Source organism: Myotis nattereri (genome assembly GCF_964212035.1).
Source record: "Myotis nattereri genome assembly, chromosome: 7".
Lineage (NCBI taxonomy): Eukaryota > Metazoa > Chordata > Mammalia > Chiroptera > Vespertilionidae > Myotis > Myotis nattereri.
Window position 1 is genome coordinate 26,301,907 of NC_138082.1, and position 144,179 is coordinate 26,446,085.

Consider the following 144,179-nt stretch of genomic DNA (forward strand, 5'->3'; position numbering starts at 1 on the left):
GATTCAGCTATGGCTATCCCCTGGGGTGTCTGAAGCTGTAACTTCCAGACTTAAGTCTGATTAAGAGTAACTTCTAGACTCAATTAGGCTTAGCCAGTCTAGCTCCCTTCTCTTCCGCTAACTCCTAGCTGCCTACACTAACCATTCCTATCCCCAGCACAAATTCCTCACCCTCCCACCTCCACACCAGCACTGCGACCCACCAGCCCCCTCACTATAGAACTGACTCTACTGTTGACCACAGCATACCTACCTCTCTCCACTTTCACATCTCATGTAAACTTTTGTCCCTACACCCCACCTTGCTGCACCCCCACCAGCACCACGCCCTCCCATCTACCAAGTCCTTTCAGATTTACTCCAAACATCATTGTCAAGTTCACTGGGTTTTATGTGCAATCAGGATGCTATATAAAGTTAGTCAAGGCAAGCCTTTACAAGCCTTTGCCTAAGAGGATTTAGTTATAAAATCCTTAAAGGACTTTATAATGTAAATTCAGCCTTTGTAATGTAAATCCAATTGTAAGGCCCTTGTGTACAGAATGAGATCAATATTAATGTACTTACTACTTCATTATTCTCCCTTCTCCCCAACACCCCCTGGAATGTAAAGCTCGCAAGGGGCAGGGAGAATAGCTTCTATTTTTCTCTCACATTTCAAAGCAACTTTGCACCCTGGGAAGGCTAGATACTGACCTTGAGAATGACAAGAAAAATTGGGAAACACCCAATATCAAAATGGGTGCTGTGGCTCTGTGAAGTCCTGACTATGCGTTCCTTTCTGATCATTTTGTTTAATCGATCATAAATTTGGTTACAGAGTTTTACCAACTTTTTTATGCTACAATCTGTAAACTTTTCAAGTATTCTTTTTTTTTTTTAAATGTTTTTTATTGATTTCAGAGAAAGGAAGAGACAGAAACATCGGTGATGAGAGAGAATCATTGATTGGCTGCCTCCTGCACCCCCCCCCCCCCCCCCCCCCCCCCGGGGATGGAGCTTGCAGCCCGGGCATGTGCCCTGACCGGGAATCAAACCATAACCTCCTGGTTCATAGGCTGATGCTCAACGACTGGGCCACACTGGCCGAGCCATATGACTCATTATTTAAGCCATCAACATTTCCCACCTTTGGATTGAAAACACTACCCAATCCATTAAAGTAGTAATTCTTGAATTGGGTTTACCCATAATTGCCTTTTTTCACTCCTCAGTTCAACCTGATGCTTTGCTTTCTGCCCATATTTTTCTTTTTGTTGTGCCCAATATTCCCCAGCTTAAAGCTGTGACAATGACTCTGCATTGCTGCTTGTTGGAGGCCTGCTCTATTTGGCATTCGTAGATCCTTAATGGCTCTTTTGAACTCTGCTGATGAATGAAGCTATTTCTTACTCCTACTGTTTACTTCCTGCTCCTCAGAGTTAGTGAGGTTGTCTGGTGGCAGGACCCTCTAACTTGAGCCATTATTCTCTAAGGTATAAATCTGTCAAGCAAATGGCAAAGTCGCCATTTGAAATTTTATTTTCATCGGGTCAGCATTACAGAAGTAACTGTAGGAAGTGTGGCCTTCACACAGCAACACCTGACCAACCCAAGTCCCAGTCCTAAAGGGGGAGGAGGAACATCCCCCTGGACACTGCCCTTCCTGCCCAGTCTGTCCCAGCGCAGGTAGTTCTCCGCCCCACAGGCCTCTCATTCAGGATCTGGTGGTCCTCACCCAGCCACCCACCCACCCAGCCTCTAACTTATCCTCCAAGGACTGTGCTGGTGCCACCACTCACCTTTTAGAACAGAGGAAAGAAGGGGAAAACTTTTCAGTTCCGGGAGAAAACACTCATAACCGTTAGGGTGAAAATAAGGATGGGCCAAAGAGTCGATTTCCACAAACTCCCACCAAAGGAGATGGTGGAGCCTGGGTGATCATGGGGCCCAGTTTGAGAACCACTTAGGGAACCTGGTCGCTAAGCTAAGCCTGCTACTGGATCTTTGCATGATGGGCGTGGGGAAGAGGTCAGGGCGGGGTTAGGGCAGGACTGTGTGTGTGTGTGTGTGTGTGTGTGTGTGTGTGTGTATGTGTGTGTGTAAAGTGCCAAGTGACCCCTGTGAGGGCCGGGATAGCGAGATTTGAGCTCAGGGGAGATGGATCGCAGAGGAATTCAAAATGGGAAGCCAAAGAGAGTCAGGGCGTCAGGATTCAGGACCCAGAATAACTTGGACAACGAGACAAAGCCAGAGCCAGTGAGAGAGGGAAGAAAAAGAAACGGACTCCCCTCTACCCGCTCCAATCCCGCTCGCCGGGGTCCGAGACGCAGCCGGGCCAAACCCCCACCACTATCCCGGGCATCGGCATCCCCTCGCCCAGACCAGGCCCCGGAACGCAGCGGGTCAGGTGCCCCCCACCAGTCTGGCTACTGGCAGGACCCAGCCCTCGGCTTCCCGCCCCGCCCAGGCTCGGGTCTCCGCAGCGCCCTCCACGACCGCCCGGTGACCGCCCGGTGACCACGTGGAGCGCCGCCGATGAACAAAAGGACTGGCGGGAGGCGCTCCCGGGCGGTCCCACAGTCGCTCTGCACTCCCTCGGTCTCCCTGGAGCAGGTCTGGCCGGCCCGCTCCGGACTGGAACCCCCGCCACTCCGCCTCGCCCAGGTCCCTGCGCCCAGCGCCGTCACCTCCCGAGGCTGCCGGGCCCCGGGCCGGCGCTCTCGCCCCGAGCCACACCTACAATCGGGGCCACTCCCGGGGAGCTGCCGGGGAGGGGGCGCATCCCGGAAGCTGCCTGGGGACGCGGAGCAGGAAGGATGAAACCCGCTTTGCCTCTGGGTGGAGTTGAGTGTTCTCATTCGGCCGGCGTTTCTCCTTTTCAAAATGATTCTTTTCTGAATGAACACGTGTAGCACCTCTCCCCCATCTCACGCCACTTTGGCGGTGACGCTCCTCTCCTGTAGATGCGCGGGGCCTTTCAGTCTCTCTCTCTCTCTCTCTCTCTCTCTCTCTCTCTCTCTCTCTCTCTCTCTCTCTCTCTCTCTCTCTCTCTTCCCCTCTCTCTGTCTCTCTCTCTTGCGCGCGCACACACACACACACACCACCTCCACCGGCTTTGAGTGTGAGAAGTGCGTATAGACGCATCCATTTCCCCTCTCTTGGCAAACCTTGAACTATCCTGCAGTTCACAGCATCGACCTCCCCTCTGAAAAGCAAAACCCACTGCAACGTGCAGGGCTCCAGATTTCGCTGTTCTTGTTTCCATTCGGCCCTTGGTCCCAGACCATCCACAGCCGCAGGGCCTTGGGCTCGCCTGCGTTGGCGCGCACAGCCCCGTCTCTTCGCGACGCGCAGGACCCAGCCCCGGCTGCAAACCCGACCCGCCAGGCTGGCCTCTTCTGTCTTCCTGGCGTCTCCCCCTCCCCTCCGGGTCTGTCCCAGGGGATGGTGCCACACCCCGGCTCCTGCCGCCCTTCCCTCCCACCCATGCCCACTCCCACCAGGTACAGCGTGGCCACCAGCATTCTCGTTGTTTTCCCCCTAGCACTTGGGGCAGACTAGGGTTCTCCTAAACAAAAATCGCTTCAGAATGTGTTTAAACCGTGAAAGTTTATTTCAAAAGTCTATTTTTGAAGTTCAGGTTTTCAGCCCTTCCTCCCATTTGCTTTCGCGGGTTTGACCAGAGATATCCCCTTATCCTTAGACTATGCCCCACCCCCACCCGGGAAGTCTTTCCGCAGGAGAGGGGTGTCAATGAGAGCCTGAAAGCTGTCATCCTGAGATGACCTCAAGTCAAATGTGCACCACATCGGAGAGCGCTAATTTGTGGGTCACTTGCTTCCTGAGGATAAGTCTTGGGTATCTCACCATATAAAAGGAAGCGCCGGCGCTAGGGGGTTGTTAATTTTCTCAGTGACATCAAGTGGTGAAGGAAGGACCATTCAGTTTGTCTTTCAAAGCGCTGAGACCTTCAGCGGTTCTCAACCTGTGGGTCGCGACCCCTTTGGCGGTCGAACGACCCTTTCACGGGGTCGCCTAAGACCATCCTGCATATCAGATATTTACGATTCATAACAGTAGCAACATTACAGTTATGAAGTAGCAACGAAAATAATTTTATGGTTGGGTCACAACATGAGGAACTGTATTTAAAGGGCCAGAAGGTTGAGAACCACTATAAGACTGTCCGAGGGACAGAGATGGCAAAGGAGGACCGGAAGGTACTGGGCGAAGTTGTTTCCAGAAGCCCCTGTTAGGCATCCCCAGCAATCCCTCCAGACAGGAGGCTGGACCTGGGCGCTAGAGAGAAGTATCCCCTTGACTTTCAAAGCCACGGGCCCTGCACCTGAACAGAAAGGGACTCTGGACCACTTTCACCGCTGAGCCCCAAGAACCAAATCAGATGTTCCCTTAACACTTCCCACACTCAACATGTTCAAAAGGAAGACAGCTCTACCAAGGAGCTTGATTTCTAAGGTGCTGAGAACACCGGGTTCGTCCATGCTCCCTTACTAGACAGCTGCAAACAGCATGTCCAAAGTGCATCCCGTAGGAATCAGTAGAAGTTAGGTACTTAAAGGGTTCCATGGCCAAACAGATAGGGATTTGATAAATATGGACTTGAAAAAACTAGCCAGGGCTCTTCCTAGTCTTTAAAATCCCTTCCTTTTACTCTTTTTATATTCACTCTGTTCTCTTGCTAACTTGAGTCGCGAGCTTTATTCATCTGTTTTCAAAATTTCTTTTTCAAAACAACATTTATGCCTACAAGATGTGTTTCTAATAATTGCTTTTGCTTCATCCCACAAATTTTTATATGTAATAAGTTTAATATTCTGTCTTAAATGATGCAATTTCATTGTGATCTCTTTTTAAATTAATTCACAAATTATTAAGGGGAGCATTATGGTTTCCAAATGTGTGTGCATGTTATTTATTAATTAGTACTTTCATATTTATTTTGCTATTTTTTATAGCCAGAGAATGAATGTGGTTTGTGTTATGTATTTTTTAAATTTTATAGACCCTATTACCTGTTATGTTGTTCATTCTTCAAGATCTTTCTGAAAATAATCCATTACATCAAATTTGTTGATTTTATTTTTTATTTCTATATTCTTACATATTTTTAAAAATTATGTAACCAGTCAGTATCCCTATAGAGATGTGCTAAAATCCCCTTATATTATTGTTCATTTGTGCATTTTTCTTATGTAATATTTGCTTTGTAAATTTCATGGCTACTTTTAGGTACATCTATTCATGAATATATTTTTCTTTTATTGCTATTCTTTTCTTCTTTATCTATAAAATGTTTTTACCATAATTACATTTTTTATGAAATTGATATTGCTATTCTTAGAATAATTATTTGTATAATTTGTGTGGGACAAGTTTGACCATCCCTTTTGATTTAGTCTAACAGGTTTTATTTTATGTATATCTTCTGTAAGAAGACTCTGCCTAGATTTTAAAAGTTCAATTTAATCCTATAACCTCTTATTTTTATAGTGAATATTTAATTTTTGATTATTTATCAATTAAAAAAATGTTTACTCTTTTTGTTTTGATTTTCTGTTAACTTCCATTTTTCTTTGTTTCTCTGCTTCCTCCTTTCCAGCATTCTCTTGAACTAGGACAGCTTTCTATACTTTCCCCTTTTATGACTAAAAAACTATTGATTGTGTCATTTTTTGACTGCTTATCTTTAGTTTTTAACACACATATTAGACTATACATTTTTCTAAACATTCAAAAATGCTTAGTAATTTTTTGTTCTGAAAAACACTAGCAAAAAAATAAAAAGCCTTTAACACACTAACTGCCCATTGAATTTTCTCTTCAAGTTATTATCTATGGTTTTAGTTTTGCACTTCTTGAGACCAAACAAACATTGAGAATTGTCTTTACAGTTAATGGGTACAAATCATTTGCTCACACTTCATCAATTTCCCTGCTCCTTGCCCCGTTCCCCCCACCCCCCACCCCACCTCCCACACACACACATATACATTTTTTGTAGTCCATTCCTTTTCTCTAGGCTCCTTTTCATTCCTAGTGAAGGACATTCTTTAATGATCATTTTAGTGAGGGTCTTTGTGTGGTTTTAGCTCTGTTCATAGCATTGCATTTCTGCTCATTTCTAGTCCATGAAATAATTTATTTCATCTTTGATTCAGATCCCTTTTTAATGGTTTTCCCTTTTATGGCTTATCATTTTTTGCTATGGGTTTGCAGCCAGGGGGTTGAGTTAAAAGATTAGCTAATGGTGCCTTACCCGTTTTGGCTCAGTGGATAGAGCATCGGCCTGTGGACTGAAGGGTCCCAGATTTGATTCTGGTCAAGGGCACATGCCCAGGTTGCGGACTCAATCCCCAGTAGAGGGTGTGCAGGAGGCAGCCAATCAATGATTCTCTCCTATCATTGATGTTTCTCTCTCTCTCTCTCCCTCTTCCTTCCTCTCTGCAATCAATAAAAATATATTAAAAAAGAAAAAAAGATTAGCTAATGGAGTCATCTTGACTAGAAAGCAGAGTTAATAGTTATTGAGTTCTTGGTCCTTGGAGGAAAGGATCAAAGCTGTACAAAGCAAGCAAGTATGGCAACTTGCCTGAAAGGGGGAAAAATTAATCATGGGCATATACAAGTTGCAAAAGGCATTTTTCTTTTCTAAGCTTTCTCACTTTTTTTCTTGGCCCCACTTATATTGCTATCAGAGTGGTAATGCTTGGTGTGCTGACCCCTGGTGGATTCAGCAAGTGCCTATTTATTACAATTTTTGGAGTTGAAATAGATCTTATTCCATGAGTCACAGACTCAAATGCCTTCAGAGGCCAGACAGGTTACATAAATGTGTCTGAATGCTGTACATGACAATAGGTCATGGTGCCAACCAGGATAAAACTGGAGAATGCAGGCTCCAGCCAAGGCATATAAACCCAATGTTTTGTTTTGTTTTTAAAGTTGGTAAAACACACACAGGTACAACCTAGAGTGGGTGCTTGATTGTGCCAATCAGCTTGGCCTGACCTTTCAGACTACGTCACACAAAAAAAGGTTAAGCAAGCCTCTGTCCGTCCTGAGGTCACACCCAAAGCTTGTTTTGTAAATGAATAGTAAATGTTCTTTCCATGATTCACTCTTACTTTCTAAAAATGTGGTAATCATTCTATAATGGGCTACATTTGTAAATTAAAGTGACACATTTGTTGACAAAGCCCAATGCAGGGAAAATATTCTCAAGTGCATTCATATATTATTTCTGTGTTTTAAGGTAAAACAAAACAACATTGTTCTAGATATTATTTGAAACATTATTGAGTTAAAATATTAAATGTGATACAAATTTTTATTTTTTCTGTGCTTTTTAATGCAGTCATCTTAAAGTTTTAAAAATGTAAACTCAGAAACTAATCTCAAAATGCTATACTTTTGACAAAAAGCACAATTGAAGCGAGTAAGAGTGAATTGTGTAAGAGTAGAAGGGCAGTAGCATTCTAGACCAAATACTTTGTCCAAATTCTTTGGAAAACCCCAAGTTACATTTCTACTAAGAACATTTTAATTGTCAAAGGGCATTTTTATCTTTTTTTTCTGATTTAAAATTATTATCTAATTCATTTTCCAGCATTTGTCTGATGTCTCCCTTTGAAATATCAGTGGCTTCTATTATCTACCAAGTTCAATCACAAATTTCCAGTCCCCACCATCATTCCCTGTTTTCGCACCATGTTTCTGTATTGTGCCATTGGAGCAAATCTGCAGCTTCTCTTCTGTGAAGGACGCCTCTTCCCCACGGCCTGGCAGGCAGTGCCCATCTGGTCTGCAGATCCGAAATTTCTCCTGCCCTCTAGGGCCTTGAGGATTTATGCAAAACCAAACTATAAAAAAACACACACGCTTACTTTCATTTTCGTAGGATTTCAGGAGTAAGTGGAGGCTAAATAAGAGTGCCCAATCTGATATCTTTTTTAAAAATATGTATATATTTTATTGATTTTTTTACAGAGAGGAAGGGAGAGATAGAGAGTTAGAAACATCAATCAGATGCCTCCTGCACATCTCCCACTGGGGATGTGCCTGCAACCCAGGTACATGCCCTTGACCAGAATCGAACCTGGGACCCTTGAGTCTGCAGGCCGACGCTCTATCCACTGAGCCAAACCGGTTTCGGCAAATCTGATATCTTTAATGGTCTCTATTTATTCTTTCAGATGAACTTGAGAACCAGTTTGTTTTGCTAAAAATGTATCTGTGATTAATCACTCTTCCTACCCAAGGTCAAACTCTTGGTTTGATCCATGATTTCTATGTTCTTTTGCTTATCAATTAAATTTTTAAAAATGATCTTTTGATTTGTTTTGTGGTAATTTTTACTATGTGTTTGAATTCAATGCTTAGTCTTGTATTAATAAAATATTGAATCCTGAATTTCCCTTAGCATGACTGTGGCCAAATTCCATAATTATTGATATCTAATACTCCCATTGTCATTCAATTCTAAGGAGCTTGTAATTTCAGTTTTGATTTCCTTTGGGACAGGAGTTATTTACAAGAGCAGTCTTAAGTTTCCAAAAGGGATTAAAAAATCTTTTTACTTATTAATACTTTATCTTGTTTTATTGACCAATAGTGAGAGTAAACTAAAAATTTTACTAATTTTTTTCATATTATGCCACTCCTATATTAAAAATGATTTTCTACCACCTGTAAACTTCATAACTACCTTGTGAAAACGACATAACCATAAAGCTTCTGTTTTCTCTTTTGCCTTTCCAAAGTGTCCAAGGTGTTCATCTGCTATCAAGAGATGTTGGAAAATGAGAATTAAAATTCATTTATAGAAAAAGAAATGATGAACAAAGAGTTTTCAGCTTCTGACATTTAAATGGCATTTTGCAGGAAGACAATAGGCAAATATGTTTGAAAGTCAGTTGAAAACAAATGTCTAAATTCCTTCGCTTCTATTTAATATATCAAATGCTAGGCAAAAAAAAAAAAAAAAAAAAAAAAAAAAGCAGTAATGCTCCCAAAGTTCATAAAAAATAATGTCTGTCATAGGGTTTAGCCAAGAAGGTGGAATCAAGAAGATATTAACCCGTGGGAGTAGGAGGAGTTTGTCCATTCTGGTCCTGGGGGATGGTTGGAAGGACAAGATGAAGAGGCCAGGGGAAACTAAGAGGGTAGGACAGTGATGGCGAACCTATGACACTCGTCAGAGGGTTTTTCAAAATGCTGACATGCGAGCTCAAAAGTTTCACCATCACTGGGGTAGGAGGAAGTCACCGTGTGTCCATTTCTCTGGGAGCCTTGGCTTGGTGAGGGAAACTTGTGCTGCTGCTGAGGCCTCTATTCCCATTGGGACTGTGGGAGGAGCCTGAGGTGCAGGTGTAACGAGGGAAGGCAGTGTAGGTGTGCAGCGGGTGGATGTCAGTCTGAGGCCCAATCTATCTTGTTCAAATGCAGAGGGTGGAGGATGCTGAGCTGACAGGCAGGGATGGGCAAAGGCTCTGGGTGGATTGTGGAGCTAAAGCTGGGATGGAGCTTTAGCTCCACAATTCACCTCTATGTTGGTGAGGGTCTCAGCTTTAGTGAAAATCAAAGGGAGGAGGATGAGGCAAGAGGGAGGGGCAGCTAGGCTCAGACAAAGCCTGGAAAGAATCAACTATGAAGTCATCACCTCCAGAGGCCAGAGGCAGACACTGGCAAGATGCCCAGAATAGGTTGAGACCTACCACCTCTCAGCAGATTCAAGTGACATCCAAGGATCACCTTGAAATCAGGCGCTACCTATGCCCTGTTGGCCCCACCCTGAGTTCCAGATATCATGTTAGAAAGGAACAAGGGGATTAGGAACCACAAGACTGAGTTAGCCCCCCCATAAACTGAGCCTAGAGATTGTATAAGTAATTGTTTTAAACCTAATTGAAGTCTTAAATTGAACCAAAATTTAAGTTTTCCCACCACTCAGGAAGTGGGTTGTAAAAGAGTTGAGAATTGTTTTAAAAGCAGAGCCTCTCACCTGGGAATCTTATTTAAAGACTAGCGGCCCGGTGCACAAAATTCATGCAGGGCAGGGGGTCTCTCAGCCCAGCCTGCACCCTCTCCAAACCGGGACCCCTAGGGGGATATCTGACCTCCTGTTTAGGCCTGATCCCTGCATGATTGGGCCTAAACCGCAGTCAGACATCTCTCTCACAATCCGGGACTGCTGGCTCCTAACTGCTTGCCTGCCTGCCTGCCTGCCTGATCACCCCTAGCCACCTCTACCTGCTGGCCTGATTGCCCCTAACCACCTCTGCCTGCTGACCTGATCGCCCCTAACCGCCTCTGCCTTGGGCCCCTGCCACTGTGGCTTTGTCCCGAAGGATGTCCAGAAGATGCCTGGTCTAATTAGTATATTACTCTTTTATTAGTAGATTCCTACAATGTTGATGGGAATGGGAATTGGTGCAGCCATGGTGGAAAGCAAAAAATTAAAAAAGGAACTGCCTTATGACCCAGTGATTCCACTTCTGGGAATATATCTGAAGAAATCCAAAACACTAATTGGAAAGAATATATGCACCCCTATGTTCATTGCAGCATTATTTACAATAGCCAAGATTTGGAAGCTGCCCAAGTGCCCAACAGTAGATGAATGGATAAAAAAAGCTGTGGCACATTTACATAATGGAATACTACTCAGCAGTAAAAAAAAAAAAAAGAAAGCTTACCTTTTGTGACTGAGTATTATGCTAAATGAAATAAGCCAGTAAAGAAAAACAAATACTATATGATCTCACTTATATGTGGAATCTAATGAACAAAATAAACTAACAAAATAGAAACAGGCACATAGATACAGCGAACAGACTGACAGCTGTCAGAGGGGGAAGGGGGTTGGGAGGCTGGGTAAAAGGGATTAAGAAACAAAAACAAAAAACTCTGACATATACAACAGTATGGTGATTACCAGATGGAAATGGGGGTACGGGGGTTAGAAGAGGGTAAAGAGGGGATAAATTGTGATGGAAGGAGACGTCGGGTGGTGAACACACAATACAGTGTACAAATGATGTATTATAGAATTGTACAACAAACTTTCACAAAGCTAGGCCCTTCATTCCTCCCTTCCTTCTAGTGGTTGTGCCCTGCAGTTACTTTGTTTCCATCTCTAGCAGAGAAGAAAGGAGGCTGTTAGCGGCAAGCTCCCTGAGGGGAGGCATCGCTCTGCTGGACTGGGAGGCACAGAAGGAACTTGAACAACTGCCTTGCATCCAGCCAGTCTGAGACATATTGGGTGACATATCCACTACCCTCTTTTCTAAAAGGTACCAACATGTGTAAACACAACTGCAGAAAAATGACATCATAAATTATGAAAAATATGTCATAAAAATATTTGGCTGTTTAAAATAAATGTAACATTTTTGTATACCATATGTAGACATCGTTATGCTTATGCATTTCTAGTATTTTTTACCAAAGGAGTTACTTACATATCTGATAACACACATAACCATGGGAAATTAATTTGTAAATACAACTTTGTCTCAATCAACACATTTCCTAGAGCTCCATCAATGTAGGCTTGCATGTATGTGTACATTTTTGCCCATCAGAATCTTTTATTTTTTTTTTAAAGATTTTTTTTAATATATATTTTAATTTTTTACAGAGAGGGAGAGAGATAGTTAGAAACATCGATGAGAAACATCGACCAGCTGCCTCCTGCACACTCCCCACTGGGGATGTGCCCGCAACCCAGGTACATGCCCTTGACCAGAATCGAACCTGGGACCTTTCAGTCCGCAGGCCGACGCTCTATCCACTGAGCCAAACCGGTCTCAGCTGCCCATCAGAATCTTACTGATATCTAATAAAACACTATCTCTTAGTGAATGTAGTGAAATAAAACAGGTTTAAACTTATTACTGTGATGTACCACTTAAACTATATATTGCAGAAATTATCAATCTATCCACTTTTAAGAACTAATGTCACTCATCGTGCTTATGCAAATTTGCACACACACGCATACACATAATTATATGTGCAAAATGTACACACAAGTGATTTTAACATTGTGATTTATGGAACCTTTAATAACTCACTTTTTGGTCATAGTGGTTGCAAAAAATTAAGCAGGAAAAAATGGAACATTTAAGCAAGGACTGCAGGAAGTTCATAACAAATTAAGCATATTTCAAGAAGTTACATTACACTAATTCAAAGGAGAGGAAAGAACAGTATGAACCAGTTTAGTGTATAAATCAGTTTTTAGACAGTAAGTTCAGTTGATGAGCATGATGTGATAAGGCTAATCAACAGCTCAGGGCTATTAGCTATACAGAAGGATGGGCCCTACATTGTCTCATAAATGAATGCTGCAATAAGACGGAATGAAGTTCGATTGGAGAACTTGCTGACAGATATCATGCTAAGCGCTGGTACAATGAGAGCATGCTGTCTGCTGCTCCTTTGGTAAATCCAAGCACCAAATCTTCTGGAAGCTATAGAGGGAAACGTCTCCCTCAGAAGCAGTCATGGCCTTTGTCACTCAGACTTACCACTGGATTCATAGCTGGGCCTGTGGAGAAGCAAAAGTTATAAAGAAAAGTAAACATTAATGGGCTATGCATCCACACTTGGGTTGAAGCAGCAGTCACTGTGGCTAGGATTGCAAGAAGAGCAATAATTACCGAGAAATCTCCAAAGTGCACCTCTTTGAGCTAACCTTCACCCTGCTTCACCAACCTTGAGAATTAGTTCTGTTGAGGAGCTAAGGGTTTCCTGTACACTTAGATCTTAATCTATGCACCAATTTGGAGGGACTATTTTTATGACTCAATTTCATTTTCAAGAGAAAAAAATTAAAAACATGTATTTTGCTTAATTACTGGTATAAGAGAATACAGGTGTTTCTATGAAAGCCTATCACTGAATAATAAAAGTCAGGTTTGAGTATTAGGGAGTTGTATCATGGTCTTAAGTGAATCATTTGTCAGATTAAGTGATCATGACACCGAAGACTGAACTCCACAGGAAACACTTCACTTCTGTTGGGTTACACTAATAGTCCACACTACAATTACTGTTGTTTATTACCTGGCAGAGTTGGCAGCACAGACTAACTTTTGTCACCCAGATCTCACTAAATATAGCTTCACAACCAAAGGTTCTAAAGGGGGAAAAATAGTCCCACGCTGTTCACTCGTCTTTCTTAGAATCACTTTTAGTTGTTAGCTAAATTCATATAAACCAGACAGAGGTCCGTGAGCTGTGAACAGTTGGTTTCTAAATTCTATTTTTCCCAGTGGAAGTGCCTAATGAAAATGGTAAGACCACAGGCTGCCCTTTGACTCTGAGGGCACTATTACGGATTCTCCCCCAATTAGGATCACCAACAATTGGTTGGTTGTGATTATCACTGTGATCTGTGACCATGAGTAGCATGAAGTTAATGCCCCACTTTTAATTAAATCTCAATTTGACTAAATGTTGCCTTAACCAGCTGAGGCATAGTAAGTGCATGTAAGATGTTAAAGATCTCATCATTTCCATCACATAAGATGAATGTTCTCATCTAATTAGTAAAATTGGGAGTTTATATGCTTTATTGTAACTTACTAGAGGCCCAGTGCATAAAATTCATGCACTGGGGGTGGGGAGGTCCCTCATCCTGGCCTGCGCTGTCTCGCAGTCTGGGACCCCTGTAGGGATGTCCACCTGCCAGCTTAGGCCCGCTCCCCGGGTGACCGGGCCTAAGCTGGCAGTCAGACATCCCTCTGGCAGCCCGGGAGCCCTGAGCCATAGTCGGACATCCTTAGCACTGCTGCACAGGCTCCCGCCACTGCTGCTGCGCACTTGCAGCCGTCAGCCTGGCTTATGGCTGAACAGAGCTCCCCCTGTGGGAGTGCACTGACCATCAGGGGCAGCTCCTGCATGGAGTGTCTGCTCTCTGGTGGTCAGTGCATGTCATAGTGACCAGTCATTCCCAGTTCTTCCACTGTTAGGGTCAATTTGCATATTACCCTTTTATTATATAGGATAATCTAAAGCAACGGTTCCCAAATGCAACTGTACAAAGATGGCCTCAGACCTACAAAATCAAATCTACAAGAGGCATCAGGTTTGTTTTGAAGCCTCCCTAGGAAATTCTGGTTTTAAACCAAAGCACTTGCCACTTCTCTTTTGGAATAGTTTAGTCTGTAGCACATTCTTGTACGACCTTCATAACTACAACTCTTTGCTTCTTTGAGAATGGATTGCATTATTTGTAATCAGTTCAAGTCAGTTCAGTGAATATGAATGCCTTATTGGAAATTTGGGTAATACTAATTTTGGTCAAAAAATAGTTAAGAATGCTTTCCTTAGTATTGCAAAATTGCTTTGCAGGCAAACTTTAGATTGAAAGGGCACTCCCTTCTTTCCTCCTCTTCCATTCAGATGTAGACGTTGCATAGGTTTTGGGCAGAATCTCTCTACATTATACTTATACATACTGGTTGCCTATTGCTAAGGCTGCACTGGAACAGAACACAGATTTTGTCCTCACCCACCTGATGCCATGTCCCTTGTGGTATGTTTTCTGTCTCTTCCGACTTACAATTCTAATCCATTAAAAAAATCATTCTAGTGGATACCTTTTAATACAGAGAACAGCATCATATAGGAAATGTGTTAAAATTCATTCTACAGATATTGATATCTAACATCAGTTCTATAAACAAAATTCATTCCTATATACTGTATACACCAATATGCACAGACAATATCACAAAAAAATTTTCTTTTGGTTAGGATATATAAAAGTTCCACAATATCAAATCCCCCAGGGAATATTTTCTAATTGATCAAAACAAGCTTTCACAAAAATACTCACCAAGAAAATTTACTTTCAGATCCAAATTCAATTGATAGTTCTGATCAGTCTGCCAAAACTGGGGACACATTAACACTCATTAAAAGCACAATTTTCAAAATCAGACAGAATTGGGCCCAAATTCCTGGACCCCAGTAACTATGAGAGGCATCTTGAATGAGTTTTTCTATCACTAAGTCTGAATATTTTCTTTCATAGGATGTTGTGACTCAAACAGCTTTAAAATCAGCATTTAATATCATCTGGAAGAAGCCAGCGGTTGCTTTACATTTTCAACTTTTTAGCTAGTTGAAAACCAAACATGAAATAATTTCCATTTATAAAAATATAATCCTTATACAATCAAATATTAGTCATACTCCCAAAAATGCAGTACAGATTTTATCAAGTTTGATTCTTTTAGGACTTTCTTTCAAGACATTTAGTGATCATTAGGCACATTCATCTGAGATTTACTGAGCGCCTACACACACCACATGCCAGACATTGTGCTGAGGAATTTAAGTATTGCAACTGCATAAAGAATTTTGAGAGTTAGCAATTATAATTATCCCCACATTGCAAGAATTCTTACATACAATTTTAGGTATTACTTGGACTGTACTTTCTCATCTGAGTATTGAAATTTGATAGTTTCATTAAGTTACTGGGGGAACAGATCAACAGTGCTTTACCATGAGAAGAGTTCGTACTGAGAAGGCGTATCAGCATCTTAGGGGTTTGGGAATGGAACATGTCTGTTTACAATGCGGCACAGGTGATTCTAATGCATCCTTCCCCATCCCCTTTTAAAATTCATTGACATAAAAGAATCCTTGCAATGACAACCACATTTTATTTGTGAGGCTGTTCCCTAACTGCAATGAATTTTCAATCTTTAAATAATATAACTATATAACAATTCAAAGTAAACACTGTTCTGGATTTGAGGATATCAGAGAATTACAATTAAACAAGTGAACAAAGATTACATCATTTTGCAGTTGGAAAACTACATATCCACCCTCCTTAAAATTCTTCAAGTATAAGTCACCAAAATTTATTCACATCAACAGGATTAAATAAATGGTTAGGATGCATTAGTCTCTGAAATTAAGACATTAAAAAAAAACTGAGAAAAAGAACATGAATGACTTCTTGCTGAAAAGAAAGCAACATCAAAATGCATTATTATGAGCTTACATAATACTCAGGACCTAAAACACACAGGCATGTTAGGCGATCCAATTTTGTTTTTCAATGCAGCATCATTCTCCAATCATTCAACTAAACTGCAACTGACTGAAATGCAACTGAGTACAAATAGTTGCATTCTCCACCATTCAACTCAACTGCAATTCAGAAATGTGTTGCAATATAAAACATTTAGAATCGTAAATATCAAACCTGTGCCTCCCAATGGACATGTCTCTAAATTCTAGATTTCACTGGTATGTCCACACTTGAGATACTGACATAAATTTAACTTTACAACTTTTAATACTTTAAACTAGTGCTTAAATTTTTCTTTTAATGTCTCATTTCAATTTCAAATGAAGTTTTTACAAGCTTCATATTTATTAACCTGGCAATGAGTTATTCTAATAATCCCCAAGGTGTTACATATCACTTGATTGGCAATTGAGAGCAATATTCTGAAACCTTAAATACTAGTATCTTCCTATAGATTTCTGTTACAGAAATTCCAATTATGTAAAGAATCAGTAGCGAAATCCTTCAGCTTTCTATGTTACACCTGACCTACTATCGCTCAAGTATGGTGAAAGTATCCTGAGAATAATGTTCATGATAGTTTTCATTTGTATCTTAATTGCATCATGGTAAAGTGGGAAATGTAGAGACTAAGAGCATAAGGTTTATAATTCTAGAATACAAATGAAGGCAAAATTAAATGCAGTTAAGAGCTTATCTGCAAGTCTACAAGGAAAATTATAACCCAAGACGCATGGGGAAAAAGATTTATGTGGAGTTTTTAATCCATATTAGAATTCAGTTGTAACTTGACCATAAATTTAAACAGAAACCATCTTCTGAGACATACATTCTAATAAATGTACCAACAGTACTGGTAGTCAATGAAGGGTCGGTTATTTTAAATTATTAACATTTCATTTTTCTATCCAATAGAATCTATAGTGGTTTGCCCCAATTACATATCTGAAACAATGTCTTACTAAAACAAAATGAGACAAAATTAAATGGAAGATAAAAATACTCTGAAGTTATTAAAAATAAAGCAAACTATAATTCTTGGCAGATCCATCAGGTAAAAAACATTGGTGGAAGTTGGAAGCACAGGATAACCGACACGAATCTTCAGCACAAAGCACATCTTTAAAAACATGAAACGATGACTCTTTGGAGGACAATAGCTAAATATCCAAGAATCATCAGGTTTGAAAAATATTGCTTAATCACTTTCCAAAACACAGTTAGCTGCAAGAACTGAAGATCTTGTTAAAAATATCAAGGTAATCATATTTATTGCATCTTTAGAATGCATTTCGAAACAGAAAATTAACATGCACCTCAGCTTCACCAAAATATATATATTTAAGAGGGGAGAACCTACGATATTTTATAAACAAAGTGTAGACTATATGTGCTTTTCAGAGGGGCTGAATTAAATACAACCAGCTGCCAATGTTGTGCTCTAATATACTTGAATTAGTGGGTATGTGTATGCTAAATTCATTTATTTTTGTCAACAATAAAGGAAATAAAAACACTGCCCTATACAATCCACTATCAGCAGTGAGTACAACAGCAAAAAATTGTACAATAATTTATACATACTAAAATATTCTTTTTCTCTAGAGATAATGCAGAACAAAACCTAATCATTATAAGACTTAATTTGGGAAATCTCAAATTACAATAGGGAAAAACCAAATCAAGGTGTGGATTGAGCCCAAAACAAAGGTTCCTGGTCATAAGGCTATAAGATTATAAGTGCAAGTGGTAGTAGAATAAAGCATGCTCAAATTGTATGCTTGGGTCGTTGAATATTTATCAAACCTTTAAATTAAACAAGACTAGCTAAAGAAATGCCTTAAGCATAGCAAGATAATTGGGAATCGTGTCATTTCCTTTAACATTTTTGTTACCCAACTTATACAATGCCAAAGTGCTAAGCAACACTACAAAAACACATTTACATCAACACTGAAAGACCTGGGGAAATGAAATCCAACAATTTTATTTTAATGAGCTTGTATTTTCTAAATTTTGTTTTATTTTTTCCTGTTTTCATACAGTATTGAAAACAAAACGCGGCACATTCACATTTTCCCGAGGAACTGTAAAGATGATCTCTACAGGGATAAACGTTGTAAAGCCTGAAGCTCAATCAATTGATGTTGAAAACTCTCAAAGGAGTAAAGGCTTGATCTGAATGGTCTAGAACATGTACTGTAATTTAATAGAAGAGATGGTCGTCTTAATATTTAATGATTTAAAAGAACTTCCCAGTCCATGCGAAGAGTACAGTCCAAGAATAAATCAAATTTTTGAACGCATTTTATGCTACATATGTGTATACTTTGCGATCCTCAGGTGTTCGTGCCAAGTATTCTCTCTCAATAAGTCCTTCAATACGCTTCTTAATAACAACTGGACTTGGTAAGAATCGAGCCTTCAACTGCTGAGTTACCTAAAACGAAAGGTAAAACGATGATTTCTCATCAGAAAATTTAAAAAGCATAACATTTCCATATTAACACAAAAATTCTTAATTTTGAATAAAACTGATGTGTCACTTTAAGACTCAGATCAAACTTTAGTAATCTGATTACCTCCTCACATCAGAATGTGAATACTACAGTAGGTTAGAATTAATGGAATATATGATGTATATTAATACTTAATCATTTTTACTTCTGGGATATCCTCCCAATTCACAGAATTTGGGTAGCATGTGTGTAAGCGCACAAACTCTAGACCCAAACCGCCTGGATGCAAATCCCAGCTCTCTGACTTACTAGCTCTGGGACATAACCTCATGACGTTGCTGTGTATATTAAATGTTAACAGAGGTGATGCTTTAGAATAATGCCAAGAGCTACTGTTGCCATTATTTTCTCCAACTGATGTCAGGATTCTAAGTATTGTGACACCAGTTAAAATAAAACAGTAACTATAGCAGCAGCCAAAGTCTTGACTGTGCACTATGTATCAGGCATTTTGTATATATTCTAATGTAATGCTCTTAGCCCTATAAAGTAGGTTGTCTAATTTTTTCAAGTGAAGAAAATAGCCACAGAGGAAAACTGACATCAACAAGTAGTAAACTGAGCCAGTAGTTAAAGAGAACCCACACCGCTCTGCTCCAAGTCCATCTTTCCCCAGGAATCCACTGGCCTCTCTTGCAGAGCATTCAGCCATAAGCCAACTTTTTTTTTTTTTTACTCCTGCTGGATCAGCTCATTTCCCAAGGCCACAGCGAATTGATAATCCTTTGAAGTCTGAAACTTCAGCATCTCACTCTCCACCTAAAATCTACCATCTTTCTAGTATTTTTATTCCAGTATCAACAAACTTGTTCTCAACCCACCTGAGATCTCTAATCCTCTGACCCTTTCTTCTAAGCAATAAGACAATCTACTTTAATAACTTCTTTTGAACTTACCTCATTCCTGATAGGGGTTTAGATTGCACATAAGATCATTTCAACACTCAACAGTATTCTCAACTCTCCGATTCCTTTGGTTCTAGTCTATAAACACCATTTCAACATTTACTACATCATGCAAAATCTACTTCTTAGCTCCCTGCTGAGTACAATTGTAATTTATAATATCTTGTGTAGAGACCAGGAGGCAGCAAACTGCAGCCTGCAGGCCTAATACAGCCAACTGCCTATTTTGTTAATTCTTACTAGAACACACTCACTTGTTATCTGTGGCCATTTTCATGCTACAACTGATTATTAAACACACACACACACACACACACACACACACACACACACACACAGTCTGCCAATCTCTGAAACAGACTGATAACACTAATTTATAGTATTCAAGTTCAGCAAGTTTCTAAGGACAATAACCTCACATCTTGTTTTATGTAGGGAAAAAAGACCATTTTAGTTTAAAATTCCTCAAACTCCCACCTTACACATATATGTTTAGCCATACTTGAGTCCTTTCTTTATTAACACACCCCTGCACACTGTATGCTGAGGAAGAGGAATATTCAACATTCCTCTTAACACAACTCCCACCCACCTGTGCTCTGCACAATCCTCTCCCCTTTCCTTTGACCTTGGTACCCCAATTATCCCCTCGTTTCATTTTTTTCCTTTTGTTTTTAAGCATTCCTTTTGAAAATTTTTATCCTTATATAAACATGCTCAGTATCTTCCCATCTAGAAAAATGAAACCCAGAAACCCTCAACACTCAACCTTTAACACTGCTCTCTGCCCTTTCCCATGAGCCAACATCTCAAAGGCCACGCCACTCTCTTATGGTTGCACCTTCATTTTACTTCTCAAGGCACTGCCATCAAATACCCACTCTTAGCAGTCCAATGGAAATGCCTGGGAAAACGAACCAGTCACCTAAGTGCCAATATGCTGTATTTGATTTGATTTTTCCACTTATGAAATTTGTAACATGTGAACATTCAATAAACGTAACTGATTAATTTTAGAAATAAAGGTAGTTTGTTTTATACAAAAGTATTGAATAGTAGTGAAATTTTTTTGTTTTCATGTGACAACATTCTATGATTTTCATAACAAATATTAGTTCTTGAAGTGTGCACATATTTCAATGTATGGCTGTGATTAAATATCAAATGTGCCATGCTTTAAATAGTATTACCTGATTATAGTTTCCTAACTTAAAAATTCTATTTTAAACCAGTTGAATATAGTACTTTCCTAAATTTCAACTGTTCATGTTGTTTTGCTGTTCTACACTAATCCAGCATCAGTGTCCTCACCTCTGCTACTAACACATTGTGCTGCATCTTCTTTCTAGACTTCATTATCCGCACTATAGCAGCTTCTATCTCATGTTTCCTGTCGTCATCTACTTTCTGCCGTGTTTCTTTCCTTTCTGGGTCAGATTCACCTTGTTTGGCAGCAACTAAAAGAGAAATAAAGACATTTATGTAATTACTGTGTAATTTCAAATGTAATGAAAAAATGTGGTTTATAAACAAACAATATAAATTAGTAACATTCCCTGAGAAAAACTACAGCAAAACCTTGTTTCTAGAACTTAACTCGTTCCAAGAAGGCTGTGCAAGAAGTGATTTGTTAGAAAACCGAATCATTTTTTCCCATTAGAAATGTAAATTGAATTCATTCCAGACTCCCAGATGATTCCATTTAAACCTTTCATACAGTACATGTCTAACGTACTGTTTAATTTATATAAACACTTTTCTTAAATTTATTGAACCACTCCCCACTAGCCTTAAACCAATTTTTCATATATCACTGCCTCGAAATTTCTATCACCAGCTGCTTTTTGTCCAATCAACAGCAGTTTTTCTACCTATTCAATTGCCTGTGACTGTTGTTTTATGAGCACTTTCATACCCTTAGTACATTAACACTCTTGATGGCCTATTTACATTTCAAAATTGTGGTAATCATCGATGTGGATTTTGCCAGCAACAAAAGCATTTTTTCTTTTGTTTGTTGTCTGAGAGCCACTTTTAGTCATGCTGAGGTATCAGCATAAAAGGGATGTCAGGGTGAAAAGTGAAGTGTTGGTTGACAACCAAGACATTTTTTCTGAGAACTTGGTCCAGAACCGAATTGTTTGAGAAGGGAGAAATTGGAGAATCAAGGTTTGACTGAAATTTCAACCTGACACATATACTCATCATTTCTACTAAACATCCCAAAAGTGCCCAATTCAGTGATTAATAAATACTTAAATAACAAGTAGTGATATAAAAATCCTACAATCCTAAATTATTTGCTTTAAATATTAGGAATTTATTTTTATAGAGATAAGAAAACCAACTTTATTTTTATAGAATATGATTCCTTTCCTGAAGGAAAAATGATAGGTGGTTATCTTTAGCAGTTAACTTATCAGTCATTTTCATTGTTTGCAACTTCCACAGGTCAACTAGTACCACTTCAACTCCAAGCTAACCCTCACTAAAAGTATCTCAGATAAGAGAATACCTGATGGCTTAGCAACTCAACCTATGGCTGTAATCTCTAATGCTTAAAGAGGAGGAAAGAATGCCAACTAAAGAAACTCTTTAACAATTATTTACACTTCTCACCAATTATCTAACAATTTGTCATGTATCCTATTAAATTTTTTCTTTCACAATCTCACTGTCACTAAGCATACTATATTCCAATCTTCAGGAGAAATCTTACTCTGTTATTCTCTACAGCAGGGGTCCTCAAACTTTTTAAACAGGGGGCCAGTTCAGAGAAAGAAAAATAACTAAATTTTGAATTATTGGTGTTCAATAGGATATAGATGTGAAGTTTGTGGTGGTAGAAATTGGAAAATTACAAAGAACCATAAGGGATACTGCTGACTTAGGCAGGGGCACTAGCATGAGACAGCAGACACACAATTCAGATCATTCTGGTATGGCCATCACATATATTTCTAAGTTTCTACCTGTTTCTAACCAGAATCCCTTGGCTGAGAATTCTGCTTTCAGTGTCTTTCCAAGTTAAAGATCATCAGTCTTAATGAAAAAGAATTAAATTAGATTAATGCTTTTCCTCAAAAAAGTCCATGTCACTTAAAAAAACATAGGGACTGCTTTCAATACAATTAAATTCAATTGAGACATATAATTTTCTTGGGTGTGATATAGGATTACAATTATGGGGGAACTATCTTATTTTAAGGACGTATATGTATGCTGAAGTATTTGGAGGGAAGTGATATGTTTGCAAATTCATTTAAAAACTAGCAAAAACATACCTATATGGAGGGAGAAGGGAAGAGCGCCTGAGCAAATGTGGCAAATTTTTAATGATTTGGAAATATATGTGATGGCCATACCCATGTCCATGATTGTGCTTTTCATCTTCTCTGTAGATTTGGGAGTATATAAAATAACAAGTTGGCGGGAAAAAGAAATATTATTTTAAACAATCCATTTGGTTCATCTGGATTTGGTCACCTTAATAGGTGTACTCCAAAATACATGTGAAGGTTGTGATGAAACACACTGAATTATGATTTTTTTTTTAAAGACGATGTTGACGTGGCCATCTTCTTCTTCTTCTTTTTTTTAAAAATATATTTTATTGATTTTTTACAGAGAGGAAGGGAGAGGGATAGAGAGTCAGAAACATCGATGAGAGAGAAACATCAACCAGCTGCCTCCTGCACACCCTCCACTGGGGATGTGCCTGCAACCAAGGTATACGCCCTTGACCGGAATCAAACCTGGGACCTTTCAGTCCACAGGCCGACGCTCTATCCACTGAGCCCAACTGGTTATGGCTGAATTATGATTTTTAGAAAACATGAGGGCAGGCACTCACTCCTAGGGCCTAGCACAGTACTCTTTACTTAAGAGCACAACAGAGGTGTTTGCTTATGTAAGTGGGTACCTGTGTATGCAGATGTATGGAAGGGGAACAGAGGAAGAAGGTTGAGCAGTGGTTATGGAAAGACTCTTAACTACAGAAACTGCTGTAAATTACAAAGAACCTAGTTCTTTTCAAAGGTTGCATTAGGTAATACTTTTAACTCCTTTGCTTGAACTTCTATTACCTATCACAGTAAAGAGTAGCATAAATAGGTATGGTTACAGTGTCCAAGTATTTTATTTTATCCTAAGTACTTTCTCCAAAGGGCAAATGGGTATTTGACAACTTAAGAAAACCTATGGTCACAGTATTTATAACCAGAGATGCCGGGGTCCAACCCCAGCAGGTCCAGGGGTTCCCAAAGGCGTAGACGGAGTCGGCGAAGAAGGAATGACACGGAGACAGCGTTCAGTTGATCAGCAGCCTAGCCAGGATCTCCAGCCAAGTTCTGGTCTGGATCTCCAGAGAGGTTCTGCTTGGATCTCCATGAAGTACCCTGGTTAGGATCTCCAGCCAGGTTCTGTGTCCATGTTCTCTTGCTAGGTTCTCCAGCCAGGTTCTGTAGCCAAGTTCCCTCGCTAGGTTCTCCAGCCAGGTTCTGTCCAGGTTCTCCAGCCAGGTTCAGTCACCAGGTTCTCTTGCCAATTTCTGTAGTCAGGTTCAGTCCAGGATCTTTTGCCATGTTCTCTCACTAGCTTCTGTCTCTAGGTTCTGAGGCCAGTTTCTGTCCAGGATCTTTTGCCATGTTCTCTCCAGCGAAGTTCTTCTGTCTCTAGAGAACGTTCTGTGTAGGTTCTGTGCCTAGGTTCTGTCTCTCGTTTCTGTGTTCTAAGTTCTGTGTCTTGCTGTCTTGTTACATCTGTATTTATACCAGTTGATTCAATCCTATCAATCTCTATTACAAAGGTTAGGGCATTTCTTATCTCCATTCGAGGGAGTAAAGATTATGTAGCTTAAGCATGATTGTTCGTAGTTAAAGTGATTAATTACCCGCCTGACACTTAGTTGAGGGGTTTTATTCCCTCCCTAACTTCAGGGGAAAATCCCTACCTGGGGAAACAACCTTTCTCAGAGAGGAGACCTTGGTTAAAACACATAGTGCCAAGAAGGTGAGCAAACATATTAAGAACAGTATGCCATATATGCCAGGTCCTTTGAAACAGCAAGGATGGACCGGCTCCCGGCACAGAGAGAAAATTTTAACATACACAAAATACCAGTAAGAACTTTAAGAAATCACCTAGTCAAATTTTTCATCATGTATGTATATATGTCTGTGTGTGTGTGTGTGTGTGTGTGTAAAAAAGCCTAAGCAACCAATTACTATGACGATGCACTGACCATCAGGGGGCAGACACTCAATGTAGGAGCTGCCCCCTGGTGGTCAGTGCACTCCCACAGCCAACCTCCCACGGTCCCTCCTGCGGCTGGCTGGCCCTGACTGGCCCAACTACCAGTCAGGCAGAGAGACCCCACCAATGCACGAATTCGTGCACCAGGCCTCTAGTATATAAATAACTACATTCCCATTTTAATCAGATCTAAAACACTACACAAACAAACACCACCAAAAATTAAAAATCCATGAAGAGAAGACTTTTTAAAATAACAATGCTATCTGACAACGTAATTGCTGGGCATGATAAAACCTGTGATTGCAAAGACAGTTATTATTTAGGGTAAAGCAGTGTGAGGCTAAGTAATTCAGATCTACTATATATCACCATACATTTTCTTCCAAATCTAGGATACAAATAAGTCCTGAAACCTGAAATCCATATCTGTCCAAAATTATAAATTCACATGTTTTGCACTTTGAAGAAAAAAGACATTTTATTACAGGACTCACTGGCAGAGTTGTTTTATTTTTAATCTACAATTGTGTCCCAAAGATAGGGGATCAATTTTGGTGAAGAAGATACAATGATATGGTTTACAACTATGGGACAAAGTAGTCAAGACTCTGACAAAGACCCACCACCCTGCTTCACCAAGCATAGGGATCCTATCAGGGTCAAAAAGGAAAACAAAAGTGTGTATATAAAGTTCTTGAATCAACATATTCTGGAAATCAATGTATATTTAGCATTAAAGTAATTTTAAAAAGACTATATTTTATTAACATATAATGTAAACACAATTTTTTAAAGTAAAAGAACTATTTAAAAATTTTCTCTTATTTTAAAAATAGTTTTACCACAAGATATATTTGTTGTAATAAATTAATTAATACTGGAACACTTCCTGATACTAGTTTTAAGACAAAGTAGGAAACTACATTAGAGTTTAAATATCAACAAAGGTGGAGTGCCTTTTTTTCCTTTAAATGCATTGAAAACACACATTTTACATTATGTTAAATATACAAGAAATAGAATGTTCTTAAAAATAAAGCTGTACTAAAAAGTGCTCACAACAGCCACTTCTATGTTTTTAAGTTAGAATGAGAATATGAATTTTAAGGGTTTCAAACTTAAAAATATTCATCAAAATATAAACAGCTTCATCTAAAGATCAAATTTTAGATAGGTAACTCAATTTTGAGAAATCTGTCAGTTTTAAAAACAGACATCCACTGAATTATTTACCCACTTAAAAAGAATAACTTTATAAGTAGTAATATGTTCATAAAAATTGTAATTCCTCAGGGATATTGGCCTATAATTCTCTTTCTTTGTAGTGTCTTTATCTGGTTTTGGGATTAGGGTAAAGCTGGCTTCATAGAAAGAACTAGGAAGTGTGCCTTCCTTTTGAATTTTTTGGAATAGCCTGAGCACAGGTTTTAGTTCTCTGAATGTTTGGCTCAACTCCCCTGTGAAGCCATCTGGTCCCAGGCTTTTGTTTGCTGGAAGTTTTTTGATGACTGCTTCAATTTCCTCCTTAGTTATCGGCCTGTTGAAGATTTTTTGATTCTTCTTGATTGAGTTTTGGAAGGTCGTATTTTTCTAGGAACATGTCCATTTCCTCTAGGTTGTCAAGTTTGTTGGAACAGAGTTGTTCATAGTACTTTTTTGCAATCCTTTGTATTTCTGTAGGGTCTGTTGTCATTTTGCCTCTCTCATTTCTGATTTTGTTTATTTGGGTACTCTCTTTTTGCTTCTTGGTGAGCCTGGCTAGAGGTTCATCAATCTTGTTTATCATTTCAAAGAACCAGCTCTTGGTTTCGGTGATCTTTGGTATTGTTTTTTTGGTCTCTGTCATTTATTTCTGCTCTGATCTTTATTATCTCTTTCCTTCTGTTCACTCTGGGCTTTTCTTGTTGCTCTCTTTCTAATTCTTTAAGCTGCAGAGTTAGATCATTTATTACCACTTTTTTTTCTTGTTTTCTGAGGTAGGCCTGTAACTCTTAGGACTGCTTTCACTGTGTCCCATAGGTTTTGGACTGTTGTGTTGTCATTTGTTTCCAGGATGTTTTTAATTTCTTCTTTGAGCTCTTTGGTAACCCAATCATTGTTAAGCCTAGCAAATTGGATCCAGCATTACATTAGAAAGATCATACACCATGACCAAGTGGGATATATCCCAGGTATGCAAGGCTGGTACAATATCCGCAAATCAATAAATGTGATGTATCACATAAACAAATTGAAAGACAAAAGTCACATAATCATACCAATTGATGCAGAAAAGGCATTTGACAAAATCCAACACCCTTTCCTGATAAAAACGCTCAGCGAAGTGGGAAGAGAGGGATCAAACCTCCACATAATAAAAGCCTTATATGACAAACCTACAGCAAACATCATCCTCAATGGGCAAAAGCTAAAACCATTTTCCCTAAGAACAAGAATGAGACAGGGATGCCCACTTTCACCACTCGTGTTTTACATAGTACTGGAAGTGCTAGCCATAGTGATCAGACAAGAAGAAGAAATAAAAGGCATTCAAATTGGAAAAGAAGTAGTAAAATTGTCATTATTCGCAGATGACATGATATTGTACTTAGAAAACCCTAAAGACTCCATCATAAAACACTAGATTTAATAAATAAATGAATTCCAGCAATGTAGCAGAATACAAAATTAACACCCAGAAATCTATGGCTTTTTTATACACCAATAATGAACTCACAGAAAGAGAAATTAAAAAAACAATCCCATTTAGCACTGCAAAACAAAAATTAAGGTATGTAGGAATAAATTTAACCAAGGAGGTAAAGAACCTGTACTCATAAAATTACAGAATGCTGAAAAAGAGATAGAGAACGATAAACAAATGGAAGAATATTCCATGTTCATGGATTGGTAGAATCAATATCATTAAAATGTCCATCCTACCCAAAGCAATCTATAGATTCAATGCAATCCCTGTTAAAATACCAACGGAATACTTCAAAGATCTAGAACAAACTCTCCAAAAATTTATCTGGAACAAAAAAAGACCCCAAATAACTGCAGCAATCTTGAGAAAGAAGAACAAAGTTGGAGGGACCACTATACCAGGTACCAAGCTATATTACAAAACCACTATTCTCAAAACTGCCTGGTACTAGCACAAGAACAGACATATAGACCAATGGAACATAATAGAGAACCCAGAGATCGACCCAAGCCATTATGCTCAATTAATATTTGACAAAGGAGGCAACAGCATACAATGGAGATAAGACAGTCTCTTCAAAAAATGGTGTTGGGCAAATTGGACACATACATAAAAAAAAAAAAAAAAAATAAAGAAACTACGCCACCAACTTACACCATACACAAAATAAACTCAAAATGGATAAATGACTTAAACGTAAGATGGGAAACCATAAAAATTTTAGAAGAAACCATCGGCAGCAAAATAGCAGACATTTGTCGTAGCAATATCTTTACCAATATAGCTCCTGGGGCAATGGAAACTAAGGAGAAATAAACAAATGGGACTAAGTCAAAATAAAAAGCTTCTGCACAGCCAAAGAAACCATCAACAAAACAACAAGAAAGACCACTGCATGGGAGAACATATTTGCCAATGTTATCTCCAATAAGGGTTTAATCTCCATAATTTATAGGGAACTCCTACAACTTAACAAAAGGAAGATAAACAATCCAATCAAAAAATGGGCAAAGGACTTAAATAGACACCTTTCGAAAGAGGACATGTAGAAGACCAAGAGACATATGAAAACATGCTCAAAGTCACTAATCATCTGAGAGATGCAAATCAAAACAATGAGGTACCATTTCACACCTGTCAGAATGACTATCATCAACAAATCAACAAATGACAAGTGCTGGAGAAGATGTGGAGAAAAAGGGAACCCTCTTGCACTGCTGGTGGGAATGCAGACTGGTACAGCCACTATGGAAAACAGTATGGCGTTTCCCCCCAAAATTAAAAATGGAACTTCCATTTGACCCAGTAATCCCACTTCTAGGAATATATCCCAAGAAGATTGAAACACCAATCAGAAAGGATATATGCACCCCTATGTTCATAGCAGCACAATTTACAACAGCTAAGATTTGGAAACAGCCTAAGTGCTCATTAGCAGATGAGTGGATTAGAAAACTGTGGTACATCTACACAATGGAATACTATGCTGCTGTAAAATAGGAATTCTTACCATTTGCAAAAGCATGGATAGAACTGGAGAGCATTATGCTAAGCCAGCGGTTCTCAACCTGTGGGTCGCAACCCCCTTGGCAGTCGAAGGACCCTTTCACAGAGGTCGCCTAAGACCATCCTGCATATCAGATATTTACATTATGATTCACAACAGTAGCAACATTACAGTTATTAAGTAGCAACGAAAATAATTTTATGGTTGGGTCACAACATGAGGAACTGTATTTAAAGGGCCAGAAGGTTAAGAACCACTGTGCTGAGCAAAATAAGCCAGTCAGAGACAGATAAATATCACATGATATCACTTTTTGTGGAATATAATGAACAACATAAACGGATGAACAGGGAGAGAACCAGTGTCATAGAGACATTGAATAGACTGTCCAACCTATGAGGAAAGGCAGGGGGTTGGGGGTATGAGATCAACCAAAGGACTTGTATGCATGCATATGAGCATAACCAATGAACACAGACTGGGGGTGTGAGGGCATGTGCTGGGGGTTGGGGTTGGCTGGGGAGAGGTCAATGAGGGGAAAAGGAGACTTATGTAATACATTAAAGAACTTAAATTTAAAAATAAATAAATAAAAAAAACCCTGTAATTCCTGCATCAAAAACCTATGCAAGTATCAAATTCACCACTATGAATTACTTTTAAAAACGTTTACTGTACTTGGATTCAACTGCATTGTGACAGAAACACAGAGTGATAAAAGCGGCTTTAATTAAGACTATGTGTCATGCAGCACCAGAGAAGACTTGCTTTTTTAAAAGCTAAAAATCATACAGATTAAGAATTTTTAGAGAAAAAAAAAATACAATGTTTTAAGAGGAACAATATAATACCTGTTTGAATCTTGACTCTGTGTAGTTTGGATGTGAACTGATCATTAACTGTGAATATGTGACCATTTTCTATTTCCTTTGACTTGGGTTCTTTTGTGAGAACTCGTTGTGTTGGTTTACCACAGGCGAGAGACTGCAGGGCTCTAACAAGTTCCCTTTCAGGGATATCCGTTTCTTGTTGAATTTCCTGAAATTTTATCAGATTGATATAATTATAAACAGACTTTTTGACAGGTTAAGGCAGATTAACTAGTAAGTAAAATTGATCAAGCAGTGGTTAGAGAGGTAATATCACTAAAGTAATATTTTACAACCAAGAATTCCCCATTATGATACTTGGCCAAAATCTCACTAATTTGGAAAAAACAACAAAAAACAGAGAAAACCATGATTCAATTTACAAAATAAAAAAATACATGTACTTTTTTATTTTAGGAGATATAAGGCCCAATCTAAAAATATCATCCAGCAGAGAATATTAGGAACCTGCTTTAATACTTAGGTAAAAATAAAGTGTTAACCAACATATAATTGCTACTTTTAGAAATACTCTATAATCTTCCTTTGAAGTTTATTAACATGATTCCTTTGCTTAGTAACTTCTTTTGTAGAGAGAAGCGAAGTAAGCTTGAACTAAGGCCTTCTATCAGACAATCAAAATTTATATTCCAAGTTGACCATATCTACTGTCTGTATGACCAAATTAAAAACATTACGTACCTGGTAATTAATACTAAATATGAAAACAATAAACCGTTATGAAGTGCAGGTAATAAATGTTGCTACATGTTATGAGATAAATAAAATATAATAAAAGCAGTTCAGGAAAAAAATGTATAGTTGCCATGAATGCATGGGTTTTAACTGCCATGGGCACACTGTGTATGTTTGTCAATAAATACAGCCGACTCTTCCCATCCGCTGTTTTCACATCAACGGATTCAAACAACCTGGGATGGAAAACAGTAGTTTTGCATTTTCAACAACAGTTTTACATTTGTTGAATCTGGGAATGTGAAGGACCAACTACTATAGAGTCAAATTAGGGGCAGATTTTCAACTGGGGGTGGACAGGTGTCGGACTCCTAAGCTCTACGTCAGTGATGGCGAACCTATGACACGCGTGTCAGAGGTGACACACGAACTCATTTCTTTGGTTGATTTTTCTTTGTTAAATGGCATTTAAATATATAAAATAAATATCAAAAATATAAATCGTTGTTTTACTATGGTTGCAAATATCAAAAAATTTCTATATGTGATATGGCACCAGAGTTAAGTTAGGGTGTTTCAAAATGCTGACACGCCGAGCTCAAAAGGTTCGCCATCACTGCTCTACCTTGTTTAAGGGTCAACTGTATAATTTTTAAAAATATGTTTTACTTTTTTAGAGCGAAAAGAGAGAGGACAAGAGAGGAAGAAATATCGATGAGAGAAACAAGTATCAGCTGCCTCCTGCATACCCCCTACTAGGGATCGAGCCTGCATCCCGAGCAAGTGCTCTGAACTGGAATTGAACCTGTGTCCTCTCGGTGCTTGGCCAGGGCTCAACTGTATAATTTTTAAATTCATTATAATCTTATGTCAGTGGTAAAGTAAGAGAATTGTACATGGATATGATTTAGTCCCTACCCTACACAACTAGAGGGATGTATCATGCAACAAGTCTGCACACTAGGCTATACCGCTTTGATTCACTGCATATTGCATAGTCCACGGACACAGAAAATAATATAGTGAAGGCCTGGGGTGTGTGTGTGTGTGGGGGGACTCTGGATAGAGTGGGGCAAAGGGGGGGGTGAAGGGGGGGACATCTGTAATAGTGCAACAATATTAAAAAAAAAACACACACAAAAATAACCATACCACTAGGAAACTGAAAAGGCAAGTGAAAGACTCAGAAAATATTCATAGGACATAGATCTGACAAAGGATTGGTATACAGAATTTATAAAGAGCTTTAAAAATCTCAATAAATATATGAACACCTCACCAACAGGACACATAGTGACATATGAACACACAAAAGATGCTCAACATCAAGGAAAGGCAAGTTAAATCCACAATCAAATATACATCAGTTAAAATGGCGAATATTAAAAAGACTGATAATACTACATTTGGGAGAGTATGTAGGGCAACTGGAACTCTCCACTGATGGCAGGAATGTAAAACGGTACAATCAATTTGGGACATAGTTTGGCAGTTTCTTAAGAAGGAATAAACTACTAAAACTACACATGTAACAATATGGATTATTCTAAAAAACACTGTGCTATGTAAAAGAAGCGCCACAAAAGCAATTCGTATTGTATGATTCAATTTATGGGAAATGCTAGAGAGGCAAAACTAGTCTATGGTGATAGAAAGCAGATCACTGGCCGCCTGGGTATGGGGACAGTGGGAGGGAATTGACTGCAAAGGAATATAAACATTTTGGGGATAGTATTCTACAGATTGTGATGGCAGTTACATAGGTATGTACACCTGTTAAAACTCATCAAATTGTGCACATACATGAGGTTTGTTTATTACATAGAACTTATACTTCAATAAAGTTTATTTCAAAAAGCCAAATGAAATATGACCCAACAAGTGTATGATGTTCACAAAGGTTACTAAAATAGTAATATTCATCATCAAATAATAACTCTAAAGGTTATTCATATAAGAAAGATTCAAGTAACGTGAAAATTAGAACTAAAACAATTGGTTCAAATTTATATAACCAACCCATACCTCAAACGTATATTTTTCTCTATTATTAAAGAGCATTAATATAGTCATCTGGAAAGTGGAGACTTGCAGTATGTGCTTCCGTGTATTCGAGCCAGTGACTTGTGCCCCTCCAACACCAACTTCAGATCCATCTTCCTGTTTCATTTTTTAAAAAACATAACGAAGACATTATCACATCCTGGTAACTTTAACAGTATATTTGAGAAATAACCCCTGTAATGACAAGCCCCTTTTACAAAACTACATTAAAAAGAAAATGTTATTTAAAAACGTGTATGTGTGTATGTGCACATATACCAAATCTTCATTTAGGGTTTTCGTTTTGTGTGTATGTTAACAATTTAATTTTACAACTAAAATTATTTTAACAGTATACAATAGAATAATAATGGACTTATATGACATTACTCCTTTATACCACTACCAAAAGTAATAGGGTTAGGTTTCCTTTTGTGCGGTCTGGTCATAGCAAGATATCAAGTGATAGCTAGGATATGGGGGAATCCTTTGCCATCCTTACAGCTGATTTAAGTAAAAAATAGAAATTTAAGTCTTCAATAATTGACATATAAATTTTGTTTTAAAAACCTACTAGTTTGTTTTATAAAACTTCAAAAGATAAAATAACTGTTTAGGAAAAAATCCTCTCCTTTAAAATCAAAACAAACAATAATTAAAAGCTGAGTTCTTTAGTATCCTTGACCTTCTCACTTAAATTAGGTATACAATTGTGAGTAGGAGAAACAGAGTTTATTCTTGTATTATTATTTATTAATTATTGTATTATTTTTCCGTATGAACAGCTATAAACCTACTGTCCCCTCACCCTGTATACAAAAGCTTCCAACATTATTCAACTAAATGAATTACAAGGAATATTTCCCATTTCAATTAAATATACAAATTAGAATACACATAGCCATTTTAATAACATATAAAACTACTAAAATTCTAATTACAATATAGAATAAAACAGTCATTTGCTGCCTGGATGACAACTTAGGTATTATCTTTTATGTTTTGCTGGAAGCTTTTTACTATTCTATTTTTAAGGAAAATGACCCGGATTAAAGTTATAGCAAGCAATAAAAGTACTCTAAACCTCATAATCTTTAGATATAAAGAAGTGATTACTTTTTAAAAATGAAGGCAATTCACTAGCATGGTGCTCACTTTAAAATAATCACTTTAGTAACATTTTGTACATCTCACAAATCTCAAGTGTTAATGTTTCCAGTTTTGATTGCTGAAAATTAATAAGGATTATAGGAGACCAAGAATTTGGAAAGGGGAGTCATAGCTTTGTATGCCCTCAAATCAACTTACATCTTATTATTTTATGCAATATGGTCTCAAGTCTAATCTTATAAAAAATGTGTAATTATTATTATTCACTCCAGGAAGACTACTAGTATAATCTTCATATTGTCAAATGAAGTTATTTAGCAACTGAGGGAACAAAGGTAATAAAGCAAAGTTCCCACCTTTTTAATATTTGAAACAAGGAAATAGAAATAATTAACCCAAGTCAACAAAAATCACAAATCAGTTCTATAGACTAATTTTAAGTTACTTAATACTTACCTTTTTGACTGGTCCATAAAAGGTGGCATTGAGATCTGCAGAACCCATGTGATGCTGGAGTGTGAGCTGCCGACCACTGTGTTTCGCTAAGTAAAACCTTCAGCAAATCAAACCAGGTTTTAGAGAATCATACAATTTACATATCTGAAATTATAAACTACTAGTGGCCCAGTGCACAAATTCGTGCACATTTAAAGGACATTAATTAGAAGAAATATTTTAGTATCGTTATTCACCCTTTCTCTGTAATAGAAGTGTCAACCAAATTCATGATCGATAATGACAGATCAAAACACATGCATGCGATTAGCACCAGCAAGAGATTTACATATATCACGCATGCTCGAGTCCACTTAGCCTTTACAGATATAGAATAAACTTGCTTAATTAGACCTGCTTTCTGATGTAGCTAAACTTTTTCCAGCCCAGTAAAGCACCCCAACTTCTCTTTCAGGTAACTGTCAGCAACACAGCAGTAAATATCAACACAAAGCAGATTATTGTAGATCATGCTGGGAGAACAAAGGGTAAAATATTTAACTGCAGCAGTGTTTGACTATATTCTGCGCAGTGAGAAAACCTGAAGTCATTTTCAAGGTCCACCATTTCTTACTTCTTTCCGTCGGGTCAAAAGTTTCTAAACTTTCTAAATCTCCGTTTTCTGGCTAATGAAAAGAAAACAGGATTCCACTGAGTCTCCTACCTACCTACTCCAGGACTTCTGTGAGGATCAAATGAAATGAGGCATGGGAAAACACTTCACAGACATTTGGTTACAGTGTAAAATGTTTCCACCTGGCTATAAAGGAATTAGTGTTCCTGGGCTGAAGAAACTGCAAGGAGGCTAAATGCTAGGAAAGGAAGCCGGGCATTGCTATGTGACGTCATTACCCAGACGGGCACTTACCATATTAGCCTTTTATATATTTAGGTAGGAAAACCCTTATGTAAGGCAGAGTTAAAAAGATAGCATGCACTAATGCTGAAGGACATCAATAAAAGATTCCTTTGAAAAGAGTTTATGCAATGCATATTAAAAGCATAAAGGATAATTCTCCTTTTGAACATCAGGTAAAAAATGGAGTACAGCCCTCGGGTTATGTCAGACTCGACGTACGTCATTTCGTGGTTACAGCGCCATCTCCCATTTATAGTATTTATAAAAAATAAAAAAAAAGTTACATCATTTCGACATATGTACATATGTGCTTTATGATTTTTATTATTTATTTACCACAAGTAAAGGTCAGGAATTATCTTTCTTTTAAATTTTTTTTACTGTTTCACTTCATTAATGCTGTGTATGTGCTCCATGTGAGTGACGTAGGTGCTTATGTAGGTGAGTTCCGACTTACAGCAAAAACCATGTTACGTCACGCCATAGGAACGGATCTCCGATGTAACCCGAGGACCTACTGTATGTGTATTTATCCTCAATCAGGGACACTACAAATGCTCAAATTTATTTCAACTTTGGATAGTTATTTGTTCTTAGAAATACAAAGTTTGATCTACATTTACCTCCTGAATATCTCAAAAGCATGTCTTGGTGCTGGTGGGATGTTGCACTTTGGTGTGGCTGACTGAGTGGGCCAATATCCTGTTGTGAGCACCCGGACTGTGAGATCAACACCACCTAATGATACCTGTGTAAAGGAGAAAAAGATGTTCCCCAACAATTAACTAGGATTTGTTATCTGTTCCATATAGACACTGTGTCAGTTATCAAAGTAGTTAGTTCCATATCCGATATTGAGCAAATAAAACATTATCTTCTTAAAGGTTAGGCCCACCCGTGTTTTTCAAAATTTTAACTCTCCTGGCGAAGATTTATATATACTGCTTAAGATGTTGACTTTAAAACATTGGCCAAAGGACAGTTGTTAGCAGGTGAACAAAGGGTTAGTGGTGTCATTGAGACATGCAAACTTTGGCCCTGCAGCTTTTTTAGATAAAATGTTAAGTGTCATATCTGTGTCATTTTAAAGAAAAATTTAGGATACTAGCTCTCATCTCAGATTTTAGTATTTTTACCATATTAACTCACAAATAAAATACTTCTATTGCATTTACATTTGAAGTATATTGATCAACATGTTTTTTCATGTAGTTCACATTCTAACAAACTTTGCATATGATACTAAATCCTGTTCTACATAGTAGATGCTCTATGAATATTTGAATATGAATGACTACTATCTCTGTCACATTGGATATTTTCTTCTTGTTAAACAAATTTAACAAAAATAAAGCATATAAAGATTCTTAAATGTAAAACAGTATCTTTATTATTGACTAGAGACCCAGTGCACAAAATTTGTGTGGCGGGGGGCGGGGAAATCCCCTCAGCCCAGGCTGCACCCTCTCCAATCCAGGACCCCTTGGGGGATGTTGTGCCTAAACCGGCAGTCAGACATCCCTCTCACAATCCTGGACTGCTGGCTCCTAAGGACTCACCTGCCTGCCTGCCTGATCGCCCCTAATTGCCCCCCAGCCCTCTGCCAGCTTGATCACCCCTAACCGCCTCTGTCTGCTAGCCTGATCGCCCCCAACTGCCCCCCCCCACCCCCGCTGGCATGGTCACCCCACGCAGCCTGCTGATCAGTCGTTTGGTCGTCCCTCACTAACCCCCCTGCCAGCTTGGTCGTCTGTTTGGTTGTTTTGGTTGCGACGATCGCTTAGGCTTTTATATAGATAGATATTCACAGCTTATTCTAAATCATTGTATTTTTATCTAACCTGAGTGATTAATGACAGATTTCTAAAAGGAAGAGATAAGCTTATAAAAAATATCTTAAAATATTCCACTCAGATTTCTTCACAAATACCTACTAAATGATCACTCCATTTTAAAGAAACTAAAACTAGATAGAAATTCTAGATCAGTGATGGCGAACCTATGACACGCGTGTCAGAGGTGACACGCAAACTCATTTTTTTGGTTGATTTTTCTTTGTTAAATGGCATTTAAATATATAAAACAAATATCAAAAATATAAATCTTTGTTTTACTATGGTTGCAAATATCAAAAAATTTCTATATGTGACATGGTACCAGAGTTAAGTTAGGGTTTTTTAAAATGCTGACACGCCGAGCTCAAAAGGTTTGCCATCACTGTCCTAGATGATGCATAGGACAGGATAATAGCAGAGACTCTTAGATGATGAATGGAGGAGGGCTGAGAACTGCTGGTACTTTGCAGGTTGGGTGGATTGGGGTGTTGAGCTCACAACTTGGTTCAATACACCCAAAACAGTAAGTCTTTTTTTTTTTTTTGTAAACCTTTTCTCCCACATACCCAACAAAGACTTTACCCTCAAGTCTTTTCTTAAAATCTAATTTTTTAAAAGAGGCCTTGTCTGACCACCCTTCCCTATTACAGATTTCTTTTGTATATTCTATTGCCAGCTCAGGTGCTATGTGTTTACTCATCTTGTTTATCAACTGTCTCCCAGACTAGAATATAAGCTCCACACTGGCAGGGAATTTTGTCTGTTCCATTCTCTGCTGTACATCCAGTGCCTAGAACAATGCTTGGCATGGACAGTTAAGTGGGTCAGAATGCCTTGATATGTACTTGCCCTTTTCTACAGAATTAGCTATTATCACATATTTTGTTTGTTATGAGATTGTGGGACCATAGAAGTGGTAACCTAATACTTAAATACTAAAGGAAAGACCTACTATTTTAAAAAATGGTTGTGATATGTCTTAATTACAAAGTAATATGTACAGTCACTTGAGAGAGAAAACTTTTAAAGAAAAACTTCGGAGTTCTCTAAACTTAAGGTAAAGTTGTAAAACAGATAAAATAAATAAATAAATAAAATTCCGAACCCAATTAAATCCTCACAAAACCCACTGGACTCCAAAGCCATAGAAGTTGCAGCTCACTGCCTTCTGGAGTCACAATACAAAACTACACTTAGAACATACTAGCGTCTGTGTTTTTATACTCAGCCCAGCCCCACCAATCCTGAGGATGTCGGATCCATTTAACATCAATTAAATAGGAGGTAACAAAGACAGCACAATCCTGGGGTAAAGTGCAAGGAAGAGAATTATATACTTTAGAAAGCTTTCATAAGACCAATATTCTTTTCACAATCCAGAAGAATTTAACAGCAGAATCATTCTATTTATTAAATTTTCTGCACATTCCTTCACGTGAGGAGGATAAACTGTTTTAGAAGAATAAAAAACAAATAATTTAACATCAATAGTTAGAAAAAGAGGTTATATGGGGGAAAATAATTTTTTAAAGCACTCACAGACACTAATGGACATTTTAAAAAATGACAGCAGTCCAGTTATTTGATATATAGATGAAAATGTCCATTACGTAAGATTTTACATAAAACATACAGAAGTAGAAATAGAACAATTTACCCCAGTTGCCTGTAGATGTTGCCTGAATTCATCCATAGTTGTATTTGAGATGCTCATATCCCTAAACATTCCTTCCAGTTTTGATGTGAATTGACATCCACACTCAGTCTGTGTAAGAAAACAACAAATAAATGATGTTTTTTTCTATGAGAAAACATACATATAAATAAACAATTCCATGTTACTGTCATCATTTCTAAATTTTTCCTATAGTTGCTCTAAGAGTACAGGTACCAAATTTTAGTGTTTAAAATGCAGATTCTAAATCTCTTTAGGATATTCCAAAAACCTCACTGAAGGCAGGGGCCCAGAACTCGTGTTCACAAGCACCTCATGTGATATGTGTACAGGTGGTCTACGGACCACACCTTTGTACCTTTAGACAGAACTATATAGTAATATTGCCTTTATTGTTTCCCTTGTACTAATCCTTCTCAGATTGCCATGAATGTACCACCATGCTAAGAGAAATTCCAGCAAACTTCGAATATATGAGAACTTGAATAAATGTAAGTACAGCTATATAGGTTTATAAAAATAGTATTTTAAATCAGTTAAATATTTCCAATCAAATGTTGCTGTTCAATCATGTGACAAACATTAGGTAGGTACACTCCATTCCATCTTATATACATCTTACCTTTAACTTAGATATCATATTTTTTTCAGAGTCATCAGAAACACTTTTATTTGTGAGAAGTCTCCTTGCCAAGTGTTGTTTATAATAACGTTCAAATACATCTTTTTCTTGCATAAACCTAAATAGGACCATTGCCTTATCCAATATTGTTTCTACTTCTTGCTCTGTTAGCTGCAAAATCAATTAAAAGAGTACTTAATAATTTCAAAATTTTAGTTGTACAAAAATAGCACCACAGTTCAACAGTTTAAAAACAATACTGTGACAACAAACATAAATTTTGGTTACACTATGTCAGAAGGAGGGATCTCCTTAAGACAGTGGTTCTCAACCTTCTGGTCCTTTAAATACAGTTCCTCATGTTGTGACCCAACCATAAAATTATTTTTGTTGCTACTTCATAACTGTAATGTTGCTACTGTTATGAATCGTAATGTAAATATCTGATATGCAGGATGGTCTTAGGCGACCGCTGTGAAAGGGTCGTTCGACTGCCAAAGGGGTCGCGACCCACAGGTTGAGAACCGCTACCTTAAGAGACGGTGCCTCCTACTTCATAAGGGAGCACACCACAACTCTGACATCCTATTCTAGTATAGCATCAATCAGGCATTGACATGGAGTTCCATTCCCTAGAGAAGCGGTCGCCAACCACTGGTCTGTGAGGTCCGAAAGGTTAGCCCTAGAGGGCTACTACTGAAATGATACATGGCTGGATTAAAGGATGATGAAGAACAGATGAAATAAAATTATAAATGCAAAATGAGTATCTTACAATGCCTTTGCATAATATGTAGGCAGGAACTTACATAGCCAAAAGACAGATATTTTCACATAAGATCAGTCAAAATCTAAATTGTGCAAACAGAAGGATAATTTGCTATAATTTAAAGCAGTGGTCGCTAACCTTTCGCACCTCTTGAACCCCCAGTGGTCCGTGGACCACCAGTTGGTGACCGCTGATTTCAAGAGTAATCAAGCCCCATCACCCTTATCTTTTAAATAGGGAAAGGTGATACTGTGGCAGGTTGTATTAAGCTTTTATTAAAAATTATGAAAGAATAAACAAATGTCTTTTATTCTGTGTCTTAATCTTTTGTTTGTTTCTGCTAGAGGAGCCTGTAAAACCTGTGAGGTCATTCGTTGCTTTTCCCTTTTGTCTCACAAATTCCAAGGTAGAGTAAAAGAGCAATTTATGTGTAATTAAAATACTCTTAATTTAATTTTCTATGCTAATAGTGAGCTTCCAAGATCCCAGGTATACAATAAAAACTTGAAACTGAGCTTCAATATATGCTTTCAAACTATTCTCCGTTATTCTAGTCTATGCCTTCAAATTCCTGGCACCCAAGTATTATCTGATACATAACCCCAAGAACCAGATGAGAGCAACAATATCCTATGCTATGGCTGTGTAGTTGTTTGTTTTTATAGATTAAGTGAAATGTCAAAGTACCTCTGGCCATTTCGATACCGTAAACAATCCTTTTACATTTAAGCACAGCACATGCTTATTTTTATATTTAAAAATTCTCTAATTTTGTATTTGATTTCCCAAGCTTATATACAATTTTATATCTCTAAGTAAAATTTAAATGTATTTTCAAATACACTATACTTACCCCTTTAACTCCCTTTTTCAACTTATCATCAATAAATAATGAGAGGTATTCAGGGGACCTGGAGTTGAGGTTGAGAAAATACTCAAAGTCACCCGCAATAGTTTGTTTAAAGAGTCGGTCATTATTAAATGATTCCTGCAGGAAGCGATCAAACCTACTCTTCAGATCCAATAAGCCCTTCCAAATAAAAAAGGAAGAAACATTATAATAATATCTCTAGAAACAATATGCATGCAAACATGTACGTTTCTTTTAACTTTGCTGGTAATATAAATGTGTGCACTCAGTGTTAAACTTAGAGATTCTATATTATTTTCAAGCCTGTATCTAAGCCTGTATTAAAATGTCAGTGATGAAGGAAGTATTCTTTCATTCATTTATGTATTATTGCACTTAAGATGAACCAAAGAACCTCCTTACTTGTTTCTCCCCATCCTGTCTTTATTAAGTGGGCAAGCCCGAAAAAAACAGCTTTAAAAATGTACCATGAAACCCTTTTATTTATATTAAAACAGGAAAATTTGGAACAAATTTTTTTGCTCTTACTATTGCTTGAAAGCAAAACATTTTGAAACAAACGTATTTAACACATTTTTTTAATACACTAAAATATGAGCACTTAGGCATATAAAAAAGTAGAAAGGAATAACTTTCATTCTTAAGACTATTTAAATAAGGTCTTTACCAGGCAGAATAAATGAAAAGAAGTAGCTGAGTCTGGCTTCCTAATATATACATACTTTGCAAAACTCTAAAATATTTAGGATAATTATATATACTAATTTACCACAGGGACAATTAAGTAAAAAATACATACTACATGTCATAATAAGTGACCTTTTTAGTACTTGTCAACAGTAGTTTATCATAAACTTAGAATCTTCTGTATTTACCTACCTGGATATAGTCAACGGGATTCTTTCCTTCGCCTTCCTCAGAAACAAGGGCTTTACCCTGCTCTCTCAAATAGGAACTCATACACTCACACATTGTTTTCAAACCATTTGGCACACGACTAAATAACTTGTACATGCAAGCAAGGTCTGTAATCAGAAAGCAAACACAAATCGGCTACATTTAAGATTAAGAAAAAGTGTGAATCTCTGTTCATGCTGATTTGTAATACTTTAACTTATTTCTCGATTACAATCATTTGTTGACATGAAAAACTACTACCACTCCCCCAAGCAAAACAGAAAAAAGGAATAAACAGGCCAGTTAATGGTTATTATTGAAATTTATGATACCAATTCAGATGAGACGCTCTGAAAGCATCAATAAAATGTCTCAGCAATTTTAGTTTACATGGAAGAGAAGATGCCCAAACTGTATAACAAAGCCACAAAAATGAAAACTACAATTTTTAGTTTCTGTATAACTTATCCTAAGTAATTCTAATCTAGAACCTAGTGTTACTATAAACTGTATAAGGATAACTTTCATTATGGTGTAATTTGTAGTCAATAAAAAAATTTTAAACCCATTAAAGTCTTATGGATATTTTTAAGCATGTCTATTTTAAAGGTTCAAACAATAACCACGAAAACAAATATACTAGAATTTATTTCATTTCATATCATGATAAAGTTTACATGAAATTTACAGCATAAATTCCAATTCTTTAATATTTTCCTCAGAGCAATTTCTAATATTTCCCAGGTGATGTCTTAAAGCCAGTATCTATATTTTAAAAATTGGGTTATCTCAGAATTAAAACTTTAGACTCTGTCCATTTTTTATATCATTTTCACGGATTAAAATGTAGAGTTGAAATACTGCTTTTCCAAATGTCTAATGTTTTTTGAAATAAGAACTTATAGGGAGACTATCATATTAGAACTTTACAACAAAACCAAAAAAGTTTTATAATCAAGAAGTTTTGAAAATGGAGTTAAAACAAGCTGTTTCTAGATTAGACACTGAGATTATTTTTTCTGTCAAGTGCCAAATAGTAAATATTTTAGATTGTGAGCCACATATGGTTTCTGTTGCTATTCAATTTTGCCATTGTGCAAGAAAGATGCCATAAGCAATAAATGGGCATAACTACGTTTCAATAAAACCTTGGTTTTTAAATAAAATATATATAATGTTCTGTGTAATGAAACATATTCTTTGAAAAAAATTTTCCCCCACCAAACTGGTGGTGGGCTATACTTGGCAAACAGACCATAATAATTTACCTAGGCTAGTCTATATTTACAAGAGAAATTTAGATCCTAAAACTAAAGTTGTATGTATTTTTAAAATACTTACAAGCAAATTTTATAAAAAGGGCTTCTAAAATTTGTTTCAGTGACTTGCAAAAACAAATTTTATTTAAAAATAAGTTTTTATCAATAATATAAATCTAAAGTAACCTACACTGAACAAAGCTTACAGTTTTTCTCATTTAGCATACAACCAAATTTCTCATGTTGAAAATAGGTTATTACAAATTCAACAGTATGGATATATACTACAGTAAATTTGGCATATCAGATATTTCTAACACAACGGTTCCCAACTTATCTGTTTTGTTCCTATGCAGTCACAGTTTTACTTAATTATATGCTATATAGTTAACTGTATGTAAATTAGTACATTTCATTATCTTTCACTGTATATAAATATATGGTATAGTAGAGGATATAAATGAGAAAATAAAAACACTTGGCATTCAAAATTAAATATCAAAATGAGATGCCATTTGAACTTAACTTCACAGCACTATCTGCATCTGATAATCAGTCAATCCTTTTCATCCTCCACTTATGGTGGGAAAACTATTTTTCACTTTCTGATTTATGAGACATTTGGCTTCATAATGGTAAAGCCGTGACCCTGACCTATTCTCGACAAAATGATCACGAGCAGGGTCTAGCAAAAATTAAGATATTGCACAATTAGGTTTCTAGTGGGAAGTCAGGAAAACTGAAACCAGATTTTTACAATTTAATTTAGAATCACAGGTAGTTGCTTATATATGGTAAGTAGCTATTGTGGTATTTCTTCATTCCTGTACTTAAGCACTTGCCATGTATCAGGCATAATTGATGCTTTTAACTGAAGTCTCCAGGTTATAGAGATACTATAATTCAGGCATGACTAACAATCTCTCCATCAAACATTTCATAGCCTCTAATCTTCAACCCATTTAATCTCCCCCCTCCCAGGTTCTCAAGGTAGATAAGAAAGAATTAATTCAATGGCTAAACAGCACATTAGAAAATTTTTGGATTCTAATTTTGTTTAAATAGGGAAAATGCTTTTCATAAAGTCCAAATCTGCCAGGGACCATTTACATCAGGAGTTATCAAACTGAAGTCCATAGACCAAATACAAATACAGCCCATTGTCTTTTTGTAAAGCATATAAAAATAAATCAAATGAAGTTTTACAGAAACAGTCAAGCTTATTCTTTTGTAATACTGTCTACGCCTACTTTCTCAATATGCAGTAGAGATGAGTAGTTTACTGTATGGCCCACACATCTAAAATATTTACTGCCTGCTCCTATACAAGAAAGTTTGCTAACCCTGCTTAGACCTGAGACATGCAGGAGTAGCTTATTTTAGAAAACATGACAAACATACATAAAATAATTTTTGTTCTGTTGCTTTTAGAAAAATGTTTACCAGAGGGTTTTTTAAAATGCAACTTTTTTGGCTTTAATAAAATCTACAGAGTTATATAAAACTTTTCAGAAACTTATTACACGTTTACAAATACAACCATTTCAAAACACAAAGCCAAGATTTCATTGAAGGAGGCATGCAACAACCTCTCTTCTCATCATGTTTCTTTTCCATTTTCTTATATCCTCCTTTCTTTAAAATTTTTCACATAAAAATCCTTCTTTTCATTCCCTACCTAGGTCATTACCCCAAATAGCAATATGTATTTCACCTATAGCTCATTACCCCAAACAGGCAATATGTATTTCATCTATAAGGAGTATGTGGCTAAAACACTGCCAAAATTTCATCTAAGAAGCAGGAGAAAAGAAGAGTAAGTACCAGATTTATTTTTCAATATCATGTCAGTGATTTATTTATAAAGTCAGAGTTTTAAAGCAAATCTTCAAAAATTAAGAGTGAGGAGAACATAACTGATTCCTTATTTCTTCTTGGGTACTTGTCACAAAATACTGTTTTCAGGAAAATAAAGGTAAATAGCCCACACAAGGAAATGCTACAGTTGCCACAAAATACTGTTTTCAAAAAAATAAAGGTAAATAGCCAAAATGGGTAAATGCTGCAGTTATCTCAAAATTTCTATTTTTACTTTTATGCAATTCTCCCTTCTCCTTTTTTAGTCTATAACTTCAGAGTCCCCCAAAACCAATGAACTAATTTATTTAAATACACCAACAGGAAAGACACCTATTTTTGCATTTTTGGAAACTTTATCACAACTAACTCCCATAGAAAAGCCTACAAAAATTTTAAGATTGGAGCTTCAGATTTTAAAACAATCACAAAAACTACAGGACAATATTTGGGAATAGAGTCCAAGCCCTCTAGTATATAACACCAAAGTACAGGAATAGATGAGGAGCTTGTTGTCCTCACCAGTATTACATTTATCTTCTGGGTAAAGAAAAACACAAAGTGAGGAGACTTAAGATGAAAGAAAAAAGTCACTTCACTAGAAACATCTAAAATCCTCAGTAATAAATGCAAAGCTTTACCATTAAATCTTACCAAAGTAACAACTAAATTAGTGATATAATCCACTTTTTAAAAACTGACATTATCTTACAGAAAAATTTAAAAATACTGAGAACTTGGTAGAACTATAAGGATTTTTCCAACTGCTAAGACTTACCTTCTGTCTTTCCATTTTTCAACATATGTACTAGCCCAGAATTCTCCATTTCTACTATAGTTTTCATGTGCTTGGAAATAAGTTCCCTCTCCACCACCTTTACAATAGGCTCTTCAGTTGATTTATCAAGGCAGTGCATCACCCGTTCTATTTCTTCATTAATTCTAGCTTCTACTTTCTTTATATATACTGAAGCACTGTTTTCTGCTAAAAATTTCTGGCTTTCCATCTGCAAATAGGAAGCATGATTCTTTAAAAACACAGAAGCAAAATGTGTTTCTGCTTTTAACTATATTTCTACAGTGTGTATCAAAAATCAAACTAAATACAATAAGCACTATTAATACTTTATATAGTGTATTACACATGATCATACAGTCTGCGTTATATACTTTAAAGCATTATTTACATAAAATTGAATTAATACATTATCCTTGAGCAGTGTTTTTCAAATACTGCCAATGTACTCCAAATAGCGGCAAAAGTAAACACATGCCAGAATAAAGCATCTGACTCAAAGTGAGAGTGGCAAATTCTTCTTTGATCTGTTTTAATTTAAAGTTATGCCTAGAAGGAATCATCATGTTTATCATATAGTTTTGCTGGCATACTGTTAATTACTGAAGTCCTCCTGCCACCCTGACTCTCAGGCTCAAAGGAGTATATATACTGAAGTTGGAGAAATGGAGCTTTTAAATTACTATCAATCTTGCCTGCTAACACCAACCTTATAGAGGTTCCACTAAATTATAAATGTTAACCCAAATGATTTAAACTTATTTGAAAGTAGGATTAATGAATATATCTAAGAATTACATAATAAAAGACATGTTGATATGAACTATAGATAAATTTAATACCACTTCATACTATCTTAACAAAAAGTATTCTTAGTCCTTGAAAATAATCAAATTTCTAAGAACGTACATTAACACACCAAACAAAAATCTTGGTGAGATCATCTTAATAATCCCTGGCTATCATCATTACCTTATAAATACTGTCTTCTATCTGTCATAGTACTCAGTTATTATTATCATCATTCTATATAATAAAAGGGTAATATGCAAATTGACCCTAATGGCAGAACAACCAGAATGACCGTTGGACCAGTCACTATGAGGCACACTGATCACCTCTCGGTCCCTTTCCCTGGCCAGCAGGCTCCAATCACCCAATGGCAAATGGGGAGCTGGGGTTAGTGGTGGCAGGGGGTGGGGCCGGGGAGCAGGCAGAATGGCCGACCTCTTGGTCCCTCTCCCCCTGGCCATCAGGCTCTGATCGCCCGATGGCAAATGGGGAACCGGGGGTGGGTGGTGGCAGGGAGCAGGGCTGACTTTGGGCAGCTGGGGAAGATGGCTGATTGCAGGCCAAGACTAGGGACCATACCTGTGCACGAATTTCATGTGCTAGGCCTCTAGTTTCATTATAAATTAGTAATAATTTAGCTTTGCTTTCAGCAATTTAGTTGGTTTTGGGTTGTATATAATGCTGCAAATGTATATCAATTGTATTTACTGACCTATAGTTTTCCAATCAACAGTCTTGAAGACATATATGCACTATGGAATCATGCACTTTCCTACATTTATTTTACTAGTTACTTATATTATCAAAAGCCTGTATAGTGAAACTTCACTGGTGATACACTGCACAGTAACTTGTGGGTAAACAATTTGCAACATAAGAGCCTCAGTAAAAAAGGTCAAAAATGTTCAAATTAGTAACCACATTTAATAACTTTAAGAACATCTTAAAAGAGCACTTATTTATGTATCTTCACTGATACATAATTTTTTACCTGAAAAAATTCTGCAGACATTTCCAAAAAAGGAGCCTCAAAATCTTCTTCATAGACTGATCGTCCTTCAAGACCTAAAATCATTAACATCTGGCACGCATTTCTTATTGCGCCTCTGTCAAAAGAAGTTACAACCACTTGAAAATCAAATTACATCAAAGACTCGTACAAAAAATACAACAGAAATAGCTAAAAAGTTTCAGAATATTTTTTTTAAATCAGTGACCAATCTCCCAGAAGCAGCTTCTTTGCAACATGAGGTTTTAAAGTAATTTTCATTGGAAAGCAGTACCTTGACTGCACAGGTATTTATCTCAAGTTGTTCTCAAGCAATAACTTAAACATTTGAAAGAAAAATGTTTAAGATGTCATGTCTAAATAGTTCTATGTATTTAAAAACACAGAATAAAAAAAGCTATTATATCAGGAAGCAGTGAGGATGAAAGGAGGCTGCACAGCTTGACATGTAAATTTTTGTACCAAATGATTTTTGGGCAATCCTGACCAGGCACCTATGTGGAAATAAAAAACTTTATAGCCATAGTCGATTTGACTCAGTGGATACAGTGTTGGCCTGTGGACCAAAGGGTCCTGGGTTCGATTCTGGTCAAGGGCATTTACCTGGGTTACAGGCTGCTCCCTGGCCCTGGTTAGGGCTCGAGCAGGAGGCAACCAATTGATTTGTTTCTCTCACATTGATGTTTCTCTGTCTTTCCCTCTCCCTTCCACTCTCCCTAAATATCAATGGAAAAATATCCTCGGGTAAGGATTAAAAAACAAAAAACAAACAAAAAAAGAACTTTACAATTCTTCATCTATTAGCTGCTTTGAATAGAGAAGCAGAGAAAGCAGCCTTGTATGTTTCAAGCCACTTGAGCTGGTGTCACTGTAATCATTAGAAGGAATATGAGAATAGTATAGTAGTATTTCTTAGCTGGTTTAGACTATGTTCAACATTTTTCTTTAAATATGTTAACAAGAAAGGCTAGCCAAAAGCCCTTAAAGAAAAAGACAAAGGGGGAAAAATGTTATCACCCAGCCAGAAAAAGAACAAAATGCAAGAATAAAAAATACATGAAAAATCAAAGGAAAAAAATTGCCGTCCACTGCATACTTTGTGGGGACAAGGCAAAAGAACTCTTGTAGAAAGGTCTAAAGGTGAGAGAGTACGAATTACAAAATAACTCCTCAGATATTGAAAACTTTGGTTTGGGGATCCAGGAACACATCGATCTTTGGGATCATAAATGACCCAAGCACTGATATCTACAGCCTGGAATTCTGTGTGCTGGGTAGGTGAGGTTTCAGCATTGCAGACAAGAAATGTAGTTCAGGTTGCACTGGGGCTCAACACACCGTCAGCAAGGAGGAGGCCATGTACTGGTTACAGCAAAAGTATGACCGGGATCACACTTCCTCACAAATAAATTTCCATTTCTAGCCAAAACGCCAATAAAATATTTTCAGTGAAATGTAAACAAAATGACAACAAAAATCAAATGGGAAGACTTATGGCTGAACTGCTTTAAAAAAAAGTATACCAAATTGAAGGTTAAAATGGTCTCTTACAAAAATAGAAGTGTGTTTTTAAGTTAACATCTATGTAACTTTGTTAACTGTGATGTAAGCTTTTAAGAATTTTCATAATGTGCTAGAAAATCAAACTTTCATTTTAATAAAATTTTGACAATAAATTGGTTCTCAGGGTATAACTGCTAAAAACCAAAACCTAATGAGTTAAAAGATGATTAATACCGGTCTACAACTTCTCCTTTCCGCTCTCTTGCAATCATATCCAATAATGTTTGTCGTAGATGATCCCTAATACAGCCATATCGTACAACTTGATCTCGAAAAATAATTAATCCCAAATTGTAGACATTCTCCACATTATTTTGTTGTACATATACACGGTCCTGCAGTGAAAATAAAATCATAAAACATGAGTAGATCTCTTGCAGACATAATAATCACTCTAAGATACAATAGTAAAGGAAATAAAATTCCCAAAGTAGTCAATTTTGCAGGTGAAAAACACTTCAAGCTATCTTAAGCAACACGGAATATTCTACTACCTCCTAAGTTATATAAAAGATTTTTCAATTTACAATTGTTACTGAAACAAACGATGCCCATTTACCCTAAAAAAAAGGGAGAAAAAAGCTAGCACACACCGGGAGGGGCAAGTAAGCAGAAAGCAGAGGAGAAAGGTAATCAGATCTTTCTTTCTCCCCAAAGCCATACCATGCTCAAACATGGTTCTTACTTTATTAAATACTCTACTTGAAGATCATATTCTATGAATGAAAATTGTGAGCTGAATGAAATACAGATCCAAATGGTTTAAGTTGATTGCTTATTGGTAAATATTAAAAGGCTCTAAGGCTTATAACAGAGCAGCATTAAATATTACATAATTAAAACACCTCCAGTTACTATCATTTTAAACAGATTACTTAGTAGTAATCATCTTATGTTCAAGTTCTTACCAACACTGACTACAGGTATCTCACTATAGAGCAGTGGTCCCCAACCTTTTGGACCTCATGGACCATCAGTGGTCCACGGACCACCAGTTGGCGACTGCCTGCTATAGAGCACAAGTAACCCAGAACTATTGGCTACGAAAGTCTAATTTTGGGCATTCTTTGAAATTCAGTATTACATCAAAATACACAGAAACAACTACTGTTTTTAATTCACAAAGGAATTAGTAATAGAATTCTCTTCTATTCTTAAACACGATTTCTCTGGGCTTTAGTGGGTCTGTGAACTTCCTAAAATTATAAAATCAATGTGTTTGTTCATATATAAGTACTTTGGAAACAAAGCTCAGAGCTTTCACCAGATTCTTAAAGGCATCTGTAATCCAAAAACAGTTAAGAACCACTTCATATGGATCTTTTAACATGTGTGGTGTTTTTTTCTGTTTGTTTTTTACATTTTAGATATGTTTTATTTATCAAAGTACTACATTACTTAGATTTAATAAATGTTAGAAGCTGTACAACAGATAAGAATAATTTGTATCCTTTCTTTTAAAAGAAACATTGTCATTACAAGCAACATCAAAGCTACAAGCTGAACATGAACAAAAGTTCTAACATATTAGCAATACACCTACAATGATACTGATTAACCTTCCAACCAATTTTTACTAAATTCTCCATGAGTACCACTCTCTTCATATATCATTCCTCCAATCTTCTTTTACGTATCTTACATAATGGTACATACCTAATGGATAAAAGGAAAACTGCTCTTTTATTAGCATCTGTGGTGCTCACATTTTTTTTAAGTCCTGAAATCAACTTCAGTGAGTTTGAAATTTTCATTGATAACTTCTCCGACAAGTTCTCAGGTTTCACACTATTCTCAAGATCTTAAATTCCAAAATTCCCTCTGAACACATCCTTCCTGCTATTCTATTGCTCTCACTGTTTCTTATGTACTGAAACTACTCTTTACACTCATGTCCTTCAAGTCCAACTTCCCAACTGTCATCCAGGTTTGCCTCACGTTTCAGTATAAAATCAGTTGTCCTTAAAAAGTGGCACAAATCTAACCTAATGAAGCAAAAAGTCACACAAGTTCAGGAGACCCAGAGATTCCCAAACAAGAAGCCAAACAGGCAAACACCCAGCCACATCATAATTAAAATGCCAAAAAATTAAAGATAGAGAGATCATCTTCAAGGTAGCAAGAAAAGCAATTTGTTACAAAGGAGCTCCCATAAGACTGTCAGCTGATTTTTCATCAGTAACTGCCAGAAAGGGAATGGCATGAAGTATTCAAGGTAATAAAAAGCAAGAATCTGAAACCAAGTTTTCTATATCCAGCAAGGCTATCATTCAAAATAGATGGTGAAATAAAGAGCTTCCCAGACATAAAAAAGGCAAATGAGTTTATCACCACCAAACCAGTACTGTAAGAAATGCTAAAGAAACTGCTGAAATGAGAATAGAGAAATAGACATAAAGAATAAAAATGACGATAAATAAGTACCTGTCAATAATAACCTTAAATGCAAATGCTCCAATCAAAAGACACAAGGTGGTTGAATGGATACAAAAACATGAACAAATTACATGCTGCCTACAAGAGACCCAGCTCAGAACAAAAGACTCACAAAGCAAGAGAGTGAAGGGATGGAAAATTTTTTCCATGCAAATGGAAATGAAAAACAAGGTGGGTTAGCAATATTCATATCTGACAAAACAGACTTCTAAATGAAGGCCATCACAAGAGACAATAAAGATCACTACATAATACTAAAAGGGTCAATCCAACAAGAGGATATAACTCTTGGAAGCATATATGTACCCAACAATGGAGCACTTAAATATATATAACTTCTAGAGAACTTTAAGGGAGAGATTGACAGCAATTTAGTCATAGTACAGTCACTAACTTCACTGGATAGATCTTCCAGACAAAAATTAAGAAGGAAACAATGACTCTAAAGGACACACTGGATCAGATGGATTTAATTGACATTTATAGAACATTTCACCAAAAAGCTGCCGAATATACATTCTTCTCAAGTGCACATGGGTCATTCTCAAAGATAGAACAATGTATGGACATGCAAGAAGATTGAAATAATATCAAGCATCTTCTTGGATCACAATGGAATAAAATTAGAAATCAACTATAGTAAAAACATTCAAAAACATTCAAACGCATGGAAACATGTTATTAAAAACAATGAATGGTTTTCCAATGAGATCAAGAAAGAAATCAAAACCTTTCTGGAAACAAATGAAAATGAATACACAACAACCCAAAATACATGGGACACAGCAAAGGCAGTCCTAAGTGGGAAGTTCATAGCACTATAGTCCTACCTCAAAAGACAAGAAAAATTAATAATAAACTATTTAACCCTATAACCCAGAGTAAGTAGAAGAAAGGAAATAATAAAGAAGAAATAAATGATACAGAGGCTAAAAAACAATACCAAAAAAATCAATGAAACCAAGAGCTGGTTCTTTGAAAAGATAAACAAGATTGATGATCCATTAGCCAGACTCATTAAGAAACAAAGAGAGAGGACCCAAATAAATAAACTCAAGAAACGAAACCGGCAAAGTAACAACCAACACTACAGATATACAAAGGATTATAAGAAGATACTATGAACAACTACATGCCAACAAGCTGGACAATGTGGATGAAATGGACAAATTCCTAGGAAAATACAATCTTCCAAAACTCAAGCAGGAAAAATCAGAAAACCTGAATAGGCTGGTAAGTACTGATAAAACTGAATCAGTAATAATAATAATAGTAATAAAAAAAGTCTCCCAGCAAACAAATGCCCTGTTCTCGACAGCTTCACAGGAGAGTTTTTACCAAACATTTAAAGAAGAACTAACACCTATCCTCCTCAAACTATTCCAAAAAATCCAAAAGGAAGGAACACTTCCAGCTCTTTCTACGAAGCCAGCATTATCCTATTTTCAAAACCAGATAAAGACACTACAAAGAAAAGAAAACTACAGGCCAAGATCCCTGATGAACACAGATGCTAAAATCTTCAACAAAATATTAGCAAATTTAATCCAGAAATATATTAAAAAGATCATACGCCATTGACCAAGTGGGATTTATTCCAGGGATGAAAGGTTGGTACAATATTCACAAATCAATAAACGTGGGATTTTCTTAAGAATAGTAACTGTGCATGGAGGGACCTGGAGAATATTATGCTAAGCGAAATAAGCCAGTCAGAGAAAGACAAGTATCGCATGATCTCACTCATATGTGGAATCTAATGAACAAAATAAATCCAGATACAGAAGCATGGAACAGACTGTGAAATATCAGAGGGAAGGTGGAGGTGGGGATGGGTGGGAAGAGATCACCCAAAGAATTTGTATGTATATACACTGAGTGGCCAGATTATTATGACCACCTGATGTTTGTAGGCAAATTAGCCGTAGACTGCATCATATGGGATATGGAAGCCCAAGGCCTGTTCGAACACCTTAGCTATCTGCAGTTACCAAACTAAAACGTCTCCAATTCGCACAGGAACACAAGGATTGGACAGTTGAGCACTGGAAAAAAGTCCTGTGGTCCGATGAATCACGTTTCCAGTTGCATCATGCAGATGGCAGAGTGAGAATTTGGCACAAACAGCACGAAAGCATGCACCCCACATGCATGAGTACAACCCTTCAAGCTGGTGGGGGCAGTGTTATGGTTTGGGGCATGTTTTCCTGGCATGATTTGGGCCTTTTAATTTGTGTGGGACAATGTCTGAACAGCACAACATACCTAAATATCGTTGCTGATCAAGTTCATTCTATCATGTTGATGACGTATCCCAATGGAGATGGCTTCTTCCAACAAGACAATGCGCCATGCCATGGTGCTCGTATTGTGCAGGAGTGGTTTCAAGAACATGAGGGAGACTTTACCTTGCTTGGGTGACCCCCACAATCACCAGATCTCAATCCAATTGAGCATTTGTGGGACGAAGTTAAAAGAGCCATCAGGCAGCTGGTTCCACAACCATCAAATCTCACCGAACTGGACAGTGCTATTCATCAGGCATGGTGTCAGATTCCTCGCATCACCTTTCAACATCTCGTGGAGTCAATGCCAAGAAGAATCACCGCAGTATTAAAGGCAAAAGGTGGCCCAACGAAGTACTGATGGAGTGGTCATAATAATCTGGCCACTCGTGTGTGTGTGTGTGTGTGTGTGTGTGTGTGTGTGTGTGTGTGTGTATATATCCATCCCATGTTCAAAGGCTGTTAAATCATGTTGTTTACCCATATCTTCAGAAAAAAATCACTTCTACTGTCGTGATAAACAACCTGCTTCCCTATTTATAATGGTCTGGCCCTCTAGCAACTTCAGCGCGAAATTATAGCTAATTTGCCTACAAACGTCAGGTGGTCATAATAATCTGGCCACTCAGTATATGTATATATATATGATATTAGTAAGTTTAACATATTACTAAGTATTAATCTTAATTTAGGCTAAGAGAAATGTAAAAAAAATTAGGTCAGATTAAAAGGCACATATACTGCAATCTTCAGAGTAAATTAAGATAGCTAGAGTGATTTTTTAAAAAAATATCCCCCTTTTGGGTTTTATTGCAGTATATTTCATATGCTATAAAATTCACTCATTTTAAGACTACAGCTCAATAATTCAGTTAATTTTTATAGCTATGTAACCATTGCCACAATCTAGTCCTACACTATTTCTATCACCCCCTCCTCCCCAAAACCTTTCAAGCCACTTGCAGTCAATCCCCACTTCCAGTACCCCTGCTCTCTCTTTCTATAAATTTCCTTTCCTAGATTTTTCACATAATTAAAATCATATAATATGTGATCTTTGGTGTCTGATTTTTCACTAAGCATAAAGTTGCTAAGGTTGTAACATGTTTCAGTATTTCATTCCTTGTTAGTGCTGAATAGTATTCCATTGTATGAATATACCACATTTAGTTTATTCATTCACATTAGCTGAAGGGTATTTTCAGCTGTTTCCAGTTTTTGTCTACTATGAGTAATGTTGCTATGAACATTTAGGTACAACCTTTTGTGGACAAATACTTTCATTTTTCTTGGATAGATTTCTAGGAGTGGAAGTATTGAGTCATATGAAAAGTGCCTATTTTTCCTAAAGTGAAAATATCAATTATTATAAATTTTTGAATATGAAAATACTAGATGTGGAGTTAGGAATTCTTCATATGATCTCACGCTCTACCATTAACGACTATATGATGGTTAAAGTGTTTGAGCAAAGCTTAGAGCATTTAACTCCATGGAAGTTGATTGTAGATAAGGGAGATACAGATGACGTAGGAACGTAGGATAAAAGCTACACCTTTTAAACGGAGACTGTCAAGGTGTATATAATGATTATACATAAGTGACATATAATACTAACCCTGAAATTTAATGGGTACCAGAGAGATAATAAAATGGAGAAGGGAAACCCCACAAAATTGAGTGTGGCTATTTAAATTAGTAATACTAAATACACATTTATATTAAATGTCTGGTATGTATGATTAATTACCATCAAGCAAAATAAAAGCTATACATGATACACCCACCACTTATGTGTGCATGTTAAACATATATGCATGCACATATTCACAATAAACTTGATATATGTGAAAATATTTGCTAAATGAACATGTTAAATCTGTCGATTGATTATTAGCACTGAATTAGAAGGAATTCAGCCTGTGGATGGATACACAATAGCATTTTCATAACAGATTCTAATAGGAACCTCTCTTTGTTACAATACAATCTCAAAGTACAGATAAAATAAAATCATCCCAAGAGAAAAAATATTAAATAACCTAAAAATATTTTAATCTCAGGCTTTTTAGCCAAAATGTAGTCTGTATGAATCCAACATTTGTCATTTATCTATTGAAGAGAGCTCAGCAAAAAAAGTTGGTGGCTGCTTCTATTTGTCTTTTTAAGTCAAAATGCAGGCATTTTAAATATAAAGTGTTCTGAAAAACATGTTTGAAAGCCCAATGTCTGGGTCAAACACCAGACTGAATAAAGATATGCGAGTTTCATCACCACAGAGATAAGCTACATTTTAAATTTCTAAATTTATGGTTATCTCTCAGGAGTTGCTAAACTGAAATGGGCAAGCACCTTCAGAAGCTAGGTGGACCAGAGCAGGGGGGCAGTGCTGGGGGTGGTGGTGATGAGAAAGAGTAATCAATGACAGGACCACTTCATTGTTCCTGTTTTCACAGAGCTGGGAAAAGGTCAGACTGCTTTTGCATCTGATTTCATCTGTGCAGTTAGCTTGATAAACCAACTTAGAAGTACTTATCTGTAACGCAACATCAACCTCACAAAGTTATTTCACTTATTTACACTTTTATTCTTAATTGAATAGCTTTTTTTGATAGAATAGCTTTTATAAGATAAACTTCCCTGCCAAGAAGAACTATAAAAGCTAGATTTTTTAAAAAGTACCACTTTGAAAGCATAAACTAGGATAAGTAGGTCTCTAGGAGCTGAGGTGGAGAGCTGCAGTCTTTCTTCCTCTTCTACAAGAAAAGGGATCGCAACCAGCTGATGTCCAGGTAAAACTCCTTTGGCAAATAGCTACTCCTGAACTAGGGCTCTTTTCTCAGTCGACAGAGGACATCAGCCTACAAGATGCTGGGCCGTACAAGGCCACAGATATTTCTACTACTACCATCTTGGAAAATATTTGCCTTTTCCCCTTAACTAATGCTTCACCAAGACACCTAATCCATCAAGACACCTGAGAGATCAAAGTCAACATGCAACAGTATTCTTAGAAGCGTCAAGATGTGCTATGTAAAAATATAAACTTTACGAAAGATAAATCTGTGCAAAGTCAAGAAATGACTTTGTAAGTGGGCTAAACAGCTTCATTACTTAGGGGATGGTATTAAATACAAATAAAAATAAAACAAGAAAATTTGTTATGAAGTTCAAAAAGTAACAACTCTTACCAATTAATTTAATTTACCTGCAAGAATGGTTTAGCAAATATTTTTAATCAACAGTCATTATGTCACAGAAAAGCAAAGTTGGATAAATGGATAGTAGGTGCAGTGCACAATGGTACACACATGAAAAGAAACAAATTATAAGCTCTTTCACAGTATTGCTCATATCTCGTATTTCATTGAACAATGTTTTCTTGCTAAATTAAATAGGTATTTGGGAAGCAAATTCTAAAACTAACCTGTGGGTCACATTCAATTCTGAAAGTTTGTACTACAAATCTAAGTACAATAGTCCATTGTCTTAATTATAAAGTTTACGGGAGCTCTTCATAAAATTTTTGCTTCAAATACAAGTAGTTCAGTACTTTCAATAACACCACTAATGAACCAAGGGCAGTAACAAATTAGTATGCATTCATCTACATTTCCCTGCCTGGTCCCACTGTGGTCACTGGTGGCTATTTATTTAGACCAGTGGTTCTCAACCTTGGATGCACATAAGAATCACCTGGGAATCTTTTAAAAATCCTGATTTCCGGGCCTCATCCTCCAGAAATTCTGTTTCTTTTGTTATGAGGTGGGGCCACAACGTTAGTAACATAGAAACAGAATTTCCGGAGGATGAGGCCCAGAAATCAGTATTTTAAAAAGATTCCCAGGTGATTCTAATGTGCAGCCAAGGTTGAGAACCACTGATTTAGACAAAGAGCACTGTTAAAATTGTAGCAAATAGCTCTGAAAGGTGGTTCATCAAGCAAACTGTAGGGTAGGTTAATCAAACTCTTAAGTTTTCATTTATTTTTTAAAAAGAGGATAAGAAAAGAGAAATCTAAGCAGCGTGAAAAATCTTTATAAATATTTAACATTTATCCTGTTCATACACTAGAGATAAACCCTGAAAAATTAGATTTATTTAAAAGAACAAATAAGCAAATAATTTTCTGTAGCAAGTGGCTACTGTCTGTCTGTTAAGACATTTTTGAACCTGCTTTCCCAAGCATGCATAATCACTAGGCAATCTTCTATCAACAAGTAATACATTTAAGAGTTTTCAAACAGAGTTCCCTTTCTAAACATGACTTAAGAAGGCTTAACACAATGAATATGGAAAAAGGAAATTTTAAAAAACAACCACACAAAAACCTATAATTTTACAGTAGAAATAAGTCTAATTAGCTCAAAATTTAAAGAACTGTCCCAATATTTTCCCAATGCTAGTGGTTCACTACATTATTGAAAGGGCATCATTAAGATATGAAATAGTAAATTATACAGAAATAGCAACATTTCTAGGTTGAATTTTACTAAAGTGAATGAAAAAGCAGAGAATATGGTGTCAAAAACCTGGCTGGAAAACAGCTCTACAACTAAAGCTGCAAGTTTCCATCACTGTAAAAGGGCCCCAAATCTCTCAGGCCTGTGAAAGTTAAAAAAAAAACTTATATAATAAAGAGCTAATATGCAAATGGTCGTCATGCCCTCGTGCAGGGGCTGGGTCCCTGAGGCTGCGCCCCCTCCCCCCCCCCAGCGCGGGGGGGGGGGGGGGAGGACCCAAGGCTGTGCCCCCCCCCCCACCCTGCGGGGCTTGATGGGGGTGGGGCCGGACGGGTCTGGGTCTCTCGCGATTTCAAGGCGTGCAAGGGTGGGCGGGGACTTAACTCTGGGTCCTGCGGCATGCCCCAGACTCTGACAGGAGGGAGATTTTCATATACATTTTACTGATTTTCTTTCACCTCTGACACTTCTATTATAGAGAAAGGGCAAATAGCAATATTAAAATATTTCCTCTAATTCCCTTTTAATGTACATGAATTTTGTGCACCAGGCCACTAGTGTAGTTATAAGAAGTCCTATTTAAAAATAATTTTTATTCATTTTAAGAACTGTCCTAGAATGTTTGACAAATCGAAATTTGTCATATCTCTCTAAAGCTGTATAAATTGCACCAAATCATAAAAGCACTGTTCCATACTCCACAATTTAATAATCTGATGGTAGGAAAAAACACACAAAAACAACAGGAAACAGAACCATAAGAGTAGTCACTCTCAAGGTCTTGAATGGAGATAGATATAGATATAGATATAGATATATATATATCCCTAATATGCAAACAGACCAAACGGTGGAACTGAAAAACCGAACAAAACAACTGGTCGCTATGATGTGTGCTGACCACCAGGGGGCACACACACGGAACATGGCAGGCGTTGGCTACGGTGGGATGGTGGAGGTGAGCGGGGGCACCAGACCAAGGTGGGGCGCTGGTTGCTGTCATTGGGGTGAGCCTCTGGTAGCTATTGAAAATTCTTTGCTCACATGCGCCATGGTCCCTCGTACATGCTGCCGGCACTCGGCACCAGCCTCGATTGCCCCTCAGGGTTTCTCCATCTCCTCCTGCTAAGGGGCGACTGGGGCCAGCAGTTACCTCTTGCACCTGCAAAAGCACCATGTGCTGTGAGTGCATGGGAGCTGCAGTGGCAGGAGAGTAGCTGCCAGCAGGCGGGGATGGGGGGCCGCGGAGGGAGGGGTTAGGTGGGGGCAGGAGCATGGGCCGAGACCCGCCCCAGTGCCCACCGCAGCCTCATGCCCCACAGTTCCTTTGAAGGTGTACAAATTCATGGACTGGGCCCCTAGTGAGATTATAACAAGTATAGGAAAGAAGACCTGTATTACATAAGTGTTATAATTCAGTGGTTAAGAGCATAGATTTAAGCCCTAACCGGTTTGGCTCAGTGGATAGAGCATCAGCCGGCAGACTCAAGGGTCCCAGGTTCGATTCCGGACAAGGGCATGTACCTTGGTTGCGAGCACATACCCAGTAGGGAGTGTGCAGAAAGCAGCTGATCGATGTTTCTCTCTCATCAATGTTTCTAACTCTCTCTCTCCCTTCCTCTCTGCAAAAAAAATCAGTAAAATACATTTAAAAAAAAGCACAGATTTAAGAGCCAGTCAATCCTATCTCTGCCGTTTACTAGATTTGACCTTAAACATCTGTGTCAGCTTCCCATCTGTGAAGTAACATCTACTCTAGATGCCAGTCCACACATTCCACTTCTAAACTTAAAAGAACATCTTTAATAAGACCAAGTCCTCTGCCAAGAACAACTATAAAAGCTGGATGAAAATAAAAAGCTACCACCTCACACACATCAAGATGGCTATTGTCAAAAAACAAAATAAAACAAAACCAAAACTACAAAAAATAACAAGTACTGGAGAAGGATATGAATAAATTGAAGCTCCTGAGCAGTCTTAAAGAAATATTTGCATACCTGTATTCACAGTAGCATTATTCAAAATAAACAAAGGGTAAAAACTACCTAAGTGTCCAGTTATAAATGAATGGATAAACAAAGTGTATTATTATACATTCAACAGAATTATTATTCAGCCTTAAAAAGGAAGGGAATTCTGACACATGCTAGAACTTTGAGTTACAAAAGGTCAAGTACTCTAATTCCATTTATATGACATCTAGAGTGGTCAGATTTATAGAGACAGGAAGTACAATGGTGGTGACCAGGCATTGAAATGAAGAGTGAATGGGGAGTTGTTATTTAATGGGTACAGAGTATTAGTTTTGCATGATCAAAGTTCTGGAGGTGGGTAGAGGTGACAGTTGCATGACAGTATGAATACATTTAATATCTATGAACTGTACACTTAAAAATAGTTAAGATAACAATTTTGTTATGTTTATCCTATCTATTAATAGAGAAACATGGTAATTAACCATAACTTTGCTACCCTTCCCATTGGCTAATCAGGGAGATATGCAAATTAACTGTCAACCAAGATGGCGGCTGGCAGCCAGGCAGCTGAAGAGAACAGGAGGCTTGCTTGCTTCAGTGATGGAGGAAGCCAAGGTTCCCCGCCTGCCACTGCAGGCCTCTGAGCTTGCACTCTAAGAAACAATGTTACAATTATAGAACCCAAACAAACCCAGATACCTGCTTTCAGCAGCCGAGGTCTCAGAGCTGGAGCCGAGCCTCAGAGCTAAAGCCGGCTCTCAGCTCCAGTGACAGCCATGGAAGGTAAATAAATCCCAGAATAATAATAATAAAAAAACAAACAGAAAAAAAGGAGAGGTTGGGAGCTTCAGTTACCCACCAACCTGAAAACGGCCCTCAGCCCCTCACCCAGACTGGCCAGGCACCCCAGTGGGGACCCCCACCCTGAAGGGGGTGTGACCAGCTGCAAACAGCCATCATCCCCTCATCCAGGCTGGCCAGGCACCCAAGTGGGACCCCCACCCTGATCTGGAACACCCTTCAGGGCAAACCAGCCGGCCCCCACCCGTGCACCAGGCCTCTATCCTATATAGTAAAAGGGTAATATGAAAACTGACCCTAACAGCAGAAAGACTGGGAATGACTGGTCACTATGACACACACTGACCACCAGGGGGCAGACTCTCAATGCAGGAGCTGCCCTCTGGTGGTCAGGTCGCTCTCACATGGGAGGAGCTCCGCTCAGTCACAAGCCAGGCTGATGGCTGCCAGTACAGCGGTGCTGGGAGCCTCTCCTGCCTCCTCAGCAGCGCTAAGGATGTCGGACTGCAGTTTAGGCCTGCTCCCCGCTGGCAAGTGGACATCCCCCGAGGGCTGCTGGGCTGCCAGAGGGATGTCTGATTGCCATCTTAGGCCCAATCCTCTGGGGAGCGGGCCTAAGCCAGCAGGTGGTCATCCCCTGAGGGGTCCCAGACTGCGAGAGGGCACAGGCCGGGCTGAGGGACCCTCCCTCCCCTCCGAGTGCACAAATTTTTGTGCACCGGGCCTCTAGTTATACAATAATTTTTTAAAAAGCTAACAATTTAAAAGCACCGAAGAACAACAAAGACAACCTGGAATTGTGGGGTCTAGATTCTGAAGAGAAGGCAAGTATACTGAGAAGAGCCCCACATTCACCTTTACTCATTCCCTTGGGCCATTTGTTTTATCTGGAGGACTGGAAATAGGACAACAAGCAGAAAGTCACAGGTGGGCTGGCTATCAAGCAGCTAGAACTCATGAGGGTTCAAAGGCTGCAGAAGAGAGAAATCCAAGTAAGAACCAGAAATTCGGCAAATAATTTTCATTAAAGTGTTCACTGACATATTACCTACGCATGGATGAGACACCAAAACACCAAAGAGCAGCACTGGAAGGCAAAAGAGCTGAACAGAGACTGTTGGCCTACTTGCGGTGGTGAAGAGACAAAAGTTGGAATTCAAGGCACAGTTATGTAGAGAGCAAACTGATAAACACCTCTGGCTTTCACCTGAGACCCCAGAAAGGCTATTCCCAGTGAGCAGACATATGCCCTGGAAACAGAGGCAAACTAAAAACAAACCAATCTTAACATAGCCTAAAAGCCAGCTTCAACAAACTCATAGTGATCTGCCCATACTGTACCTGCTAGCCCAAAGAAAATTATATTTCCCTTTAAGAAAGATAGTCTCCACATTTTTCATATAGTGTTGGTAAAAGTACCAGGTTTGTTCTCCCACCAAAATAAAACACCCCAGGGTCAAATGTCTGAAAACACCCCAGGAAGTCAGAAGTATTCTAAGACTCATACAATGAGGAAGTAGTTGAAAACAAAACAAAACTAATATAAAGAAAACTATAAGTTAAGGATCTATGCTGTAATCACTAAGATAACCACTAAAATAATTTTAAAAGACTATATAATTAACAGCTAATGGGGAAGGAGAATGGGGCAATAAAACATATTTGATGCACCTATAGTGGGATGGCAAATTTAAATCCAAAGATATCAATAATTACATTAATGTAAATGAACTATATGCTTCAATTTAAAAACAAAGATTATCAGATGGGTTTAAAAGGCATAATATTACTGTGGTGCTTGCAAGTGAAATGTAAGGACACAGAAAGGTGGAAAGGAAAAGATGTTAAGAAATTCTCCATGCAAGCATTTATCAAAGAAAGCTCATAAAATAATACAATACAAAGTAGACTTTAAGGCAAGAATCATTAATAGAGATATAGAATATTTCATAAAAATTCAACAGAAAGATAAAATGATCCTAAATTTATGTTCATTTTGTAACAAAACCTCCAAATATATAAACTAAAAGAACTAGGCAAATCAAAATTTATAATAAATATTACAAATCTAAAGATATTAACATTTCTTAATAGGTGATAAGACAAGTAGACAATAAAAATTAGTGTGAAAGATTTGAACATAGTTAATAAATTTGACCAAACTGATAATGTATGCAACACTATCTAACAATTGCAGACAAAAACTTGAATTAACTGAAATTTAAAACTTTTCTTCAAAAATACCATTAAGAGAAATGCAAGCCCAGAATGAAAGACAATATTTCACATACATACATCTGACAAAGAACATCTATCTAGAACAGCGGTTCTCAACCTGTGGGTCGCGACCCCTTTGGGGGTCGAACCACCTTTCACAGGGGTCGCCTAAGACCACCGGAAAAACACATATATAATTACATATTGTTTTTGTGATGAATCACTATGCTTTAATTATGTTCAATTTCTAACAATGAAATTGGGGGTCACCACAACATGAGGAATTGTATTAAAGGGTCGCAGCATTAGGAAGGTTGAGAACCACTGATCTAGAATATATAATGAACTTCCAAAACCCTCCAGGAAACTCACATTAAAAATAAATCGGCAAAAATGATTTATGTACCTTTTATATTCTATAGCAACAAAAATGTTTTCAAAAATTAGAAGAACAGTTTCAAATTAGTGTAGGTCTAGTGTACCATCAAGTGGATAGATGAACTGCTAGGGTATCTGATTTTTTGGTGAGTTTCTACGTATTATAATAATGTTTTTAAATAACTTCTAATGACAATTAGGAATCTAAATCTTAAAAAGTCAATTTTTCAATGAGGATTTTAATATTAGATTCAAAATTAAAAAATAAGAAACATAGAATACAAAGGATTTCCAATGTTCTTTGATAGCTTACATAAGTGATTTTCAACCAGTGTCCCAAGCATTTTTAAAATATGCAATGCCTGACTATTTTAGGGGCAATGACTTCTTTTCCCTCAGACTGTCAAATAAGAAAATGACAACACTGCTTCTTGGCCTTTTAGCTAAAATCAAGTGTAAAAATATGACAACAGTCAACACAACAATAGCCATCTGGTGTGAATGAATTAAAATTGTATCTATTTTTTTGTCAGATTGGCAATATATATATTTTTTGCTGAGCTCTAGAATTTTAGTAACTAGTTAATGAGTGCCATGAGACTGAAAATTGTTGGCATAAATCAGAGAGGGAGTCACTATTATTAAATTAGGCTTGGGAAACTAGGATTATCTGCCCAGTTTTCCATATCATAAAAATTTCCCAATGACAGAAGAACCTGGAAAAAGGAAACACAGGTTTTTAGAACAGGGCTTGATACAGAATACACACTTGATGTATACTTGCTGAATGAATGAATTTATCCTCATAAATACAAAGGTGAATGAATGTTAGCTCAATTCAAATTATCAAATTCTTTTAAGCAGAATCCATAATAATAAAAGTGTAATATGCTAATTAGACCAGATGTCCTACCAGATGAAGCTGGGGCTGTGAGGGAAGCCTGGGTCCCGGGTGCCAGAGGGAAACTGGTGCCGGCAGCCGGGGAAAGGAAGGCCTACTCTTGCACGAATTTCATGCATGGGGCCTCTAGCTAATACATAATTATACATATACAGTAGAGGCCCAGTGCACAAAATTTGTGCACGGGGGGGGGGGGGGGAGGGAGAATCCCTCAGCCAGGCCTGTACCCTCTCACAATCCAGGACTTTCCCCTCCCAATCTGGGACTGCTGGCTTCTAATCGCTCACCTTCCTGTCAGCCTGATCACACCTAACAACTCTGCCTACCTGCCTGATCACCCCTAATCACTCTGCCTGCCTGCCTCCCTGATCGCCCCTAACCCCTCTGCCTGCCTGCCTGATCACCCCTAACCACTCGCCTGCCTGCCTGGTTGCCCCTAAACACTCTGCCTACCTGATTGCCCCTAACCGCCCCTGCCTCAGCGGCTTCATCCGGAAGGACGTCTGGAATGACGTCTGGAAGGTCATTCGGCTGTCTGGTCTAATTAGCATGTTACGCTTTTATTATTATAGATAATTCTTCTGCAATGAGGTGGAGACCATAAGCTTTGGAATAAAAAGACTTCACTACTTCAGTAATGTTAGTAACGGTGTGCTCTTGGCAGGTTAATCTAACTTCAGTTTATTCATTTGCAAAATGGAGAATATGATACTCACCTGGAAGTTCAGGTATTTAAAACATTTTGACAGATATAGTCATGTAGTAAATGATATTTGATTTGTATTTTTACTTTTTCAAATAAATAGAAATTTTATTGCTTTCCCAAACTACAATAAAAGTATTGTAGAAACATAAATTGATATAAATTAATATACTCAAGGTGCTTAAAATAGTGCCTGGCACAACTAAGAGCTGTGAAAATGCTATCTGCTATTACATGGAAGAGTACTGGGTAAACTCATAGTCAACCAAGGCTCTATCAACACACCTTAAGAGTTGTTGAAGACACTACCATTAATACTAATCTACCCACAACTTCGGTTTTTCCTTCATCACCATGCGCTAGACATCATGTGTAGCTATTCACTTTGTTTTAAAATGGTATAAAACTTCAGAGCAGAAAGAGCTCTAAAACTTAAAATGATCTAATCAACACATCTTCCAATCATATCCCATAGATAGGCTTCAGGGAAACAACCCATTAATCCCTTGAAAATGCATATATAAAAGGATATGTTGTGTGGTGTGTGCATGCACACACACATGTCTTCTAGGAAAGGGCCCATGAATTTTGAAGATTCTTCAAGGGGTGTCTAACCCTCCAAAAGATAAGAACCAGAGCTCTTACCCAGTAAATATAATTTATTTTCCTTATAGATGAGGAAACAGAGTCTTACCTCAAGAGGTTAAATGACTTAAGCAAATTAGTGACAAAGTAGGAACTAAAGCTGAATATCTCGTTAAGTATTTTTCTCACTACTCCAAATTTCATATATATATATATATATATATATATATATATATATATATATATAGTATTGGGGGCATCTGCTTTATGTATAAAAATTTCACTTCCTTTCTTACATTAACAAATATGTGCTCTATTTCTGACTGTACCATAGGACCTACTTCATGTTGAATATATATCTGCCTCCCTAAACTCAATGTCATGGACTGCTTGCTATACCATCATTGCACAAACAGAAAAACAGCTTACAGGTCATATTTAAGGTGTTCGTGGTTCCATTAGTTTGAAACAGAAACTACTGAGATGGAAGGCAATGAAAAATTCCCAATTTTCAAGTACAACACGCTTAACCTTTAAAGTATTTATGATGATGCCCTGGTTTTATTTTTCATTAAGGGTTAGTGCTTGGCTTTTGATCTAACCATAAAAAGATGCCAAGGTATTATATCATCAGTCACAAACTAGAGCACACATGGGGAAAGCCTGTCTTGAACAGACTCCTCTTACAAAAGCAGTCAGTGAAAATTCTGAACAGGTGTGAAGCTTAATAGCCCCAAAGCCATTGAATCCACTTCCTTCTAAGATATCATTTTGAAAGAGAGCGAGTGCTGAGAAGATTCTTAAGCAACCTATCTGTGTTCTCCTAGAATATAACTACTTTCAAACTCCTCTAAATGTGTAATCTATAAATGTTTTTTTGGACCCCAAAGCACCAAAATCTTTAGAAAAAAACAGACTCACAAATTCCACTATCTCTATGTTCTCATCCCATTTATGACCTCCAAGGACACAAAAATATTTGTTAATTTCAGCAAATAGTATTTGTTTCTCACATTATTTTTCACAATTCTATTCCTTGCCATCTATTACCTTTGGTAACTGTAACATTCATAATAATGTTTAATCTGGAACACTCCTTACAGATAGATGGCTTAATTTTCATCTCCCATCTTACCAGGATTTCCTGCCCATCCTTCGCTCCACCCACCTGCCCCATACTGATATAGGCAAATCCTAAACCTATCATGAAAAAGCATCAAACATTTCTGGCACTGAAGAGCTTTTTCCTCCCACCTTTCCCTACTTCGTTAAACTGCTCTTCGTTCTCACTGGATCTTTGGATCTACTGATCCCTAATACCTAATACTTCTATTTCTCGGAATCTTATGATTCACTTGCCTACTTATTAAAACAGTCCATGATCAACCATGTCATTAATGCTTCTAATGATCTTAGAAATCTCCCCTATACCCAATAAGGCAAATTCTATTAGTGACTTTCCTTATTTTGAACATTCTTCTCTGTGACTGCTAAGAACCCCTTGGAAAATGTACAAACTCTGCTGATTGCCTCCACTATACAAACTGTGTGCCAACTCACCTAATAATCCATTTATTTACAGATAGCTGACCCAGGAAAGGAGTTATTCCAAACTTTTCCCTTATATTAGTTTCTTACTGTTGCTGACCAAATTACTACAAATTAAGTAGCTTATATATTCTGTTACTAGAGGCCCGGTGCACAAATTTGTGCACATTGAAAGGAAATTAATTAGAAGAAATATTTTAATATCGCTATTTGCCCTTTCGCTATAATAGAAGTGTTAAGCAAATTCACAACCGATAACGACAGATCAAAACACATGAGTGCGATTAGCACCAGCAAGAGAGTTATATGTATCACACATGCGTTAGTCAACTTACCCTTTAATAGATATAGAATAAACCTGCTTAATTAGATCTACTTTCTAATGTAGCTAAACTTTTTCCAGTCCAGTGAAGCACCCCAACTTCTCTTTCACGTAACTGTCAGCAACACAGCAGTAAATATCAACACGAAGCAGATTGTTATTGTAGATCACGCAGGTTGAACAAAGGGTAAAGTATTTAACTGCAATCAGTGTCTGACTATATTCTGCGCAGTGAGAAAACCTGAAGTCATTTTCAAGGTCCACCATTTCTTCTTTTCAGTTGGGTCAAGTTTCAAAACTTTCTAAATCTCCATTTTCCAGCTAATGAAAAGAAAATAGGATTCCACCAAGTCTCCTATCTACCCCCTCCGGGACTTCTGTGAGGATCAAATGAGATGAGGCATGGGAAAATGCTTCACAGACATTTGGTTAAAGTGTAAATGTTTGCACCTGGCTATAAAGCAAGTCAAGTTCCTGGGCTGAAGAAACTGCAAGGAGGCTAGTCCAGGGGTGGGCAAACTTTCTGACTCGAGGGCCACAATGGGTTCTTAAACTGGACCGGAGGGCCGGAACAAAAGCATGGATGGAGTGTTTGTGTGAACTAATATAAATTCAAAGTAAACATCATTACATAAAAGGGTACGGTCTTTTTTTTTTTTTTAGTTTTATTCATTTCAAACGGGCCGGATTCGGCCCGCAGGCCGTAGTTTTCCCACAGCTGCTCTAGGTAGAGGAAGCCGGTGCCCACAGCCACTGTTTCCAGGCTGGGCTGGGGGCCACATTTTTCACTAGGGGATTTTGGCAGTGTTGGTTGGGATTTGGTGGGGTGTTGCTCTGGGGTGGTGGTGGGGCCTGTGTCCCACTTGGGGGAAGCCTAGTGTTGCTTTGTGGGCACCAGGTCTGCAGTGCCATTTCTCAGTGTTGAGCATCTGTTCCCTAGTGGTCAGCGTGCGTCATAGTGACTGGTGGGAGGGTTAGACACTTAGTATATTAGCCTTTTTATATATAGACTAGAGGCCCGATGCACGAAGATTCGTGCAAGAATGGGCCTTCCTTCCCCTGGCTGCCGGCATCGCCTTTGCTCTTGCTGGAGCCGCCATTCTGCATTTGCTCCAGCCCAGAGCCGCCTTTCTGCCTTCCCTTGCTGCCCAGAGGCCTGAAGTGGCTGGGGCGGTGTGGAAGGCCTGCATTGTCACCATGGCGACGACGCAAATGTCCTGCCCCACCCCAGATGCTCCGTGCCAGTACATGCAAATTAATCTGCCATCTTTGTTGGGTTAATGTGCATACTCATTCCTGATTGGCTGGTGGGCGTCATGAAGGTACTGTCAATTTGCATCTTCTCTTTTATTAGTGTAGACATTTCTAAACTAAAATCAGTTTCACTGGACTACAAGTGAAGGTGTCTACAGGGCCTGTTCCTTTTTTAGGCTCTGATGGGGGGAATCCACTTTCTTGCCTTTTTCAGCTTCTAGTGGCCACATGCATTCCTTGGCTGTGGCCCTCCTCCAACTCCAAAGCTTATCAATCCCATCTCTGCCTCTGTCAGCACACTGCCTTCTCCTTTGTCTCTGAACCTCCTGCCACCCACTCTGATAAGAACCCTGTGATCTGTTTGGGCCCAGCAGGACAACCTAGGATAATCTTCTCACCTCAAGATCCTTAACCTAATCACACCTTCCAAAGTGCCCTTTGCCTTTTAAGGTAACAATCTTTAGGTTCCAGGGATTAGTCATGGACATATTAGGGGGATGGGAGGGCAGGACCATTATTCAGTTTTCCATATTCCTCAACACCTTACATGCCTGTCACCCTAAACCAGCAATTTTCAACCCTTTTCATCTCATGGCATAGGTAAACTAATTACTAAGATTTTGCAGGACACCCAAATATCCATTATATATTTTGCCAATCTGACAAAAAAAAAGATATAATTTTGATTCATTCACACCTGATGGCTATTGTTGTATTGGCTGTTGTCATTTTGTTATTTGATAATCTAAGAGATCTCTGCCCCTGAGTAATAGTCAGGTATTGCGTGTTTTAAAACTTCTAGCAGCACACTGATTGGAAATCACTGTTCTAAACTAATGGTCCCCTTTCTATTTACTAGGAAAAGCATCAGTGGAGACTTTCTCAGGTCCTCTCCACAAACTTGTTGCTACTTTCTACCTCACCTCTTTACCCATCCTTAATGACTTTCCAAATACCTCAAAGAAGCACTGATCCTCCTTTCCCCGGTTAACTCCACCCCCCCCACCCCCCATGATTTTGAGTGTATAGCCTTTTGTCTTTAAGACTAATCAGCAATACTACCATATCTTTGCAGTTTGTAAAAATGACTGGAAATATAGACAAATTTGAGTAAAAACATAAAAAGACCTTTGGAAATTCACCATAGTTTTAGGCAGAAAACTCATTATTAATTTTCTGTCATCCTATATATGACAGAAAATATTTTCCTCTTTCCTTTTACATTAATTCTAATAACTCAAAGTTATCTACAGAATAACATTGATAATTTAATCTCACCCTAATATTGTTCAATGCTTTTTTAAAATATATTTTATTGATTTTTTACAGAGAAGAAGGGAGAGGGATAGAGAGTTAGAAACATTGATGAGAGAGAAACATCGATCAGCTGCCTCCTGCACACCTCCTACTGGGGATGTGCCCGCAACCTAGGTACATGCCCTTGACCGGAATCGAACCTGGGACCTTTCAGTCCATAGGCTGACACTCTATCCACTGAGCCAAACTGGTTAGAGCTTGTACAATGTTTTAATGGCAAAAAACACCACTAGTCATGGATTATAATAATTAAATAACCTATACTGCAACAAACTTTTTCCATAAAATATTTAAAAAATTTTCCCAATCATTAATCTTTTAAACAATTAAAACTGAAAATTGAGCAATGCTAAACCAATCTTAAAAGTTTAACATCTTAATTGTTCTTTAAGGAAAAAATGAATTAAAAATAACTCATTTAAGTAAAGCAGAGATTATAAACTCTATTGCCTTTAGAAGCTAAGTTCTAAAGGATAAGTAGGAGCAAATCACATACAGAGAGGAACATTCTAGAAACATTTCCAGACAAAAGACATGTGTGATGATTCCAAGATGAGAGAGAAGAATCTCAGCAGGGAAGCAACATGATCACGTGCTTGAAAATAGTAACCCTAGGAGCAATATTGAAAAGAGAATAGAGAAGAGCACAATGAATGTTGTAAGACTAGTTATAGAATGGAGAGAAATGAAGGTGCTCTGGTCTCGGGGAGATCTAAAAACAGAACTGCAGATTCTAGAAATATATGATGGAGAAAGAGAGGGAGAAGACACTGACAATAATAAGTCCCAGGTTTCTGGCATAAACGAATAAAATGACACTGATTAGGAGCTCACTTGGAAATGCCAAGTTTGAAATACCTCTCAGACAATGAAGGGAGCCATCAACTAGACAAATGACTATGAATATGAATCTGAGACTGAGGCTGGAGACCTAATTTGGGAATCATCTGCACAGAGGCACCAAATAAAGTTAGGTGTACCAGGAGAAGGAAAACTAGGAAGAAGCTTCAAGAATGCCTTTATCTAAGAGTCAGAGGAGATGGAGTAGTGGCTGAGAAGAAAAAGTCAGAAAGGTATGAGCATACAAAGGGAGTGAGTGCTTTGTCACAGTAATTAAGAACCCAACATGTTAGGAGAAAAGACTGGTCATATGTGCCAAATATTGCTGAAAGATATCCAGGAGCATGATAACCAGCAGCGATCTTTGCCTTCATAGGTACGCAGATATGGTGATCTTGATAAGGGCAAGACTGAACAGAATTGTTCAGATAAAAATGCAAAATAAAGAGAATGAAAATTTGAATCGTTGAGACAGAAGCTTAACTGGAACATATTCAAAGCAAATGAAAGATGAGAAAAGGGAAAGAACAAGTGTCAACAGTTCTTATAAGACATTTTAGTTGTGAATGGAAATGCAGAGGTCCAAAAGAAAACTCAGAAGATTTTGAGGAAGTGAATGGCCCAAACATATTTAAGCTGATAAATAAGATCGAGTAAAAAGGCAGAACCTGAAGATACTTCAGGTTTTTCACAAGGTAGAAAGAGATGTGATCTTTAACACAGGTGGAAGACTGGCCTTTGCCAGAGAGACACTACCCTCCATTAAAACAGGAAGGAAAAAGAAAAACACAAAAGGGGAGAAAATACAGGTGAAACTGTAGATTCAGTGGCATGACACAGTTTCTACCTTATGCTTTCTTTTTTCTCTGAGAGGTAGAAGGCAAGGCACTTGTTAACAGCGAAGTGACCAGTAGGAAAGCTGGAGGTTTGAAGAGAACTACTTCAAAGTGGTGGAATGAGCTGACTAGAGAGAGTCTGCCGGGTAGTGTGGAGGGCTGACAGGAGGTTTGTGACTATGTACAAAGTGGCACTCACCTACCCTTGTGGGATTTCCTCCAGGAGAGGCCCAAGAAAGATTTAAGTGGCTGGGTTTATCCATAGTTTTAGCACTACCAGATGCGTTTGTTGAAAGGTTGAAGGGATGAGAAATATTAATACTAGTTAATTTTTACTGAGCACATTATAGTCCGGGGCCTTGCTAGTGCTTTATATGAATGGCCCCTTTAAGCCTCATGGCTATCTCTACCAAGTTGGTACCATATTATTTTCATTTTATAAATGAGGAAGCTGAGGAATGAATTTGACAATCAATGTTCACATAACAGCTAGCATTCAAAGTTTGAGATTTCATGAGAAAAAAAAAATTGAAATAAAACAAATTTTAAAAATAACCTGATATAAGATTGAGACTGAGTGTTGTATAATTTTAAAAATACTTCTGAATCAGAACAAGGGACTATGAAATTACAAGTCGTTTTCTTAGTGCTAGTGTTAGACAGTGTTAGAATTTAAAGACTCACCAAATCCAGAACTTTAAGAGAACAGCAATAAACTTATTTCATATTTATATCCCAGACATGATATATTTTCTTATGCTAATCATTGCCTCAAATGTCAACACATGAATCTATATCCTGAAGAAAGTGAAAATAAGGCTCAGAAAGACTAAACAATGTGTTACACCTTTTATCAAACCCCTGAAAAATGAAGTATCCTATCACTGACCCCCTTCCCTTGTCACTAGGTCTACAAAACCACGAGTAATAGGCCTGACTGAATTAATTAGCAGAACAAAAAACTTTTTAGCTGTTTGCTCTCATTGAAAATTATTTCCAAACATTACTTTATTCTATCAAGTGAAAGAAACTAGGTAAGCTTTCACCATTGTATTACAACTAAAGGAAACAGAATAAAAATTTGAAAAGCAAAGAGTAAACGCTTAGAAGAAAATCATTCTTTCCAATTTCCAAACGTGAACACTGAAGCAACAAGATGTTATCAGACTTGGTAATTTTGCAGTGACAGAATAATTAAGCAGCTTAATCAATTTTGTTTCATTCTATCATCATACTAAAGTTAAAAAAAAACTGATAGTTTAATCTTGAAAGTAATTAAACACCTTCGCTCATCAGTGTTTTCCAAACTGTCCTGCTGAAAAGATATTTTTCTTGACTGACAGAAACAAAAAAACAGTAATAGGTGAAAAATAGAATATATATCTGAAGAATATAAATACTGAAAGCATTTACCATTAAGAAAGATAGATGGCAGTTATGAGAGTATAATTATCACTAAAGTATTTCTATTAATGACATCCCCTGTCATTAAAGATATGAAGACATTATCAATTTGTAACAGAATATTCACCTTTCATTTATCATGTTGTCATTCAACCACCTTTAGTCAAAAGAGATGCTAATAAAGCTTTTTGGTATTTCCCATTCTAAAGCAAAAATGCTAGATATTCAGAAAAAAATTACATCTTTCCCTTCCAGTCTTTCATTCTAATCATAAAGTACATAAACACTATATAAACTAACATGACCCTTGCTAGGGCAATATTGTTTATTTTTTTAAAAGCACCTTCCACACGGACATATATTATTCAACTACATGTAACAAAGTAAACATTGTTTTGAAATGCCTAACTTCTTAAAGGGAAAACAATAAAAAAACCTCAACTTACCATATACATTAGTATGTCTCTAATCATCACCATAGCTGTTTGATGATCATTCCAAGCTTGATTTAGCGTTTGAAGAAAGTTGTTATTCAATGAATTAAGTACATCCTCTCGCACCTATTAACAGAAGAGTTCATTACAGTTTGTTAATACACACACATATGTGCACGTACTCATATGTAACATGCACTTATTTCTGTTCAATAAAATAATAAAGTGGACTCTTCAATTTTAAATTAAAAAATGTTATAGACCAGTAGAAACATTTTAAGCTATAATATGTTATGTACAGATGACTAACAAATGTGTTTTGTATAGTCCAAGCCCTTTCCCTTGATCTTCAGAATCAAAAAGCAATCTCTTGGGCATTTTTTAACATCACAGTAAAAAAAAAAAATTAAAAATTAAAAATCCTAAATACTTATATGAACTAAAAGGCTCTATCTGTAGAACTGGCCCCGGGGCTATTGCTCCAATTTTACCTTCCCTCCCCCATTTTTGAAGAAATAGTGAGTCCACTGATTCCTGAGTCAAATTACCTAGGCTAGAATCCCAGCTCCCTGACTAGCTGTATGACTTTGGATACATTATTTAATCTCTATGCTTCAGTTTCCTTATATGTGAAATGGTGTCCATTTTGTAGGATTACTGAAAGGATTAAATTAACACTTGTAAATACTTAGAACAGTGTCTGGCACTCATTAAGCACTCTAGCTACAATGGAGCTGCATACAGAAAATGTGTTCTGCCATTTCTTTTGCCTTGATTCACAGCTCACTCCCTCACTTTTTTCTCTTCAAGTCCTACCTCCAGTTTTTCCCTGACCACCCTATTTCAAACAACCACCTCTACCTTTACTCCTTAACCCTACAGTTTATTTTTCCTCACAGAACTCATCAGTAGGTACTGTATTACTAGTTTCTTATTTCTCACACCAAAATGTAAGCTCCATAGCATCAGGGATTCTGTCTTTTCCATGTATATCTCCTACACCTACAATTGTGCCTGGCATGTGTAAGATATTTTATTTTATCCCCACCCACCAATACCATGATCCACTTCCAACATGGTAAGCTCTTTCAGTGTATCTATCTGCCTTTGCACGTAAGTTCCCTGAGTCTGAAATGTTTTCCTAATGCAATCCTGATAATACTACGCAGATTTCAAGACTTCCTTCACATAACCACAAGCATACTGCCACCTTCTCCAGTAAGAGGTTACTGACCACTACTACTTCCTGCTATGCTATCAGTCTAATGGAAAGAGTATTTAACTAGGAAACAGAATCTAGATTCTGGTTCTAGCTTTATCATGAAGAAGTGTGCTTGTCTTCTAGGTTCCTATAACTCTTGTTGTACTATACTACCAAACTCTCCAGTTATTCAAATCCAACTAATCCTCCATGGTCTCACTCAACTGTCAATACTCCAACCTAACAGATAGCTTTATCTCCAAACATCCTTTACTATAGACAATCTACAGTAGTAAACAATTTTTCAGGTTGGGAGAATCTGAAGTCATGGTGTTTTTTGAGAAACAAATATAATACATGTATTAAAATATATAGATATCTATGAACCTAAGTTCTAAACAAAAGAAATTAGAAAGGTCATTGAGTATTATAACTAGTATAAGCAAGTGATTGGAAGTACCAAACATTGAAAGAAAATACACATAACGCACTAATCCAAACACACAGGAGAATAAGTTCAAATAGGAAAAAACTATCTAATTTATTTTTTCTTATATAATAGAGGAAAAGAGGTACTCAAGAGATATTAGTGATGGGACAATATGTCTAGTCTATAGTCTACTAAACATGTAGTATAAAAACCATTAGCTTATACTACATAACTTAGAATTTTATTATATATTTAATCTTTTGTTCACAACTGTATTTTGTCTTGTACATAAGATGCATTTTGAAGCTTTTGGACTTCAAAATCACCCAGAAATTATTCCATAAATATGCTGACTATATCAAAAGTGATAAATATCCATGTCGGTTAGTTGAAAGCACTGTGTTTAACAAATACTATTATGCAAAGTAGATAAAATAAATCATTTATTTCAACTTACTAAGTCTACCAATTGTCAGATACAAATTTCCAAGGTAGCTAAGGCTAAAAAAAAAAAAACAACCATCAACACAGCAAGTTGAAAATGTAGCTATATACAAATTCTTCGCCACACTTCATATTCTTTCACTGAAACACTAAATTCTGAGTGTCAATTAAATTAAAATCATGAAAATACTAGAGAAATTGCACAATGTAACAAAAATAAAATGGTATATTCCAAACACCAAGAATATCTAACAATCAATTATTCTTAAGAACTTAAGTAAACTCTGTATACCCCTTTGTTACAAAAATCAAGTTATGTGTTACCTACATTAAAGTCACCCTGATTTGGGGACACAAAAATGTGCTTGGTATATTTCATTCATATAAAAATGTGTTTAGATGAATGCAAAAGTGACCAATTAAACAGTTCTAAAATAAACCATGTTTTTCAAAATCACTAATACTCTTTAAAATCAACAAGCATCTATAAAATATTTATACTTATACCTGACTTTCAACAAAATAATATGATCAACTAGCACAATGTGTCATAAATAAAACTTTATTTGCATTACACTTCAAAAATTATCCTCACAAATCAATAAGTGCATATTACTTAGCAAAAAAAGCTATTAAGAGCTAATTTTGTTAAATTTATTTTTGAATGACTATGCATATACACACATACCTAAGACAAAGTAAATGTCTTACATATACTTGTTGTAATCGTCTCTTAATTATTCGAATCACTCTATAAGCAAAAAATTATTTCTTTAATACTACCCCCAAAAATATCTTTCTACTCTGATACATCAAAAGTGAATGGATATTTTTTCAAATATGTATCATAAAGTGGTAGCAATCAGATGAAAATACAACCTTTATGAAAATTAAAACAGGCTTTTTAAATGAAAAAATGGCATATAAATGAAAAAATATACACTAAATGGAAAAAGCCTCATTTTACAAAGTATTAATGTAACAATACAGACATTTTGAAAAAGAGAAAGTGGGGGCTGTGTATGTGTGTGTAACATTGTTAGTCTCACACTCAACACAACCATTAATTTCTGCACCAGAAAAGGCAAATGGGAAGGAACCCTGCTACAGAGGTGATCCTAGGATCAAAAGGGCCTGCTGACAAGTATAACCGGTAGTATTACTTAAGAAGACCTCTAAGAAGGTTACTCAGTTGAAGAGTTGGAATTTGAAGGATGAGACAAGCAAGAACAAGTAACAAAGCCATGGAAAGGTGATAAAAGTATAGGGTCAGCTGTGACAGGATAAAACGAGCCATTGAAAACTGGCTGCGCATGGTACTTAGCTTTGAAAGGATAAAGCAATGCACAGATAATAGTTCAAAACAGATCACAAACCTGGTGAATATTTAGAATCATCTGAATAGCAATAGATTTTGATAAAGAGATTGAGAAGAAAAACACAGACTGGGAGAAAATATTTGCAAAAGACATCTGATAAAGGACTGTTCAACCTTGTGTTCTTAGCCTCTGGTACAATTGGCTTCATTTTATGTCATTTCACTTAAAGTCACAGAACCTATCGACGATGTTAAGTGAAGACTTACTATATACAAAGAATTCATAAAACTCAACAATAGAAAACAAATGACCCAATTTAAAAAACTGACAAAAGACCTGACACTTCACCAAAAAATATAGATGACAAATAAGCATATGAAAAGATCTGTGATATCTGATCATTAAGGAAATGCAAATAAAAACAATATTGGGATACCACTACATATCAATTAAGATGGCCAAAATCCCAAACAGTGACAACACCAAATGCTGGTGAGGATGTATATTAACAGGCATTCTCATTCACTGCTGGGGGAAATGCAAAATGGCATATTTTTACTATAATGATCCAGCAATTATACTCCTTGGTATAAATACCAAAGGAGTTGACAACTTATATCCACACAAAACCCCACACACAGATGTTTATAGCAACTTTATTCATAATTGCCAAAACTTGGACAAGATAGCCTTCAGTAGATGAATAGATATATCCAGACAGAATATTATTTAGCACTAAAAAAAAAATGAGCTATCAAGCAATGAAAAGACATGAAGGAACATTATGAAAGAAGACAATCTAAAAAGACTACATACTGTATGATTCCAACTACTATATGACATTCTGGAAAAGGTAAAACTAAGAAGACTGTAAAATCACCTGTTACGAGGGTTAGGGTGGAGGGAAAGATAAAAAGGCAGTGAGGCTATTCTGTTTGGTACTATACCAGAGAATACATTTCATTATTCATTTGTTAAAACCTAGACAATGTACACCAAGAGTAATCCCCAATGTAAACTATAAACTGGGTGACAATAATATGTCAATGTAGGTTCACCCACTGTAACAACTATACTACTCCGGGGTGTGATACAGAGAGTAGGAGAGGCTATATGTGTGTGTGGAAGCAGGAAGTACATGAAAAATCTCTGTACCTTCTGCTCAATTTTGCTGTGTCTCTAAAACTGCTCTACAAAATAAAGTCAATTAAAAAAAAAAAAAGCTACTCATAACAGTCAGGATTTGCAAACCACTGACTTTAAAAAAACCACACCAGCCATTTCTGTTCCATTCCTTTGCAGAATTTCTTCAACATGAACATATTTTTATATAGTTAGAACTAGAGGCCCGGTGCACAAAAACTTGTGCACTCGGGGGGGGGGGGGGAGAAGAGGGGGTCCCTCAGCCCAGCCTGTGCCCTCTCGCAATCTGGGACCCCTCAGGAGATAACGCCCTGCTGGCTTAGGCCTGCTCCCGGGTGGCAGAGGGCAGGCCCAATCCCTAGGTGCAGCCCCTGGTCGGGCTCAGAGCAGGGCCGATTGGGGAGTTGGGGCGCCGCCCCGTCATGCACAGAGCAGGGCGGATTGGGAGGTTGCGATGCCACCCACAGTCACACTCAGGGTAGGGCTGATTGGGGGATTGGGGCATTGCCCCATCACACTCAAGGCAGGGTCGATAGGGAGGTTGCGGCACCACCCCCTGTCACGCACAGAGCAGGGCCCATCAGAGGGTTGGGGAGCTCCCCCCCCCCCCCCGTCACGCACAGAGCAGGGCCCATCAGGGGTTGAGGAGCTCCCCCCTGTCACTCACAGAGTAGGGCCGATAGGGGAGTTGGGGCACCGCCCCCTGTCATACTCAGTGCAGGGCCGATGGGGAGGTTATGGCTCTACCCCATCCCACACAGAGCAGGGCCTGTGGGGGGGGGGGGGATTGGGGCGCCGCCACTCTCACACTCAGGGCAGGGCCGATGGGGAGGTTATGGCTCTACCCTGTCACACACAGAGCAGGGCCCGTGGGGGCGGGGGGTTGGGGCGCCGCAGCCTGTCACACACAGAGCCACAGGGCGATCAGGGGGTTGGGGAGCTCCCCCCCCCCCCCATCAGGCATAGAGGAGGACTGATCAGGAGGTTGGGACGCCTTCTCCTGTCACGAACAGAGCAGGGCGGATAGGGAGGTTGTGGCCCCACCCCTGTCACACACAGAGCCGTAGGGCAATCGGGGGTTTGGGCGCTGCCCCGTCACACTGATCCCGGTGCCGGGAGGCCTCTCGGCTCCGCTGATCCCGGTGCTGGGAGGCATATTACCCTTTTACTATATAGGATAGAAAACTGGTGCATGGGTGGGGCTGGCTGGTTTGCCCTGAAGGGTGTCCTGGATCAGGGTGGGGGTCCCCACTGGGGTGCCTGGCCAGCCTTGGTGAGGGGCTGAGGGCTGTTTTCAGGCTGGCGGGTGACTGAAGCTCCCAGTTGCTCCTTTTTTTCTTTTTATTCTGGGCCAGCTTTAGCTCTGGCTCCAGCTCTGAGGCCTCTGCTGCTGAAAGCAGGTATCTGGTTTGTTTGGGTTCTATAATTGAAACAGTGTATAACTCCAGCTCTGAGATCCTTGCGGGCTGAAAGCAGGTTTCTGAAGTTTTGTTTAGCTTCTATATTTGTTACAATGTTTCAAACTGCAAGCTCAGAGGCTGGCAAGGCAGGCGGAACGTTGGAGTCCTCCGTCACTGAAGCAAGCAAGCCTCATGTTCGCTTCCAGCTGCCTGGCTGCTGGCCACCATCTTGGCTGGCAGTTAATTTGCATATCTCCCTGATTAGCCAATGGGAAGGGTAGCAGTCGTACGCTAATTACCATGTTTCTCTTTTATTAGATAGGATAATAATATTGATGTAATTCTGAGTCCTGATTTTTTAAAGCCATCAATCAACATTCAACATTAACCTCTGCTTTAGGAAACCTCTAGTTATAGCATATCATTTCCAAAGCACCATAATAATTCAAAGAAAAAGGTCTATTAGAAAGAAACACAAGAAAAAAATGTTATCTGAAATTTAGAGCAACTTCCTACATAACACCAAAAGCATGATCTATAAAATAAATAACTGTGTTCCATCAAAATTAATGCTTGTTCTGCAGATACAGTTAAAACAATAAAAAGATAAGCTCTAGACTGGGAGAAAATAGCAAATGACTTGTATCCCGAATATATGTATTTTAAAAAACCTTACAAGTAAAAACCCAAACAATTAAAAAATGGGCAAAATAATTGAAAAGACACTTCACCAAAGATATATAAAGGCAATTTTGCACAGGAAAAGATACTCAACAACATTAACCATTAAGGAAATTAAAACCATAATGAGCCCTGTTTTGGTGGCTCACTTGGTTGGAGCATTGTTATCCAGTACAAAAAAAGGTTAGGTGTTCAATTCCTGATGGGTCCAGGCATGTACGTGAGGCAACCATAGATGTTTCGCTCACATAGATGTTTCTATCTCTCTCCCTCCCTCCCTTCTTTCCGCTCTCTCTAAAAATCAATTTAAAAAACGTATCCTTGGGTGAGAGTTAAAAAAATAAAACATAATGAAATGCCACCACACACCCATTAGAACGGCTAACACAAAATACCCTGACAATGCCAAGTGCTGAGGAAGATTCCCAGTAACTAGAACTTTCATACATTACCAAAGAAGGGAACGCACAATGGTACAGCCCCAATGGAGAAGAGTTTGGCAGTATTTTATGAGGTTAAATTGCTTACCATATGACCCAGCAAGCCCATTCCTAGGTATTTATCCTAGACAAATGAAAACTCATATTCACACAAACACCTGTATATGAACATTCCAAGCAGCACTATTCAAAAATCACAAAACTCTGTTCACAATACAAATGCTTTACAAAAAGTAGGTAAGTGGATAAGTACACTATGATACACTGATACAATAAAATATTACTCAGAAAAAAAAGAACTATTGATACATAAAATATCTTGGCTCTATCTCAAAATATTTATGCTGAATGAAAAATTAGTCTCAAGAGGTTACAAACTATATGAGAAAACAAAATTATAATGACAGAGAATAGATCAGTGGTTGCCAAGTACCAGGGGTTGAAGAAAGGTGTGACTATAAAGGGAAAACAAGGAGTTTTCTGGTGTGAGGGAATGTTCTATATTGATTTTGATAGGTGTTCCATTATTCTACACATTGGATAAAATTCATAAAAATAAAAGGCTAATTTTATTGTATACTGATTTTTTTAAACTTGCAATTATGATTCCCAAGTTGGGTCCTATTTTATTACTATACCATAAACAAATAACAATCTTTACTCATAAAAGCAACTTGAATGACAATGAAAGAATTCTGAATTGTTTTTATGAATGACCATGTAATAATTCAAAATTGGTATATTACATTCTTCATTACTGTGAATATAGTTTGTCCTTTTTTTTTTTTTTACATCCTTAACAAACATTAAAGTGGAATTACTAAGTCAAAAGAAAACCTTTATTTTTTTTGATGTTGTAATAAAACATGTTCACTGATAAATTAATGCCTAAGTTGCAAAAAACACATTTTCAAGTCAAATTACTGGCCAAGGGAAGAGGAGGATGAAAAGGAGGATGATAGGAAAGGCCAGCAGGCATCAACTTGCCCTTGAGTTTTCACATCCAAGTATCTTCATGGATTGATAAGGAGGCTGACCCTGGGCCAGCAGCTCTTGGCTATGGAGAGCTGAAGAACATTAATAATCTGCACAGTACCCCCACCCTCTGACATAACACATGCAAAATTATTTTTTAACCATTGCTTTAAACTTTTCACTCTCTATATTTCAATGTCTAAGGCAAAATCCTAGGTAGCCAATCTCATAGAATGTCTAGGTAACAAAAAAATTCATCAGCTAAAACTAATTATAAAGATTTTAGTTCTAAAGTTCACTAAAATTATAACTGAGCCATATAATTAATGATGGTAGAGATTACTGAAAGTTAAGAACTTTCTTCTCTAAGTCTCAAAACTCAAGACAATATTTAATCCAAATATTAATTAAATCTCAGAAGTACAGAAATTTGTATGTAGCATTATTTTGTTGTTGTGTTTGTTTGTTTTTTTAATCCTCACCTGAGGATATTTTTTCATTGATTTTTAGAGAGGATGGAAGAGAGGGAAAGACAGAGAAACAAAGATGTGTGAGAAACACATCAATTGGTTGCCTCCTGCACGTGTACTGACCAGGGCCGGGGTTGGGGATAAGCCTGCAACAGAGGCTCATGCCCTTCACTGGAATCGAACCTGGGACCCCTGGGTCCACAGACCCATGCTCTATGCCAGTGATGGCGAACCTTTTGAGCTCGGCGTGTCAGCATTTTGAAAAACCCTAACTTAACTCTGGTGCCGAGTCCCATATAGAAATTTTTTGATATTTGCAACCATAGTAAAACAAAGACTTATATTTTTGATATTTATTTTATATATTTAAATGCCATTTAACAAAGAAAAATCAACCAAAAAAATGAGTTCGCGTGTCACCTCTGACATGCGTGTCATAGGTTCGCCATCACTGAGCTAAACCGGCTAGGGCTAGCATTATTTTGCATTAAAATAAATACTATGGCCCAGCCAGCATGGCTAAGTGGTTGAGGACAGACCTATGAACCAGAAGGTAATGGTTGACTGGTTGATTCCCAGTCAGGGTTGTGACTGGGTTGTGGGCTGGATCACCAGTATGGGCGGAGGCAGCCAATCGATGATGTTTCTGTCTCTCCCTCCCCCTCCCTTTCTCACTGAAAGCAATTAAAATACATGTAAAAAATACAGACATCATGTATTAAAAACATAAAATGGGGCACGAACAACAGGAGTACATACTACTTATACAAAGAGCATTAAAAAGTATCACAGAGATACTATAATTTTAACAGGTATGACCTCCTAGGAATCTGTAGTATATTAACATTCACCCAGAAGCTAAAACAATCAAATTTGTATTTGCAAGCACCGGCCCAGGGCAACTACTAACTAATTACTTAACCTATCTGGTCTGTAGCTCCTCTTACCTATTGATTAGATCAACATCACATCAAGCTCCACTAAGATGCTTTAGTATCAATGCAGGGCAGACTCCATTTCCTCTGATTAAACATGATTTCTATTGGTTTTGTGTGATTTTAAAAGTCAGATTTGTTTTCTACTCTTAAAATAACTGGGAGCCACTGAATGTCTGTTATGTACCTTTCTGGGTCTAAATTCTGAAACACATTGCTTGTTTCATGTGAATATGTACATAAATATGCAACATTTACCCTAATTTTAAAAAGGACTTAAGTTCCCACTTATAATACTTGAATTTTTACAGAGTCCTACATATGTGATCTAGGGCTTGTCACTTTATAAACTTTACCAGTTACATAAATCCTATTTTTCCAAGAAATGCCATTAAAGAATTATTCTTGCAGATCTCAATAATTTTTCATTTTATCCTATTAATGTGATATAAACCTATCAAAAGTGGCTTAGTACATAAGTGAATCGCAATGGAAACTAAGTAATCCTCCTATATAATAAAAGCCTAATATGCAAATTGTCCCCTCGACTGGGAGTTCGACTGCTTGCTATGATATGCGCTGACCACCAGGAAGCGGCGCAGGACATGGGAGGTGTCGACTGTACACTGCGACCTCTTGCCGGCTACCTGGGGGCAGGGGTGATGGGGTCGGAGGTGGGGTGAGAATGTAGGGTGTCCACTGAGCTTGTTCTCACTCCCCTTGCTACCCTCCCCTGGGACACCAGGGCTCGAGTGCTGATGAAGCCCCTGCGCTCAGGTGCCAGGCGCCCGCGAGGAGCCCACCCCTCACCTGTGCATCTTCCAGCTGAGCCGGGCCGCAGCCGCTGGGACTATAGGGGCCAGCTGGCCTCCCCGTGGGTTCGCGCAGGAGCGGGTCTGTGAGGCCAGTTGGGAGAGAGTGCGCTGCCTGCCCGGCTTCTGTGTGGCGCCAATGGCAGCACTCACAGCATCTCAGCATGGGGACTCGGGCGTCATGACTCAGATGGAGGGGGGCACGTGGGAACCCCGGGGCCCAGGTGCTGCCCAGGGCCCAGATGTCAGCTGGGACCTGCCCTTCTACACCAGATGCTCACATTTTGATCGCTGGCCAGGCCTAGGGACAGCATCCGTGCAAGAATTTCATGCATTGGGCCTCTAGTGGAATATAAAAGACATTTTCCTAATCCAACAGAAATGGTTTGAAAAGAGCTCTACAGCTCTTTGTCTTACCCCAAGAATTCCTGATCTCAAAGATTAGCCATACACAGTGAATAGTGGCAGCACAGAAGTACAGATGCTGAAAAGCCTCTCAGCCTGATTCAAATCACAGACCCAACAGCAGATGTGTGCCCTGGAGAACTTAATTACTTTGTGTATCAGTTTTTATAAAATAGCAATAGCAGCACCACACCTACAACAAGGAGGTGTTGTACGGATAAAATGAGTTAACATACACAAAATGCTTAGAAATGTGCCTAGCCTACAGTAAATGCCATACAAGCATTTTCTACTATTATTTCTTGTATTACATATTCATAATCCTATATAATAAAAGCCTAATATGCTAAGTGTCTGGTCAACCAGTCGGCTGTTCAACCAAAGTATAATATGCTAATGATATGCTAAGGCTACTCAGCTGCTAGCTATGATGTGTACAAACAACCAGGGGGCAGTCAACCCGTCGACCAGTAGCTATGATGTGCACTGATCACCAGGGAGCAGACGCTCCAACCAGTAGGTTAGCTTGCTGGTGGGGTCTGGCCGATCGGGACTGGGCGAGACAGGCCAGACAAACCCTGGAGCCCTCCCGTGGTCCTGCCCCAGCTGGCCAACCTCCCATGTCTCTCCCCGGCCCCGATCATGCACCAGTGGGGTCCCTCAGCCTGGCCTGCACCCTCTCACAATCTGGGACCCCTCGGGGTATGTCAGAGAGCCGGTTTTGGCCCTATCCTGCAGGCCACGCCCAGGGGCCCCACTGGTGCACGAATTCATGAACCAGGCCTCTAGTATGTTCATATACGTATTTGAATCTTGTTACTCAAAGCATGTTCCTAAGAGCCAGTATCACGGTCAAGATCATCATCATCATCATCATCTGGGAGGTTGTTAGAAATGCACAATCAGAACTGACATTTTAACAAGATTAACACAAAGTTCATAAGTGCCTTAAAATTTGAGAAACAAGTGACATAAAATACATATGTTCACGTATTTTATATAGTATTTTCTAAACTCTCAATTGCCACTTGATTCTTGCTTTCCTTTCTTCAATACAACAGATATTTCTCCAAACTAGAAGGAATTCTTGTAACATAGCCAATCTCCTACCATTTGTATATTCAATGTAAGTTTGGTGAATAGGTGTTGCTATCTCACAGTATATATACCTTAAAATTTCTGTATTTCAAAACAAGCTTCTGCTGAGTTAACTTTCTAAGAATTCACCAATGATAAGTGATTCCTGATGCCCGCTTGATTTTTTTTCTAGACTGACAGGATTATTCTAAACAATTAGAATAAAGGTGGCAATCTTGATCCGAGGAATCATAACAGTATCAACAAAACAAACTAGCCACTGCAGGGAAAACTTTTTTTCTTGATGCTGTAGGAAGATTCTTCTCTAAGTAATTTACTAATGTATGTATAGTTAGTAATATCAGTTTAAGCATTTCACAAATTAAAAAAAAAAAAAATTCAATCCTCATGGCAATATTCCCCACTCTTTGTTTTAAGTATCCAAAGTGAAGCTCTTAATTCAAAGCAATACATAAAATCTTTCCCCAAACTAACAACTGAAATATTTTTTAAAAAAATCTATTTTATTGATTTTTTACAGAGAGGAAGGGAGAGAGATAAAGAGTTAGAAACATCGATGAGAGAGAAACATCGATAAGCTGCCTCCTGCACATCTCCCACTGGGGAGGTGCCCGCAACCCAGGTACATGCCCTTGACCGGAATCGAACCTGGGACCTTTCAGTCCGCAGGCCGACGCTCCATCCACTGAGCCAAACCGGTTTCGGCAACAACTGAAATATTTAATGATTACTTCCAACAAGCAAAGCAGGATGCTTTGGGGCACTATGGGGGATACAAAATGCATTCAGCAACTTTTATAATCTCTATGGGGGAAGGGAGAAAAGAGGAGCCTGATAGTAGCATTCATATGACCTCAATACAAAGCAGAAAACAATGACTAGCAATAGAGAAGTCAGGAGTTTCAGAGGAGGGGCACACAGTGAGAATTAGGACAACACACCTTCATAAAGAAAATTTGCCACATGTTCAATCAAATAATCATCTAAATTTGGTATTGTTTTAAAAAATACATTCTTAGTTCGAATACTTAAACTTTAAAAAAAATAACAAACCTCAGAAAAATCAGGATTTTTCTATGAGTACAAGGTAATGCCATTAAAAAAATGAAAGCTTTTTACCTACTGGTTTAAAAGGGAAACAAGAAGAAAGAAGTAGTATACCACAGAATAGCAATATAAGTTATCATTTGTGCAGTACTCTATTTCCAATGGTCAAGACAATAAGAGATACACTGAAAGCCACTATGGCATCAGTACTCTAGTTAAACAATGGGGACACTGACAGAATAAGTAGTAAAACACATACAAAGTATGGCAATATGGCAATTAGTTTTTTTATTCTCTTGGGTACCACAGAAAAAAAACTACAGTTCTACAAGATCACAGGATCTGGTGCCCAGCAGACTGAAAAACTCCAGTCTCAAAAAACCAGAGGTATACAGCCCCCAAATTATACTGTGCTTTTTAATGGTGAAAGACATTCTGCTTAAACAATGGTTAGATTCAGCAATTAATTTGGGTAGGTAGCCACCAGACAACACATCTGGACAGTTCAGGAATATAAACCATGATGGTTTCCATTTGAATGTTACATTCTTTTTTTAAAAAAATGTATTTTATTGATTTTTTTACAGAGAGGAAGGGAGAGGGATCAAGAGCCAGAAACATCGATGAGAGAGAAACATCCATCAGCTGCCTCTTGCACGCCCCCTACTGGGGATGTGCCCACAACCAAGGTACATGCCCTTGACCGGAATCGAACCTGGGACCCTTGAGTCTGCAGGCCGACGCTCTATCCACTGAGCCAAACCAGTTAGGGCTAGAAACATTCTTAAAGATTCATTTCAACAGACAATTACTGAGTGCCAACTATATTAAGGAGCAGGAAACACAAAGATGAATGAAACAGGTCCTAGCTTGTTCATTCGCTTATTTAATAAATATTAAAAGAATGTCACTAGAGAATACAACAGAAAACAAGATCGACGTACCTGTCCTCAAGTCTTTTAGTCTACTCAACAATGTAATCGGAAAGAATTGAAGTTTAACATAGGTGAACTTGGCTAAATAATAGTTTAAACATGGCTCTCCTCAAGCATCTTTTCTCTACTAATCCTTTCAAAATAGATGCTACTCAACTTCCTGTGTCCCTCATATCACAAGATTGCTATCTTTCTAACTCTCTAATAATCTATATCCCTACCCTTTCCCCAATAATTTCTTTCTCTTTTGAGAATATCCTATACATATTCAAGTAACTTTTCCATATCTTATTCATTAAGATTCTGTATACCTAGCTCACATAGTACACCTTCCTCTCTTCTGTTTGACTCCTGTCATCACCTTAAGCAACTCTAATATTCAATATGATGGGTTCTCAGTTTCTTTGGGCAACTTTAAGTGAGAAAAAAAGAGAAGTGAAGATGGCAGATTGAAAGGTAAGTCACAATAAAGCATTGAAAACGACACTCCTACTGAACCTTTATTCCCATCTCCAGTCTGGCTGCTACCACCCACAAAATAAAAGCCAAACCCCCTACAATGTTTTCAAAACTTTATCCAAGTAACTCTCATTCTTATTTCCGACAAATGCACTTGAAATACTTTATATTTCATCTACACTAGTAATTTTTAACCTTTTTCATCTCATGGTACACATAAACTAATTCCTAAAATTCTGTGGCACACCAAAAAATGTATATTTACCAATCTGACCAAAAAAGGTATAATTTTGATTTGCCATGAAAAAAAATTTACCTACTCTTTGTGCTCCAAAGTGACTTAAAAAAAAAAAATCAGGGGAATACTTGTATATAAGGATTTCTGCTACCAATAACTAACCAATCAGATACAACCTTATTATGCGACGTGACCAATAAGGTACAACTCTTATATAACCTATGTATTTATGGTTCAAGACAGGGCATTCATACTGAATGGCTATTATGTTGGCTGCTGTTATTTTTTAATCTGACAATCTAAGGGAAAAGAGGTCAGGTACTGCATGTTTTAAAAATTCTTGTGGCACACTGGTTGAAAATCGCTGGTCTACACTGATCTACCTGACCAAGGCTCATACCTACATATCTTTGCTACTCATGCCATTTTTCCTACTGAGACTATCTTTGGCCTTTGTTTATTCACGGGGTGAGTCTAACAATCCTTTAAAACTCACGACCTTTTCTTTCGACCCTGCTCCTCATTCCTCAGGCACAACAATTTCCCTTCAAATCTGATTACCTCACTAAAACCGGGAGCTTTCTGATGACAAGTATGATATCTTAATTATATTTTGGTGGCTGAAAACAGGAGAGAGTATTTGTGGGCCTCTGAATCTGCTAATAAAAATCTTATTTTCTAGTGCTTTTATCAACATTCTTCATAATTCACTGCAACCATTATATTTATAACGTTTTACACATAAATGCCATTAAAAATCTCTCTACATTCATTCACATTTACTTAGAAAGGGAGGAAAAGCACTAAAAACCTTTATTATAGAAGCTGAGTCTGATTAATTGGCCTACACAATAGTCTAGGTCAGTGATGGTGAACCTATGACACGCGTGTCAGAGGTGACATGCAAACTCATTTTTTTGGTTGATTTTTCTTTGTTAAATGGCATTTAAATATATAAAATAAATATCAAAAATATAAGTCTTTGTTTTACTATGGTTGCAAATATCAAAAAATTTCTATATGTGACATGGCACCAGAGTTAAGTTAGGGTTTTTCAAAATGCTGACACGCCAAGCTCAAAAGGTTCGCCATCACTTGTCTAGAGCCTATCATAAAATTACCAACTTAATTTCCATATGCAATGAGTACCCTCATATAAACATCTCCATTTACCTACAAATAAACATAATTTCCAAAACTCTGGCTATTTTTATTCTCCCTCTAAAACTGGGGAGACAAATTAATATATTAAAACAATAGTTTAAATAGAAACGTCATTTTCAGCAAATGAGACCCTTTGTACAAATAGTAAGTAGTAGGGTGTTATTCTACAAAGACTTCAATTTACAAAACAAAATCCAAAAAGTCACTTAAAAATTGAAACTATTCCCTCTCGAGGCTTCAATTTTCCTAACTAAGAGCTTCGAATTGAGCAGGATTATAAGACACAGATTCAAGTACTAAGTCCAAAACAAGTTCTGCAAGAGGAGGGATCTTTGATACATTGCAAATACTTAGAAGAACAGTGCCTGGCATGAGTAGGTCCTCAACAGGCAGTTTTCTGAATGAATGGAAAGTGAGGAGGATGAAGCTCTTATTTTGCCTTCTTCTCCATCCAATTAAAGTAAGATATTATTTGAAAAATAGGATATAGGAATAGAAAGATCTTGACAGCCACTGAAATAATGTTCTTTTTAGCAATAAAGAACTATTTCTACTTGAGTTAAAAAAATCAACATCTTTTTTTGTTCAGCTGCTTTTCTAAGAGGAAAACAAACCTTCAAAGTATAAGAATTCACTTTTATAAGCTCATTTGTGAGGCTGCCATATTATTAAATTATTACTATTACTATAGAGTAATAATTTGAAAGAGAATGACAAATGAAGCATAAAGCAAATCTAAGAAACCTGTTAAGCATTCTTGACATGTTAAAACAAATTTTATACCTGACTGTAAGAAACAATTAAGAATATAAATGTTTTTATTCTACACATATTATGGCACAGGAATGAACAACGGTAAACCGCAAAAACTATGATCCTCTTAAGTCTCAATAACCCCAAACTGTCAAGACGCACTCATTATTTAATTTTAGGACTCATTCAGGCTAACAAAACCAACCCCAATTTCAGAAAAATCTAGTAATTTGTTCAAGACTGTTGGTAACAAAATTAGCCCTAAGTCCAGCTCTTTCTACTTCTTATCCAGTACTTTTCTACTGCAGCTGCTTCTAAATTATTTACTAGAGGCCCAGTGCACGACTTTCTGCACGGGTGGGGCTAGGCCTGTCAGGAGGAGGGGAAAGCAGGAGGTTGGCCAGCCAGCCCACCCCAATTAGGGCTGGGCAGGCTGGGGGGAGGGGCCACAGGTGACTGGCCAGTGGTCCCCGCCCCTTATTGGGGTGGGGGGCTAGTTGGGGGTAGAGCTGGCAATGGGGAGGGGCTGTGGGCAGTGGGCCGGCTGGCCCTGCCCCCACATGGGGTGAGGGGGCCAATCAGGGTCAGTGGATGGGGGAGGAGCTGTGGGAGGTTGGCCAGCCGGCCCCATCCGATTGGTGTGGGCGGGGCCAATCGGGTGGAGAGGCTGAGGGAGGGGCTGCAGGTCAATCAGGGTGGTGGGGGTCCATTGGGGGTGAGGTTGGCTGGGGGGAGGGGCCACAGGCGGTTGGCCAGCCGGCCCTGCCCCTGATCGGGATGGGGCGGGCCAATTGGGGGTGGGGCCAGCTGGGGGGAGGGGCCTCGGGTTGTCGGTTCACTGGCCACAGTGGGCGTCATAGTGACCGGTTGTTCCAGCGTTTCGGTTGGTGGCTTTTTATATATATATAGATTATTAAACATGGAATGCTCAACAGTGAGTAAAAGAAAAAACAGCAAGTTCTAGTTTAATGTACTATGAGCTTAGAGACTGTCAAGTTTAAACCTCAAATAGAAATCTAAAAGGAAACAATCCATCCAAAACAAAGCACTTCAAATATTTTACAATTTTAGATGTCAATTATACTTCAATAAATCTGTAGAAAACTTTAAAAAATGATTCAATCCTTACCTACCCCTGCCAAGTAAAAGAACTAACTATCCCTATTTTTTTAATTTAAAACTATCTTTTAACATAAAGCACACATACACAGAAAACCACAACTCAAATCAACAAATGTTGAAATTAAATTATTTTATAATTTAAGGTTAGCACTGAATCTTAAGTAACACTAAACACTCTGGCCATTTTTCAGTCTCCACCACAATCCTCAAACTATCTGAAACGTTTAAATTCATCAGAGTTCTACCTGCATCCCTCATTTCTTCTTTCTGTGTGATTTCATCCACTTCCAGGGCTTTACATATCATTTATATGCTCATAATTCCAAAATTTACATTTCCAGCCCAAACTTCTCAGAGAACTAGATTTGCTTTCTTTGGCATCTTAAAAGTAATCTGTCCAGCCCTAACCGGTTTGGCTCAGTGTATAGAGCGTCGGCCTGCAGACTCAAGGGTCCCAGGTTCGATTCTAGTCAAGGGCATGTACCTTGGTTGTGGGCACATCCCCAGTAGGGGGCGTGCAGGAGGCAGCTGATTGATGTTTCTCTCTCATCGATGTTTCTAACTCTATCCTCTCCCTTCCTCTCTGTAAAAAATCAATAAAATATATTCAAAAAAAAAGTAATCTGTCCAAATGAAGCATCTTTTTGTTTTACCCCAAATCACTGAATTGTCCAAGAGCTTGAAAACTATAAATCATCTGGGATAATCAATCCGCAGGCAACAGTATTTCTACATCAGAAATTTTTCTTAAAATGGAAAACTTTTCTTTATCCCCACTATCACCTGAAGCTATTACTCTGTTCCCCTCACTTCCAACTTTGAGCTCTCATAGCAACCAGAGTTAAAGTCTTAAGAACCTACATCAGATCATGTCACTGTCTTGCTTAAAATCCTTTCATGACTTCCTCTTGTACATATAATTAAGTATGAAGCTCTTATACCCAGGCTTCAAGGCCTGCCATGATCTGACTTACGTTTCTTTTCTCCAACTCTATTCTGCCTCACTACCAATTCTTAATTTGCCATTCATAACTGGCTCCCTCCCCCATTTTCTCTAGTCCAGAAATGGGCAAATGATAGCCTGCTATCGTTTTAAAAGAAAGTTTTCTTAGAATACTGCCCTGCCACTCATTATACTAGTATATGGTCTATTGCTGTCATTGTGCTATACCAGGAGAGTCAAGGAGCCTGGACAAAGATGGCTCCGAAACTGAAAATATTGACTATCTGGTCCTTTACAGGAAAGAAAAAATTTTTCATAGGCATTCCTTTTGCCTGGAATGCTCTTCAACCCACTTGTCTCCTGAGCACCTTTTTCATTCTTCAAGTCCCAGTTTAAACATCATCACTTCCTCCACGAGCCTTTTCTTGGCCTATGTAGTTGGCCTCATCATTTTTCTTTAACACTCTGTATGCTGTTTTCTCCATTATATTTTATAACTAAACACTTGTTTATCTGTTCCATGAGTGCAGGGATCAGATGCATTCTATTTACCAATATATTTCCTACACCCAAGTCAGAGCCAGTCAAATAAATACCTTTGAATGTTGAATTCGGTGTTAAGTCTTACAAGAACACATTTGATTTGACAAAATGATCTATAATTCAAAAATTCTTAAAACTGGAAAGTAGCAGTACATTTTTTCTCCAATATAACCATGCTTTTAAAGTTATTTTATTTAGAAAAGAGTTAAAGAAAAATAAACCCTGTGAATTTTGAAAAGGTTTCATATTTACTAAAATAAGACAAGATTTTTCTTATGGCGAGACACAAAGGCCACATCACACCCTCAGTTTCACTTTGTGGTCTTCAGAAATTCACTGAATTCCTTTGAGTCTCAGTTTCCTCAAAGGGAATATTCTGCTAGAGTTAGAAAGAAAATACTACCAAGAAAGAGAAATTAGCATTTAGCTTTTCCATGCCTGCTTCAATTTTGTGAACTCATTTCCAAAGTCAATCAGATCATTTCATCTCAAAGAAGTGTTCTCCCTTCATATGCCCTCTGGTAGTTTGAACCATTCTGCTTTATCAAAAATGTTCTTCAAAATGTTCATTCTTCTCATCTTGAAATCAGGGTACCAATAAACTACAATAAACCATCCCTGATTCCATGTAAAAATTGTATTTCCATTGCATTTTTCAACATGAAAAGATAGGTTCTGGCTATCTAGGCCGTACCACTAAAACACTAAAAGGTTCAAATTCACTTCAAAAGAAACTTTAGGCAAAGGTTCATTTTGCTTAAAAAAAAAAAAAAAACCACACAAAAAAACAAAACCACACACACACACACACACACAGACAGACACATTAGGCAGTTCAGCTAACTGCTAAAAGCATAGAGAACAAAAAGCTGATGAACAGATAATGTAATAATGCTTTCAACACACAAAGGGATATATTTGGTAAGACTGAAGATAGTTACACTGACACCACGGAACCCTAAATCATTCCTTCATCTTCTAGTCAGAAGGTGCAATGATGAGACTGCTGATACTGATTTTCATGCGAACTACTCTTACACACATTTACTTGGAAGCAAGCATTTCTAAAAGTCCCATCTGGTAGAACAAGTGTAAGATTTCCTATATCAGGAGACAAACATTTTGTATTACTATATGATGACCCCGCCTGTCAGTTAACAGACTTCTTTTGGTGTCTCCATAAAGTAGTATTTACAGTTAAATCAAAAAAGATAAACGGAAAACACAAAAATGTAAGCACAGATACTAATAGAGTTTCAAAAAGTTAGTCAATTGAAATAAAGAATTAGCTATGCTGAAACTGGTACATTTCTTAGTCAGAAATTGACAGTTTAAGCTGGTCAAATGAGGGCTTGTGAAAAAAAATATTAAAGAACATTTTCAGATGTTGGTGCTCTATCATTAATACCTGTGTAAAAGAAATAAAGAATTTAGCAAATATATTTTTAATTTCTTTAGTACAATCAACTTGAATACATGTTCTCTGGAATATATTGGGAAACTGCCTGTATTTTAAAATGACAGTTAACCTTAATATAGGATCACTTTAAACAACTGAAAAATGCTAAAGCTCCCACAGTTACCATGGAATTATGTGTTCACATGACTTCAATTTCTACCTAACCACATGGAGAGTCCAAAAATTAATCATTTAAATACTGATCTCCCATTCTGGCCTTCTGGCCTCACTTTTTGGATAAGCCAGTTCTCAATCATAGCACATTAACTACAGATGATTTTTCTGTTTCTGTGCCCAAGCTGCAAAGCACTGCTTAAAATAATATGATGATGATAATAATAATGATGATCACACATTCGATCTATTTTCTACTGAGCTTTTTCCTCACTTGACAATTCCTCCCTATATTCTCCACAAGGGCTAGACCAAGACTCTTCCCCTCATTTTCAGATGTATGGCTTAATTATTAGATTCATAAGTTTTAGAACTAAAGAATCTCAAAGATATTACTGCCAATTCCTTCATTTTAATTATATAAACTAAGACCTAGAATTTAAAGAACTATAGTTTTACAAACATTGAGCCAATTTACTTGAAGCCCCTCATGCAGCCTCAAGGCTAGCATGTTTATTACATCTTGATCCATTCACTATAAAACTCTGGCAAATGAGAACATGCCCCTCTCTTCTACCTTTACTTCCCCATTGTTCCCAACTCTCTCCACATCCAAGAACTCAGTTGCTCTAATCTTCTCTCCCTTCAAGAGCTTAAAGCAAAACTCTTCCACTCTATTTTTCTTTTTTTGTTTGATATCAAGCTCCTTATATTAGTCTTATTTTCTCATACTTATTTAACCACAGTTTGCTCTTGAAGACTCATTCCTTGGCTCTGGGATTTTTGTTCTCTGTGATTTCCAACACTTATTCCTCAAGATGTGCTACCAAATGCCAAATCTTGATCTTCAGTTTTGAGCTCCTACTCAAGCTCTAAACCTGTATCTCCCTCCAAGCATGATATTTTTACTTGAGAATTTTATTACGATCTCACAATTATCCTCAAATGTAAAATAATTTCTAAGGTGCTTGCCAACTATAAAAATTTCCAATATAATCTAAAACAAAATTTGTCATTTCTTCTACTCATTCCAAATCAGTTTTCCACTATTATTTCACAATATTTCTATTAGTGGCACCATAATTCTCCCAATAACCAAATACCATCTAGTCTTACTTTAGAATTTGACATTATCCATTCATTTCTAGCCTAATGCTTTACTCAGATTTTCCCGGGTTTTCTCCTGCTTCCAGCAAACAACCTTCCAATTCTACATTATATAAATTCCATTTTAATCTTCCTCAAATGTCACATTATTATCTACTTAAAAACATGCAATAAACCTCCACTGTTAAGTTCAAATCCCTTAACTTGGCATTCAAGTTTTTCTCCAATTGGTTCTCAAACCATTTTTGCAGTATCATAATCCACTAATTCCCATAAATTATCATATACCTCAATCAAACTCTAGTTACCACCTAAGTAAACATGTCTATTTAATCACGTTATACCTGCAATCTCTGGAATGCCTTCCACATAGTTCACTTATATCCCAAATTTATCATGGCTCACTTCAATTTGATCCTTCTCATGAAATCTTACAGCCCAGGGTAACTTATTTACCACTTAATTATATAATGCCTCACACTGTTATCTAATGTGTGTATCATCTCTCACATCAGAGTAAAAACAAACCTACGAAGCGTTAGTATCATGTATCTCTTTGCATCCACCGTATTTTCCTAGCAGTCACTTAACAAAAAAAACAACCCATTGAACTGCATGAAGAACATATCACCTGCTTTATGAGATATTAGCTACTGCTCATGTAATCCCACTTAAGAGAAAGGACTTGCAGAAGGAATAATAGAAATAAAAAGTGACTATTTTGTAACCACTAGAGTAATAATGATTCATGCAAGAATCATCAATGGATGCTAAACAATCACATGAAAGTTTCTTGGGGAACAGGATATTTACACAGTCTCAAAATATATCTGAACAAATTACTTATGAATTACAAAGGGAAAAAAGGTACCTTTACAGTGGAGAAATCTGGCGGACACCAAGTGATCAAAGTTAACATCACCAATAATGGGATAAACTGACATCATGTGCCTCCTGATGTGATGCACTGAGGACACAACATCACTTATGTATTATTCCTGCCAAAAATGCATAACCTGAAACTAGTCATGAGGAAACAATCAGACAAACCAAAAACTGAGGGACAATCTACAAAACAACTGACCTATAGTCTTCAAAAATGTCAATGTGTTGAAAGACAAAGAAAGGCTGAGAAATTGTGTATGTGATCCTGGATTGGATTCTGGATCAGAAAACTTCAATAAAGGGTATCACTGCTACACAGGGCAAGGGTGAATTTATATGTGGACTGTATCAGATAAAAGTATTATATTAATGTTAAACTGCCTGATTTGGAACATTGTTCTTTGGTTAACTAAGAGAATTTCCTTGTTCTTAGGATAAATATTCTCAAATATTTGAGAGTAAATAAATCTATAATGTATTCTTTAATTGTTCAGCAATAATATCAGTAATTTGGATAATAACATGTATCAATAAATGGATTGGCAAAAATGTGGCAAAATATTAATAACAGGTGAATCTACAATGAGATCATTGTACTATTGGTACAACTTTTCCATTTTCTCAAAAATAAAATTTTAAAAATGAATACCCTAATACCACACAAAAGCTTTTGAGTTTTTATTTATCTGTGGTAATTACATCTTATCTGACAATCTTAAAGCCAAACATACTTTCAGTGGAAGAGTGTGCTTTATAAAAACATATGTTCTAAAAACATATACATCTTTTTGGAACCAAAGAACCATTTGATAATGTTAACAGCCCAACACTATTTTTTTAAAATTCATATTTCTAAAGTAAAACTCAGTTAAAATAAAAAAAATAAGTTTCAAATGGTAAAAAGTCTTAGACAATATAACAACGTAGTTTTCATATTTTCAACTATGCAGAGAAAGTGGAGAAAGCTAATTTTGGTTGAATATGCATTTTAAGGAAAAAATGATGCTCTATAATTAACATATTAATAAATAAGCATTTGTAAATTACTGAAAGTTTGCTTCCTTAACTATGATTACAGAGAATATTGCTCATAGAACACAAACTTCATCTTCCCTCAATTATCAAAAATCTGATTTAGCTGATTGTAAGTTTTGAGTAAGGTTTTGTAATAAAGCCATTAACTGGTTATATCCATAGGCTTCCTAGAGCCTTTAAAAACAATACTTCTAATCACAGTAAAATGTGGTATAAAGATTTCCTAGATTCAGTATAATTAGTAACAGTCCTTTAAAGTTGGATACCTTATTTATGAGATGTTCGGTAACAACTTCTCTTAGTCCAGTGTAGAGCTTTTCTCCATGTTTATGCAAAACCATTGTATATGCATTTCTATAGAGCTCCTCAAAACTAAGACCACTGTTATTCTTACGCTGGATTTCTTGAATTGCATTTTTCAGAAGGTCCCAAATGCTGTTTACATATTTTTCATCCATGGTCATCTGTAATATCCAAGAGAGAAAAAGAGACAAAAACAAAAACAAAAACCAATGGTTGAAAATTTGTCTGTATTTATCCATAAAGTAAATATTTCATTATATGGCTATGATGATAAAGCTGTATGACTTATAAGGATGTTAACAATCTGTTTTAATAGAAATAAGATAAATTTACAGTTTTTAGAGTTGATAAAAACCATTTTTAAAAAATCCTTTAAGGCCTCCCTCCCTTATCTGCAGCAGAACCCCTCCATTTACAATCACAATCTCTGTTATCAATACTTGCTTTAGCAGAAAGTGTGAAACATCTTTCCCCTAAGTTTATTTAGTAAAACACAAGCTCAGAGATTTCCTCTCCTGTAGATTTACAGAGCTCTTTGACAAATTAAAGATTGAGGAAAGACCTGCATTTAAAAATAAAACAAACAGAAAACAAAAATAAAGCCCACATTTTCTGTTTAACCTAGCATACTCTAATTTTCTTCCTTTCCCAGATTAGATTTCATGGTCCATCATTTGTAACTACCTTTTATGTAACATTTGTTTTAAGTCACTTGTCCCTCTCTACCTCCCTCCAAAAACACACCATTATAAGACTCAACTGCCTGCCTACACTGCACCCATGTAGTGGAAAGTAAATGAAGAATAAAACATATGCTCATATTCAATTCATCTCAGTTTAAATTCATGACCACTAATCACAAATGGGCCCTTAGTTTAACCCTACAATACTACTTTTCTCTAATCTACTGACCCAAATATCCTAGATGACTTTACTATCTTTTTGGATAATGACTTGCTTCCTGTTTTGAGAAAACAGGAACCTGAAAAGAAACTACAAATTCACCATTTCCACTAATCTAGTTGACTGTATACCAATATAATTTGTTAGTTCTTGTGCTACTAGCAAATTAGTGCCCAGTTCTTATACTCAAATTATAGCACAGGGACAAAAAACACAGGCAAATTCTAGGAACCTGTTATAAATGGAGAATTTCAGAACCCCAAACCAGACCTAGAGAACCATAACTTGCATTTTAACCCCAGGTGATTCACACACAGAATGAAGTTTAACAAGTACTGCTCTAGTTCCATAACAACTCATCTATTCAAGGACCCCCTTTAGCAATCCTCCTTCCTAGCATTATCAAATTTTTTCTCTTCTTTGCTACATAATTTCCATCTGCATTCAAAATTATCAGTTTCCCATCCTAAAAACAAACAAATCCTCACAACCCCACATATTTCTCCAGCACCACCTAATTTCTTTCTTTTCCATTTACAGCAAAATCACAAGGCAGGGAAGGAGAACAACTCTATGTTGATTGTATCCAAGTCCTATTTTCCCCACTATATCTTGAAGCCCCTCTAGTAAGGATTTCCATTTTCATTTCACTGAAATTACTCTTGAAGAGGACACCAAGGGACTTCCAGATTGCTAAATTTAATAGTCAAAGCCTCAGTTCTTATCTTACTTGACCTATCTAGCAGCAATTCAAAGAGCTGATCATTCCTACTTGAAACAGATTTCTCACTTGCCTTCCAAGCAATACCATCTTTCTACTCTACTGGTTTGTATTTGTCAGTCTGCTTACCAGTTCGTCATCACAACTGCCAACCGTAAGGCTCAAGTTCTAAGCCTTTTTGTCCATCCACACTGTTTTTAAAAGGTGAAGTTGATTTCATCTATTCTCATGGCTTAAGTTAACCTCAAAATGTATATATCCTGTTTGGCCCTCTCCCCTAATATCGGTCATATTTTCAGCTTCCTACTCAATGTTTCTACTTGAATGCCTACTAGCAAGTCTAAAACAGAAACCTTAATCTTTCCCCCTAAATCTGCTTCTCATGCAGTCTTCTCCAAATGAGCAAATGTCCAATCCATCCTTACAATTGCCAAAAAGTTTGTAATCCTCATTACACCCTTACCTCACTTTTAATCCAACTGGAAATTCTATTGTCTCTACCTTCAAAATATATCCAGAATCTAAGCCCTCCTAACCACTTCCATTGCTACTAACCTAGTCCAAACCATCATCTCTCAGTTTATTGCAACAGTCTCCTAACTGGTCTCGGTTTCTGCTCTTGGCCTATAATCACAGAGCAACCAGACTGACCTTCTGAAAATATAAAATGAAATCATGTAACTCATCTCATTTTGCTTGGAGTTGTAAGTTCCAACTCTATGCTACAAAGCCTTATTTAAATCTGATAATCTCTCTTACACAAGCTAGTCCTCCCTTCTTGCTCGCTCTGCTCCAGCCACACCAGCTTCCTTGCTATTCCCTGTATACGTCAAACAAGTTCACTTCAAGGTATCTGTATCTGCTACTCTCTCTGAAATGTTCTTCCCCTAAATACTTTCATGGCTCATTCATGTATCAACCTCAAAACTCTGCTCAAGTGTCACCTTAAAACGAAGCTTTAACTGCCCAGTTTTTAAATAGCAGCAGCCTCCTACTAGTGACCCTCAAGTTCTAACCCCACATTCCTGATTTTTCTTGGCCTCCCTCCTCCCAGCCAATGTCAGCTTTATGAAGGCAGGGATTTTTTTCACTGCTGAATCTCTCAGCCACTAAAATCAGACCTGGCATTTAAGCCCTTACTAGTATACTTGTTGACTGAATGATTTCCTGCTAATCTTTGGGTAAGGAGCCCTTTTTGTGCCACATGAACTTTACAAGTTCTGTATTCACAATCTGGGAAATCCTGTAACAATTTCTTATCAGCTTCATCATACTTCTGACCTGAAACAAACAGAAATTACTGAGCTAAAATTTCCTCCAAAGAGGGCAGGAAAAAAACAACAACACACCAACTATATGAACTATACACTTACTGTATTTATTTTGGTGATGGTTTCACAGGTGAATACTTACCTCCAAACTCATCAAGTTGCATACATTAAATACATACAGTTGTTTTGTTGTCAATCATCCCTCAATAAAGTGGTTTAAAATAAATCCTCTCCAAGCCTCTACTAATGGGTATGAATCTCAAAGAGAAAGGAGTAGGTAGGCAAAACAGTTCTTTCCGTCATTCTACCAATAAAATACCTGCTCAACTATCAATGAAGAGGATTCTTAAGATGATGATTCAAACTGAGTCTTATTATTCTAAACTCTTCTGGAGAGCTTAAAAAGGAACCCTTTGGGAGAACAATGCCTTTTCCTTTATTTAAATATGCAAATCAAACCCTGACAGGTTTGGCTCAGTGGATAGAGTGTCGTCCTGTGGACTCAAGGGTCCCAGGTTCGATTCCAGTTAAGGGCATGTACCTTGGTTGCCGGCACATATCCAGTGGGGAGTGTGCAGGAGGCAGCTGATTGATGTTTCTCTCTCATTGATGTTTCTAACTCTCTATCCCTCTCCCTTCCTCTCTGAAAAAAAAAATCATTAAATATATATATTTTTTAAAAGTATTTAAATATTCAAATCCCAGGTCTATTGACTTTTCTGAAATGGCTTTAATTGAATTTACCCCTACACCTAAACTACTATTTTTTTGGTTAGATATCCTGATACATAGGGTGCCATCCATATCATATAAAATATAGTATATGTGCTGCTGAAGCGAGCACATAGCATATAAAATATAAATAAGATGTAGCTATTTAAACTTTTCACAAATAAAAGATAATAACTTTAATAGTCTGTGTAGTAGTCCCCCTTACCCACAATTTTGCCTTCTGTGGTTTCAGTTACCCACGGTCAACCATGGTCTGAAAATACTAAATGAAAAATTTCAGAAATAAGTAATTCATGATTTTAAAATTACAACCCATCTGAATAGTATGATGAAATCTGGCACCATCCTGCTGTGTGCAGCCAGGACAGGAATCATCCCTTTGTCCACTTGGCAGCTATCTTGGTTATTAGATCAACCATCGCTGCTTCACCATGCTTGTGGTTCAAGTAACCATTATTTTATTTAATAGTGGCCCCAAAGCATAAGAGTAGTGATGGTGGCAATTGGGTATGTCAAAGAGAAGCAAAAAGTGCTTCCTGTAAGTGAAAAGCTTAAAGTTCTCAACTTAATACAAAAAAGAAAATCACATGCTGGGAGGTTGTGAAGATAGACAACAAGAATGACTCTTCTATCAATGACATTGTGAGGAAGGAAAAAGAAATCTGTGCTAGTTTAGCTATCACACTTCAAACACTTCAAACCACAGCAGTTACAGCCACAATGCATAAGTGCTTAGTGAAGACAAACAGGCATTACACCTGTGGGTAGAAGACATGAACCTTGGCTTCCTCCATCACTGGAACAAGCAAGCCTCCTGTTCGCTTCAGCTGCCTGACTGCCAGCCGCCATCTTGGCTGGCAGTTAATTTGCATGTCTCGCTGGTTAGCCAATGGGAAGGGTAGCGAAGTTACGGTTAATTACCATGTTTCTCTATTATCGGATAGGATATATGTGTTTTCCGATGGTCTTAGGCAATCCCTGTGAAAGGGTCATTCGACCCCCAAAGGGATCGCGACCCACAGGTTGAGAACCGCTGATCTAGATCACTGCAAGAGTCTTCTAACCATCATGAATGCTAATACCCTCTTGGACTCTATCTTCCTCAAAATCACCATCAAAATAGACATATGAGCATCATGCCCTGTTCAAAATCCAGCTCTCATTAATGACAGGCCTGTGGGGGTGTATTTTAAAAGGCAACATAACAAATCTTTAAGATCTAGTGTAAGCAACCTCAACCAGCAAAAATGAAGTCAAAGTCTATGCCTACTTTAACCCTTTTCAGTCCAACCGCGAGGCTGACGTGACAAACCAGACGCTCAGAAGCAGGTCCAACGTCGAGCAATAAGAATATTAAAAAGTTCAACATTCAATCCCGTCAATTAATTTGGACCAGACTGTTTGAATTCCAAAAATAACATTGGACCGCAAAGCGTTAACTTCATTTTTCACTCACCACTACCTATTTTACATTTATTCCCTACCAAAGTTAAACCAATAGTAAATCCGGACCACTGTCACTCCTCTCCATTCACTTTCCCATGTCTTCTTCTGCCTCTTCTTTATCTGATTCTTCACATAGCCCCTGAATACAACTCAGGTGTCATATTCTCCAGGGATCCTTCTCTGACTTCAAGCAAAGCACATGACTCCTTCTCAGCTGTTTCATAATATTTGGGTTATATCTATTATTACATTTTCATAATGCTTCACAACATGTTGTATATCTTTTTTTTTTTTTTACTAGACTGAGATAGTTAAGGGATTGTATGTTTTTCTTCAATGCAACTTAGAAGGCTATAAACAAGTGTTTGGTGAATGAGTATAATTTTACTTTATGTTACACCAATGCAATTTTTAAAACATGAACATTTGAATTACTAAGCACAACATGGAAGAATATTTTAATGTCCTTATCTACAGCAATGAAAGTAATGTTTAAACAATTTAATGTCTTTTTCAAATAGAAATTAAGTACAATAACGTGCAGCAACAACTCAAATTTCAAATATTAATATTTTTGGATTTTTCATTCACCTAACTAAATACTTCACATGGCTACTTAATCATGAGTTTTATTAATAAGTGTTAACTGGGAGAAAACTACTGGATGGAAAAGGCCATTAAGGAGAAGATCCATAAGCTATAATCTTTCCTAAAATTAAACAAGTCCAAAAACAATATACTAAAAAAAACTAGCTTCAAGTGCAAATTCCTACATATACATGCTTTGGTCTTGGAGTCAAGTGAACATGTCAACAATAGTAGCAAAATAATTACGCTAATAATGAACTTTTAATTTCTCCTTCACCCATCCTTAATACAGCAAGCAACATTAGCTGTCACAAAATTTAAAGGCTCTAGTTTTATGTATATTAAAAAAAAGTTTTAACATCCTTATCTTAAATATTTATGTGAGTATGATTTTAATTCCATTTGATGAAACTGATTTACTTAGGTTGCAATAACTGCAAATAAACTCAAGAGGGACTTGGCAACAATACTTCAGCAAAACAAATGATAAAATAAAATGCACCCACATACACACAAATATTTAATATTTGCTAATTGTTAAGTGTATACAATATCTACCCCCAAGCAGCTCAAGTACGAAGTGATCAGCCAGCAAAATAAATTCATTTGGCAGGGGAAAAAAGCAAAAGCTCTTTTTTAAAGGGAAGTTATAATTACGTATTCTTAAATTCTTAAGGTTTAGTAAAACTTTTAAAAATCAAATCAAGACTTTAACTTTTAAAAGTGACCTTTTCCCCTTTATCTTTCCCCAATTCAAAATTGAAATTCCCTCATTAGAAAGTACCGATAACACGCTAACAGTCTTTATTTTCTTTCACAAACATCTGACTTTTTTTTCATCTACATTACTTCAAATGATACAAAAACATTAACTTTCTAAAGGTCTGAATTTGAAAGGATGTAAGTCTATTATATACTTACACATCTTGACAGTCAGGTAACTACTAAGAGTTGAAGAGAACTATAATATGAGACAATTAGAACTAAAATGAAGAGAACTATATTCTTCACATTCACTATATACAAAGGACAAGAAGTCTTTAGTCCCCTATGAATAATTGTCTACAAGAAATTTAGAACAGGGTGGGTGGGGGAAAGGGTGAAAATTTGAAATTCCAAGCAATTCAGAATGACACAGCTAGAAAAAATAAAAAAGGAAAATGCTTGATCTTAATTTTAAGCTTCAGCCTCAAAAAAGTTGCTTTGGTAAAAATATCTGAGGAATGGCAATGTTCTAGTCAGACACAACTAAGCCATCAATTAAGAAAGGAAGCTCCCTCTCAGATTTTAAGCATCTCATAGTACTATAAAAAGTCTCTCCTCCTTTATTTTATTGTATCCTTTATAATACATAGCACAATGCCTAGATAACAGTCAAAAATGATTTAAATGCAGTCTAGTTATTGTTAATGATGATTAATCATATTTGATGACAAAGAACTACATAATGATTTATGACATCTGCAACAACCCTATTTATCCATCAGTTAATCTTTAAGCAAACTTAACCAGCAAAAATATAGCCAAAGACCCAAGCTTTGAGGAAAAAGCCCAGTGGAAAACATTCAGACTTCGGACAAGTTATTTAACTTTCCAAACTGCATTTTCATCTGCTTGGGGAGGGGGAAATGGGGAAGACACTGTATTGTGTGGCAATTAAATAAGTTTGTGAAAGCATTTGGCACACAACACTTGCTCGATAAATATGTTTCTTTACTACACAGAAGAGACACATAGAGTCTTAATGACTTAAAACCTGAAGTTAACACAACTGATGCTTGATTAACTGGTTTCTCTTTGATTCCAGTGGAGACCTGAAGGGAGTGGAACTGGGCTGCCAAAAGTAATAATTGTTGTCAAGGAAAGAGAGAAAAATATTGTCAATTGGTAAAGCACCATAGCCTGGTACAATTCTGTGAAATCATAAACTAAGTCTCATCTACACTCAGTTGGCCTCCAATATCATTAAATTATAGAACAGTAATGTGATGAGAAAGCTAAATCACCAACAGATCTCACATGAGTTAGCTGTTCAAAAATCAATTTGAAAATTTTGGACATTCTTTTCCAAAGACACAAATCAAGTTTCCGGATTAACCTATTAAAATCCGTTTAAATCACACCTGATTTAAGAGTTCAAATGTCTCTCTGTGAATGACTTGCATTTATGAAAAAATGTATGTGTAACATTTAAGTCTCATGATGATCACAATAAGTAAGATGCACTCCTAAGTATTTTCAATGAGACAAGCAGTATGTCACTATCCTATATTGGTGTTAGAATTGTTACTTGGCACCCTGAAATACATTTTACCCAGAGAATAAGCCATATTCACCTTGATTAAAACTCTTCAAACATTTTAATTAGAGATCCTCTCTATTAAGATAATAAAAGTTACTACATCTGTAAGATCAACACTTTAAAATGATAAAAACATTTGCTGCATTTTCCCATGTACTATTAAATATCAAACACTACTAAGGATCCTATGTATAAAATTGCTCTTTAAACATTGATCTGGAAAACAGAATAATAGAAAAGCAGGACTCATATTTGGGATGAAATTTGAAAGAAGCAGTAACATTACAGGGAAAAATACTTTATATCTAAACGCATGTCTGAGTTCCATATTTCTATCTGTAATCTAAAATTATTGATTTTAATCAGAAGTGACAATACTGGCTTCTCTTTAGCTTTAGTCACTGTTTTTTTTTTTTTTTTAATTTATTGTTTGATTTTAGAGAGAGGAAGGGAGACAGAAAGAGAAACATTGATTTGTTGTTACCCTTATTTATGAATTCAATGGTTGTTTCTTGTATGTGCTCTGACTGGAAATTGAAACCCCAACCTTGGCTTATTGTAAAGACACTGTAACCAACTGAGGGACCCTGATAGGGCCACTAAGTTGCTTTTTTTTTTTTTTTTTATGGGTAAATTAGTTTTTCGAAAACTATGATAATGTGTAAAAGCTCTATAAAATGTAAGGCAATAACAAATTAGTATACACTGGAATCAGCTACATACAACCCATAGGAAGAGATAAAAACCTGTGAAATAGTATAAAGTGCCACAGTTAGTTTTGTCTTTTAATTGAATGAACCTAAACTTGTAACCAAATGTGGTATCACAGCAAAAAGCCTATCATATAAAATTATTACTAAAATCTGCTATCAAATCTGCTCAAAATTTCTCTAAAACTACCAACTCACACAGAAAGATGTAGAACATAGCTAACTTTCCCACTGCTTCATTTTAAGATTTAACCATCATCACTGAAATACACCATTCTTATTCCTTTAGGAAATTCTAAGGCTGCAAAGGTAGATGACTTTTGCAACATCACAGCAAATGTTTTAGGTCATGGACCATACCAGCATCAGTTCATAGATTTATCTTCTCTCTATATAAAAAGCCAGAGACCATAATGCCATAATGACCCTAATGACCAGTCGCTATGACGCTCACTGTGGCCAGCGAACTGGCTGATCAGGGGGTGGGACCAGCCAGCTAACCTCCCGTGGCCCCTCCCCCCGGCTAACCCACCCCTGATCAGACTCTCCCACCCCAATTAAGGGCAGGGCCACTGGCCAACCCCCCACCCCCGCCCCCAGCCCATCCCACCACAATTGGCCCACAGCCCCTCCACTGGCTGCCCCCGCCAGTGATTGCACCCTGCACCCAAATAGGGGGCGGGGCTGGCCAGCCAACCTCCTTGCAGCCCCTGCCCAGTCCCTCCACAGATCAGCCCCCCAAACCCAATCGGGGGTGGGGCCAGCCAGCCAATCGCCTGAGGCTCCTCCCCCCAGCTGGCCTGGCCAACCTCCTGTCATCTCCTCCTCCCAACAGGCCTGGCCAGACCCCACCTGTGCACGAATTCGTGCACTGGGCCTCTAGAGTGTGTGTGTGTGTGTGTGTGTGTGTGTATATATACACACACACACACACACACAATGCCTTTGCTAAAATTTTTAGAGTTGGAATGAGCCTAAACCCCAAGTTAAAATCTCTTCATTTTATATTTGAGGGAACTGTGGCTAAAAGGCTTATCCAAGATCGCACAGCTAGTTAGAACAGGGGTCCTCAAATTACGGCCCGTGGGCCACATGCAAATACAAATATTGTATTTGTTCCCATTTTGTTTTTTTACTTCAAAATAAGATATGTGCAGTGTGAATAGGAATTTGTTCATAGTTTTTTTTTTTTAAACTATAGTCCGGCCCTCCAACGGTCTGAGGGACAGTGAACTGGCCCCCCGTTTAAAAAGTTTGAGGACCCCTGAGTTAGAACAATGAAGAAATCCAAGTGTTCTGGGCTGAGTGTAAGTTTCCCTTACACCATGTCAACTCAAATCACCTGGGTGCTCAATATTAAGAAATTAGTGGCCTGATGCACAAAATTCATGGGGGGGGGGGGGGTGTCCCTCAGCCTGGCCTGTACACTCTGCAATCTGGGACCCCTCAGGGGATGTCCGACTGCTGGTTTAGGCCTGAACCCATGGTTAGGCCCAATTGGGCCTAAACCAGACATCCCTCTCACAATCTGGGAATGCTGGCCCCTAACTGCTTACCTGCCTGCCTGCCTGATTGCCCCTAACCACTCTGCCTGCCAGCCTTCTCGCCCCCAACTGCCCCCCCCCCTTGCCAGCTTGTTCACCCACAACTGCCCCCCCTGCTGGCCTGCTCCCCCTCAACTGGCCACCCCCACCGGCCTGCTCACCCCCAACTGCCCCTCCTGCTGGCCTGATCACCCCCAACTGCCCTCCCCTCCTGGCCTGATTGCCCCTAACCGCCTCTGCCTTGGCCCCACCACCATGGCTTTGTCCAGAAGAACGTCCGGAAGGTCTCCCAGTCTAATTACCCTTTTATTAGTATAGATCATTTTATAATTGAATATGCTAATCCTATATAATAAAACCCTAATAATATGCTAATTGACTGAATGGTGGAACAACCGGTTGCTATGAATAGCACTGACCACCAGGGGGCAGACACTAATGCAGGAGTTGCCCCCTGATGGTCAGTGTGTTTCCACAGGGGGAGCACTGCTCAGCCAGAAGCCGGGTTCATTCATGGCTGGAGAGTGCAGCAGCAATGGCGGGAGCCTCTCCTGCCTCTGTTGCAGGAAGCCGGTAAAGAGCAAGGGGTCCTGGAATGTGAGAGCCCCAGACTGCAAGAGGGATGTCTGCCGGCCAGCTTAGGCCCGATTCCTGGGGTGACAGGGCCTAAGCTGGCAGGCAGACATCCCCCAAGGGGTCCCAGACTGTGAGAGGGCACAGGCCGGGCTGAGGGGCCCCTCCACGCCAGTGGACGAATCTCGTGCACTGGGCCTCTAGTGTTAAATACTTATTTTTGTTTGGTCTAGAAAATAAAAGCTCTCAATTAGAAATCAGGTTTCTAAGTCATGGTTCTTTCATAAGTTAACATTCTCTCTGGTCCTCTTTTTCCTCATCTAATAAATGAGATTAGAACAGATTTTCTCTAAAGTGCCTTATAGCTTTTAAAAACTAAAATATGAATACAAATAGCAGCAAATAAGTCACTTTATTTGACTAGTGATTAGAGTTCATCCAAAAATATACCTCTTTCTGTCTCATTTGCATATACTATAAGGAAAAGTGAAATATTTTAAAATAGCTGATCTGTGTGCTTCAAAATTCATTTTACTGCTCAATCAACTTCTTAGTATATTCTCAAAGACAAAAATTAAAGATTGTATTAAAATATTTACACATTAATAATTTTTTAAAATCACTTTTTTTCTGAACATATACTTACCAAGATAAATTCCTATTAACTGAAAGTAAGTTAAGAAATGTGTGCTATCAGCCAAAAAGAAAAGTGTTAACTGATAAATATGACAACTAATGTGTATTTCTGATAGGTTATGACCTTGACTAAAGTCAATACACACTAGGATCCATTTAAGCAATTTATGTACTCAAATTTTACTAAACATATACTTTTATTGATTCCGTTTTTATAACATTTACTCTTATGAATAATGCATTTACCTTGAATCTAGTGAGGCCTAGGCTTGCAAAAACAAAAACAAAACAAACAAACAAACAAACAAAAACTTCCAATGGCCGGAACTTAACTTTGATTTATTTTCATAACGAATAGTGAATTGTATAAGCTGCAGGACACCCCAAATCTGCCCCTGGGTAGTAATTTAAATGAAAACCTTAGAATTATTTTTCTAATGCATTCCCATTAAGAAATTTTTTTTTTTTCTTTCAGAATCTAGCAAATTCTTAACAGAATATAATTAGGCAGTATGGTGTAGTGGAAAGAACATGAATTTTTGAGTCAGACATGCCTGGGATCCGAATCACAGCTCTGCCCTTTCATAGATGTAAATGTATTTCACTGTGTCTCTGAGCCCCAGATAAATTTAAAACAGGAGTATTAACATCTAAAGATTGTTGTGAGGATTTGAGGTAATTATAGTTCAAAGTACTTAAAACAGCCTAATACAAGGTAGACATTCAACAAATTATAGTTACTAATCTTATAAAGAAACTTCTCATACTATTAATAAGTTGGAAAGGAAAAAGAATTTTTCATGATTACTTTCAAGAGGACAGGGCAAACAGAAGAGGCTAGGACTCGGTGATGGCGAACCTATGACACGCGTGTCAGCGGTAACACACGAACTCATTTTTTTGGATGACTTTTCTTTGTTAAATGGCATTTAAATATAAAAAATAAATATAAAAAATATAAATCTTTGTTTTACTATGGTTGCAAATATCAAAAAATGTCTATATGTGACACGGCACCAGAGTTAAGTTAGGGTTTTTCAAAATGCTGACACACCGAGCTCAAAAGGTTCGCCATCACTGGGCTAGCTGTTGCTCAGTTAAGGGCTGCTTTAGGTAAGAATGACTTAATGAAAGGGCGAGGGCTATGCCCTCTATCTTGCCCTGGATCCTCCATGTTGGGGCAGAGGCAGAGGAGTGCCTTCTTCCCGGAGGTCCAGGCCCCTCCTGGCCATGCCCGGGAACAAGACCCAACTTGGCGCCTGGCCAATTGGAGGGCCTACAGTCAGCTCCCCTCCCCTCACTATTAAAGCCCTGATTTTCTCATGAGTAGCACTCGGTTTCCGGTCGCTGCGTCTACTGGAGGCCCGGGTCGGGTTAGCTAACTCAATAAAGGACCTTCTGCTTTTGCATCGGACTGGCTCCCTGGCGTGGTTTCTTGGGGATCTTGAATTCTGGGCATAACACTTACAATCAGTATGGTAAAGTATTCCTCTTAGCAAGGATGGCTTGCTTTTAGAGAAGTACTGCATCTCTAAAGGATATGTATTGTATTTTCTTAAAGTAGGTAAAGATATCCCTTTTAAGTCTTTATTCTTTTGCTTAGCAGTACAACTGTAAAAAGAGCAAATTTGGGAACATTCCTTTCTCAATGATTCCACGTACTAAATGAATGGAAGTCAAATTAATAAATTTTACTCAATTACATTTTCAACTTTAAAACTAACTTAAGAAAAAGAAGTAATGCTTTCTAATAGTAAAAGCTCTGGATTAGGGGTTTAGAGGCTCTGTTCTTAACTTCCTATTAACTTTGTCAATTTAGGCAAGTAGGACTCTCCTCAATTTTAAAAAGTCTGGATTAATGACTGATTATTTTAAAGCAATAAACAATTTATACTTATGGCAACATAGAAAATGCTCTAAATTACCAGAGAGGGAGATTTTTGAAGATGCTTCACTCTCCCTGGATCCTAGAGACCACATAAGAGTTTGAAATTAACTGTCCCACATGAAACACATTACTTTTAGTTGAAAATTCTGACTTTATGATTAGAAAAATTATTTTAAATGTCTTAGTGATGCCACCATTAGAAAGCACTTTCTGGCATTATTTCTTCTAATCCTCACAATTAATCTGTGAGAAAGATTGCTACAGCACCCATCTTAAAGATGAGAAAACAAATTGGCATTGCTGGGATACCATTGTGCTGCACTAACAAAGAAAATTGTGTTCCAATAAATGACACACAGAGTATTTGAAGGCTCTTGGCTATGAAGAAGATAGTATGATAGTCACCAGGAATGGGAAAGCAAGAAAAGAAACATCTTCCTTCTCTGAGACCTGAGAGGAGTTGAGAATGAGTCAAGATACAAGATAAAGAATATAACTGAAAGGGAAGAAAGTTTAAAGAACTTAACACAAGTTAACATTAGTTTTCACAGTGAAGCAGTAAATTTTTTGAAGAAGAGAGTTAAGAGAATTTAAAAAAATATATATTTCTATTGATTTCAGAGAAGAAGGGAGAGGGGGAGAGAGAGAGAAACATCAATGATGACAGAGAATCATTGTTCGGCTGCCCCCCTGCACACCCACTACTGGGGATTGACCCTGCAACCTGGGCATATGGCCTGACTGGGAATCGAACCTATGGGTCTTGCAATTTTCCCCAGGAGTGCAAAATAGCCTAAAAACTATAAGCAGTAAAAGCAGACAGGTGGAATGATCCAAGATGCTTTTTGCTGATATTCCTGGCCTTGCTCTGAGGAGTAGCAGGACAGAAAGGGCAACTAGTAACAGGTATCACCATAGCTTGGGACAACAAAAGGAATCTTCCTGAGGTCCAAGAGGACATTAATGTGAGAAGGAAGCAAGCATGCAGAATAACTGAATAATAATCATAGCATGCTTTTTTTTTTTTTTTATAATGCTTACTATGTGCCAGGCACTACTATAAGAGCTTCACATGAATTCACTCTATTCTTACAACAACCTTGCAAGGTAGGTACTATTGTTTTGCCTTTTAACAAAAGAGGAAACTGGCAGAGGTGTGGTGATTTGCTCAAGTTCTACATTTAATAAATGGAGGAGCTAGGATAGTATGCAACATTGGAGTTTAAGATTTCTAAAGTAGAATGACAAGCAATAAGACAGGGTGCAGATCACAAATACAGAAAAGGCCAGGTCTGTTTGATTATTATTTTATACCTAGTGCCTGACTCCTAGTGGGAACACACAATAAATGTATTTTATAAATGAATGACTATGCCCACATGCACTGGATCAAGTTAAGATTTAAACTAGAGCATGTCTTTTCAAGAAGGTATTAAAGTCTTCAACGACTGGGTGAGCACAGGTAAGAAGTCAGGACATGGTCATAAGAAGCACTCAAAAGAATAGTTAACAAGGGCCTGAGCCACAAAAGAGGATGATGGAAATGGCAATAAATGGCACCCGGACCCAGTGATTCAAGGATTATAAAAAAACAGACACCTCAATTCAAGAAGGTAAACCCGTAACCTCAGGGCAAAGCCAGATCTCATAGGAAAAGGCTAAGAATCCTAAGAACGGGCTGAGGATATGGAGGAGTGAAGTAGCGGATCAGAATGTACAGGTGGACAGATTGGGAGGAAGGAGTCAAGGTGGAGGGAGCTAGTTAACAGAAAAAACTGGACCAGAGAAAGTCGTCTTCTGACACTTAATCCAAGGTTACTGTCAATGCATCATACTACCTTTACTTGCAAGTCATTATCATTTCAGGAGATTAGGCTGACTACCTGTTTGAGGAAAGCGCCATAGATCATTAATGACCTACTTATATCTTAAGACTTCACTTACAGTTGCAGAGTTCAAACATTTCAGAGTACTACTTCCACTGACTTACCAAATTAACCAATCACTATAGTTTGGCTTAAATGACTAGTTTCTCATTTAATCAATCATTCAATAACCACCTACAGTGTTTCGAACACTATGCTAAGTGCTCTGTGGCTCCAAAGGGTGTCTGGTATAAGCTTTGGGCAGGGATCACAACCTGGTTCATAACTGAAACCAAAAAAGTGTGGAGAAAGGGAAGAAAATGGGAAGGAAATAAGAAAAAGTATATTTTTAGATGAAAAGTTAATGTACATATTAGGATATACATACTAAATGAATGTTTACTCCTTCAATAAAGTTACATACTTACTCCAACTCCAATAATTATGTGAGACTCATTATTGGAACTTCTCTTTTGAATCTATCCCTCAAGGGCCTGTAGCATTCATTCTTTTGAAGTCCCAGTGGTGCCAAACCTATATCCTTTGAGACTAATTTTCTTAGTGTCATTCATAAATCGACTCTGTAGGTTCTTCAAAATGTAAGCTCTAAAAACTGTACCAAAAAATGACAGCATCACTAAAGTAAGTGTATAGTATCCCCATATAACCACTTGCAAAAATATTATCAATTTTAGTATTTACATTGTGGCCTAATCATGGCTACATGTTGATATAGCAATAGGTGCTGTTCTAATGCTTTATTTTCTTTACTCACAACAACCCTGTAAGGTAGGTACTACTAGTATTTGCATGTTACAGAAGGCTAGAAGTGGTTAAATAACTTGTTAAAAATAACCAGGAAGAAGTGAAGCTGACATTCAAACCCTGGCAGTCCAGAGCCCTCACTCATATGCTCAGTCTCTTTACTTTTTAGACATATTCCTAATACATATGTTGACTATTCTAATGTAAAACTAAGTGAAAATTCCCTACAAACTATCCACAGTTTTATTCTTACAAGTAGTTGATGAAATGCAAATTAAAGTACTATTTTTTTTTTTTTACCTATGACATTAAAGATATATGTTGACTAAGACACTAATACAGAGAAGTTCAAATGACACAACCTTGAGAGGTATAATTAATTCTTAAGAGCCTCACTTTAGAGTCAAACCGGCTGGGTTAGAATCCCAGTTCTGCCACTTACAAGTATAGGGACTTTAAGCAAATTACTTAACCTCTCAAGCCCTCATAAATATAACAAATGAGAATAGTAGTATTCTATAGAGTTGTGCATTTTAAATGAGCTTATATATGCAAAGCACAGAGAACAGTGCATGGCACATGATAACATTGACAAAGTGTTAGCCATTATAACTACCTTTCTGTCAATTTGGTAATAGATATCAATGATGGTTAGTCCAGTACTTCAATAATTATAAATGAGCTCAAATATTTTTGTGCTGTCACAGCTGCATTATTTATAATAGAGAAAATGTGGGTTCACTAGAATTAATCAAAATACTTGGCAAAGGAAATGATTAAGCAAATGAAGGTACTATAGAGTATTACACAGCCATCAAAAATTATGTGTTCAATATATTTAACATGAAACTATATGTACAGTAAGATACTATATTTTTTAAAGGCAATATATAAAATGATATTGTACCTCACTTTTACTGTGTGCTCACATGTGTATGCCAGATTAAAAGAAAACACATCAAAATATTACTGTCCTGTTTATTTCTAAGTGGTAGGGTTGCAGGTAATTTTTATATCCTTATTTATAAACAGATATTTAAGTTTTCTATTATGAATATACATCACTTTTATAATTAGAAAAGCTACTGAAAAGAATTCTTTGCTTTGACAGATGTTTGAACAGTTTTCACAATATACTGATAGACACTAACTGTAACTCATATTTCATCCCAGTGACTTATTCTTACTAATAACACCTTTACTTTTCTGTTGACTTTACAATGGATAAACAAGAATTATTCTCGAAGTTGCAATATTTAAAACTATAAATTGTCCCGAAAGCTTTATAAAAATCTAACAAAATTGTAAATAACAAGATGATCTTGAATGAAAATTACCTCTAAGGTCTCCCAATTTATAATACAAAGGAAAGGCATACTATTTTTTTCTAGTCCTAATTATATAGTCTTCCTAAATTAGAGAAATGCTGTTTTTCAATTTAATGAATAAATGATGTGCAAACAAATAAAGCTTTCTCTATTTTGTTTGAATGAATCAACCTTGTGACTTATGTGTTATTTAAAAGACCAAATTCTCACATTATATTCTATACTACCAAAAATAGTTTCAAATTTAATATTGATACTAATGATTTTCCAGGTTCCTCTGAACTGCCATCTAGGAAGATAATGCAAAATAAACACGTTATAGGTACCTATTTTATGCTTTTATTTTTCAACTTCTAACAGCTACAACACAGGGGGCTGTCCTAAAAAACTAAAAAGGAAGAATCAGTCTAAGTATAAGCAACACTTTAATAAATATCCTACACCTTACTCCAGGATTTCTCTATAAGAAAATACTAAAGAATGGAAAACAAACTTACAATTAATTCCCTACCCTGTGTAATTTGCAAGACTATTATTCAGCTTTCCTGTATGTATGTCCTGGTAGCTATAAGCAACAATTACTTTCCCTAAGGAAGAGAAACAAACCTATTATCAAGATCAAAGCTGTTTCCCCAAATCTGGCAAATATGTAGCTGGAAAAACAAAAACATTAACAGTACCCATTAGTCGTTAAGTTCTTGTGACCTTAAATACATAAAAAATAATTTTAAAACTTAATCTCTTACTAATGTCAGTCACTTTATGGGTTCCATCTAATGGTAACCTCCACATCATTCCCTGTCCGCCACACAGGTAGAGCTCTGGTAATCTCATCTAGAATTATGGAGTGGACATCACAATCAGCGATTCTCTATCATGATTAGCATGCTTTATAAACTAGTAACTGAACCCATTTCCAGATCATATCTAAAGGCAATCACTTTCAAAATGTGTCTTAACTCTGAAGGCTAAACCAATTAAGGCAAATCAGAAGAGAGGCTAGCACTTCCATTCAAATATATCCCCTTCAATCCAATCAATCTTTCCGAGCTCATGTGGACAAAACCCTGGACAGTACAGATGGTGAGGAATGGCTTTTCAGAGATAAGGACAAAAGGTTCATCTGACAGTAACTAATCCTACATAGTGGAACAAAAGCTCAGGGTTGGGACACATGGCAACATGAAGGGAAGAAGAGTAGAAACTCCTTGGGGCAGCATTCTCTGGTCCAAATCCACTCTGTTTTCAGGAGTTTGGCAACTTATAGCCTCCTTCCTTAAAAGAGTTTTGTGGCCCTTGCTGTTACTTTGGATACCCAAAAAACAGAAAGATGTTAAATGATGCATGTACTTTGTACACTGCAGGAAAGCTTAAAAACTGGAACTTTTCCTCCATCAACAATGTATAAAGACAGAAAGTTGCTTATTGTTTTCCACCTTAAAAAGAACCAATTTCTCTTGAAATCTTATGAAAAGGTCTACTTAAAATGTAAATTGTGCCTAAAACTGGTATGGTGTAACTTCTATTCTTGTGAACAATGATGAAAATACACTTAAAATATGCATTCACAACACTAATAATACCTGATTCTACTGATGGGATTGTGTCTGGAATAGGCTTACATGACTATAAAATATAAGTTCATTTATCACTCTATTCTGCAATACAAACAAAACAATCCCCAAACATTTTTATATGTTTTGCACATCAATTTTATAAAATGGAATCTGAAATGAACACTTCAGACATTTGGCTAAACTATGATTTCCCTTAAATTATAGTAACTATATATCCAAATGGTAAAATACAGTATTTGTATATACATATGTACACACATAAACATTATTTTTTCTTTATGGAACACTATGTATTTTCTACTTCTGACTACCAATTTATGCAGACTACAGTTAAGCAAAAGATCACTAACCTGAAATAAAAGAAAAATTTTGAAGGTCTATAAATACTCATTTACCAATGTGAAATACCATACCACTGAGGCATCTCTCTCTCCTTATTGAAGGCTCAAGGACCTATGACTTAAAAATTTATATATCAAAAAACTATACTTGCTTTTTTCACTGGCAACTACGTATGATGTTACTAGTTATAAAATAATAAAATATACTTTTAAAAATTAGCAGATATTAACTACTGAATATCAAACACTAGTCACAAACTTCATTAAAGGATTTTAGAAAAACTTAGAGGGCAACAAGTCGAGACAGAAAGGGTCCAAATTAGCTCATATCCATATGCTACTTAAAATTATTCCCTAAAACAGTGCCTGGCACATGGTACTCAGTACTTGTTGAATGAACGAAGGAATGGGAGAACAGGTAGGAACAAGCTAAGATACTGAGTTGAAAATACATAAAGGTAGAAGCAGCTAATCAGAACATTAGCATAAGTGGATGTCAAATGTGAGCTATTCCACATTTTAGTAATAATCTGAAATAGAACTCACACTCCAAGAATAGCAAACTTTTCCTAGAAAACTTGTTGCATAAACTTATTTAAAAAACTAAATAATTCTAAATTCTGCTAAAAAGGTCAGAACTGATTAAGTAGGAAAACTAACATTACCAACAAATCATAACACTGTTTCCTTACATGGGAAAACATGCTAGTGAACTTCACTGGTGCTCTTTTGTCGGCATTTCTTACTTTGTAGTTTCTCACATTTACTTAGAAAAAACTTCAAAATTACAAAATCTCTTCAAAACATTTATTCTCCTGCGTATATCCCACCTTGTTTACATAAAGCAGGAAGTCTCTACACATCGACATTACTGTTTATGTTATTACACTTTCATAGTCTGCATCAGATACATTGTTTCAAATTTTAAGAATTCAGAAAGGTCAAGTTCCTTGGGCGAATTTCTTACTTAAATCCGACAACTCTATTATTAAAGTCTTTCCTCACTGCAAACTACACTTTAGAAAAACCATGCTTTAAGGAGTGAGTACACACCTCCTCCCTCTTCCTCCTCACAGGATTATGTGTCTATGATTCTATGAAAGGAAAAGCAAGATCGTTCTCTAGTCTTAGATCAATTACTGGTCTTTCTTGACATAGAGGTGTCACTGTAGCGACATGAGCAAGTGTGTCCAGTTCCTCTTACGCCAGTACAGTGTAAGGGCTGGCCACTGACTCTCTGAATCAGATATGACATCCGAAGTTAAACACTGTATACTCCACACCGCAAGCCTAAGATTCAAAGTAATACTAAAAAAGTTTCTAAACAGAACACATTTGCAGTCACTAACACCTACAGAGTAAAGCAACCCCGGGTGATGATTATCCATTCTTTTGGGGCTTCCCGGGCTGAGAAATAGAGAACCAACTGCCCAATTTGTTCCCGCCTGCTTCTCCTGACCCTCCTATGGGGGTGTGTGTGTGTGTGGGGGGGGGGGGGCAATTTCTGCACAAGAGAGTTTGTCAAGTGCTTTGAAAGCCTGTGGATCAAAGATGCTACAGATACATCTGATATTACTACTATGTTTCTATTGAGCATTCCGTGGAGCCACTGTCACCGCGTTGAGGACAGGCTGATGGCATAACGCTTCCTGAGGAGGGGGAGAGGGAGCACAGTCCCCCTCATCCTCCGCAAGGTTTGGCTGGCCGGCATTGAGACTGCCGGTTGTTGTGTGAAGCCACAGCGCGACCACACGTGAAAAGTTACACACGGGCCCCATCCAGGGAGGACTTGGACAGTCCCCATGCCCGTGGGTGTGTGGGTCCCGGGCACCGAGCGGGGAGAGGAGAACTAGCTGTTGGGCCTACACCCCAATGATGTGGGGAGGTGCTGGGACCGGCCAAGGGGCCCCGGCCACAGCCGACGCCCGCTGGGCGGCTGGAGGCGCCGCTACGGGTGGGGGCGCGTCGCCGGAACGGCCCGGGAGGGCGGCAGTGCCAGTGCCGGGGGCCCCGCGCAGCCCCGTTGCCGGGAAGGCTCGCGCCCCGCGGCCGGCGGCGTGGGGGAGGGGAGGCCGGGCCTGCGGCCTGTTGGGGGAGTTCAGCCCGGGCCTCGCGTGCGGCTCTCGGCCCGGCCCCCGGCCCAGGGGTCCCGGGTGCCCAGTAGAGACTCACCGGAAAGGCCCGGATCCGCATCTTGGTGTCCTTCCGGCTGCCCGTGCCTTTGCTCAGATTCGACATGGTGCTCGTCCCCTCCCCGGCGGCGGCTGTGGGTCGCACTCCGAGGCGCCGGTGTCACATTTAAGGCGGGCGGGCAGGCGAGGGGCGACGCTGGGGGCGGCGGCGCGGCCCCCGGGCTGGGCTGGGGAGCTGGCCGGCCCCTGGGCGGCCGCGGCGGGGGCGGCAGCGACTCGGGCTCCGGCGGCCGGGGCTCAGCTGGGGGGCTGCGCTGACGCGGCTGCTCCGCGGGGTCCCCCTCACGCCCGGCTCAGCTCCCTTTATCGCGCTCCTCCGCGATGGCGGCGGCGGCGGCGACGGACAAACATCTCACTGCGCAAGCCGAACGTCCTCCTCCTTCTCCTCCTCCGCCTCAGCGAGACGAGATCCGGCCCAGAGGGTGGAGGGGGGAGGAGGGAGGGAGGAGAGCCGGAGAGTGGAGAGATTGGGGGGAGGGAGGTGGGAGGACAGAAGGAGGCGGACGGCCGCCGCGGGGGGACGCTCAGATCTCGCGAGAAGAGGGCTAGCGCGCGCGATCCCGGGCGAGGCGGGGCGAAGCCCGGGGGCGGGTGGGCCACGGGAGGAGGGGAGCCGGGGGTTGGGGAAGTGGGCGGGACCAGCGGGGGCGGGGAGGTGGGAAAGGGGCGGGGCTGAGTGCGAGAGGAGTAAGTTGTTTTTTCGATAGGGGAGAGTCGGAGCCCGGTTCTGGGCGGAGGTAGTTGCTGATTGGTGGAGCGTGGAGGGCTCCTGGTCACGTGGACCTAGTGGGCGGAGGAAGTTTGGAAGCCTCAGTTGACCGTAGTGGGCTGGGTCCTGCAGGGCTGGCGTAGGGCGGGGGCTGTGGCCCGGGCTAGGGCGGGAGGATAGTCTCTGGGAGGAGCGTGGGTGCAAGGTGGATAGCTACGTCCTAGAACTGGTTCCTATGTTTTTCTAGGGCATGTGGACTAGGGATGGGTTCTTGAGCAGAAGCCAGAAAGTTAAGAGTTTGTGCAGGAGTCACCTGAAGGGTCAGAAGTTAGGGTCCGGAATGCTTAACAAGATATTCAGATGGGATGTGCACACCCCAACTCCAGGACTGAGGGCTGGAGAGACTAATCCACAAAATTTCCTTAAACTGCAGAAGCTCCAGGGCCTCCTGAATCCCTGATATTCTCTGAGGGAACCAGGACTTCTTAGTCGTAAAATTCATTTTTCTTACCATAAAATGACAACTCCTTTAATGTAGTGCAATATTTTGGTAAATGGTGTTGAGTAAGAGATAGGATGACAGAAACCTATATTTAACCTCACAAGCATTTTTACCACTACCAAGAGTATTGAAAGTTTTGAAAAGACAAAATTACTGTCTTTGATTCAATTTGCTGCAAATTTGGATCCTCCCCCCTCCCCCCCAATTGTAGTTAAAAAGTCTAGTTTGATTCAGCAGTCTTGAATTTTACTGTCTAATTTGCCTCTTGCGCCCAAATGATGTTATAGTTGGATTTCTGATGCTGCAAACAAATGTGAGTTCCCACGAAAGTGTGTGATCTTTTCATTTTAAGTAAGAGCCTACCGTTGGAATGGGTATCAATATTTGGGATCTGGGTTTTTAATACTTAGAATTAGCATTTGGAAGCTGGGGTATGTATATATAGGTAAACTGAAATGTACTTTTCTATTTGTTTACTATAAAGTTGAATTTGCCCTAAATTAACTTAATCTTGATGACTAAATTTGAACGTATGCTTTCATCCCTTACTTTGTTGAAATGCCCCTTTTGAAAATGTATTTTCTTGTTTTGTTTTTCGTTATTAGCTAATCAAAACATGAGCTTAAGAAATGAGGATGTTGCTTGAAGCAATGCCTGTGTAAACACTGAAGCTAAAAATAGGTCATCACGTACTAGATTGATAAGGTAAGATTGGGAGGGGCTCTGATTTAAATATAAGATAATATGAGTCTTGGTTAGGAGTTTATAATCTGCATGGTGAGTGAACATTCATTTGTATGATCATTAGACTATATAAACCAATGTTTTTTATTGATTGAATTGTCAAATGGTCCAGTTTCTTTAATATAAGAATATATGTTGTGGAGCCATGAGTTTGATTCTTAGCTCTACTGCTTTATTATGTGTCTTTTGGGGCAAGGACTTGATTGTTTGTGCCTGGAGTGCTTCATCTGTAAAATGGGGATAATAAAGCTTTCTTCTTGGGCTACTATGAAATTTAAATGATTTCATACATTTCAAAAGCCAGAGAGCAGTGCTCAACACAGAATAGCCACTCAACACCTGTTGGCTGTTTTTTTAAAATATGATTTTATTGATTTCAGCGAGAGGAAGGGAGAGGGGTGAGAGAGAAACATCAACTGACTGCCTCCTGCATGCCCCTTACTGGGGATTGAGCCCATAACACAGGCAACGTGACCAGGAATCGAACCCACAGCCTCCTGGTGAATGTGACAATGCTCAATCAAATGAGCTATACAGGCTGGGCTTATTTGTTGGCTATTATTATCATGGATAATTAAAGTCAAGATTATACTGTCTTCCTTTATTCAATATGTAAGTTTCTAAAAAAAATACTTGTATGCTTTTATAAAATGAATCTTATTTTAAACTGTGCCAGTCTTCAACACTTGGATTTCACAAAACAATAAAGCATTTTCAAAAACCTGGGGAACCAACATAGATATCTCCAACTTTATTTTGGCAAGTAAGGGTGTTAAAAAGGAATAACTAGCCCTAACCGGTTTGGCTCAGTGGATAGAGCATCAGCCTGCAGACTGAAGGGTCCCAGGTTCGATTCAGGTCAAGGGCATGTACCTTGGTTGTGGGCACATCCCCAGTAGGGGGTGTGCAGGAGGCAGCTGATCAATGTTTCTCTCTCATCGATGTTTCTAACTCTCTATCCCTCTCCCTTCCTCTCTGTAAAAAATCAATAAAATATATATTTTTTAAAAAGGAATAACTAGCATAAAATAGGTCCATATTGTGTGTGTGTGTGTACTAGAGGCCTGGTGTACCAAATTGGTGCACCAGGGTGGGGGCAGTGTCCCTCAGCCCGGCCTGTGCCCTCTCGCAATCCGGGAACCCTTGGGTAGGGCCCCTAGGCCTGGCTGGCGATCAGGGCCTATTGGGGCTTTCATTCCCCTGGATGCCTGCAGATGGCCCCACCCCCACCACTGCTTATCATCTGTGAGGCGCAGCCCCCCACACCCCCAACACCTCTTGCCTCTCTCTGCGGGCAACAGGCATGGGATGTGATCACTTAGCTGGCCTGGTCCTCATTCTGTGGAGTGATCACTAGCCAGTCCCACACACCCGCCACAGCATCGCTGGCTGGTGACCTGGGCCTCCCTCTGTGGGGCGATTGATCGCAGGGCCCCCAGATCAATCGCCCCACAGAGGGAGGCCCGACCACCCAACCGGGGCTCCGGGATCTGTTGGGGTCCAGCCCCAGCAGGTCCAGGGGTTCTCAAAGGTGTGGACGGAGGCCGCGTTCAGTTGATCAGCATGAAGTTCTCCCGCTAGGTTCTGTAGCCAGGTTCTGTGTTTTATTGTCTTGTTACATCTGTATTTATACCAGTTGATTTTAATCCTATCAATTTCTATTCCAAAGGTTAGGGCGTTTCTTATCTCCATTCCAGGGAGTAAAGATTATGTAGCTTAAACGTGATTGTTCATAGTTAAAGTGATTAACTACCAGCCTGGCACTTTATTCCCTCCCTAATTTAGGGGAAAAATCCCTACCTGGGGAAACAACCTTTCTCAGAGAGGTGACCTTGGTTAAAACACATAGCGCCAAGAAGGGGAGCAAACATATTAAGAACAGTATGCCATATACGCCAGGTCTCTTGAAACATATGCTGTGCAGATGTTTCTTCCTGGCAGCGATCAATTGCCGGGCAGAGGGTGGCCTGCGCCTCCCTTCTTGGGGTGATCGTGGGGGCCCTCCCAATTGATCAACCCTCTGGCCTGTGGCCTGGGCCTCCCTCTTTGGGGTGATGGATCGTGGAGCCCCCCCATCGATCACCCCACAGAGGGTGGCCTAGGCCTCCTTTGTGGGGCGATCATAGGGCAATGGCGGGGCCTCCTGACCAATTGCATCACACCTGCCTTGGTTGGCCTGGCACCAGTGCATGTCATAGAGTGGTCGTCCGGAAGGTTGTCCAGATGGTCGTTCTGCTGTTTGGCAGGTCAGTTGATTTGCATATTATGCTTTTATTATTTTACATATATATATGTATATGTATATATATATATATATATATATATATACATATATATATTATTTTAACCACATAAATTGGGGGAGGTCGATTTTTGAATAAAGTACAGTTTCTTAAATTTAGCCTATGCAGAATAGTACAAAGCTGATATTTCTCATTTCACTTTGAACCATCAGGGGCCAACATTTAGTAAACCTCTACATTAAGGCATATTTCCATGCAATTGTGATGCATATAATTACCTTTTAATTTATTTGTTTTGTGCACACAGATTTTCCTATGTTGGTTTTGTTTAAGCACAATTTGACTGCATTTAAAAGAATCACTACCAACTATGTCTTCCGGTAGTTTTAACTACAAAGACCCAGAAAAACTCTTTAAAATGAATTCGTCTGCCATTGCTATTAAGAAATCTACTGCTCATTTATTTGTTCGTTTATTTCTTCATTTATTCAAGAAGTATTTATTTAATAGCTGCTATATATTAGGCACCAAGACGAATAAGACAGATGAGGCCTTCTATCACAGAACATAAAATTCTTTTCACCCCTTGAAATTTGGAAACCATAGGCCCAAGTTGGATTTGACAACAGCTGCCTAAACACTGCAATCTGGAAATCAGACATTTATTTTTCTTCCTAGGAAACCAGCATCCTCAAACTGTATGTGAAACTCTCTGAAGCAGTAGCAGACTATTCTCCTATGCCCCATGATATCCCTGACTTGCAACTAGCAAATTAACTTTCAGGATATTAGTTTTTCTGCCAACTGCCACCTGATCTAGCAGAGAAAGCAGGGCTGGAATTAGAACTCACTAGATGTTGAATGCCTGCCGGTTGCTATTCCTACTTATGCAGACAGTGTCCTGGCACAGGAGAACAGTGGCCCTATTTCCACTTATTCATATGGAGCTGTACAGTCAAAACTGGGAGCCCGAGTGGGCCAGCCCCTGTTCTACATCTCAGTGTAGAACTTGACATTATGCACTGTGAGAAGCCAGTGAAAAGGAATAGCCTCTTCTTGGCCATGAGTTTCTAGGTATCCAGGATACCAAGCCACTGTAATGACTGTATCAGATCTGCTTGCTGATTTGATTGTGCTGATATTGGTTATTAAAACAACTGACTCCTACCAATTCACTTACAAAGACCTCTTCAAAGGTTTTGCATAGACAAAACCTTTGGTAGGGAAAGATGTATGTTTTTCAAATTTGAAGGGAAAGATTTATAATATTACCACTTCCATGAAAGGGCTAGATTTTCTGCACTTTTACTTGTCTCCACCAGGCAACTAAAAAGTATTGTAGGCCATTAGGTTTGTGCATATTTAGAGCAGTAGCTTTTGTATGCCCTTTATAAGGTGACATGTTAGAGGAGTATCCCATTGAAACATAACCACAGACAGTTACATGTATGAAAACTGTAGTATGTCTTCTCCATCCCCCTTTTCTACTTACTATCTTCCTTACATATATCATCAAGACAAGAAGCATATAAGACATAAGAACATATGAGACAAGTTACATCTTAAATTAAAGAAAAATCTTTAAATGTGTGTTATAAAAACCCATCTCAATTTTTCATCACATTGTCATGCTAAATAAAATCATCTCACTGTCAGCTCTGGAAACTTTCTTTATGGCCTGGACAGTGTTCTGTTTATTCCCCATTTTTCCAGTAAATTGATTTTAGAAATAAAATTTATATATATATATATATATATATATGTATGTATGTATATAAAACCAACTAACCTAATTTAACAGAACATAACTCCTCAATTGAAAACTGTATGCTTTGCATCCATGTAATTTTATTTTGAAGAAAAGGAATTTCCTTTTATTGATAACAGTAACTGTATCAAGAAATCTCCAGGGAACAATTACGAATATGTATTGCTTTCATTCATGATGAGGAAAGTGCATGCTGACATAAGTCATCAGCTCTGTCTTTAAAAGAAAGTTAATTTTGGAGTTGAGATAAAGCATGGTTCCAAAGACCTATAACAATAAATAGTCTAAATTTTATGATAGACTTAGTAATTGTGTAAATTATAAATACAACAGTCAACAAATGTAATAAAATAGCATTATCTTTAAACTTCTTCAATAAGCTAGTTGTCTTCAGTTCACTGTAAAACTGTATTCTTAGTATATCTTGAACTAGCAAAAATAAAAATCTGAGCAAAGCAAAGGATTACTGGTAGAGATTCAAAATAACCTTTAAGAGGCTACCAAATAAAAAAAAATTACCTGGGGGGGGGGCAATTTCTAATCCCAAATTAATATAATAAATGATTTCTAGACATAAGTTTATTTGTAGTTACTGGTTTGAAAATCTTCTAGATCTTGAGTGGCTGATTATTGGGCAGAAGACCCATTAGATGTGCAGATTTAAGAAAGGGACAACATGGACACTTTGTTAGGATGAAACCAACTTTATATCTAACCCAGTTAAAAAACCTTTTAAAGAATTTTCATTTCTGAGATCTTTAAACGTGATACCTCTCTGCTACTGAAATGCTTGTTGAGAAGTGCCTATCTCTATTTGAACTTTCATCTTTTGAGAAAAGTTGCTTTAGATGCTTTGATTGTGAAGGCAGCTTCACATTCTTTCATTAATTATTACAACAACATTTGCCCTTGAGGAGGGGTGCTCCTATTAACAGCCTGATTTCTTATTTTAAAGGATTTTCCCATGCGTTGGTGTTGGTGGACAGTGGTGTCTACTTCCTATCGCAATAGCCAAAGGAGCCTGATCCTTCCCCTCCACTCTACAGATCAGCCTGGGGATGAATAATGTAGAATCAGACAATTACGTCCTCCCCTAGAAACGCTCGAATAGGTGACTGAAGGACACAGGGACAGTTGGTGAGCATGCAGGCAATGCCTGTGGGTGGTCTAGCCTCTTCCCACTGAATGACTATAGCTGTCATTCCTGCTCTTCAATTTTCCAGTGGTCCTTTGATTTCTGCTTGTTCTCCAATCGTTCTCCAATCCTGGTCCTCCCACCGCCCCTCATTTCTGTGACTCCAAACATGCCCTCCCCAAATTCCATTTTTGCTTAAAATAGTCAAAGTTTATTTCCGCCATATGTCAGTCAGGGTCCTGACAGGAAACAGATGGCTCAGTCAAACTGGGAATTGGAGGCGACTTTAGTGCAGGGACTATTTACAGAAGAGTGGGCAGAGTTAGGGAGTGTGATCAGGAATAAGGAAGGATCTCAGGACTAGCTACAGCAGGGAGCCTTGCAGCACTTCTAAACTAGGAGGGCCAAGAGGAGAAGTGGCCACCAGAACCTGGATAGAGAATTCTTTCCGTAGCTAGGGGAGAGTGCTGTCTGACAGGCTGGGGTTTTAGGCGAGGACCCAAGCTACTGGCTAAGTATGGAGGCAGCCAGGGGCCAATTTACCTTGGCCTCACTCTCCTCCTACCCTCAGGGTTCTGTTCTGGTTGGTGCCTCCCAATGGACACAGGGACAGTTGTTGGACAGTTTCCAGCTAACTGGAAACCAGGAGACAAAAGAGCCCATTGATGGAGCGCATCAAGGTCAGCCTTCCAAGACCCAGAGCAGAGTGAAAGATGGAAAATAGATCTAGAAAGGCAAACAAGGAAAATCCATGTAGAGTGCTTGCAAACAAGTCTTTTGACTGATAAAGGCAAGATATACAATATTTTCTAAAAACCCCCTCATATTGTTATAGAATCTTCGCACTGTAGGAAGGTGCCCTGCTTTGGAGGTAAATGGAGGCTGATGCCCAAGGCATGTATGACAAGTGCTGTCCGTACCTGAAGGATAGAGCACCTGTTTCCTTGATCAAAAATGTCAACTGCCCTTAAAGCTGTGAAGCTATGGGATTAGATTCCTCTGGGTATTTTGTAGGGCCCTTTGGCCTTATTTTTTTTCCCTTTGCATTAAAACCATCATAAACTAGCTGTGCTTTGCCAGTACACTAATATTTTAAACTATGAAACAATATAGCACGTGATTAAAGGTGCTAACTTTGGAATGAGACAACCTGGGTCCTATCTAAGTTCTGTAATGTGTCAAGTGAGCCCCACTTATTCTCATGGATAAAATTAGGTTAATCATAATGCCAACATCACAAGGCCAGTGTGAGAATTAAATGAAACAATGTAGGGAAGGTATGTAGCACACCTGGCATGTAGTTTAAACTTTAGGAATATTAACAGCTATTTTATGGTTAATTTCTAATACCATTTTTTACTTTTATTCATGCAGCCCCACATCATTCTATTTGCTCAATCTATTTCTCAATGCCTGGTCCCATCACCCTTTTTGTGGTGGCCTCCCTGTCATCTGTATCTGGTATCCATACTTCCATCCTCTCAATCACATCACCTACCAAGCATCATTTATCTTCCTTGCAACTTTTGCTTCTCTGGACCTGTTCACTAGCTGTCGCTCATCAATAGGGGAAGATCCCAAATGACCTGTCCTCCCAGGGAGACCCAGGAGCAACAAGGCTCCTAAAAACAACTGACAAAAGGTAACAATGATGGGAACTCTGCCTGGTCTTTCAAACCAGGTCAAAATCTTCCCCAAGGTTTAAATCATTAGGACACCCTCTCTCTGTATGTTGATTAAGATTCACTTTCACCACAATTCTAGGATTAACATCTTAAATCTATTATGCTTATTTTAAGGCTAAACAATGGACTTCTAAAAATAGACACATAACTTGGCTGGCATGGCTCATTTCTTGAGTGTCAACCTGAGGTCACGGTTCGATTCCTGGCCAAGGCATATGCCTAAGTTGCAGCTTGATTCCCCAGTGTGAGGCATGCAGGAGGCAGCCAATCAATGATTCTCTTTCATCATTGATGTTTCTATCTTTCTCTTCCTCTTTGAAATCAATAAAAATATTTAAAAAATAAAAATAAACACACAAAGCACTGTCTTCCAACAGTTACTTCTCTTGATTTTTTTATACTGTATTTTTTCTTTCCAAAACACAATTTATAAACTGGGGCTATGGACATTACATATGGTCCAGTTCCTCATTTGTGCTCCTGCATTCCTTTCCCACCACCATGTGACTTTTGTCCAGCACAAGAGAACAGTAAAGCTGGACCTAACATCATTACAATAACAGAAAAATGAGAAGTCTCACTGTCAATGCTAAATGCATGGCAAATTAAATGTATCCTTACAATTTTGATTAAGCGTATGCTGCTATATAACCTGAAGTATTTTTTATATCTACTGATAAGAAGGCAGTTCTTCCCATAATTTTGTTCAGACTTTTAGAAGCAAAAGAAATGAACCATATGGGTCTGGTTTGATCAACTCATTCACCATTAGTTTTTGGTGAATTTACATGGCCACCTAACATTAACCAGTGATACATGATAACAAGTGGCCATGGGTAGGGATAGGGAAGAAGTACAAATTAATTGAATATAAGCAACATCACTTTTTAAAACAAGGCAGCAGACTCTCCTCTTTATCAATGCTTGCATGTAATTTGAACTAAAAGGATATTAGCAACTTTCATATGGTTGTATCAAGGCAGTAAAGTCTATGAGCAACTCAAGAAATACATGAAATTGGCCCTAGATGGTTTGGCTCAGTGGATAAAGTGTAGGTCTGCAGACTGAAGCGTTCCGGGTTCAATTCTGGTCAAGGGCCTATGTCTGGTTGTGGGCTCGGTCCCCAGTAGGGGGTGTGCAGGAGGCAGCCAATCAATGATTCTCTCTCATCATTGTTGTTTCTATCTCTCCCTCTCCCTCCCTCTCTGAATCAATAAAAATATATTTTAAAAAAAGAAATATGTGAAATCGAATGACTTAACAATTAAGGTTTTTGTAAGTATAATGCATCTGAATCAGCTAAATTACTTTTTGCTGCACGTAACAGCAAACTCAACTCAAACTGGGATGAGCAATAACTAAACATATTATCTCACATAACAAGAAGTCGAGGGTTAGTATGGGTTCCAGTGTGCAACCTCAGGACTCTGGCCCAGCTTTGTGGCAACTCTTTTGGCCATGGCCTTGGCTGGTGGAAAGGTGGCTACAGTCATTCTAGGCATCACATACAAACACAACAAAGTCTAGACAAGAGGAATAAGAGAGACACACTGTGTCTTTCTTGTGGATCTGTGTTATGAGCTAGGAAAGTATCCCCTGAAATAGTCCCAGGAGACTCTCTCATGGCTCATTGGCCAAGACTAGATTACATGTCTCTATTGACCCACTCAGTGGCAAGGGGGAGTGGGCATTGTTTATACTAATCCGGGTAGAATAGATCTTGGGAGTCAACTACCACCACCTACTAGTACAGAGCACATTTGCCTCTGAAGAGATTTTACATGAGGATTAAAGAGTTTGAGGGAGAATGAAGGGAAATGTGTATCTTTGTGTGTGTGTGTGTGTGTGTGCATGTGTATGTATGCGTGTGTGTGTGTGTGTGTGTGTGTTGTGTAATAATAGGGTATTTGGCTAATGAATGGGGCATGATCTCAGGCACTAACTACATTGAGAGGATAACTCTGGAACACAGAACAGGAGATCAAATAGAAGCACAGCAAATCCAGGGACACACAGAAAGGTACAGCTTGTTTCCAAAAGGTACCATGGGCTTGTACATTTACACAGACACCTGCACACATCTTTTAGAGGCACTGGAGAAACCTTATTCTCTGCATCCTGCTTTGATGTTGATCTATAGACATGAGTAGCCACAAGCAAATGAGAACAAGGTGGTTGGTTGCCCACATAGGACAGTTGGACAGGTGATTAAGAGGCCCCTTTTACTCTCCAAACTCTCCACTCTAAAATCAAAACAAGCAAACCAAATGCCCCAAAACACAGAGGAACCAAACTAGCTATTTGCTTAGGTGGTCAAGATAGATAGATATGGATCATGGTGTGAGAGGCCCTGTATTGTCTCTCTGAACCTCCTAGTATTCCACTCTGAGCCCCCAAACCAGCAGTTTCACTATTGAATAAAGCATCAGGCTCTGTCTAAAATCCTTTCTGAAGTTAAATGTTGTGAGAAGAAGAATACATTAAGCCACCAACACCTTGATGGTCATTATTACATCATAGTGTACCAGTAAACAAGCAAATTTCCCAGGTGGGCAGGATCTTCAAAAAGGGAAGAGCAACTTCTTTATCATTTTGTTTGATTTCCAACAAGATAAACATAGCTATGTAAGTCACATAGAAAATAATATGACCAAGAGATTCAAACGTATCCTACTTGAGCCAGTATGTGGGGAAGAAGCCATGAACTTGAGATTCACAGGCGAGGCTGATGTGGCCCTCTGGGAGCTCCTCCTCTCCTGGCCTAACTGCTGAGGAAGGGGGGTTGAGGGTGGGGAGCGGTGTTTGGGATTTGCTTCTTCACTTCCTGGCTGTTTCCTCTCCACATTACAATGGAAATTAACCAAGATGTCTCCCCAGAATGAAGTATGACCTTGGGTTCATTATAGACCCTCATTAATGAAGTGAGTGGGTATGTGGATACTTGTATTGGGATGCTTAGCTCAGAAATGTTCATGATTGATGCAAAAAAGTTTATCCATCATTATGGAAACTTTCAAACTCTTGAATTACAGACATTTAGCTCCAGTCTTTGTTGTTCAGGAGGAAAGGAGACCCCCAAAGACTAAAAGAGCTGGTGTAACAAGGAAAATTCCCTTCAAAATAGAAGTTAATATTTAAGGTCAGATCTACTCTTAATTTATTACCTTTTTTGTACATTCACTTCTCAAAAGGAAGACAACATCTAAAGTACAGCTTCTGAGTATTCTTACTTGGGTACAGTTTTGCAAAGGGAAGAACGGTTACCCTGGATTTAACATTTACTGCATGTCTGTTCCACAACTCAGCTTTGTTCACTTCATCTATCACCACACCTAGTAACAATTTTTGTGTGTGATGGAACATCTTTTTGTTACAGTTTATTATTTTGTGGGTTTGGATATACAAATGGATTTGTATGTATGACACCAGGATTGAATTACATCTGCCCAAATAAAACAACTGCCCAAATAAAACTTGATATGTTTTAGCTGACCTATAAAGTAGAGTTGCCCTTTGACACCAGGATTTTAAAGGCATGTCAATGCCTTATGAGGTTACACCAAATATAATTGGTGACTTGATTTTGAATATTCAAGTCACCACAAGAGGATCAATTTGGAATATTTAAATCACCCCCAAATATAAAAATAAACCATAATTTTGTTGTATGTTAAGTTTTAGCTCAACCATTGATAAGGAAAGCTTGTTGGATGGATATAGAAATGAGTAGTTATGTGCTAACACAAATCTAGTGAAATGTTAATTATCGAATCTAGGTGGTGAGTCTATAGATATTCATTGCATAGTTCTTTCAACTTAATAGGTTTGAAATTTTTCAATAAAATGTTAGACAAACCATGAATGCATGGATTAAATTACTGATAGTGAGACTTCCTTTAAAAGAAGAGTCTAGGATGTGCAAGTATTATAGCAAGTCTTACAGTAAGTGAACTTGATACATGAAAATGTAGAATTAACGATGATATCGATTAAAATTTATTGAATGCTGAGTCTGTATGTGCCAGGGACTGTACAAAATACTTAATAAGCATCATCTAATTTAATGCTCACAAGTATTAGTTGAAGTATGTATTACTGTCCTAATTTTATAGGCTAGGAAAATGGATAAGAAGGTTACATAACTTGTGGGAGGGGGAGGCTGCACTAAGTGGCACAGCTGAGAGTCAAACCACCTCTGTCTGAACCTACAACCAACGTACTTAATCACCGCACTCTAGGAAAGGGAACTCTGAATTACAGACATTTACGATTATCTTGTTCAATTTCCCCACCCCTTTTTACAAATGACAGAAGGATCAATTGTACTAGAATCCCAGAATTCCTATTTGTCCAAGGCTTTTACTACTAATAGTGATGTCTCTCTAAGTACAGTGTTGTTGTTTCTACAAAATGGATTCACTATAGGATTCCTTTAAGTAACAAATTTCCATAATGCACTTTACAGTAATTTGATGTTTCTACTTGATCTATATACTTTTTTCAGGTGTAATATATGTCATAAATGATGGCACCCTGATGCTATAAACAGCATGTCCAAACATGTAACATTAAGTTGAGCTTTTGAATGCACTGGAAATGTGCACATTTCCCTGGTGGGGAAAAATGCATGCAATTCTGAAATAAATATTATTGCATCTATTTGAGTGAAAATGCTATAATTCTGATAATTCTGGAATTCTTTTTCACAGCTCAGTTACAAACTCATGACTTTTCTGAGACTTTTAAAATTTATTTTAACAATGACTGATTTACACAATGCTAACCACCTTTGAAAAGCATGAACTAAGGGAAGTTGAGCATTAAAAAGTTAAAAAGGACATATTTGTGTCTTTTCTTCCACTGTATCTCTCCTTTCACCCCAACTCATTTCTTATTCTAACATGGGAATGTGGCAGCATTCAAGAAATGAAGAGATCCACTAACTCTTTTCAATTTTAAGTTGTATGCGGTTGTCATCTACTCTAAGGCTATTAGTCAAATGTTTTGCAGCTTTGGAGTTGGAAGTCCTGGGTTTAACTTTTGGCTCCACCCACTTATTTTCTGAGTTATTTTGCCATCAGCTATGATAGACTTCCCTGACAGGACTACTGTGGGCATCAAAGGAAAAGGTATTGACGCTTTGAAAACAAAAAGACAAAAACTAAGAACAATACAATAAACAGTCTTTAAAATTTTGTAATTTGTTTTTACTATTTTCTGTAAGGCATAACCATGTTTCCATTGTGTAATGAGACTATGAACAACTTTCTTGATTTCAGAACACAAAAAAAAATTCTCCATGGGTTTCTTGCATATCTGCACACCTTTCAAGTGAGGCACTGATTACTTTTATTACAGATTATCTATTTAAAGTATTTTGTATAGATAACATCTATGAAAGACAGAGATAGTGTCTCTCTCTGGTACAAAGATCAGGCATGCTTAGTGTCCAGTATAAAAGCTTTGGGTTCCCTACCCTCAGGGTTGCTCTCCCGTAACACAGTCCACTGTGTGTGCAGTTATCTGTATGGGCTCATCAGAGGTGCCCTGTAGGAAATGGGCCTTGGAAAACTGGTGCAAATGATGATTATTTAGCTACGTCTATTGCTGTGTGTAGTAGAGTCTCTTGTCTCTGACCCAGAAATCTCATCTTCTATCCACCTTCATCAAACTGTGGCAGGCTAATTTGCTTGCTGGCAAGGAGAGTAAAATCTCAGACCTCTTTCATAATTCTTGAGAAGAAGTTGGGTGTAAAATGGATATAAAGATTCTTCCTTCTATGATGTCTTGAGACAATTTTTACAAAATACATGCCAGCTTTTGGGGAGAATGGGCAGTACATTGTAGTAACTAAACATTAAGACTCTGTAACGAAATTGTCTGGGTTCTAATCCTGTGTAGGGCTCTTTTTAGTTTAGGTTCCCCTAGACACAGACTCTGTGATAAGGATATGAGTGAAAACAGTTTATTTGGGAGGTGATTCCAAAAATCACCGATAAGAGTTGAGGAAATGAGAAAGGGAAGGAAAGCCAACCAATAAATGATGAATTTTCAAGTAAGTTATGACTGTGAGTAATAAAAGTTTAGTCCTAGCTTGGGAACTCTTAGTAGCCCATATAGAACACACTGAGTTATCCTATCTGAGGGATAAGGTACCTGGGGTATTTCACATCAAATCCCATCCATCCCTGATTGAGGGATCCTGAGAGGTGGTCAGGGTTCTAGCTCTGGCCTGTCCTGAATATAGCACAAACTTGGCTGGCAGTGAGCCCTGGCAGTTGGAAGTGAGGTGTGCACTACATTGATAAGGACCAAGGGAATAAAGTTGGCACACCCACAGCCTTTGCTTTAGACATCCTCTAGCTTTATATTCTTAGGAAGTCACTCAACTTATTTATGCCCCTTGTTCTCTCATCTGTAAAATAAGAATAATAATAATACCATTAACCATATGGGGTTGGTAGAAGGATTGAAGAAAAATTCAATCTACATGAAGCATTTAAAAGAAACCATAGCATTTCCTAAGCACTTAGTAAATGTTGGCTTTTGTTATAGAAGAACATGACATTTACTGATTGATTGATTTTTTGTCTTTATAATTTTTTGATATTCGGTGGGGTTGACGTCTAGTTCCTTAACACCATGAAATTTTATTTTACTAAATGCCTGAAATGGTATATTCATGCTTGCCATTTATCAAGGGCCAACATTGGCTGCCTCGTGGGAAGCACCAAGAAAGATGTGTTTAAACCTTATTATTCCTATTTAAGTTTCCTTAGAGGATTTATGGGGCTAAGCACTTCTGAACTCTTTAATTTAAAGATTTACTGCTTTGTCAGAGAAACTAATTAAATCTTATTGAAGTGTCAGTAACACAGCAGCATTAGACTCAATTTTCTATTCTATTATGGGAATGAGAATATAAAAGTGTATTTTAAACTTAATTTTCTAGCATTATGTATCATTTATGTCAGACTCCTGGGAATCAGCATCATAGTAACTATGGAATTCACCAAAACAAACACTCAAGAATTTCAGTAAGCCTGTTTAAACCTTGACTAAGGTAAAATTCTACTATTAAGCTAAGCAACATGAGTAGAAAATTACAGCTTGCCAGGGAAGAGACTCATATTTATGGAAACTTTTAGAGGTGTATGGATTTGCCTATTTCCTACTCTAGTACCTTCCCTGTCCTCCATTCCTTTTTATTCTCCCCAGACAGTCCTCTTGGCTTGCTCTGAATCTCTTATTTAAAGATTTTCTTCACTTTTGCATATTTCCTGAGTCTTCATATTAATGAAATTGTCTCAAGAATTTTCTCCCCAAGTCTTTTTTCATTTTTGTAGCTGTTTATTTAGTTCACCTTTTTTTTTTTTAAATATATTTTATTGATTTTTCACAGAGAGGAAGGGAGAGAGAGATAGAGAGTTAGAAACATCGATGAGAGAGAAACATCGATCAGCTGCCTCCTGCACATCTCCCACTGGGGATATGCCTGCAACCCAGGTACATGCCCTTGACCGGAATCGAACCTGGGACCTTTCAGTCCGCAAGCCGATGCTCTATCCACTGAGCCAAACCAGTTTCGGCTATTTAGTTCACCTTTTATGTATTTAAATCTTGAGATATCTTAATGCAACATATATGTGTGTAAATGTGAATATGAAAAAACATAAGAAAATTATAATTTTTAATACGTATTTTAATGAAAGAAAGGTAACCAAAATATTCCATATTAAAACTCTGACAGTTTTAATAAGACAAATTTACACTTAGCTACTTTTTCCACATTTACATAGCTTACGTTTAGATTCTATTAAATGGTATTTAATTTTATTGTGGATCAAGGAGAGTTGAAAAAAATCTGTAAACTTTCTTTTCTTTTATTAGTCAATGTAAAAAAATATTTTTTGAATGTCTTACTGCCCTATAAAACTTTTTAAAGTAAAAAGTAGGATCAAGTTTCCTATAAATTTAATCCACATGTACAATGACATTATTTTTATTTCTTCATATTTCCTTATCATTTTCTTTCTCAGCTTCAATTTAATAAAATATATTGCTATAAATAAAGTGAATCAAATGTTTTTATCTTAAACATAGGATACTCATGCTACTAGGAAGGAAAAAATTAGTGAAATTCAGCACTTAACATGCTTTTATAAAGAAAGCATAAAATAAACCAAGTTTTCATAAAGTAAGTCCAAATAGTATTACTGGTTTATGGATGCTAAAAAGTATCTTAAATAGTCTTTTACTGCTTATATGTAATTATAAAAATAATGTGATTTGGTAATAACCAATTGAAGTCAATCTCTGCTACATTTTTTTTAATTTAAACATTTTTTTTCTAAGTTCCTCTGAAATCTAAACATCAATCCAAATCCTCTGTAAAAAGGAAAATAATTGTTATTTTTACCTTTTTTTTTGAATGCCTTCTTGGATTTTAAATTCCATTTTAAAAAATCCAACATTTGTGTGTCGTTCTGCTCATTAATGCCATGGTATTTTTTGAATGCTTACTGTGTACTAAGCTCCAGGAATACCATGATATCAGCATGCTTTCTGACCGAGCAGACAAGATAGTAATTAAATAACACCATTCCCAAAAAAGCTTGCAAGAGACAACTGTGACAAGTGCCATGTCTGACAGCTACCAGGTGCTGTGAGAGCATATACTAGGGAGACCTGACCAGGCCTAGTGAATAGAGAGAGGGCTTCCTAGAGGAAGAGACAGTTGAATTGAAATCTGAGGGATGTGTAGGAATCAGACATAAAATACAGTTTTAGCTACAACCGCAAGTCTGTAGGCTAAGACTCACTATACAAAATTCTGTTTCCAGATTTCACAGTAAAGTAAGCAGTCCATCGTAATTAGTGAGCCCTGCCCCTCTAGTTTTATCAGAGATACTCTCCCTCAACTACACTTCAACCATCTGGGTCTTAAGTTACTCTTTTATTAATAAAACAGATTATAATGTAGGTTCTATTTCTGAGAAGATTGCTTTAGAATAAAATGAAGTAATGTAGGTGAAAGTGGTTTTTCTCATCGTAGAGTTTGGTGCTGATACTATTTTATTTCTATGTGACCTCTGTTATTATTTATTTTCACATAGCAAGTAGGAAAAAGGAGTTGGTGCTTTAGAGGGAAGGGTTATTTGTGCCCCACAACTAAGTTTCCTAGGTGTTCTTGCCCAATTGCTTATTAGCAAATCATTTTTAGTAAGTGGTTCCTTGCTATAGCTGTCTCCTACCAAATAAAGCAGATCATTTTTTATCTGTTAATAACAATCTTCTCATTGACTTCAAACTGTTTGACTTTCATTAATAATATTGAACATATTTTAATGTTATTTTAAAGAACATCTGAGTTATACATTATAAATCTATGATTATAATGCAGAACCAGAGTTTCTAATGAAAGCTAAGGATTTGCTTTTGCACCACTTGAAATATTTATTGTATAAGCTTTCTAAGGAAAAATGGAGAATATGTTCAAGTAGAATTTCAGAATGAAAACATGGAATCTGGGTCTCATTGAGCCAAATGGATCTTATTCTTCCATAAAAGAATGACTACAGCAAAGATGGACCATAAAACCAAGAGAGTAAATAAATTATTTGCTCATTTGTCCAATCATTCAATAACTGTTCAGCTCCAAGGATACAAAGTAAAACAAGACAATAAGGAAGAAGTGGTTCCTGTCTTCATAGAGCTAAAAATCTAGTTCTAGTGAAATGTGGTGAACATGTATAAGATGCATACATAATTTCAGGAACATGTACTAGAAAAAGCAAGAGTTAAGAATGTATTATTTGTTATAGAAATAACAAGGCCATTGATTCATCAAGATGTATGCATAGACCTCAAAACCACCCACAAGTTGTGGAAGATACTTAAGAGGTTTGCATTACTTCATCCCACTCCCTGGCAAATGTCCCCACTGGCATTTGTCTAGATTCCAAGCTGAGAGGAGATTACAGCTGTCAGAAGCATGATCACCCCATTTCTACTCAGTGAAAAGGTAAAAGAATTACCCTCAGGAAATGGCTAGGCTTCTCCTGAGGTAGGTCATCTTTTTTGTGGGAGATGGTAGGCCCAGCTCAGCGTGCTGACAGAGTGGAGGCCAACACCTGGCAGACCTACGTGCCCACTGGATCTGAGCAGACTTTGCAGAAGCGAGAAAGGCAAAGAATGCATCCCCAACAGCTCAGCTTACAGCCAGCCTTGCTCAGCTTCCTAAAAATGACATAGGAAATGTTAGCTCATTTCTGGAAGGTCATCTACTTACTGAGATGAGTCCAAAGGAACCTCAGAGACTTGGGAGACTCAATTTTGAAGTCCATAGCTTCAAAGCAGGGCTGTGAAATTGGATTAGCAAAAAGAGTATCATTATCAAAGTTCAAGTTCCATCAGAAAGATAAAGCAGGCAAATGTGTATTTGGTGACACTACTGCCCCTCTTCTTGCACCATCTTTTATCTTCTCTTCCCTCTCTGATGCCAAGGGTCCTCACCCATACCTGGCTGTGCAGTGCTCCTCTGAAGAGCCTACTGCAGGTCATCTTTCCTGGACATACTTGAAGCTAACCAAATTTTATCTTTCAACAGAAGTTATTACCCTGTATTATATTCCTTATGGGCTCCATTTCTTTTTTTTTGGGGGGGGGGGGTGTCAGGTGAAAGATAATTTGAAAAATCATTCCTGATTAAATTTTTTAATGGTGATAATGAATTTAGGATAATATTTGACATATAAATGCTTCCTAAAAAAATATAAAAGCATCTGGTAATCTCTCATACACACACACACACACACACATACATATGATATATGACCAAACATACCCACATTATTGCAATTTAAATATATAATCAATATAAAAGTTATCAAATATTTACATATTTATATTCTTACTAGAAGCCTGGTGTATGAATTCGTGCACAGGTTGGGTCCAGCCAGCCCACCCCAATCGAGGCCGGCCAGCTGGGAAGAGGGGCTGTGAGAGATTGGCGAGCTGGCCCTGCCCCCATCAAGATGGTTGGCCAGCCTCAGTGTGCAGCATAGCATCTGTTCGTTCCGGTCATTCTGGTAGTTCGATCGCTTGGCTTTTATATAGATTTTATGCTAATTCATCAAAATACGTATTACATATAACATGTATATATATAATGTATAGTGTATATATAGTATATACATATACTATACGGATATGTATGTATTCCATTTATAATATACTAGAGGCCTGGTGCATGAAATTTGTGCATAGGTAGGGTCCCTAGGCCTGGCCGGTGATCAGGGCTGATCAGGGCCTTCCAGCTGCTGGCGGGGGCCTCCCTTCCCCAGGGCCTCTCTTCCCCAGCTGCCGGCTGCTGGCTGGGGCCTTCCTTCATTCTGCGCTGCCCCCGGTGGTCAGCACACATCATAGTGAGAAAGAGAACTCCCAGTCTCTTGGTCAAACTCCCTCAGGGACACTTTGCATATTAGCCTTTTATATATATATAGATGGTATATACATAATATAATATGTAGTATGCACCCACACCCACACACACATACTAACAGAAGTTTAAGACATTCCTTAAACTCCAGAGGATGGCACTAAAATTTAAAAGTTCCAGCCCTAAAGAAGAGTTATATTTGGGGGAAATAACTCCCATTTTTTAGCTCTGAAACCTCATATTATTTTTGCATATGATTTGATTAGCCCAGTCCTCTGGCCTTAATCTGGTGTTTTATAAATAAGCATTGAGCCCAAGATGCACTGTTGGAAATTCAAGTCATGCCAGTGGAGTTGACTGTTTCTGGGCACTTGTACAAGCCTCAGCAAGAAAGATTAGTTACATGTTTTCTTTAGTGATGACATGAGTTAAATAGTAATACCCTCAGATTAAATTTGTCACCTATTCAACACAGAGTTCTTACAAAAGGCCTCAAAGCAAATATAGTCTATTAAGTGTAAAAAATGGGGAATGTTGACAGCTGCCAAGCCCATATAACATTTACACATTTTATATGCGGAACTAACATGTCAGTCAATTTGTTTGACCTTCCCGTGTCCTCTTTTTAAGAAGCTGTTCCCTCTGCTTCTAGTGAATGGACAGCAAGGCTTTTGACCCTACTTTTCTGACCACAGCTTATTGTAGCAGGATGAATAAGATGGAGAAAGAGATATACAGAGACAGAGAGAGAAAGAAGAATAAAGCCAGTAGGTATAGAAACAGAGACCAATGATCATGTAGCTCCAGAGAGAGTGAAAGAGGAAGCAAAAGTGAGAATACACATCTTGATTTCAGAGAGTTTCTGATTCCTTCTTCTGATTCCATGGGTAGCCCAGATGTATTCCTTATCTTGATTCTGTGAGATAATCTGTGTAAATAAAAGGCTGATTTTCATAGCAGTGCCATCCCCCCCCCCCCCAAAAAAAATGCAAGCCACATATATAATTTGAATTCTTTTTTAGTAGCCACAGTATAAACAGGCGAAATCAACATTAATAATACACTTTATTTAACTCAATATATCCACAATATTGCCATTTAAATCAATGTAAAGATTATTAATGATATACTTACATTGTTATTTTCATGTTAAATCATTGAAGTCTGGTGGGACATTTTCCTCTTATGGCACAACCTAATTTGGATGAATCACATTCCAATGGCTCAGTGACTAGTGGCTACCACACTGAACAGTGCAGGGATGGAGCAGTCACTGGAAAGCAGCTTTGCTGTCAGGGACTTCCCTTCCCAGCTACATTGCATCTAGGGAAGGTCAGGTGAATAAGTATTGCCAAAGGCTTGGGGGTAGACATTATGCATGTCACTTCTAAACCAAGATGGTTAAGAAGCTGGTGTGGCTTGTCCACTCTCTGTCCCTTTACATCAGCTTGATGCAGTGCAAGTGGACAGTCTGTTAAACATGGCACAAGGAGGAAGCAGCATGGGTCTTTGAATCATCACTTCAAGGAGAGCCTGTTATCAATTGGAAATATTTGTTTTGGTTGTTACAGAAGCAAAAAATTATAATAACAAACCCCTGCTTTTGTTTGAACAGCTATACATTTTCGCATGTATTTGTTTAGCCATAAGTCTACCCTATTTAATATTCAATATTTTCATCTATTGCTATTATATGAATTTTTAATTTCTTGCATCATGTGATAATCTGACACATACATGTGAGCATCTGGGAGTACACACACACACATGCACAGGCACAATAGCTAATTACTTTTGGGTTTTGCAGATGAATAATACACCTGTGTGTATATTATCCAGGACATGTTTAGGCTGCAACCTTTATATAGGAAAATAAAGTTCTAAGAACAAATCAAGAAGAAAATATGTAAAACTAAAAACTCTTAGAAGAAAACATAGGACTAAAGCTTTACAACATTGGATTTGACAATTATTTTTTGGCTATGATACCAGGCAATAAAAAAAAAAATAGGCAAATTAGACATCATGAAAATAAAAACTTTTGTGCATCAAAAGACACTCTTAACAGTAAAAAGGCAATCGATAGAATGGGGGAAAATAATTGAAAACCATATATCTGATAAGGTAATAATATACAAAGTACATATGTAGGACACTTAGAAAACACATCAACAAAAACCCACACAACCCAATTCAAAAATGGATGGGATAGTCATTTCTCCAAAGAAGATATGCAAGTGACCAATAAGCACATGAAAAGATGCTTAACATCCCTAATCATCAGGTACATACATGCAAATCAAAACTAAAGTGAGACACTATCTCACACCCATTAAAATTGCTACTACAAAAAAGAGCCACTCATATTGGTGAGGACATGGAGAGATTGGAACCCTTGGGCACTGGTGGTGGGAATATAAATTGGTGTACTCGTGTAGCGCTATGGACAACAATATGGCATTTCCTTCAAAAAATTAAACATAGAATTTCTGTATGATCTTGCAATTCCACTTCTGGGTATATTCCCAAAAGAATTGATACAGGAGCTTGAAGAGATGTTTGTACAACCATGTTCTCAGCAGTATTATCACAATAGCTAAAATGTGGAAGCAATCCAAGTGTCTACTAACAGCTGAATGGGTAAACAAAATGGAATATACACATACAGTATAATATCATTCAGACTTAAAGGTAGGTCATTCTGCCCTGGCCTGGTGGCTCAGTTGGTTGGAGCATTGTCCCATATACCAAAAGGTTGCGGGTTTGATTCCCAGTCAGGACACAAACCTAAGGTGTGGGTTTGATCCCCAGTTGGGGGCAACCAATTGATGTTTCTCGCTCACACTAATGTTTCTCCCTCTCTCTTTCTCCCCCTCCCTTTCTCTCTCTCTATAAAAATCAGTAAAAATTCCTAAAACTAAACAACAAAAAATTCAATTAAAAAATGGGCAAAGGACTTGGATAGTCATTTATCCAAAGAAGGTATGCAAGTTGACCAATAAGCATATGAAAAGATGAGGAGACATGCTACGACAGGGGTGAACCTTGAGGATATTATCATATATAGTAAAAGGCTAATATGCAAATTGTCCCCTTGGGAGTTCAACAGACCAGTAGTTCAACCACTCACTATGATATGCGCTGACCACCAGGGGGCGGTGAAGAATGAAGGAAGGCTCCATCCAGCAGCTGGCAGCCAGGACAAGGAAGGCCCTGATGGGCCCTGATCGCTGGCCAGGTCTAGGGACCCTACCCATGCACAAATTTCATGCACTGGGCCTCTAGTACTAGGTATAATAAGCCAGACAGAAAAAGACAAATACTCCATGGTTCCATGTACATGAGTACCTAGAGGAGACAAATTCATAGAGACAAGAAGTAAAATGGTGATTGCCAGGGGTGAGAGGAAAGAGGAAATGGGGAGTTATTATTTCATGGGTAAAGAGTTTTAACTTTTCAAGATGAAAAGAGTTTTGGAGATGGATGGTGGTGATAGTTGCACAATAATATGAATGCACTTAATACCACCAAACTGTACACTTAAAAGTGGTTGAGATGGTAAATTTTACATTATGTGTATTTTATCACCATAAAAATTTTTATTGAAACATCTTATTTTTTAAAATCAAGAGAAGAATATGACCAAAGCCTTTAGAATCCTGAGAGATTTGATGAGCAAATATGGAATTCATCACTGCCAAGAATTTTTCCAGCTTTGAAGTACACATCTAATAAAGGAGAAATAGTTAGGTAATGGCACAATTATTTAATAAGTTTTTTTTTCATTGTATGAACATAAGTATGACAGAGTACTAAAGGCTCTAAAGGCACTGCATTAAGTACTGAGATGACCCTACAAGAAGCATATCTGTATTTTTGTGAAGGGAAATTCTGAGGCACAGAGTTGTTAAGTAACTGGTTTGATGTCACTTACCTGGTACTTTAAAGCATGGTTTCTCAACTTCAGCATGATTCCCATTTTCGAGCAACATCTCCCTTCTTTACCCAGTGATGCTAGCAGCACCACTCCCCCTGTTTGGTTGTGATAACAGACCTTGACAAATGTGCCCTGGTGCAACATTGTCCCCAGTTGAGAACCACTGATCTAATACCAAAAGGTTCCTAAGGTTAGGGAGGTCTGGCAGAGCCCCTGTCTTAGAACTGGACTTTCAGAAAACAACTGGTCAGGGCAAGGTAGAATCCATTTAGGAAGATCTCATATACCAAATTATCAAAACTAGTTTGGTCACTGAAACAAGCTACAGTCTGACTGTTTTAACTCCTATCAGAGCAGCGCTAGGTGATTAAACTAGGGCCTCTCCATTTTCTCAAATGATAAAGCACAATCTATCCAAGACTCAGGGAGTGGGGTTAAGCCTCTAGGAGGGGTGCAGTGACTAGACAGCAGTGAGAATAGGCAGTTCTCGACAAGGTAGCATTGCAAGGCAAGAATTGTTCCAGCCGGGATGATTCAGAAAAGTATCATGGAAGAGTTGTCATCTCAAAGGGGGTATTTTTTAAAAAAGACAAACTCAATGGCTGTATGGGGCAGAAACCCACTCAAATTAATTCCAATTGAAAAGGAGGTTTATTTTTAGGATATAGAGCTCTCATATACATGAGTTACAGCTGGGAATGGAGCTGCAAACTGGGGAGCTGCCAAGGATCACAGTTGCTTTTTCTTTCAGTGGCTGTATAATTCTTCTCTGCATAATTTTGCAAGCATGCTCTCTTCTGTTTAAAACAAACCGACTTTCTTTGCTTATTCTTGGTCTCTGATGCTTTATAACTTTGTATTGTGCAAGTATGGCTTTGGGTTGACATGGTACTAGCTCAAGAATAAACCCTATGATGAGCTTTTACATAGCTTTCAATGTTGACTCAGTGTGTTAATTCCAAATTTCTAGGGAAAAAATATTGTTTCAGTTTTGCTCAACTATGCACCTGACATGATTCATTCAGCTATGAACTGGAATGGGAATACATCATAAAAACAAGTCACCCACACCCATCCCTTTAGCAGCCCTGCGGTGCACCGTGCCAGTTTTCAGGAAGTTT

General features: G+C 38.1%; 1 protein-coding gene across 1 annotated transcript; it reads right to left on the bottom strand.

Annotated features, from left to right (window-relative positions):
- Positions 1-16,800: 16,800 nt before the first annotated feature.
- Positions 16,801-119,218, bottom strand: CUL3 (cullin 3). Its single transcript, XM_081095501.1, has 16 exons — positions 118,876-119,218; positions 97,477-97,674; positions 73,666-73,779; positions 49,125-49,285; positions 47,370-47,484; positions 45,569-45,797; positions 41,657-41,802; positions 40,760-40,936; positions 39,138-39,308; positions 38,498-38,605; positions 35,629-35,753; positions 34,108-34,204; positions 32,524-32,658; positions 29,785-29,971; positions 20,796-20,941; positions 16,801-18,500 (listed from the first exon to the last, which is right to left on the bottom strand). Exons 1-16 carry the CDS (start codon positions 118,939-118,941, stop codon positions 18,369-18,371), a joined length of 2,307 nt encoding a protein of 768 aa, XP_080951627.1. The 5' UTR covers positions 118,942-119,218; the 3' UTR covers positions 16,801-18,368.
- Positions 119,219-144,179: the final 24,961 nt, after the last annotated feature.

Excerpts from the sequence above, each read along its gene's own strand:
- CUL3 (XM_081095501.1), bottom strand. The coding sequence starts at position 118,941 with ATGTCGAATCTGAGCAAAGGCACGGGCAGCCGGAAGGACACCAAGATG. Across the intron at positions 32,659-34,107 it reads TTTATGGACCAGTCAAAAAG|GAAGATGGATCTGAAGTTGG; the intron begins GTAAGTATTAAG and ends AAAATGAAACAG. Across the intron at positions 29,972-32,523 it reads GAGAAAAATATACGTTTGAG|GAAATTCAACAAGAAACGGA; the intron begins GTATGGGTTGGT and ends ATAAAATTTCAG.